Source organism: Physella acuta, unplaced genomic scaffold (assembly GCF_028476545.2).
Source record: "Physella acuta isolate Inbredline_101_S28 unplaced genomic scaffold, ASM2847654v3 ptg001856l, whole genome shotgun sequence".
NCBI lineage: Eukaryota > Metazoa > Mollusca > Gastropoda > Physidae > Physella > Physella acuta.
Genome location: NW_026733364.1, coordinates 1 through 144,179, shown reverse-complemented (window position 1 = coordinate 144,179; position 144,179 = coordinate 1). Strand labels below are relative to the sequence as shown.

The 144,179-nt window shown below is 35.3% G+C and overlaps 9 protein-coding genes across 27 annotated transcripts; 4 read left to right on the top strand and 5 right to left on the bottom strand.

The window, feature by feature from the left end:
• The first annotated feature begins 5,944 nt into the window (after nucleotides 1-5,944).
• Nucleotides 5,945-31,072, top strand: LOC131930828 (heme transporter FLVCR2). Of its 5 annotated transcripts, none has more exons than XM_059287459.1 (13): nucleotides 5,945-6,076; nucleotides 7,391-7,718; nucleotides 22,998-23,242; nucleotides 25,343-25,515; nucleotides 25,962-26,103; nucleotides 26,618-26,759; nucleotides 27,656-27,793; nucleotides 27,945-28,012; nucleotides 28,105-28,208; nucleotides 28,429-28,539; nucleotides 28,639-28,744; nucleotides 29,033-29,144; nucleotides 29,703-31,072. In XM_059287459.1, the coding sequence occupies exons 2-13, from the start codon at nucleotides 7,715-7,717 to the stop codon at nucleotides 29,801-29,803; spliced, it is 1,446 nt and encodes a 481-aa protein (XP_059143442.1). In that variant the 5' UTR covers nucleotides 5,945-6,076; nucleotides 7,391-7,714; the 3' UTR covers nucleotides 29,804-31,072. The 5 variants fall into 5 exon arrangements, with proteins under 5 accessions (XP_059143442.1, XP_059143441.1, XP_059143440.1 ...); XM_059287458.1 differs by having other exon boundaries at nucleotides 5,970-6,138; XM_059287457.1 differs by having other exon boundaries at nucleotides 5,970-6,144.
• A 2,355-nt stretch (nucleotides 31,073-33,427) lies between these two features.
• LOC131930829 (S-adenosylmethionine-dependent methyltransferase Rv2258c) lies at nucleotides 33,428-42,398 on the bottom strand. 3 transcript variants are annotated; one of them, XM_059287460.1, is made up of 6 exons: nucleotides 42,273-42,398; nucleotides 40,211-40,395; nucleotides 39,146-39,348; nucleotides 37,585-37,704; nucleotides 35,449-35,538; nucleotides 33,428-34,757 (listed from the first exon to the last, which is right to left on the bottom strand). In XM_059287460.1, the coding sequence occupies exons 2-6, from the start codon at nucleotides 40,384-40,386 to the stop codon at nucleotides 34,288-34,290; spliced, it is 1,059 nt and encodes a 352-aa protein (XP_059143443.1). In that variant the 5' UTR covers nucleotides 40,387-40,395; nucleotides 42,273-42,398; the 3' UTR covers nucleotides 33,428-34,287. The 3 variants fall into 3 exon arrangements, with proteins under 3 accessions (XP_059143443.1, XP_059143445.1, XP_059143444.1); XM_059287462.1 differs by lacking the exon at nucleotides 42,273-42,398 and adding an exon at nucleotides 41,285-41,306; XM_059287461.1 differs by lacking the exon at nucleotides 42,273-42,398 and adding an exon at nucleotides 41,076-41,162.
• Nucleotides 42,399-44,464: 2,066 nt separating this feature from the next.
• Nucleotides 44,465-49,840, top strand: LOC131930827 (uncharacterized). The gene is made up of 2 exons (XM_059287454.1): nucleotides 44,465-44,560; nucleotides 45,517-49,840. The coding sequence occupies exon 2, from the start codon at nucleotides 45,541-45,543 to the stop codon at nucleotides 48,859-48,861; it is 3,321 nt and encodes a 1,106-aa protein (XP_059143437.1). The 5' UTR covers nucleotides 44,465-44,560; nucleotides 45,517-45,540; the 3' UTR covers nucleotides 48,862-49,840.
• A 3,030-nt stretch (nucleotides 49,841-52,870) lies between these two features.
• Nucleotides 52,871-59,226, bottom strand: LOC131930837 (chromobox protein homolog 5). Its single transcript, XM_059287482.1, has 5 exons — nucleotides 59,128-59,226; nucleotides 57,338-57,505; nucleotides 56,917-57,213; nucleotides 54,222-54,436; nucleotides 52,871-53,936 (listed from the first exon to the last, which is right to left on the bottom strand). The coding sequence occupies exons 1-5, from the start codon at nucleotides 59,185-59,187 to the stop codon at nucleotides 53,759-53,761; spliced, it is 918 nt and encodes a 305-aa protein (XP_059143465.1). The 5' UTR covers nucleotides 59,188-59,226; the 3' UTR covers nucleotides 52,871-53,758.
• Nucleotides 59,227-64,354: 5,128 nt separating this feature from the next.
• On the top strand, nucleotides 64,355-99,676 carry LOC131930836 (chromodomain-helicase-DNA-binding protein 8). 9 transcript variants are annotated; one of them, XM_059287473.1, is made up of 35 exons: nucleotides 64,355-64,465; nucleotides 67,482-67,562; nucleotides 67,717-67,917; nucleotides 68,371-70,091; nucleotides 81,371-83,530; nucleotides 83,619-83,780; nucleotides 83,873-84,104; nucleotides 84,203-84,410; nucleotides 84,520-84,715; nucleotides 84,931-85,095; nucleotides 85,185-85,364; nucleotides 85,576-85,686; nucleotides 85,823-86,079; nucleotides 86,239-86,326; nucleotides 86,431-86,533; nucleotides 87,275-87,425; nucleotides 87,576-87,665; nucleotides 87,806-88,012; nucleotides 88,105-88,313; nucleotides 88,408-88,529; nucleotides 88,646-88,719; nucleotides 88,987-89,195; nucleotides 89,292-89,502; nucleotides 90,045-90,190; nucleotides 90,271-91,037; nucleotides 91,141-91,263; nucleotides 91,487-91,777; nucleotides 92,496-92,574; nucleotides 92,896-93,083; nucleotides 93,193-93,264; nucleotides 94,031-94,166; nucleotides 94,271-94,605; nucleotides 95,509-95,625; nucleotides 96,550-96,654; nucleotides 96,758-99,676. In XM_059287473.1, exons 3-35 carry the CDS (start codon nucleotides 67,734-67,736, stop codon nucleotides 98,036-98,038), a joined length of 10,680 nt encoding a protein of 3,559 aa, XP_059143456.1. In that variant the 5' UTR covers nucleotides 64,355-64,465; nucleotides 67,482-67,562; nucleotides 67,717-67,733; the 3' UTR covers nucleotides 98,039-99,676. The 9 variants fall into 9 exon arrangements, with proteins under 9 accessions (XP_059143456.1, XP_059143457.1, XP_059143455.1 ...); XM_059287474.1 differs by having other exon boundaries at nucleotides 88,969-89,195; nucleotides 91,487-91,711; XM_059287472.1 differs by having other exon boundaries at nucleotides 88,969-89,195.
• Nucleotides 99,677-101,148: 1,472 nt separating this feature from the next.
• On the bottom strand, nucleotides 101,149-113,461 carry LOC131930835 (disheveled-associated activator of morphogenesis 2). Its single transcript, XM_059287471.1, has 19 exons — nucleotides 113,065-113,461; nucleotides 108,235-108,331; nucleotides 107,899-107,991; nucleotides 107,592-107,724; nucleotides 107,306-107,423; nucleotides 107,157-107,211; nucleotides 106,166-106,263; nucleotides 105,791-105,857; nucleotides 105,502-105,627; nucleotides 105,119-105,162; nucleotides 104,127-104,835; nucleotides 103,765-103,879; nucleotides 103,383-103,548; nucleotides 102,787-102,964; nucleotides 102,459-102,614; nucleotides 102,116-102,278; nucleotides 101,803-101,897; nucleotides 101,560-101,643; nucleotides 101,149-101,301 (listed from the first exon to the last, which is right to left on the bottom strand). Exons 2-19 carry the CDS (start codon nucleotides 108,307-108,309, stop codon nucleotides 101,197-101,199), a joined length of 2,580 nt encoding a protein of 859 aa, XP_059143454.1. The 5' UTR covers nucleotides 108,310-108,331; nucleotides 113,065-113,461; the 3' UTR covers nucleotides 101,149-101,196.
• A 967-nt stretch (nucleotides 113,462-114,428) lies between these two features.
• Nucleotides 114,429-118,199, bottom strand: LOC131930834 (Fanconi anemia core complex-associated protein 24). 3 transcript variants are annotated; one of them, XM_059287467.1, is made up of 8 exons: nucleotides 118,085-118,199; nucleotides 117,994-118,039; nucleotides 116,777-116,878; nucleotides 116,334-116,473; nucleotides 115,784-115,936; nucleotides 115,419-115,563; nucleotides 114,983-115,014; nucleotides 114,429-114,881 (listed from the first exon to the last, which is right to left on the bottom strand). In XM_059287467.1, the coding sequence occupies exons 3-8, from the start codon at nucleotides 116,871-116,873 to the stop codon at nucleotides 114,804-114,806; spliced, it is 645 nt and encodes a 214-aa protein (XP_059143450.1). In that variant the 5' UTR covers nucleotides 116,874-116,878; nucleotides 117,994-118,039; nucleotides 118,085-118,199; the 3' UTR covers nucleotides 114,429-114,803. The 3 variants fall into 3 exon arrangements, with proteins under 3 accessions (XP_059143450.1, XP_059143451.1, XP_059143452.1); XM_059287468.1 differs by having other exon boundaries at nucleotides 118,002-118,039; XM_059287469.1 differs by lacking the exons at nucleotides 117,994-118,039; nucleotides 118,085-118,199 and adding an exon at nucleotides 117,070-117,399.
• Nucleotides 118,200-118,236: 37 nt separating this feature from the next.
• LOC131930831 (myoneurin-like) lies at nucleotides 118,237-126,201 on the top strand. Of its 2 annotated transcripts, XM_059287466.1 has the most exons (2): nucleotides 118,237-121,175; nucleotides 126,104-126,201. In XM_059287466.1, exons 1-2 carry the CDS (start codon nucleotides 118,467-118,469, stop codon nucleotides 126,110-126,112), a joined length of 2,718 nt encoding a protein of 905 aa, XP_059143449.1. In that variant the 5' UTR covers nucleotides 118,237-118,466; the 3' UTR covers nucleotides 126,113-126,201. The 2 variants fall into 2 exon arrangements, with proteins under 2 accessions (XP_059143449.1, XP_059143448.1); XM_059287465.1 differs by lacking the exon at nucleotides 126,104-126,201 and having other exon boundaries at nucleotides 118,237-122,142.
• LOC131930830 (multidrug resistance-associated protein 1) lies at nucleotides 122,768-143,821 on the bottom strand. Of its 2 annotated transcripts, none has more exons than XM_059287463.1 (32): nucleotides 143,594-143,821; nucleotides 137,858-138,037; nucleotides 137,005-137,121; nucleotides 136,573-136,701; nucleotides 136,150-136,281; nucleotides 135,758-135,819; nucleotides 135,394-135,543; nucleotides 134,968-135,142; nucleotides 134,681-134,733; nucleotides 134,076-134,256; nucleotides 133,757-133,853; nucleotides 132,655-132,878; nucleotides 132,174-132,311; nucleotides 131,906-132,052; nucleotides 130,844-130,928; nucleotides 130,534-130,603; nucleotides 130,262-130,388; nucleotides 129,891-130,067; nucleotides 129,302-129,469; nucleotides 128,611-128,812; nucleotides 128,259-128,340; nucleotides 127,943-128,081; nucleotides 127,106-127,337; nucleotides 126,482-126,792; nucleotides 126,123-126,322; nucleotides 125,829-125,952; nucleotides 125,503-125,604; nucleotides 125,253-125,399; nucleotides 124,836-124,994; nucleotides 124,483-124,649; nucleotides 124,129-124,323; nucleotides 122,768-123,651 (listed from the first exon to the last, which is right to left on the bottom strand). In XM_059287463.1, the coding sequence occupies exons 1-32, from the start codon at nucleotides 143,639-143,641 to the stop codon at nucleotides 123,540-123,542; spliced, it is 4,632 nt and encodes a 1,543-aa protein (XP_059143446.1). In that variant the 5' UTR covers nucleotides 143,642-143,821; the 3' UTR covers nucleotides 122,768-123,539. The 2 variants fall into 2 exon arrangements, with proteins under 2 accessions (XP_059143446.1, XP_059143447.1); XM_059287464.1 differs by having other exon boundaries at nucleotides 127,943-128,078.
• Between the last annotated feature and the right edge of the window lie 358 nt (nucleotides 143,822-144,179).

The window sequence follows — 144,179 nt, the reverse complement described above, 5'->3', positions numbered from 1 at the left end:
CAATGGGGGCGGGGCATCCCCTATTAAAGAGAGTGGAGGTAAGATGTTTAAATAAATTTAATCCATAAAGCATGCCATAATTTAAAGTCCCCGTTATTTTAACGCTTAAAACAGTAGCCAGATGACGTGAAGTGCCCACCGAGAGCTGGTATGTGGATTAATGATAGTCTATAATGAATTCTGTGGAAAACACGCAACTGATCATTTCACCAGGTGTCACCAGGTGTGATCCGCACGCGATGCTACTGTAATCCCTTTAATCACATAAGCTGCCATCAGTTTATAATCCAATTAGATCGAATTTGAGTGCTTTTATCAAATGTTTAAAAAGTTTTCTTTTCGTTCTTTTTGCTTTAATTCTCACTGTTATTGTATCTTTCTCTCTTACCCGCATGGTGAAGGGAGTATTCCCCCTCAAATTTCTAAAACCACATGAAACTATAAAACTCATAAAAATTGCTCTTGTATTGGGACCAAATGTTTGTTATCTAGTGAAATAGTTGAAATAGTCACAAATTGTGCAATGTTTGTCATTAAAAAAGCAATATAAAAAAAATCACTTCAGTTTGCTAAGTAAAAGAGATAGATCTACAAGTGTATTTTTAAAAATTAGGAATGTAATATAGCCTTTAATATTTAGGAATAAAACTATACGTTTAAATACATTTTATTTCTTTCATATTCATAATGTTTGTGCCTTGTTTTTAAGTTGTTGACAAATGATCGTTCTTAACAAAGGATGTTGTTAACACCCCGCCTTCCACACACACACACACTCTCTAACTCTCTCTCACACACACACAAACACACACACACACACACACACATATATATATATATATATATATATATATATATATATATATATATATATGGTAAAAAGCAGAATTTAAAAAAAAACTAGGCAGTGGTATATAACACTTCACTACTCTATAGCCTACCACCCTATTTCCAAATATTTGTACGATTTCTTTCATGTGAAGACCCCATTTCTTTTAACACATCTCATCTTCTTATACGCCTTGTGACTTCATAAAGGGTCTGGCAAAAAGTAACCCCAAGTTTTCTCGACTGTTCTCAACCACCCTCGCCATTAAACTTTTAAAATAATTCAGTTTCGCAAACAATTGTTTTATTGGCACTTCTTTGTCTTGGTTCTTAATTGATGAGCGGGATTCCAACATAATCATGTATTACGTGTCAATCTGCTATGCTCCATATAGGCCGCTGACTCCGATTTCAACCTGCTTTTGTTAGTGGATTTGTCCATACAAGAACAAACTACAAGGCAGCTGTTGCATTTTAAAATTTTTCTCTGCCAGCTGTCGAACTTCATCTGCCCGGGATTCGAACTCGGGACTCTGTTTGGCAACCAAGAGCTTTACCGACCCGGGATGGGGGGGGGGGGGGGGGAGGGCGACTTTTGTTGACATTGTTTTTTTTTAGAATAATTTATGTATTATCGTTTTACCGTAATGTCTCACAAAAACATATCTGGTTACTATTTAAACTACAGTCGAAGGTCTACATATTTTAGTTAGCCACCAAATTAGGCGATCAGTACACTGTTTAATACGTCTGGGCGATCTAGTATTTTCACTTCTCTTAAAGAAAACAGTTAAGAGTAATTCTGTTACCATATTTAATATCGATGTTAAAGACGCCTCGGAAAAACCTCACATATACCTGCACAGAGCAAAGAGAAGCAACCCAACCACGCAGGATTTATAAGGTTGTTTCCCCTTTATTGGTAACTGTCTATGACAAAAAAATAAAGTATAGACACATTTCTTTATGTGTGTATGATGTGTGTGTGTGTGTGAGAGAGAGAGAGAGAGAGATAGAAAGAGAGAGAAAAACAGTTTTTGTGAGTGTGTGTGTGAGAGAGAGAGTTCATGTGAGTGTGTGTGTGTGTGAGTTTACCTGACTATTCTAGTGCCGAGCGGACCTGTTAATTACATGTTTATCTTATTATCATTTTAAAAAAAATGACAACGCTAATTATGTAACACAGAACCATTCCACCGAGAACCAATCTAAGCCCGACCGACGCTAATGACTTGTCCTTTAAAAAATATGTTACAATTAATTTTAATTATAGTGCAATCTTTAAAGAAACGAAAACTAAAAATTATATTTAGTTCTGATTTTGTGGCTCAGGTCACCCACACGCTGGCAATGGATATTTAACAGTGTTGTAACTGGTTTTTGTTTGCTTGTTAAGGCTATGTTTAGGTATAGGGTAGGGGCTAAACAACGAGGTTAGGTCTATATGTAGGTTTGGCTAGGGTTCGGGTTAGGTCGGGATTACAAAGAAGAAGTTAGGTCTAAAGTTAGGTTTGGCTAGGGTTTGGGTCTGTTTTTGGGTGGAGGTATAATTAAGCCAAAAACAGCCACGGTGTTTTTAGTTGTTTTTTTTTAAATTGATAAGCACTTATAATTATTTGTAGGGACAGTGATTTACTATTATTTTAATGAAAGCTTCTTACAATTATTTTAAATATAGTTCTTAATAATTATTTGAAGGATAGTTCCTTACACTTACTTAAATGATAGTTCCTTACAATCATTTAATGATAATTCTCTTCAATAATTTTAATGATAGTTCCGTACAATCATTTTAATAATAGTTCCGTACAATCATTTTAACGATAGTTCCCTACAATCATTTTAACGATAGTTCCCTACAATCATTTAACGATAGTTCCTTACAATCATTTTAACGATAGTTCCCTACATCATTTTAACGATAGTTCCCTACAATCATTTTAATGATAGTTCCCTACAATCATTTTAACGATAGTTCCCTACAATCATTTAACGATAGTTCCCTACAATCATTATACGGAGCGTTCCTTACAGTTTTGAAATGTAACCAGGGTGTCGTTAGTCTAGCACCACTTCTACCCCTCCTCATCACATCTTTTTTCCCCATGCCCATCGATTTGCCAGCTAACGATCACCGAATTCAAGAATACGGCCAGATCAATAGCGGGTCCCTGGGAAAAAAAAAGAAAGGAAAAAAAAATTAATTTACACATTTTTCTAGCTGTGGGAGTTTTACTTTTGGCCTTGAAAAATACATTGGGAGCGTGCTGAAAGTTTTGACACAAACTTCACCAGGTGTCTCTGCTTTGTTTGACGATAACCCCAACACGAAAGTAAACAAACAAAAACAGTAGTAACTACCGAGCCACTCTACACTCAAGATGTTGGCTACAAATATTTTATCTTTGTACTGTGTTGGAGCTGGTCTAACTATCATCTACTTCTCTCGGTTATATTTATGTGTTGAACATGTAAATAAGAGAATTGGGCGTCAGGCAGTGAACTGTACTTTGGATGTTGTCACAACAGCCGCGTCTTTAACAAACCCACCCCTACCAAAAACTCACCCACCCTTACCCCAGACCCTACCCTAAAATACACCATCATCAACACGATCGTACCCAACCCCAACACACACGCAGCTCATGGTCCTATTTTCCCCGTTCAATCTGAACCCTATCCAAACATAGGTCCCTATATTCCCCCCCCCAGACATAGGTCCCTGTAGCTGTTTACCCAGACATATGCCCCTGTAGCTGTTTACCCAGACATAGGTCCCTGTAGCTGTTTACACAGACATAGGTCACTGTAGCTGTTTACAAAGACATAGGTCACTCTAGCTGTTTACCCAGACATAGGCCCCTGTAGCTGTTTACATAGCATAAATGACAGCACCACCTCACCCTTATTTAGCACATCAGCACAAAGGACAGCACCACCTCACCCCTATTTAGCACACAAGCACAAAGAGCAGCACCTCCCCACACCTATTTTGCACATCAGCACAAAGGGCAGCACCTCCCCCACCCTTATTTAGCACATCAGCACAAAGGACAGCACTACCCCACCCCTATTTAGCCCATCAGCACAAAGGACAGCACCACCCCACCCTTATTTAGCCCATCAGCACAAAGGACAGCACTACCCCACCCTTATTTAGCCCATCAGCACAAAGGACAGCACCACCCCACCCTTATTTAGCCCATCAGCACAAAGGACAGCACCTCCCCCACCCCTATTTAGCACATCAGCACAAAGGACAGCACCACCCCTCCACTATTGAGCAAATTATGTCATAATAGACAATTGACGCCCCGCTTGATGTATTAATGACAGTTTTTCTCTGAGCTATATGCTGTTGTATATTTTTTTTAAACTGTCAGCTTAACATCAAATGGACCATTAGCCTACTAGAATCCATTACATAACCAATAGCTCTACAAGAGATTAAAATCATCATTTGCAAGTTAATTAGAAGAACAGCTGCCGTTTCAAACAACTCTTTTTGCATAAGAATAAAGAAAAAAACTCACTATGGCCCTTGAGAGGATTATTGTATAGAGAGATGGGGGTGGGGGGGGGGGGGGGGAGTAGTACACAAACTGTTGCAAGCTATTGAGTGCTGAACATCAAGGGAGAGAAAAACAATCAAGTACAAAAGGGGATGCACATTAGGCCCTCGATTAATTCCCTTGGGTAGGATAACGTTTGTTTTAATAGCTGTACTTGTCAACTCTACATGAAAATACGATTTAGTTTGTTGATTATTTTACATAAAACTGTTGATATTTTTATTTATATTTAATAGGTCTATACGTGCGTGAGTGTTTGTGTGTGTGTTTGGGGGGGGGGGGGGGGGGTATTTAGGTAGATTGACTTGTTCAACAGAAATAGACCCATTGAACTGTCCCTTTTATTTCATCTAAAGATAAAAAAAACAGTGGATTAACTCTCAAACTTGATGCATATAATAAAAGGACAGTCGAAAGGAATTCTGGGCAGAGGCGTAGCGACCCTTCCCGGCGCCCGGGGAGAAACTTTCGATTTGCACCCCACCCCTCAAACTTTCGATTTGCACCCCCCTCAAACTTTAGATTTGCACACCCCCCCCCCTCGAACTTTTGATTTGCACACCCCCCCCCCTCAAACTTTCCATTTTGTCGCCCCCCTAAGGTCAACGCCCGGGGACATATGTCCCCCCCCCCCCCGCCCGCCCCCCCCCCCCCCTCGATACGCCTCTGATTCTGGGATTAGTCCGCAGTGGATGAGCCGATCAACGAGCGATGTTTGTTTTTTTTTCCTGTGAGATCTAGTTGGCACCCCTGTCTTAGTTCAAACATGTCTCTTAATCTCACCTTATGTGTGTGTTGGGAGGAGTGGTGTGTGAGTGGTAATATTAGGAGGGGATGGGGGGGGGCTGTCTTTTTAGTGGTGGTATTGGTGATGCGACGGGTGTTGAACGTATTTGCTTGCGTACTAGCGAATGTATTAATAGAAGGGTAAAGTGTGAGTATTTGAGTAGTGTTGGTAAGTGCGTGTGTCCAAGTGATCGACCTAATGTAAAGATAGTTTACTCGGAATATTCCAATTTTTAATTCCCTCTAACGTAAAAGTTAAAAAAGAACCTGAAAAATAAACGCAATTAGTTATAGGACCTAATTAAATTACAAGTAATTATATATATATATATATATATATATATATATATATATATATATATATATATATATATATATATATATATATATATATATATATATATTATATATATCGTTTAATGTTCTAGATTATTAGATCCAGTGGTGTTTTTTTTAGAGATTTTGCTCCGGGGATGCGTTAAAGATACACTGGATAGAATGAAAGAGAAATAGCAGTACCCAAATGACCAACTGAATCAAAACTCAGGTACATAACAGTATTATAATGTAAATAAATAGACCCTTTTTTAACGATGTATAGTTTAATTTTGCACAATTGCCCCGAGCGATAACCCCTCAGTCCTTAGTTTAATAGTTATCCAAGAAAAAAAAAAGAAATCAATAGGCGACACATCGTCTACACAAGAAGACGTTACGTTCCGTTTCTTTTTTTTTTTCGTTTTCTTTTTTTTTTTTATCAGCTATGAGCTTTACGTGTGCTCGCGGCGTGTGGATCTAGTTGGATAAACCGAGGCCGTCGCGTGTTTGTTGCACCCAACGTGTGTTGGTTTCTGCTACGGGATAAAAGCAGTTCGGGCGATACACTTCTTGTAAATGTGAAGCGATTTGTGTTTTTATTTTAGCCGTCTGTTCTCAGATTTAAAATGTTCATGTACCGGTAACCACCTATCCTACAACTAGATGTACAATCTAAATCTAGATTCTAGATTAGAATCTAGATCTAGAACCGAGCTCTAGAATCTAGATTAGATATCTAGGATCTAGATTCTAGATCTTCTAGAGTCTAGATCCAGATCGAGATTACATTTTTGTAGGCCTAATATTACTAATAATAAATTTAAAATAACACAGAACAGATGAATAGATGAAATAGAATTAAGTTAAATAATTAGGCCTATAGTATTATTCTAATACTCCAGGCCAGATGCTAGATCTAAAAATAAAAATAAAATTAATTTAATACTTAGGCCTAGGCCTAATAAATAATAATAATAGGGCCTAGCCTACTTAATATTAATAATTAATACTAGATCTAGATCTAGAAAAAGTAGTTAGGATCTAACGTCTAACAGTATACTAAAAAGTTAATTAAAAATGTAACTACTTAAATAGGCTGTAATAACTTCATAAGTATAAATACTATAAAAGTATTAGGCCTACTGATATTAATTCATTCGTAGATGAGGATACTAATCATAATAATACAATATTAATAATTATGTATAGGGCCAAGGGCAAGGTGCCTGTCTTATTATTAGACATAAACTAGATCTATAAACTATTGTTAAAAACCGAAAGAATGTGTTCCATTATTTTGATCATTGTTACATGATGAATTAGTTTAGTCACCCCATTAGGCCTACTGCAATTAAGCTTTTAGATATGTGTGCTATGATAGCCTTCAAACGACGGCAATGACAAGTTAGTCTGATGTCTGCTTAATCGATTAATTAGCTTAAATTCAGTGTTGACATGCAAACTTACTAGCAGATTTATGAACTCTAATTTAGGGCCTAATTGAAATAATTAAACAACACCCGCAGAAGTTTCGAGCGGGGAAGGTCGTGGTGTGTGAGGGCATGAATTCACCAAGCACGAGAGCGTGGTCTGATGTGCAATGTGTAGTCAGCCAACCGTGTTGTCTCCCGGACCGGTACACATTGTTGCACGCGGTTCTTCTTTGGTTTCATTAAGTATTCATTAATGATGTCATACCATTCTTGTAAGGAATCGACATGTGATATATTCGCCTAGCCTTTCCAACCTGTTGCTATTGTTATTATTACAACACTGTGACGGTGTGTTATGAGCTAAACGTCATTTTTAAGATAAGTCCTCTATGAGATTAATTGGTTAATTCAGTATTGTGTCCGTGTATTGATTGTGTGATCGTTTTTTAATAGCAGGCCTACTACTGTTTGAACAATCAATATTTTAAAATATCTCAATTACAATTGTTCGTTTTAATTGATCATAACTGTTTTGCACCGAAGTAAAAAGGCCGTCGCTTAGTACTTAGCTTAGGAAAAACGCGAATCTTGACATATTTCCAAATTGTGAATGCGAATATTTTGAGCTCACACAAGATGAAACTAAACCTAGGCCTAGCTTGGATAACGGAGTATAAACATTTGCTGTCCCTCAATAGAATAACCTGTCTAGATTGAGTTCGTTGTTCAAGGTGTGTGCGATTGGTCTAGACAGACGCTCTTCGACAAGATAAAGCGATGGGTGAGTAAATATATATTTTAAAAAATGAATCTTGTTCTATCGTATAGATCACTCTACCTATTTATTTTAATAGTATTTAGCCTATATTTAGCTTTTGTTTTAATTGGTTCTTTTTTTTAAATGGCGAGACTTGTGTATTGTTTTAAATTTATTTTTATTCAACTGTTTAGGCCTTTCTCGCTGTCATTTTCTTGACATTCTCTGTTAAATCTGGCCGCGCCTGCGTTTTTTAAATGTATAATTATATTGAGGATGACCTTCGGTCAACACAGTTTTGATTGCTACTTGGGATAATGAATCTAACTGGCTATTGTTGTGGCCACACGATGTGGGTGGGAGGGAGGGGGGAGTTACGTTGGTTCGGCCGCCACATGCCCCACTCACAGAAATCAACGGTCAGTCTAGATCTAGCTGGACAATTCCAAGTTCAGTTCTTTACAATGTTAGACGATGGTTAGAGATCATGTTTTACTATTTTATTTTTTAAAATTGCATAATAGTTGAAAATTTAATACACAAAGGCCTACTGCTATTCTTTTAAATTAAATTAGTGATATTTATACACATTTATACAGCTTAATATAATCAGGTATATATATATATATATATATATATATATATATATATATATATATATATGTATATATATATATATATATATATATATATATATATATATATATATATATGTATATATATATATATATATATATATATATATATATATATATATATATATATATATATATATATACATATACAAAGTAATTAACATGTGTAATGACCCGTATACGGAATTTACCCATTGCGAAACAACAAGTTTGGCATGACGTTTGAGGGTTCATTAACATATTGTGATTATTCCGTACCATGAAACCACGAGATGAATCGGAATTTTTTACCTTAGCATTACCTCCCCTTTGTATCTAGCACAATGCAATAATACACTGGTAAGGCCTACTGGTACGTTATTATAGGCATTTTTAGGGGATGTGGGGGGTGTATGTTCACAGGTGGAAGTATACACGGTCTTTTTTATTTTAGAAGTGGACAGACTGTGATGGTTACCTGAAGGCAAAGTTACACAATATTTTATATGCCGAGGTCAGAGAAACAGATAAACTGTAGTCATGGACCACATTAAAAAAAACCCTGTAAGATATGAAAAGCATTCGCTGATCTAGGATAGCAAAACATTTATTATGCTGTAAAAATGACTCTTAACAGAAAATAATTCTTTTAAAATAAATATTCTCGACGATATCAATGGATTTCCTTGGAGAATAGAATTTTCAAATATCGTGAATTTCCTTTGACCGATTATCCTTGTGCAATCCATTTAGTCGTCAAGGGGAAACAAAATAAAACACAAGTTCCCATTTTATTCTTTTGATAGTGTAGATATGAAGTGCTGTTTCATTCACGAATCGTATTCACGGTTGAATGCCTTTGGTGTTTCTAAAAATAAGACGTGGCCTTGTAGGGATTCACATAAAACGGTGTGCTACGCTCTCATAGCCCATGTCACCCCATAATTTTACAATTAGCACAGCACAGGTGCTGTAGGTGTTTCTCTTAATGAAACCAATACGTTTAATTAATTGCTCATCTGATTAACCCAGGCTTGTCCCATCTGTCCATAAAGATATTTTTAAAACATTTCTGAACTAGTTTCATCAGTTTCCTAATTACCATTTTGTTAATTTCTCTCACCCGCTCTGGTGTTGTATTTAGTTAGACCGTACCAACTTTTAGATGAGTCATTAATTCCCCGTTCGGCTTATACTGCTGTTATGTTGGTCGTTAGGCCATGCTGATATATTCAACTCTGTAACTGTGACACATAGTTAAGTGCGGCATTTTTAGATTAGTCACATCGTCCAGAGATGAGTAAAACAGTCGTTGACTTAATTCTGTTGCCGGCTGTACTCACACTGTACCTAACTGTACTCGTATTGTACTATGTCCTTAGATAGTAACGGGCCTACGACACGTTTTATATTTTCTTTAAACGGAAAAACAGAAAAGATTTCATTATGAAAAATTGTAAGCATTCGCGCATTTGTCGCATTTAGGCAAACGACATTCGGGCCGGCGCCTTTCGGACAAAAGTTCAGCCTCCGATTGTAAAACCAAATATTGTACACATACTGGACGCACACTGCACCGGCTGTACTCGCATTGTGGGCTGCCCCACGTTACACACACTCAGATAGTACTGGCTCCCTACTCATATTACACAAACAATTCCAATAATGTACAGACACTGTACCTATAATGTACCCATGCTGTACCAATAATGTACCGACACTGTACCAATAATGTACCGACACTGTACCAATAATGTACCGACACTGTACCAATAATGTACCGACACTGTACCAGTAATGTACCGACACTGTACCAATAATGTACCGTCACTGTACCAATAATGTACCGACACTGTACCAATAATGTACCGACACTGTACCAATAATGTACCGACACTGTACCAATAATGTACCGACACTGTACCAATAATGTACCGACACTGTACCAATAATGTACCGACACTGTACCAATATTGTACCGACACTGTACCAATAATGTACCGGCACTGTACCAATAATGTACCCATTCTGTACCGACACAATACTTCCTAATGTACCCATATTATACCTATTGTGTACCATATTGTACGTATTATGTACCTTATTGTACACATTGTGCACCATATTGTACTCATTGTGCACCATAATGTACCCATTGTGCACCAAATTGTACCCATTGTGCACCATATTGTACCAATCATGCACCAAATTGTACTAATTATACACCATATTGTACTCATTGTTCATCGACACAGTACCCCCTAACGTACCCATTGTGCACCATATTGTACTCATTACACACCACATTGTACCCATTGCGCACTAACTGAGCCAGTTAAGGAAACTCGAGCGAGAGCATATTTTAATCGCACGCAGTTGACAAGTGTTGATGTGATGAGGTCAGAGGTCATTAAGTTTGGGGAGTCGTCTGCCCCTCTTATTGACCAACTGTCCGACATGTGTGTCGGGCTAAACAAGACATGCAGGAACACGGGGTTATTTTGTTATGTGAGTAATGATTTTACCCTTTTAGTGACAGCATCTTAGTGAGAGTGTGGCAAAATATGAGGTCGTGTGCTGACGGAAGTCGGCCATTACGACGACCTTTTCGCGGGTAGGTTGTCAGACAAGAAATGTTGTACGCTGGCCTTTACTTGTTAGCTAAAATGGTGCGTTTTGACAAATTCGGATGGCCTCCAGATTTTGACAAAAATCTGGTGGCCTTGAGATTTTCACTAAATTTGGATAGTGTTAGATATTCCCTAAATTCGGATGGTCGTTAGATTTTCTCTAAATTCGAATGGTCGTTAGATTTTCCCTAAATTCGGATGGTCGTTAGATTTTCCCTAAATTCGAATGGTCGTTAGATTTTCCCTAAATTCGGATGGTCGTTAGATTTTCCCTAAATTCGGATGGTCGTTAGATTTTCCCTAAATTCGGATGGTCGTTAGATTTTCCCTAAATTCGGATGGTCGTTAGATTTTCCCTAAATTCGGATGGTCGTTAGATTTTCCCTAAATTCGGATGGTCGTTAGATTTTCCCTAAATTCGGATGGTCGTTAGATTTTCCCTAAATTCGGATGGTCGTTAGATTTTCCCTAAATTCGGATGGTCGTTAGATTTTCCCTAAATTCGGATGGTCGTTAGATTTTCGGTTTCTGTAGCCCCTCTCATCAATCTTTCTGTTTATTACAAGTGAGCTGTCTCAGCCTCGCATTCAATAATCTATTGAGAGATAGGTGGGGGTGGGGGGGGGGGGGGGGGGGAATGGTGATCAAGTTCACGAAATTGCGCTCATTAATTCTCGAGGACACGCCAAGTTATCATATCACTAACGGTTCTGGGTTAGAGGTTCTTAATTAAGAACCACAACGAGCTGTTAAAAAATGCATGGGTGAAAGTAATTGTGTTTTCTTCTCTTGACGAGTGCGCCAGACATACACGAACAAGCTTAAAGCTTGGCTACTACACACAATTTTACAGCAGAAAAGTTAATGAATTAGCCCATGCTGTCACTAGTGAGACGGCGTAGTTGAATGGCAGAGAGCTCGGCTACCAGCACAAAGGTCTCGAGTTTGGATCTCGGTCCGTTTTTTTGTCCACCCAGCTCTGATGGGTACCTGACTTACATTAGGGAAAGTTAAAGGCGTCTTTGCATAGTACTGACCACACCACCCCTTCAAATGCCGAGGTCAATAAACATATGGACCACTTCGTCTGCCCTATGGATCTTTAGGTCTGAAAGGATTTAGGCTAACACTACTTATTTATCAAGGCAGCACTGGCCCATCTTAAACAACTGACAATTTTTACATAACCCACCTTTGCTTTTAATAACAACTATGAATAAGCACAAAATCCTCAAATTCTTGGCTTAACTGTGAACGCGATATTAGCTTTATTTGATTTGCCAAGCAGTCGTGATAATGCAAGCATGTAACTGCGCCAAAGGATTTGTCGAGCTCAAAAATCGTCTGTCGGTGTTTGAACGCCATGTTTGCCAGTCCCCTGCCTCTAGGGGCACAAGCTCCACGGGTGTTAAGGGCCTTTTTATAGCACATAATCGATGCGCCATCGAATGTTTGCTAAACCTTCGACTAGTCTTTCTTATTGACCTCGCTAACATCTCTTTTCATCGATGTGGTTGATATAGGATAGTGTCTGGTAGAAATGTGGTGCATTGTTCGTATATATGTGTGTGCGTGTGTGTGTATGTATAAATATAGTGATGTAAACATAACGTGTACAAAATTTGTCGACTTATTCACCAAATTTAAATAGCAGTAATTTGGTTTAAAAGTAATTCTGACAATCCACCTTTAGTGTTCCTTTCTACCCAGCCACATGTCTGACCATAGACCGCCTCCCAGCACCTAAGAAAGTCAGAGCTTTCCAATTCCCTTACAATCTTAGGCGTCTAGACAGATGCAGTGGCAGCTGTTATAACTCAAGTAACCGAGGAAATAAAATGAAAACATGGGCTTGAAATAAATGTAGATGGTGTGATCTTTGACTCAGCGTAGGCCATGGCGGGCGATCAGACCTGAGAACACTCGACCCCAGTTTCGTGAGATAGCTACAAGCGAGCAACGCACGTCTGACTAGCAGGCCAAACTAAATACGTCAGGGGGAGTCGTGGCACCGGAAAGATAACTCTGCGAGTACTTGATGTTACGTTATCAAACTCGGTACAATAGAATTTCCGGGGATTGAAAGGTGCGAAAAACACTTGTGCTGCGATTCAAATGTTGCGAAATGGTCAAACTTAAAGAGATCGCTTTTAAACTTAAGTATATAAAAATCTAGATTCTATTAGCTTTTGTGAGCTCTCACTTCAAGTTAACGTATTGACTCGAAGATGTCAACTCTCCACGACATAACAGGTGCGTTTTATTTTATTTTATATGTTTGCCATATGTTCACACTATAACTAAAGAGTGATTGTTCGTTCTAACTCCATGCTTCACTTACGACGCCACATTGTGGTGTCGAACCACTGTACTTGTCTTAAGGTGCAAGTGTTTACATAAAGACAGCATTAGTAGACTTATACTGGTCAAAGTAAACACTATCTAATCTACTTTTTAACACCTCATTGTGGGCCTGTTCGAACAAAAAAACAAATGGTCCCAAACCGTTCATCGCTTGCGACTGAAGATGTGGGACTAATGTGATAAACCCGTGTTCGTATGGGCTGGGGATTTCTAGAGATTTCTTCTGACCCATTTCCTTCAACAGAGATAACGGAATATGACGTCACGAATTGGAATTGAAATAAGACAGGCGCCCATAGTTTTCTGTAATAATGTGGGTCACAGGGGCGCTTCACTTAGATCTAGTTATCTCCCCATTCATGTCATCAACTATGTGATAAGTGACATTTCAGCCTAAAGAATGCGTGTGGTTCATAAGACCTTATACACTGGTTCTCTAGATATCGAACTGATAAGTTATCAAACACGTTTTTTTTTCCTTAAATCTTTAAATATCTAGATCTGTGTCTTAATGGTGAAATCAGTGTTTCTTCCAGATTTCATTCTCCAGGGGATAGGTGGGGGGGGGGGGGGGGGGACGACGACGACGACGACGACGGTGGACACTGGTAAAAGTATATAAAATATTTTTTTGTTTTCGTGCAGTGGGGGAGGGGGGTGGAGTCTCTTTCCCCCCGAAGAGATGCCTCCAAGAAACCCTGGGTGCAATAAAATTGCATTGGGTAGTGATAGTGCAGTAGAACGGCAGTGTTTGTAAATGTGCATGCCTGATGTTCAGTGTAACTTATAGTCGAAACGTTGGGTCAGCGCGACATGTCAAATTTTCCCAGCATGCTTCTGGTCTAGTTTTTCTTTTTTTTTTTTACTGTCGTGTAGTGTATGTGAATCAAAATGTACATTTTTCAACCGCTTCTCCGATATGGCGACAGTCTGTGCATTGGTCCCAAATCAATAATTCCAAACCATCTGTCAACATTCTCGTGTTGTGTTTTGTTTGTGATTTATTTGTCGCATTCTTTGAAACATCCACATAAGCTTGAGAGAGGTTTCAACTTTACCACCCCCCCTCCAGAGGCGTAGCGACCCTCCCGGCGCCCGGGGACAAACTTTTCGATTTGCACACCCCCCCCCCCCCCCTCAAGATTTCGATTTGCACCACCCCCCCCCCCTCTCAAAACTTTCGATTTGCACCCCCCTCAACCTTTCAATTTATTTTTCCAACCCATTTTGGTGCCCCCTAAAGTCGGATATGTTCCCCCCCCCCCCCCCGGCCCCCCCCCTCGCTTTTTGTTTCTAGGATACACTATTGTGTATAAGACTCAAGATATACCCCCCACCTTCCCCCCCCCCCCCCCCTCCCTCTTCCATCGACTGCTTGGAAACCCTTACCGGTTACTCTGTGTGTTTCTGAAGTTACGGGACAACAGTAGACGTGTTGAAAGGAAAATTTGTTTTGAAATTTTTCATCCATTTTATAGTGAGGATTCGAGAGGTACTGCATCATTATTGTGTTGTCTCTCTAGTAGTCAGTTGAGCTAGTGTTCATTAGACCTAGTGGTCAATCGAACAAGGGGTCATTAGAGAAAGTGGTAATTTGTCATTAGTAGTCCTAGTAGTCAGTAGTAATTTACATTGCTAACGTCTTGACTTGCTTTAATGGAGAAGCTGCTATAGAGTTTGCCTGTATCAACTGTCGTACTGTTACCGTTTTTACAGCAGAACTGTGGTGGTAGATATAGATGTGACGTGCGAAGGGGGAAGTCACGTGACAAACGGAGTTATCCTCCCTCGACAGTACCGAAACACCCTTTCCAACAGTGACGCAAGTAGAGTTGTTCGAATTGGTTCACCCTTGGTCACCATCGTTGTTACCGCTCTGGTTGTATATGAGGGGAAGTAACGCAATACAACTAAAGAGGTTTTTTTTTTTAAAGTACTTTCTTCGTTCATCACTGGCTTATTTTTAGACGCAGTTACTGTTACAATTACACTACATTGTATACAAAGGCGACGTAAAATCTTAAAGAATGGGAGGGGGGGGGGGGGGGGGACGTGACGGCGTTTATGGGTGACTCGGGTATGAGTACAAATATACATACGTTTGTCTGTTTTTTTATTAAACCATTAAAACAGCAAGTAACTTTGTACACGCTTTACGCAAGCTGGGGTAGCTTTACGTTAGCCGTGGTAACTAATTAGTAACTTTACATTAGCCATGATAACTAATTGTTAGCTTTTCATTAGCCATTGTAACTAATGGGTAGCTTTACATTAGCCGTGGTAACTAATGGGTAGCTTTATATTAACCGTGGTAACTAATGGGTAGCTTTACATTAGCCGCGGTAACTAATGGGTAGCTTTACATTAGCCGTGGTAACTAATGGGTAGTTTTACATTAGCCGCGGTAACTAATGGGTAGCTTTACACAAGCCACCGTAGCTATGTGGTAGCTTTACACAAGTTGGGGTAGCTTTACGTTAGCCGTGGTAACTATGTGATTGCTTTACACACGCCGTGGAAACATAGGATAATTACAGTCGAAGGTTGTATTTCCCAATTGAAAATGCGAATCGCAGCTTAAAAATTAATTTAAAAAATCGATAGCCGGCCCTTTTGTCGTCTACTCAGGTGTATGAGTTTAAACCAGCCCTGCTCACTGCTCGAGCTGTTGGCTCACACGTGTAACATCCACTCTCACAATAATATTAGCGCGTTAAACTTGTGTGTGTGTGTGCTTACGATGAAATTAAAATTATTAGGTGAGTATAGAATTTAAGTTAGGACTTTAATTTATTAACAATCATTTTCGTTAGACCTTATCACAACCTCATCTTGTTTTGCGGAAGATAGGTGTTAAACGGCGCTAATGTCTATAAATTAGTATAAACTATCAACTGTACACAATATATAAATGTAGAATGGGTTTTAAAGAGCACCATCTAAAATTACATTTAACAACTATGAAATCAGCCACCACAATTTTTCACTAGCTACTCCACAGGTTCTAGGGACAAAGATACCACCGTATAAGCACAAATGAGGCTATTTCTCGGAATCCATGCTTAGTACTTTTGTCTGTTGGCAACCCCGTAATGCCACTATAAATCCAGCCCTAGCTTTTACATTGTTAACTGAATATTATAAACGCGAATTTTCAACCAACATTCGAAGTGACAACTGTATTATCATAATGTTTTAGAAAATCAAGAAAAATGGAAAGTAATACATTGATCTGATAGTATAAAGCAATATAACTGTGTTTTTTTAACAACTTTTTAAACATTTCTTCATTTGACTTAGTCTCTGCACCCTACGTGTTTATATAACGTTGTTTTTTATTTTTAAAAAAAACTAGGCATGAAGAAATAGATGGAATGAACATCGTGTCTCGTGAGCTTATCAAACAGGTGGATTCCGAAATGGGGTGGGCTTGAAAGCTGTAATGTTTAACTGACTTTCCTGTTTGACGTCACACGCATGTTATTGCTCCGAAGAAAAACTCCTAAAAATGTTTTATATTATCGTTTGATGTCTACAGAAATAATAAATGCGCTAGGCGGGTGTCAATTTGATGCTTTTTTCGTTTTTTTTTTGTGGGGTTGGGGGGGGGGGGGGGGAATCATGAACAGAAGAATGTGAGTCGCACTGGCGATTAAGATAAAATCGAGGAATGATCGTGCAAAAAAAAAATTACCAAAGGTAATTATCATAAAGTTTTCTTCACCATTAAATGTTCAGTTTAAAATTATTATGTCCCTGTCATTAACAAATAGGTCACTACAGTGGTCCTAAAACTGTGGTCCTCGTATACTCTACGCGAGAATATGCATGTAATTAGGATAATTAGCCTGTATTTATGTAATTTATTTTCTTGAGTCTCCTCACTTGTATTGGAACAACTTACCTAATCAATTTGTACGGTTTATTCACGTGTATGCTGGATAGTTACCATGTATCGGAATAATTTACTTGTACCACTGAAGATCCGGGGTAGCATCACTCAGACATAGTATATAGTTATTTAACCGGACACTGCCGGGTGTTTACGCGATAGCCCTGGCCCGGCTAGTTCCTAATGAGGAAAAGCCAAAAATAGCCCGAGTCGTTAGGGTGAGCGTGGAGGACCAGACCAATGGGAGGGTCTCACGTAAAATGTTGATAGATGGGAGTAACGGCACTACACATGTTGACAAAATATGAGGGGCAACCCTAAAAATAGCAGTCGTATTCTCTACTGTAATGTGTGGAGATGTGGTAATATTTCATATTACCTGTAATATGTGGTAATATCTCATGACGTACTATTTGCGTGGCCTTTTTTTGTGTACTGATATAATCTTGACGTCCTAAAGCCGATCTCGATTAATCTTTGACCTGCAGTAACTTGCGTATCTCGCCACGCTTGATGAACTCAATGCTTAGACCGACCGTGGCCGCACAATTGAGCATTCGCTCAAAAACTAAAAAATGAGGTGGTTCTTTTTAGGAGCTGGGGCGGATGTTCTCACATCGATTTATCACTTTCGTAAATGAACGCAGACGTAGATCTTTCTGGGTGCGGTCGAATGAATACGCTATGCGTCAATGTGTGAATGGCGATAACATCAAGGAAAAGATGAAAACCACACACGCGGAAGTCATCAAATAGCCGCTTTGTTTCACTAGTTACAACTCCCGTTTATAATAACGGATGTGTAATGCTGTAGTGATTCAACAGCTACTTTAACTCAAATTGAGGTGTTTGTTTTATTTTAAAAGGATTGCGTTTATATTCTAGAGTCTGATAAACCAGATGGAGCTTCTGAAATTCAGTAAAACTAATTTTTTTTATTCTGTATTTCGAAACCTTTAACCTGTATTTCTATTTTAATATTAGAGAGACATTGATTTTAGTCGAAGTTATATAATATATCAAATATTTCAAGGTGTAAGGTTTAGAATTAATCTAATATGTCAAGGTGTTGGTCAGTTGTTTGTTCTGATGCCACAAGAGACGTTTAGAGGCGTTGGTCCGTATGTATTTCTGCATTTCAAACATGTCAAAGTTAATGTTGTTGTATCGTTACAAGTCCAGGCTGAACATAATGTAACAGTGTCAGGTACAGACGGGCTGGCCACGTGCTGAACCTGCCAACATGACAACTATTCTCACTTTTAAATCACACTTGGAACTCTTTTATTAAAACACGTCTTTTTATAGAGGTGCACTCTTGTGGCGTTAGTGCTAATTAAAGATAAAATTACACTAACGTATTTAGCCTTATAAAAATGTAATCTAATTTAAATTTTATTCGACTTAGGTTATCTCTGCATTTTTTTTACCGATAAGCTGTTGATCTAAATGTGTATATGGTAAATTTATATATTATGAATGGCTAGTAGAAATTCATAGGCTCTAGTATTTGAGTAAATATTTATTTAATTAAAAAATTAAATGTATATTTACATGTTGTTATATATATATATATATATATATATATATATATATATATATATATATATATATATATATATATATATATATATATATATATATATATATATAATTGCACTCAGAATATGTAATATATATATATATATATATATATATATATATATATATATATATATATATATATATATATATACATATATACATATATATATATAATTGCACTCAGAATATGTAATATATATATATATATATATATATATATATATATATATATATATATATATATATATATATATATATATATATATATATATATATATATATATATATATATATATATATAATTGCACTCAGAATATGTAATATATATATATATATATATATATATATATATATATATACATATATACATATATATATATAATTGCACTCAGAATATGTAATATATATATATATATATATATATATATATATATATATATATATATATATATATATATATATATATATATATATATATATATGCATATATATATATATATATATATATATATATATATATATATATATATATATACATATATATATATATATATATATATATATATATATATATATATATAATATATATATATATATATATATATATATATATATATATATACATATACATATATATATATATATATATATGTATATATGTATATATATATATATATATATATATATATATATATATATATATATATATATATATATATATATGCATATATATATACATATATATATATATATATAATTGCACTCAGAATATGTACGCTGTTAACTTTTATTTAATAACAACAGTTTATTCGGGTTCTTTATCCTACTGATATACAACAACAATTCTATGTTTAAAACAAATAGTTGGGCCCAGTTGTGAGTTGTTCACTATATTGACCCCGAATCATTATTGGATTTGTCAACGCTAGCTGAGCTCATTTTAGAAGGAAGAGCAAATTACTTTTTTTTTTAAATAAGGACGTTTTTTGTGTGTTTCATTAGCCGAAAATTTTAGCACAGAATTACTGTCTGAAAGTCTGAAGTGAATGTCGTGGACGAGCTATGCCTCATAATTGGATTAAAGCAGCTTGACTGAAAGTTTGACTGTCATCACGTCTGTTATTACACTTTATCACACCATGTAGGGGACTATAACCCATACATCCGATTGTTACTTATCTTCTAACCCGCCCAGAGTTTCTTCCAGGCATCTCTTCGGGGGAGCGAAGCCCCCCCCCCCCCCGAAATTTTTTTACCGCCCCCCCCCCCCCCCCCCGAACGAAATGAAATTTATATAATTTATATAGAAAATATATACTTTTAACAGTGTCCGCCCCCCCCCCCGAAGAAAGTCTACCCCCCGCCCCCCGAAAATTTCAAGTGCCCCCCCCCCCCCCGGAGAAAAAAGTCTGGAAGAAACACTGAACCCGCCACTTGTTTATGTAATGTCACGTATCTTAAATTTTAAAATTCTTTTAGATTTTAGACTTTAGACTTACACTACTTACAGATGCTACACAGATGTTTGCGTTTGAACTTTGAAAACATCCGGTAGTTTATATATAGTGTGTGACGTCACCATTTTAAAAGACAGTGTCTGGCCTAGTCCAGCAAAGAAAACAATGACCGCTTAGCATGGAACAATGACCAAGTCACCTTGCCCCGCTAAAATCCGTTTTCTTGTTTCAATTATTTATTTATGGTAACCGTCTGCTTAGCTCGTACAGAAGCTCTCTTGTATTCGAGAACAACAAAGTTTTGTTTAACCACAAGTCGATCAATTAATCGTTTTGGACGAAAACATTTTCTTAGTGTAAGAGGTGTATTGCTCCAACAATTTATATTTATCATTTATCATGGGTTAAAAGAAAACACACATGCACACCTACGCACACGCACAGTCCCACGCACTCACATACACCACACACATACATTTATATAATAGTACCAAAAAGGCCGTGTTTCACCTCGTAAATTTCAAGTGCTTGAAATATTTCTTCTAGGTTTCCTTGCTGTAACAATCTTTTAACCGAGAAAATAGACCTTTCTATTACAACTTTTGACATTATTAAACAAACAAGTTGAATCAAAACAGGTTTAAAAAAACAGCGGCGTTGCCTCAGCAGACTATCCGTTGGCATTAGTCCAAACCAGGCCAAGATAACGCCCCGCCGCCATTTTTTGGTATCACCTGAGATAAGGCGCCTGTGTGAGCGCTTTAAATTGGGTGTTGTTGTTGGACGCCTGCGTGCCTCTGGCTCATATAGACCTGCTGGTTCGTGATCACGCGATAACCTTCTTTTAGTTGATCATCAATTCATTAGTGTTATTTACCTTTTTAATGCAGAACAGTGAATCGAGCATTTTTTTCAAATGCTTGAGTGAGCTCTCCCTAAACTTTCTAGTATATTTCTTTACAACAGTCCAATCGAGCTATAGAAATATAGAATTTTGTGAAAAAAACTGCTCGCTTTCGAGAAAACACATAGAGGCAAAAAGTTCTTAGAATATGCTTTATGAGATTCGTTATGAAATATAAGTGATAATACGTGAAATTTCGTCCGCCCAACTTAAACGGTGCTTTAGATATTGGTATTTTAAAAACCGGAAGCATGGTGAAATACCACTTTCGGGTCTCGGATGTCGCTCAAAAATTAAAAGCATTAATTCTAATTAGAAGACCTTATACTTGTATGTGAAACTTCGTCTATCCAACTCAAATATTACTCAAGTTATCGTGTCTCCATGGTAAGAAAGGACGATTTCCGGTTACCAGCATTCTTTTAAAACATGCGCATTTACAATGTCATACTGTTATTCAAAATGAGACTAACCAAGCTGAAAAGGTGCTCAAGTTATCGATGTTTCCGGGTTTCCGGAAATCGCTCAAAAGCTGACACACAACTACAAATTTGATATAAAAATTATAAATACAATTTAGTCAACATAACAAACGGTTCGTAAGTTGTCGTGTTCACACACACACACACATAAATAAAATTGCAAAACATTTTTGTTTTCTTTTTAGCAAGGTGTAAAACGTTAAGATTTATCAAAATCGATTTCGATTTCATTTTGCATGTTTACAATACTTCCACTATGTTCCGTGATAAATAACAGATAAAAAGCCAAGTGCTTTACAAAATACACAAAATACGGGGAGGGTGTGAAAGGTGGGGACACAAAATTATGCAGTATTTTTTTTTATTATTAAAAAACGTAGATGCCACATTAAAACAAAACATTCTGTGTATATTTCTTAAAAACTTCGTAGTCTTTAGTAGTTTAGTTTGTTGGTGGTTGTGTGGGAAGTTTAGTTTGTGGGTGGTTGTGTGGGTAGTTTAGTTTGTGGGCTGTTTTGTTTGTGGAGGTGGTAGTCGGATGGTGGTCAAGTTCGTGGTGGTCGTCCATTAAAACCCAACCGTGCACTGTTAGATCTACAATGGTGTCGGTGGAAGGGTCCTATGCTGCTGTGGGGTGTTTTTTGTGTTCTGATTAAGCCGTTACTAATAGCGACTGCTTTATACGAATCAGAAAAATCTAAAGTAGTTGTCAGAAGACTTGACCAAAGCCGTTAATGTATCGCTGATTGTTTCATCCGGTCATTAAACCCACCGGATGCGACGATTTACCCTTATTGACAGAGAGAGGTGGGGGGGGGGGGGGAGAGAGAGAGAATTCCCTTCAGGTTCTTCCAGCCAACCCGTGTCTAAATTTATAGCAAGATTTTTGAAACAGCAAAGAACGGGAGAGGGTTCATTCTTATGCCAAGCGAAAAATTATGACAAACTAATAAATACATCTTTCCATTATCTATTTAGATATAGATATTTTTTTTAATGTACACGTGTTGTCGCCTCAGGCCAAAAATTCTCATTTCTGATTCCGTCTGTAAAATACAATCTAGTTTTGTTTTATTTAATAAATTTGTATTACAAATTGTGTTACGGATTCCCGTGTAGATCTAACAGGGTGATGCATAAAATTTTATTGTTTAACCTAACGTCTGATTTTACGTTTTTAATATATTTTTAAACAAACTTCATTCATTTATATATTGATACTTGTTTGGTGGTTTTTTTTTTGTCTTTATGTATACACGTTTTGCACGGAAGTCCTATGTTTATTTGTTAGGATTGTTTAAACATAAGCTAATGGTTTTTTTTTTAACAAACACTATCACAACTTTTAAACCTCCACGCATCTACTGTGATTTCAGGTCAGCTAGGATCGAAAAAGAAATCCCCAGAAAATGGAGAACTTGAGAACCAGGTGGACCTCCTGCGCGGCAGCGTGAAGGCAGCAGACGACAGCACTCCGCAGGTGTACTGGCAGCGCTGGGTGATGCTGTGTCTCTTCTGCCTCTACTCCTTCAGCAATGCCTTCCAGTGGATCCACCTCAACATCATCACCAACGTGTTGGCGGGCTTCTACAACGAAAGTTTACCAGCTAACGAATATCAGGTACGTCGGTTTCAACCAGAGTTTCTTCCAGGCATCTCTTCCGGGAGGGGGGGGGGGGAGGGGGACAATCCGCGTAGGAAGTCTACCGCCCCTCCCCCCGCCCCCGGAACGAAACGGAGTTTAAATAGAAAAATATATACTTTTAACAGTGTACGCCCCCCCCCCCCCATCGGAGATAAAGGCTGAAAGAAACACTGTTTTCAACCGCCAACAGCAATCTATAGCTCTGAAGGCTACCACGCTTGGGTTGTTGTCAAATTTGGAATGGCCTGAGTTGCATACCACTTAATTGTTTTTATGTTAATTAGGGTTTTTTAAATTATTTTTTTATTATTTTGATACAACTTGAGATTAGAATAAAAAAAAACCAACAGGTATTTCATATGTTAAAATAAGTCAATTGTGTTTTTGTTCGTATGTTAAAATATGTCAATTTTTGACACAAAAGTACAGCTAGGCCATTGATTGAGTCATTTCAAACAAGCTGGTGTCAATTATACATGCAAATATATGCTGCTGTTCTTCATCGGTTATACAACGTCCTTCGCTTAGTGATGTATTTCGGAACAATGATGAGGCTTGCGTTTGACTTATCCAACTGTGCCCATAACAAAAGGTGACACATGTTGAATAGTCATACCCACTACAGGGGCGTAGCGAGGGGGGGGGGCGGGGGGTGCGGACCTCACCGGGTGACACCATTTAGGGGGGTGACACCAAGGCAAAAAATAGCAAAATATATAGAGAAAAACTTGAGGGGGGGGGGTGCAAATCGAAAACTTGAGGGGGGGTGCAAATCGAAAACTTGAGGGGGGAGGGGGGTGCAAATCGAAAATTTGTCCCCGGGAAGGGTCGCTACGCCTCTGGGGGGTGACACCATTAAGTGCCGCACCGGGTGACACCCGACCTCGCTACGCCACTGCCCACTACAACTTCAAAACTTAATGTTGACTGCAATCGGAAGACGTTACAAAACGATGAGGCAAATAAGATTGGCTTGACACCAGCTATGGGAGGTCAACATGAAATTGCACCCAATAAACCAATAGTTTGACTTAGATCCCGAGTAGTTGCAATTCAACGCTGTTTAAACACAAAGTACACATGAACTAGGCTAGACCACACTTGATACTGGTTGCAACTATGTAAATTAATTTAGCCTGTCGAGAGGCACTTTGATATAATGACATGCCGCCATTGCTGAAACATTTTGCCGGCGAGCTTAATTTAGTGGCCACATTAGAGCATGGCCGTCAGTAGCCTAAATATGGCCGCGCTGCATTAAAGTATGGCTGCATTAAAACATGGCAGTCATAAATCAGTGCCGCAATAAAGTATGGCCTTCATAAAATGTTGCCTCATGGCCGCCATCAAGTTCGGCCGCATTAGAGCGCGGCTGCACTAAAATATGGCCGTATTAAAGCATGGTAGTAATAAATCATAGCAGTAATAAAGCATGGCCGTCATAAAATGTTGCCACACTGAATCATAGACGTCAGTAACTGTGGCCGCGCGGAATTAAAGCATTGCCGCATTAAAGCATGACCGTCACAAATCATGGCCACAGTAACTCATGGCCGTCATCAAGTGTGGCCACAGTAAAACATGGCCTCCATAAAATATTGCCGCATTGAAACATGGCCGTCATTAATTCATGGCTGTCATCAAGTGTGGCCACAGTAAAACATGGCCTCCATAAAATATTGCCACACTGAAACATGGCCGTCATTAAATGTGGCAGCATTAAAGTATTGCCATTCCAGTGAGTTAGCCTGATTGGCACTAATCCTGGAGCACCAAGAGCCTTATGGCCCATATCAATCATATAAAATAAACACCAGCACATTTACCTTTCTGCTTGCCGCGTACCATCAGCTACACGTTTATATTTGTTCATGGTCCTCAAAGTACATACTCGCCTAATGCTGATACCCAAGGCCTAAATTACCATGTCTTAGTGTATTAGCTTATATTTATAAAGATGAGAGCTTCACTCAACTTCACTAGTGTTTGTGTACTCACAACTTAACCTAATCACTATATTTTGCACTGAGATCAATTTAAACATGTTTTAGTAAAATATGTATAAAAATTCGGCAGCGCAACACAGCCATTGATTGGCTGTCCATGATCTACATGCTGGCTTACATCATCCTCATCCTGCCAGCCACTTGGATCCTGGACAAGAAAGGGTTAAGGCTCTCCTGCATTCTGGGATCGCTTCTCAATGCTTTGGGTGCCTGGCTCAAGTGTGCCAGTGTGTCGTCAGACAGGTCAGTATCTCTTTGTCCTCTGTTAGCTTACAAGTCCGGAGAATTTTAAAAGCTTGCACTGGTGGTCAAGGGGGTGGGTCTGACCGATGTCCCATGAACAAATTTTGCCAGCGCCCCATAATTGGATTTAGACCAACATGATGTTGATGCTCAAACAAGTAATTTTTGCTTGAAAGATTCGTTGACACTCCTAGAATTACAAATATCTAAGTGATGTATTTTTATATAGGCTTGTAATTTTAGTGATTGGTGTTGTTTATCAAAGTATTACCTATTTTTAAAATTGAAACCAATATTTAAACCTTTGGCTTAAATATTTAAAAACAAAAAATAAATTAAAAGACCAATATTTTTTCTTTTAAGTTTGTATAGCAAATATCCACATTAAATAATTTGGATTTTTTTTAATGAGGTTATATTTAATTGTAAATGTTTCTTTCACATAGGTTTTGGCTGTTGATGATCGCTCAAACAATCTGTGCCATCTCACAGATATGGGTGCTGGGAATACCTGCACGTCTGGCAGCCGTCTGGTTTGGTCCTAACGAAGTCTCTACGGCAACCTCTTTGGGGGTATTTGGTAATCAGGTAAGTCTTTGCTCGATGTACCACATTTTGATATGTACTTTCTGCTCATTGTAACACATTGTAATGAATGTTTTTCATTCATTGTAGCACATTGTTGTATTTATGTTCAATGGGACCCATTTGGTTAATATCTGCCAATTTTAACACATCTTAGTACATTCAGTTCAGTGTATATTTTTTGCTCATTGAAACACATTGCATACATTTTTCTCGTTGAAACTCCAAGCATGCAAAAGTTTTTCCAACGAAACAAACAAAAACCCAATCAATAGCATTGATCCTGTGGCCATCTGGTAGATGCATATTTTCAAACATTTCTTCCCAACCAAAGAATATATTCTTTTCTGACATACTATGATTGTCATTTTTTTTTTTCGTCTTTTTTCCACCTCAAACTGTTGTTAATCATTAGTTTTATCCAATAGTGAATGTTTTATATACCATAATGTTTTGTGTAGCAATTTTATCCTCAGTTCATGTGAGCTGTAATATAAAACTGTTTTCATTCCTTTAGGTTGGGATTGCTGTAGGGTTTTTGATCCCCCCAATGCTTGTCCCCAACTCTAAAGACAGAGACACAATGGCATCAGATTTTTACTGCATGTTCTACATTGGCGCTGCTGTCACAAGTGTTATATTCATTCTTATTGTTATCTGTAAGATTTTATTATCTGTAAGACTTTCATTCTTATTTGTTATCTATAAGATTTGCATTCTTATTGTCATCTGTAAGATTTTTATTATCTGTAAGACTTTCATTCTTATTTGTTATCTGTAAAATCTTCATTCTTGTTCTTATATGTAAGATTTTTATTATCCATAAGTCTTCCCTTCTTTTTTGTAATTTGTTGAGATTTTCCTTCTTATTATAATTTGTAAGATTTTCATTCTTATTTGTTATCTATGAGACTTTCATTCTTATTTGTTGCAAGACTTTCATTTTTATTTGTTATCTATAAGACATTCATTCTTATCTGTTATGATTGAAAAGTTTCTTACTGTTTAATGTAAGAATTTTTAAAAATATTTTTTTTAAAAGTGCAATGTTAATGCTGGATATCCTACAAGTTCTGTGTCTGAGTATATTACTGGGTTGATCTATCCCTGATGGGTACCTAAAACAGGTCTGGGAAATAATTGTATTGGCAACAAAATCCCTTTAGATTCTAGAGTTTTATCAAATTCCCCATTATTAGATCAAATCACGGACATTCTGGTTAGATGCTGACCACCCCAACCACCACAGCCTAACTATGATAATGCGCAAATGTAAAATGTAGTAATTAATTTAGGCTAATTATCAACATAAACCAAAAGTTAGCAGTGTACAATCTGAAAAGAAGTTAGGCTGAAAAGAAAAACAACTTAAATGATTGAGTTGTTTTTAATTATAACTATTCATTTACAAAGAAACGGTCAGAATGTTATCACAATGTAAAAAGTCAAATCTCTTAAGAGTTAATTTTGAGTGTTTAATTTTTATTTAGTAGTTATCTTAGAGTTGGATATGTTATGTTATTATCTTCCTATCTTGCAAACTTTGAATCCCCAGTTTTACGTGACAAGCCTCCCCAACCACCCAGTAGAGCCCAACAGTTGGCAGTAGAGGCAGCTACACATGAAGATTATTTCAAATCTCTTTCTAGGCTGTTACGAAACAGAGGATTTATTGTTCTCATGATAGCCTATGGTGAGTCAAGGATCAATTGCTTTCAAATTGTAACTTATGAATCCTCTTCTTTAAATTTTGAGAATATGATTTAAAGTGAAATTCTTACGATAAGAAACACATTTAAATTTTTTTAGGAGAAACACTAACTTTTTCTTTTAACTTCTTGCAGGTATCAACACAGGTTCATTTTATGCTATTTCAACTCTCTTAAATGCCATTGTGCTGTATTATTTTAAGGTAAGTGAAACTTTAGGAGAGAAAAACTTATAAGTTACTCTCCTTCTCTAGATGCCCTATGACCTTTCAATTATTATTTGTCTTCATTACAGGATGAAGAAGAGAATGCAGGAAGAATTGGTCTGACCATCATATTGATGGGAGTACTGGGTGCTATTATTGCTGGAATTTGGCTGGACAAAACTAAAACTTTCAAGTTAGTGTAAAATACATTTGTATTTAATAATATGAAACAAATACATTGTGAAAATAGATGAATTGTAATGATTATTTTTGGTTTCAAATAATTCTATTTTTGTACCAGTAACATTTACATGCAAATAATTATTATAGGGCCTAATGATCAGAAATATTTCAGTCAAAACTATTATTAGGCTATATAACATTTAATTAAAATTTACTCTAAAAATTTTAAGGGCTACAACCATTGGAATATACATTTTATCTTTGGCTGGTACAGTTGCATTTACATTTACTCTTGACGTAGAGGCTATCTGGATAGTTTTTATAACTGCTGGAGCATTGGGGTAAGTAGACTAAAAGCTATAAAATATATCATTCCATATGTTACTTTAATATTGATGCAGTACAACAGAGTGATGAATATCATATTACTTTCCTTACAGATTTTTTATGACAGGCTATTTACCAGTAGGATTTGAATTTGCAGCAGAGTTAACTTTCCCTGAATCAGAAGGGACATCATCTGGTTTGCTGAATGCATCTGCTCAGGTATTAATTATTTACAACCAATTAGTTGCAAAGTCGAATAAAATGGTTATATTTATACTTTGAATGTTATTTATTTATAGTAAAATTTTGGTTCTTGATTTAATGTTCTATAGGCCATATGTATTTGTTTATACAATAAATCCTAGTAAGCACATAAACAATTAACTAGGTCCATTCTTTTTAATTGTTGGAAATAACTAAGAATCAACATTCCTAACACAACAAAGTAAATTAATATTTATAAGACAGTTATTGTGATATTTATGGATTATTATTTTCTGTTTCTAGATTTTTGGTATCATCCTGACGCTTGGAATGCGAGCCATGTTGGAATCTATAAATGTGTTCAGTGCTAACATCACAATGTGTGCTCTTTTACTACTCGGAACTGTGATAACTGGTCAGATATTGCTAATATTAATCAATTTGCTTTTTAGTCTTTTAAAAATGTGCTTATAGTTATGATTTTTTGTTGCTCTTTATCTTGGTATAAATAGTCAAAATCTTTTACAAGATATTATATTACTGCAGTCACATAGAGTTGAAATCTGATGCAATTGTTTTTTAGTCATTAGAGTTGTGGGGATAAAAAGCACTACAGTGTTGAAATTAAAGAATCTAATATGGAAAAAAATTAGTTTTTATTGGTTGATGATTTTATTAAAAGACACTTTTTCTTTTTAAGCAGATTTAACATAAGTTTAGATTTTTTGACACAAAAAAAGAAAAGTTTTAGAAGAAAGTTTAAAAAATTTTTTTTTTAATTATTCAATTTGAGTGTAAAAATATCAGTTCAGGTAGACTTTGCAAAATAATGTGATGTGCTAATGACCTGTATTATTTAAAAGTCCTTGAGTGTAAGTGTGTTTAATTAAGCCACCAGGTAAAAGGAATTAATACATTAATTCAGACCTCATGCAACAAATGAATGCTAACAAACATATTTTACTGTCGCCAGCTGTCATTAAACCAGACTACAGGCGACAGGCTGCAGGGAAGGGAGAATGGACACAGAGGACAGATGAAATCATTGCACCCAATAGCCATTTCAATTCTTAAACTGTCCTGCAGATGTTATTTAATCAATTTTTTTTGTATAAGTCTAAAAAAATCTCCTATCCTTAAGATTTTTTTTGAAACAATGGTAATGAACTGAAAATATTGTTAGAAAAGTTGTGTATCACATTTCACTATAAGATGTAATTTATTGTATAAGCCTATTAAAATTGAAGGGGTGGTACAATGTGTTTACCAGCATTTATCTTCATAGTATCATGTCATAGAAATGTCACTCCTATTCAGAGTGTGTAAAAATAATAATCTTGTTTATAAGAAGCTCTTCCATAAACCAAAAATATTTAATTAAGCTCTGATGTGTTTACTAAAGTTTATATCAAACTGCTCGGAAATAATGGAACAAATATTGTTTAGATATCCACCTGTTGTTGCCCTTTTGCTAAATTTTAAAATGTGTTTATTTATAGTATTCTGCTGAGATAAGCAATGACTTGGACTGTTATATTGCAGCAGCATTATGAGAATTTGTAACTAAACTTTTTTTTAAATGTTTTATTTCTAGAGAAATTATTTTTGTCTTGAAGTATCAAACCTCAGCTATCACACAGCAGATGCACACGGATGTTTACTTAAGAAATGATGGCTGAAGTAAAAATATTTCATTTTTTCCTTGTTTATTTTATGTATATAATGAACATATAAATAGAAGCAGTTAAGTTTCTCCTCCACATTATATTAATAAAAGAACTATTACTCAATTATTTTTAAGTGGACTAACAGCCATAAACAAATAATGGGGAACTTAGTGGGAGTTATACAAAAACTTTCATCTGGATCTAAGAGTTGTATTTGGATATAGCCTATTAATCTAAACTCAATATCTTGTTTGATGCTATTAATTGAAATTCTTTTTTTTTAAAGCGCATTTTGGATTTTATAAATTTGCCTTTTTCCATTTTTTTACTTTCAAACTTTTATTGACTTTTTGCTGCCAAAAGGTACATGATCATGTCTAATTGACAAATTATATTTTATTTATTACTGTGAATGTTATTTTGCTTCCACATAACGCTGTTTAAGCCAATAATATTTTTTACTGTTTATTGTAACAGCTTTATTTATAAAAAAAACTTTAAAAGAAAAAGGAAATACTTTTTACATAATTAAGGTAATTTTCTATAATTTTCAAATTAAATTCAGCAACTTAATTTGTAAGCATGTAATTAGTTTGATTTATTCAACCACTTTTTATCAATTATAAAATCATTTACAGACTTATATATTAGTTAAGCTAGTATACTATTTTGAAAATATGAGAGTTTTCAAAGATTTGTAAAAACGTTTTAAAACATCGAAAGATTTTATGCTTAAAGTATTACTTGCCTAAGTAACATTTTTTTTAATTGACCAGTATTATTGCAAAGCATTACATATTTATACCAATTGTATAAACTGAAAATGTCTAGGTTTTCTTTTATTGCTTGCGGTTTTATTTACTAATATTTGAATCTTTTAAAACAATTGCAATATAAACTTTTAAAATTAATTTTCAAAATTAATTTTGAAAATCTTTCCCCTAGGATTTAACAAACCATTAGGCCAACTGTTATTCAAGTGTCATCCATAATGCCATTAGGGTAGAATTGGTTTTGACTCTAGTGACATTATGCCACATCTGGATTCCTTAAAAATAAATATGATGTTAATATTTGCTTTTATTAGAATTTTGGTTATTTAGAAAGAGCAGAATCTGGTGATACAACATTAAATTGCTAGAAGAGTTTGACGCAATTTTTGGACTAAAACAACTTAAAATAACTTCTTCCAGATTAAAAGCATGAAGTAACTGGAGCTTGTTAACCACGGGACCATTCTTTTTTTTTAAAGGAAAATAATCTAAAGACGATTATGGATAACAATGGGAAGGTTGTTTATTAACTAAATTGACCATGTGCACCAGATGTAATTAAATTCCTGAGGCAGTTACCTGGGGTAACCATGCCTGAAGATACTGTCAAGTCATTATTATACATTTTTGCTATGGGAAGGAACTATAACTACACATCAAACACTGAAAGTTTAGATAGTGTTAGCTAAAAGATTTAGGCCTATTTCTTGTTCTTTTCATTAATTTTTTAAAAATTCTGTACAAAGGCCTAATTAGTAAGCTATTATTTTTTTCTTTGGAATTTTTTTTCATGGTTAATTTTTTTTCTAATTTTTTCAAAATTATGCACTGTTGCTATGATATATTTATTTGTAAAAATAATTTAGTTGGTGTTGTAAAACAGTTTCATGTAATAAGCAAACTTTTATGCTGATTATTTATATTATGATTCTGTTATTCTCTGAGCCAATAATAACTGCACTGTAAAAAAAAATAGCTTTACCAATGTTAAAAAGAAAATTGTTTTAGTTTTGTAAACATATAACTGGATGTTACCAGCCTGTAATTAGATTATTAAACTTAGTCAAATCGAAACATTAAATGTTGTTGAACAACACATGTTGCAAAATACATTTTTAAAACAATTTGGGTCCTCGTTTTTTTAATTGGCTTTTTTTCGTACACCATACCTCTTCTTTTTCATAACTAATTAGAAAAGAAAAAATTGTTTTTTTTTTAATTTCTTTGAACTTTTCGTTTTAGAAGTAATTTTATTTACTCTATTGAATGGTACTCAAAATTCAAGTTCAGCTCCTAAAGTCCAAGTATTTCCCAGAGTCCACCCTGCTTCAGTGGGTACTCTAACTTATAAACTTTAAACCATGTCAAACATCTTTCCCGAAATTTAAAGGGGGGGGGGGGTCCATAAATGAAGTCATACTCGTAGGGGTCGTAATTTTGTGACGATGTGTAATAAGAGGGAGGGGGTTCATATAGTGTGACGTCACACTTTTTTTTTTTTTAAAGCGATGTTAGAATTTTAGTTGCTGTTTTGAGTTTTAGAAAATTGAATTTGGAATAGAAATTGATTAATATACTAGGCCTATAAGTCAATATTTTAGAAAAAAAAAATATTTTGTAAAAATAATAATAAACTACAATTTTGAGAGGATCTGGCTCATTGTGACGATGTGCTAATAACGAGATATAATTACATGAAATTCAAAGAATAACAACAGGCTACTGAAGTTTAATTTTTATTTTTTGTTCTTCAAAAAGTGTATATTCAACGGCTTTAATTTTTACAAATGTAACTATAATATCGTTTTCCATATTTTTTATAAGAATTTTTAAATTGTGTATGATTAGATAGACTTTTCGTGCCGTTTGCTTAATGCCAACGTCATTTTTTTCACTTACCGAAACCAAACCTCAAGCGCTGTCCTGAATCATGTCTTGGTGGCTAGTCAGCTATTTTGTTTCAGCTGCCCTATTGTTTCTACATAATGTAAGCAAACATGGCGTCTTAAATATTGATCTGGTTACTGAAGTTAGTCATACTTTAGGACACAAAATGAACTGATAGTGTGGCGTCACTAGGTCGGGTGTCACCCGGTGTAGTAACAGAGGGTGTTACCCCCACCCACTCCAAAAATTTTGCATTCTCGATTCGGTGTTACCCCTCTACCATACTATTTCATTATATTAACGGAATAAAAGTTAAAACGGCGTGGCTGTAAGTTTTATTGGTGTCACCCCCTAAACCCCCCCCCCCCCCCCAACCTTCTCCCGAAACCGTCTGCTCACCACCGACTTGTTCCTCTACTGAATACCGACACATTAGTGTATTTCGTTGCATGTTTCGTGACAGCTACATCTTAGAGGTCGCGTATAAATGACGGCACACTCGTAGGGGGGAGGGGGTCCGTAATTTTGTGACGGTGTGTGATGAGTAATGTTAGAAAACCAATTTTAGCAGTTATTTCGCGATTTAGAAAACTGTTTTAATAAATTGTGATAGAAATTGATTAAAATACTCTATGTTGAGAGAGTTCAGACTAAATTTTGGAAAAAATTTCGATGTTTTAAGAAAAATTAAACTGCAATTTTGAGGGGGTTGTAGGCCGAGGTGTTACGTCATTTTAGGGGGCGGGGGGTCTGGCTTTTTTGTGACGATATGTGACGGAGGGGAGGGGGGGGGGAGGTAAAAATCGTCCAAAAAGCGTGACGTCATTTATGGATGATCCCTTAGAGGTCGCGCATAAATGACGTCACACTTGAGAGATTGGGACTTTTGGGACTAGGTACAAAGGGTGCAGGTAATTTTAGTTCTTGCATTTTCAAATAGTGCTTTCTAGACCGAATTTTAGCAGTTATCTCATTCTTATGTAAATTCTAATTTTTTTTTAAGTTGACAAATGCAAGTAATTTTGACAGGATCTGCAAAGAATGTCAAAGAAATGTATGTTTAAAAAATGTTAATATGTTGAGGAGGGGGGGGGGGAGCTAATACCGATGTAGGGGGTCTAACTTTTAGTGAACCAAGAGGGTGGAAAGATTTTTTTTAAAAGAGAAAACAACGTTTTCATCATAGATGACCTTTAAATCCTGATGAGCAAACTCATTATAATATTAGTTTTTAAATAACTTGCAAGACAAACACGACAAATATATCTAAGTGCTGGTGCTGGCTCACAACTTTGTACCCAGCATTTTCCGAATAGCGAATGGCTGTACCCTTCCCCCAGCCAGCACCCAAAGCGACAGAGTTCGAATCCTGGTAAGCCTGGGGGACACAGTGGAAGGCGCTGATGGTATAGACCATGTCAGCTCCGGGCGTCTTTATGTTTTGTATGACGTCATCTTCCAGGCCTATTTCAATCATTGCGTAATAACATCCGGGGCGGAGCAACCGGCGGATTTGTTCCAGACCTCGCTGGGGGTCGGGTAGATCATGGATGACGTCATTGGTCATCGCAAAATCGTATTTCCCATACATGTCTTCTGGGATGTTTAAGGCGTCAAGTTGGATCATCGTTAAATTTGTTAGGTTTAAAGATGACAGGGCTTCTCTCCCCTTTTCCAGATTTAAAGAGGAATACTCAGACGCTGGGGAAAAAAATAACTTCATTGTTATTATTTTTTAAAATGAAATAAGAAGTAAACTTTTTCTTAAATATATTCCAGCTTTTTTTTCACTTGGTTATGAAAAACTCTTAAGAAAGTGTTGGTGGAGTTTCAGTTGTGTAAATAATTCTAAAAGAATTGTATGTGATAAGGGGGTCATCCATAAATGACGTCACGCTTTTTTGGACAATTTTTACCTCCCCCCTCCCCTCCGTCACACGTCGTCACAAAAAGCCAGACCCCCCCCCCACTAAAATGACGTCACACCTCAACCTACAACCCCCCCTCAAAATTGCAGTTGAATTTCTTTTAAACATCGATATTTTTCCGAAATCTTGTCTAAACTATTACAATTTATTAAAACAGTTATCTAAAACGCGAAATAACGTCTAAAATTCGTTTTCTAACATTGCTTTTTATAATGCAAAAATGTGACGTCGCAACATCTGAACCCCCCCCCCCCTCCCCCTCATCACACATCGTCACAAAATTACGGACCCCCCCCCCCTCCCCCCTACGAGTGTGACATCATTTATGGATGACCCCTAGCGATATCCAAAAAAAAACCAAATTCCTGAACCTTAAAAAAAATTTCAACGTCAGTTACCTGCGCCATAATTCATCTTTTGTTTTGAGCTAAAAAAAAAAAAAAAAGACGCGAATTTTAAATTACCAGTAAAATTGCTTGCAGGGAACAGTTGTGCCATCCTCGAGATCAACGAACCCATTCCACTGCCTAGCTCAATCACGTTGATGCCCGTCTCTAAAAAAAAAAATTAAAAATATAAAAAAATTCGCTTGATTTCAAATGATTTTGTTAAAATTGTCAGGCATACTACAGCAGTATGATTAGCTTTATAGGAGGTTAACAATTTCGGCTTTCACGTAGTGTTTATTAACAAGCAGAAGATCAGTATGAGCATCAAGACATTGTTTCGTTTATGTCCTAGTCCTAATCATATACATGGCAATGGCCACGCCATGCTTGTCGTGGTTTTGTTGTTTGGGCCAAATTTCAAGAAAGTCTTTCCTTTAAAAAAAAACATTTAAAAGCTTTAACTGTAGAGGTGTTTATAGGCTATTTGTTTTATTATTAAGAAACAATTTTTGTAACACTCGTCACTGGGATTATTAACTGTACATCTACACCAGCCACAAGGGCTGAAAATCTAGTCACGTGGATTACCGTCTGTACATCTGCACCAGTCACCAGTATTATCGGCTGAAAATCTAGTCCCGTGGATTATCGTCTGTACATTTCAACTACACCATTCATGTGGGTTATCGTCTGTATATCTACACAAGTCATTAGGATTATCGTCTGTACATCTACACAAATGACTACGATTTGGTATGTTTTTCATCGTTTGATGGTCTTTTTACTGACGAATATTAGTTCTTCTTACAGCTATGAGATGAAGCAAAAGTAGGTCGTATTAGTGACAGTTTCGTGCATCATTCGACACAGCACTGGATATGATTTGTATGCAGAAAGTTTACGGCCATGATTAGTTACAGCATTTTTACTGTAAAATTACTGTAAAGGAGAACCGTGCAAAAATGCTTAGGCCTGTATATAGAGGTTTAAACTTGCACTAAAGATAATTTCCAGACTTAGTTTGATGAAGGGGGTAGGGATCCGGTAAAAAAAAATGTCTTTAATACTAGAGGGTAGTAGAGAGCAAACAATTTTGTTTTCTCTATAGAGTGAATGAACAGGTGATTGAATGAGTGAGTGATTGAATGAGTGGGTGAGTGAATGAGTGGGTGAGTGAATGAGCAGGTGAGTAGGTAAGTGAATGGGTGGGTGAGTGAATGGGTGAGTAGATCAGTGAATGGGTGGGTGATTGAATGAGTGGGTGAGTAGGTGAGTGAATGGGTGTGTGAGTAGGTGAGTGAATGGGTGTGTGAGTGAATGGGTGGGTGAGTGAATGAGTGGGTGAGTAGGTCAGTGAATGGGTGTGTGAGTGAATGGGTGGGTGAGTAGGTGAGTGAATGGGTGGGTGAGTGAATGAGTGGGTGAGTGAATGAGTAGCTGAGTGAATGAGTGGGTGAGTAGGTGAGTGAATGAGTGGGCGAGTGAGTGAATGAGTAGGTGAGTGAATGAGTGGGTGAGTGAATAAGTGGGTGAGAAGGTGAGTGAATGAGTGGGTGAGTGAATGAGTGAGTGGGTGAGTGAATGAATGAATGAGTGAATGAGTGAGTGGGTGAGTAGGTGAGTGAATGGGTGGGTGAGTAGGTGAGTGAATGGGTGGGTGAGTGAATGAGTAGCTGAGTGAATGAGTGGGTGAGTAGGTGAGTGAATGAGTGGGTGAGTGAATGAGTAGGTGAGTGAATAAGTGGGTGAGAAGGTGAGTGAATGAGTGGGTGAGTGAATGAGTGCGTGGGTGAGTGAATGAATGAATGAGTGAATGAGTGAGTGGGTGGGTGAGTGAGTGAATGAGTAGGTGAGTGAATGAGTGAGTGGGTGAGTGAATGAATGAGTGGGTGGGTGAGTGAATGAATGAGTGGGTGGGTGAGTGAGTGAATGAGTGGGTGAGTGAATGAGTGGGTGGGTGAGTGAATGAGTGAGTGAATGAGTTGATGAGCGGTTAAGTGAATGAGAAGGTGAGTGAATGAATGAGTGGGTGAGTGAATGAGTGGGTGAGTAGGTGATTAAATGAGAGGGTGAGTGAATGAGTGGGTGAGTGAATGAGTGGGTGAGTGAACGAGCAGGTGATTGAATGAGTGAATGAGTGGGTGAGTGAATGAGTGAGTGAGTGATTAAGTGAATGAGAAGGCGAGTGAATGAGCTAAAATGACGATTCACCCAGCTTCTCCTTCAGCCCCGGGACGTTGTCCAGCATGATGCTGATCTCTATACTTGACCGAGCCGAGCTGACCTGGTTCACGGTCATCATTGAGGTCAGTGTCTCGTTGTACGGCAACCCTGAAAGTGCCAGATTTAACTTATGTTGTTTTTTAATAGCTAGGGCCTTAAGCCGACAAGGTCATGTTATAAAAATTATTCGAAAAGGGTTGGTTTGAAACAAATCTCGAGGCCTGGTATGTTTTCCTGTCGATGTATTATTCAATTTGTGAAATTTGTTTGAAAAGAAAGCAAAGGAAGAGAATATTTGACTTAGGTTAGACAAATTAGTGTCACCAACTGACTGGCTAAGTGTACTCAATTAAATACTATAAAGAAAATAAAACGGGAGCAGGACACAGGTCATTTCCCCCATTGACATTACCCCCCCCCCAGTTGAAGTATTTTTTTATATATTTTATACAAATTCTATTTCGGGGGGGGGGGTGCTCCCTAAACTTAACATTGGATGTAACCAAAAGGTAATGTTAGGATTAGGACTAGCGATGGCGCCAGTGCTATGGTTGGGTTTAGATTAAGATTTAGGCTTTGGGGTCTGGAGTGAATATGCTTACTCGGCACTTTTTCAGCCACCCTATTTCGTTATCTATAGAATAAGTAGAGAAAATATAATGCTTATTCTGTCAGACCTTATTTTTTATTTCACTTTAATAAGTATGTTCAAGAGGGGTGTTATACAATGGGGTAATGGCAGGGGAGGGTCTAATGTACTAGATGCGCATGAAACCTCGAGACGGTGGTTTAATATATAGGTACAAAGCGACGTGTCAAGAAAGTAAATGAAGTAAAGTTTATGAATGTTGCTTGATCACTGCATATAAAGGGATAATGAGGTCAGCAGTATGACCAGCCGCTTTACACTCTCTAATGTAAGTCAGGTACCCATCAGAGCTGGGTGCTCATGGACATCCTACAGAAACGAGTCCAAGATCCGAACAAGAGACTTTCGGATAGCTGATGAGCGCTCTGCCACCCGTCCCATGTCTAAGACGGCAACAACTATAAAGTATAAAGACAAAAATTTCAAACTAAACTAAATCACTTTTTAGGGGTCATCCATAAATGACGTCACACTCGTAGGGGGGAGGGAGGGGGGAGGGGGTTCAGATGTTGCGACGTCACATTTTTGCATTATAAAAAAGCTATGTTAGAAAACGAATTTTAGACGTTGTTTCGCGTTTTAGATAACTGTTTTAATAAATTGCAATAGTTTAGACAAGATTTTAGAAAAATATCGATGTTTTAAAAAAATTCAACTGCAATTTTGAGGATGGTTGTAGGTTGAGGTGTGACGTCATTTTAGGGGGATGGGGTCATGCTTTTTGTGACGACGTGTGACGGAGGGGGGGGGGAGGTAAAAATCGTCAAAAAAGCGTGACGTCAATTATGGATGACCCCTTATACAAAGATAGAAAAACAATAAAATAGCACATTAACTAAGACAGTAATAAAAAAAAAGTTCATTAGACTGCACATGAAGTACATATTAGTAAAGCTATACCGTATGGCCCGTCTTTCTTTATACACTTCATCATTGGCTCATATCGTACAGAGAGGGACGCTAGGAAACCAAGATACGGCATGCTGTCGCCAATAAAAATGGAACCCTTCTCCTTATCAATGGTGTAGTAGTAAACATCGCCAACCCGCTCCACCTCGACAATGTTCGCACACGACAGGCTCTTCAGGAGTTCTCTCACATACCTGCCAACAACATACAATTGTTTTTAATATTCAGCCATTGTCAAGGCTATTGTATCCTTAGTCACTACACCAGAAAGTGAGGGGGGCGCCTTTTATGCTTTTACTTTCAATAAGCATCATTTTTTAAAATTAGAAATCAAGCACGTATGTTCGATAATAATGGAAGATCTTGCATGGGTGTGTCACGACACGTAAGTGATATTATACACAGAGGCGTTACAATGAGGTGTGGGGGCGTAGACTGTACCTAGTGACAGAGGCGTAGCGACCCTTCCCGGCGCCCGGGGACAAACTTTTCGATTTGCACCCCCCTCGAGATTTTGATTTGCACACCCCCCTCAAACTTTCGATTTGCATCCCCCCCTCGAGATTTTCATTTGCACCCCCCCCCCCTCAAACTTTCAATCTACTTTTCCAACCCATTTTGGCGCCCCCTAAGCTCGGCGCCCGGGGACATATGTCCCCCCCCCGCCCCCCCCCCCCCCCCTCGCTACGCTACTGCCTAGTGACACCTTTCAACGGGATGACACCAAAACAAAATACGACACCAAATTGCCTCTAATTTTAGTCTATCATACATTTAATCGTTGGTGGTAGGGGTGGCACCCTCGGACACCGCACCGGGTGTAACCTGACCTAGTGACGTCACTGATAATACCCATTCAACACCATTTAACATAATAACGAGGATTATACTATAGTATAAAAACACTATTTCATTACTCGATACATCGATTTTTAAAAATATGTTTCTAATTTCGGAATAGGTATTAGAATGTGCCTATTAGTGAATATCTACTGAAGAACAAACGTGAGGATTTTTTTTTGAGTGTGAATATTTTCTTTCTGTAGCCAAACCTACCTCTCTTTCAGTTGCTTTGCATCCGCAACTTCCTGTGACGTCATTGGCGTGTCCGTTAGAACAAGAACCTCCAAAATCCCCAACTCGTAAGCCATTGATAGAGAAAATCCCACCACGCCTTGGTGGATGATGTCCCCCACTTTGTCTTTCAGAGATTTGTTTTCACAGCCAGCCATCTTGTAGTTCTGCAAAATTTAATTTGTGTATCAACCAGCTCGGATATGACCAAGAGGTGCTGACCGTGCTTCTCTCGTTTTTTCTACGTCATTTCTTTTGCGATGACACATATGCACCTTACGCATTAGTAGCTAGACAATAAGATGGTTGGTCAGACCAGAGTTTCTTCCAGGCATCTCTTCGGGGGGCTCTTCCCCCACCCCTCCCCCGAAGAAAGTCTACCGGCCCCCTCCCCCCCCCCCCGAACGAAATGGAATTTATATAGAAGATATATACTTTTACCAGTGCCCCCCCCCCCCCCAAATATCTAGTGCACCCCCTAGAGAAAAAAGTCTGGAAGAAACACTGGGTCAGCCACAATCAGTAGACCAGTCAGTCAGGTGTTTAGAGTCAGGTAGTCAATCCAAACTCAGGAGTTTAGCGTTAGCCTGGAAGTCTTTGATTAATATAGTCGATTCGTTAGCCTTGTTTTATGTGTGGGAGTACGTCAGAATTACGATTTTTTTTATGACAATGGAATTATAGATAAGAGATACACAGAGATAGGTATATACAAATATAGGACAGTGCTGTCAAACGGTAGAGAATTCAGCTGCTAAAGCCTGGGTCTCGAGTTCGAATCTCGGTTCGGACTCGGGACTGAAGGACGATCCTGACTCACCCAAACTCTGAAGGGTACCTGACTCACGCTAGAGAAACAACGGCGATTGGGCAGCGAGCTATCCGTTCATACACCAAGATCATTGAAACAGATTATCTCTACTTCATCTGACCCGTAGCTTGTAACGAATAGGAGAAAAAAAAACTGTTATGCGCTGTAAACATGGAGATCAGGTGTTGTGTAATTTATGTTGTGATAAAAACAATTGTCACACAGGGTGACCTGCTATATCCGACCTGCTAACACCAGTACCTTGATCTACTTATTGTTAGCGCCACACAATACACAAGAGATGTGTGTGACCTTCACATTCATCTGTCTGCCTGAGATAAAACGCCACGTGTACTGAGGGAAATTTTTAGTCACGTATTGTGACGTAGGCAAATGCTTACAGTAAATTGTTAAAGTAAGCTGACTGGGCATTTTACGGCTTCGAAAAAATCTTAGACAAGCTGAGTAAACAATTGATTTTTACAACATACTAGGAAAATAATTCAATGTAGGCTACATACAGGCATATTTTCCAGTGTTTCTTCCAGACTTTTTTCTCCGGGGGGGCACTTGAAATCTTCGGGGGGGCGGGTAAACTTTCTTCGGGGGGGCGGACACTGTTAAAAGTATATATTTTCTATATAAATTATATAAATTTCATTTCGTTCGGGGGGGGCGGTAAAAATTTTTCGGGGGGGGGCGGTAAACTTTCTTCGGGGGGGCGGACACTGTTAAAAGTATATATTTTCTATATAAATTATATAAATTTCATTTCGTTCGGGGGGGGCGGTAAAAATTTTTCGGGGGGGCGGTAAACTTTCTTCGGGGGGGCGGACACTGTTAAAAGTATATATTTTCTATATAAATTATATAAATTTCATTTCGTTCTGGGGGGCGGTAAAAATTTTTCGGGGGGGCTTCGCCCCCCCGAAGAGATGCCTGGAAGAAACTCTGATATTTTCTAAGATAAAACGTTTAAGTAAATTAAATTTTAAAAAACATGCGATGTAGGCGAACGTCATTGTTTAATATTACAACATAGGCTTAATACTTAATATAGCGTGTGTAATTGATTACTGGAATTTTCTTTAAATGTAGGTCTTACATAGTAAATATAGTCTCAATTCTAACAAACAACCGAACATTCGTTCTTCATTCATTGCGAATTTAGATAGCTATTTGGATCCGAGTTATTATACAGGGCGAATAGGAAAATACAAAACAGCTACTCGCCTGGGTATCACATTAACTAGAGCTCGTTGTTAACGACTTGAGCGAGGCCAATGTCTGTCGACTGTATCTGGCCACTATGGCTGTACTGGCCTAGATCTCTGTCGCCGGAATGCTGTGCAGCCCACAAAATAACAATTAACATAAACAATGTCCACGCTTACAATATATATGTACGACCAATACTCTCTAGCCAATGGCGTAGGCAGGGTGTGTTAAGTGGGTGGCTAGACCCCCATATTCCACAAAATCGCAGCCGTCCCATATTAAGATATATATTGACAAATCAAAACTAATATCTATATATATAATTCTCTTCTGGGATCAGTTAGAAAACAAGCTGCAAGCGCCTCCTTGCAGTCCCCTCTCTTTCTCTCTATCACTATCACTACCACCCCCCCCCCACCCCACCCCCACATTGTCTGGTGAGCTGTGCTCACGCTGTTTACATTTTACAATCATAGAGACGGGTTTGGTGACGGCTATTAGGGGCAGATAATTTAGTTTGAAACGATTTTAAACTTAGAGGAGGTAACCAAGAGGAGGCTGCTTTCACGTGGGGGGGGGGGGGGGTTAGTGTTTTTAAGCAAATATTTTCAGTGGCAGCATTGGTACTGTCGAATTCACAAATTATAAATTACTGAAAAGTAGAAAAAAAAACAACTAAATAGCAGCGTATGATACGCAGCGGGTCGGCTCGTTTCTTATAATCGTTATGGTGTACAGAAGTACCTCCGGATACGAGTTTAATTCGCTCAGAAACTTAGCTCGTAGTCTAGTTCAAATTACTTGCATCTCAAGGCAATTTTACCTATCGAAATTAATTTAAATGCCACTAATCAGAGTTTCTTCCAGGCATCTCTTCGGAGGGGGGGGGGGGGCAAAGCCCCCCCCCCCCGAAATTTTTTTACCGCCCCCCCCCCCCCGAACGAAATGAAATTTATATAATTTATATAGAAAATATATACTTTTAACAGTGTCCACCCCCCCCCCAAAGAAAGTCTACCGCCCCCCCCCCCCGAAAATTTCAAGTGCCCCCCCCCCCCCGGAGAAAAAAGTCTGGAAGAAACACTGCTACTAATCCGTTTGATTGCAATCGGATGAACAGTGTCAAACCTCAATTGACTTATGTTTTTGTAGGCGCCACCCCTACGAATTTGAAAAAAAATTTCCCGCAGAAAACTCCAGAGGAGTATTCTAAACAACTTCACAAAGTTTCATGGCGATGTGATGAAAGTTGTAGTGTAATGCATAAATGAGAAACTGACTGACACACACGCACATACATTGCTTTATATATATTTATAGATAGATAGAAGATAGATAGATATATGAATATAGGCTTTTATATATATATATATATATATATATATATATATATATATATATATATATATATATATATATATATATATATATATATATATATATGTGTGTGTGTGTGTGTGTGTGTGTGTGTGTGTGTGTACATATGTGTAGGCATATTTGCAGCTGCATTACTGTATTATACACCGTCAAAGTTAAGAATATGGACTGCTTCTTTAATAAATTTTGACATCAAAATACAAATTGTTTAGGGACGGTGACAGGTAAAAAGCGTCCCCAAACTTTCTAATTGGGGTGAGGGGGGGGGGGCTTTTTTGACAACGTGAAAAACTGCATATATAAATGTAAGCGCAAAATCGATTATCAGCCCCGGGCACCGGAACGGGTCGCTACGCCTCTGTCACTAGTTTGTCCTGTAGTATCAACATGCGGATTATTTACAAAAAAAATGCTGGAATGATATGGCAGGTATCAGTCTACTAGTCTTGACTAACTGGAAGAACTGCGGGAGCAGTGTTTCTTCCAGACTTTTTTCTCCGGGGGGGGGGGGGGCACTTGAAATTTTCGGGGGGGGGGGGCGGTAGACTTTCTTCGGGGGGCGGACACTGTTAAAAGTATATATTTTCTATATTAATTATATAAATTTCATTTCGTTCCCCGAAGAGATGCCTGGAAGAAACTCTGTGCGGGAGTCTTCTTAAGTATTTATTGCTACATTTTTAAAAAAAATGCTTTTTGTTTGTTAGACTGACAAATAAGATTAAGATGGCTTCGCCATTATTATTTTGAAGTTGCCTCCCTTTGGTATTTTCTCGAGTTTAAAACTCTGCTGTGTACTGCGTACTACTGCGTAGCTCTAGACTCTAGATTAGATCTAGACTATATCTAGGCTCTAGAAATCTAGATCAAAATCTATCTAGACTTGATGTTACTCTCCACTCTAAATATATTGAGTCTATTCTGATGTATGTTCATTAATTTAAATTTTAACTTAAGTAAACTTTAGTTAGTTTCATGTCGCACTACAAACTACACTTAAACTCTAAACTCTAAGAGTCTAAACTACACTTGACTACACGGTACGTAGTACGTAGATCTACTACTAGATCTACTAGTCTATCGTTTTAGGTCTTAGGTACGTGTAAAATCGCCCGTGACTAGTAATGTGAAAAACAGGTGACTCCTTAAATTTTAATAATTATTTCACATTTTGAGGAGGATTTATGTTTTGAAAAATACAAAAATGTTTCCTTGTTTTATTTACTCCTTTAGGCCTATGTAGTAACTATGTACCAGTTTTTAAGCAATTGAATTAAAACTTTTCAGTAATAAATGAAGACTAGCGATGTTTCCAACAGATGCAACCATGTTCATTTACGATAACAGCCATCTTGTTTATTTTTTTATTGTAAACTTATACAGCGAAAGATTCAGGGGGAGCCACTCTAACTTACAGATGGCCGCTTTTTATATAGCAAATCCTGCTCGCAAACACTGCTGTTTAAAGTTAATTTCTTGCCTATATACTAGATCTCTATATTGATATATTTAGCCATTGATTTAATGATTTAGATTTATTATTCATTTATCTATAATATTTGACACAATATACTTCTATTAAATTAAAGCCTTGACAATGAGGTAACTTTTTCGTACATTACAAGCCGCGGGCGATTTTATGTACCTAAAATGATAGATTACCCACTACACTAAGTACTAGATCTACTAGAATCTAGATCTAGATTTCTACTAGATCTACACTCACTAATGAAAATATCTTTATCTGCATACTCTAATTTATGCACAATTCCTCAGCAATTCATGAACTATTAATAGATCTTGTTGTTTTAATAAATATGTTTATGTAACTTGCTTTCATTAACTAAACCTTACAATTTTTCTTAAAATTTATACATTTCAGAAGAATTTTAAATGATTTTTTAATATGGACATGGAAGTCGACATGACAGAAAACATCAACTTTTCTAAGGATGATACACTACTGTTAAGACCAGTTGATACAAATCACAGTCCATCATCCAGCAAGGATGAATATAATGACTTTTCTCTTGGATTCATAGGGCCTAAACTTGTGAATACAGACATAGATGGAGGGCCACTTTTAATGGAAGTTGTTTCAGCAGTAGATACCTTAAGTGAAATGGAATATACCCCACATAGTATCAGATCTAAAAATGAGAACAAAGACTTAGAAAATGATTTATTTACAGAAATACATGAGGCAGATGAACATGTATCTAAACATCAAACAGTTCTAGAAGATTTTACTTTAACAGAACTTGTGGCTGTCAGAACTATTTTAAGTGAAAATGAAGAAAGTGATAATAGACCTCTTGAAATTGAGAGTTGTGAAATAACAAAAAGTCAAACTGTACCAGAAAATGATTTACCTGAAAAAGAACATGATGCATTTAAGAAAAAATTTGAAAAACGCAAGCCATCTAATAAGACTGTATCTTCTTGTCGTACGCCACATGATACTGAGGTTAGCACTTTAAAGAAAAAGGTAAACCGCAGATCATCTCATGACAAGATTGTATCTCCTATTGTTAAGCCATTAGATGTTGTTTTATCAAATATGTGTGATAAAAGCATGAATAAAGGCACTAAGAGCCATATTCCTTCAAATACTTTTTCCTTAACATCTAAGGATGAAAATTTTAATGTTCGTGAGGACGATAAAAGAGGTACAAGAATAAGTAAATTTATGGGATATGAAAAACTACCCCAACTTATAATTAAACTCAAGCGCTGCGATTCCCTCGTTGGTATTAAAGTCCTGAGACTAGAAGAAACTTATAATAATTCCTTGCAGTTAAATAACTCAGTAGCCCCTGTTGAGACAAGAACACGCCTTTCAAAAGGTAAAGTAACTGATGCAACTACTGTTAAAGATAATAGAGACAATCTTTCAACCAACACAGGAGTAATCACAACAGAGAAACTTGAGCACACAGATCAACTAGCTCAAAGCGAAGAACAAACTGATTTAGTAAGGAGAAGAGGGCGTCCTAGAAAATTATTCAAACAAGAAAAACCGTTTCAAATTCCAAGAAAAAGAGGACGGCCTAAGAAAATAATTGATAACGCTCAGGCGGAGAAATCAGATGACATAAACTTACCCATTAAAATGTCTAAAGTTGCTAATGTCTATTCTTTCAACGAGTTTACAACATTGAAAAAGTCTGGTAATCCTAAAAGCAGTGAAACTAGCTCACCCACTGAAGCCTGTTCTTCAAGTGAGAAAGTCCACTCTGATAAACCATTTGTAAAGAGGAAGAAAACTAGCTCATCTACTGATACCTGCTCATCCAGCGAGAAAGTTCACCCCGATAAACTTTTTGTAGAGAGGAAGAAAAGAGGTCGTCCAAAAAAAATTGGACAGCAACATTCACATGGTTTGACTTTTAGTAAAATTGAAAAAAACAAAAAATTGTTCAACAGAAATGCTAGCACTACTGCTGTCAGAAAATCTAAACTAAAAGCAAAAGGTCTTTCAAGATCACAGTTAGTTTTAAACATGACAACCCTGTTTAACAACAAACGTATGTTGCGTAAGTCTTTGTTGACTCAAGGTAGGCAGTTGCGTCCCAAGTCTGAAATACCTAAACAAAGTGTTGACATAAATAAACAGAAACAAGCTACTGTGACTAAAGAAAAAACTAAAAAACTTAATTCTCTATCCCCCCCTCACAATCCAACACAACCCATATTAGAAATAGACAGAGACCCTGAAGTAGATATAGAAACAGTGATGAATTTTGAAGCTGAGAAGTCAAAGGAAAGGGAGCTATTAAAAACCAGAAGGCAACCATCAAGAGGCAGATTTGCTTCAAGTAGAAGGCAGCGAGCAGCAGAAGACACATCACCTTATCCAGTATCTTTGGTTTATGTCAAGCCCACCATATTGAAACAATGTGATTTAACCCACCCCTGTTGTAAAAAAAATGATGTGAGTAAAGTAGATCAGGGCACTCAGTGGGAAAACATTTTTAGTGACCAACCAGTACCAGTCTTGTATGCAGGTACTTTTAACTTAAGCTCTAAAGTCCAGGTGGAGACAAATTTTGTGAACAGTCTCCCAAAAAATTCTGCACCTTCTTTGCAAGTAGTGCAAGTGCAAGGTTCCCACTATGGGCAAAAGCAAAGTTTATCAAATAGTTCAATGACTTCCATGCAGTGTTTTAAAATTGGCCCAGCAAAAAATCTTGTTAACAGTCCCATGTCTTCTTTACCAAAACCTCAATTAGAGCAAATGAACAGTCCAACAAGCAGTAGCACTTCTCCCATGCCAAATTCTAATCCTGAGGTAAATCATGGTGTGAATTCATTACGGTACATTCTACCAAAGCATCAAGCCATGGAAAATCTGGATTTTGTCAGCACTCAGTTGAGCCTACCAAATGAGCTGCACCAAAGTTCTCAAGTTGTCCAAGCTGGACAATTTTACACAGCAGTACAGGTACCATTTAACATGGGACAGGGAACTGAAGGCACACAGCCTAGTAGTGTATATCTAATGCCATCTTCAAATGTTATTGGTGACACAATGGCAGTTTCTAACACCCCAGCTATGTCACTAGCCTATCATTTGCAAAAGCCTTGTGTCACTCCTAATATTAACCAGCAGCCTAGCTGTGTATATCTAATGCCATCTTCAAATGTTATTGGTGACACAATGGCACTTTCTAACACCCCAGCTATATCATTAGGCTATCAGTTGCAACAGCCTTGCGCCACTCCTAATATCAGCCAGAGTCCAATACACACTCAACTTTTGCCCACTTCTAGAGTGAATATGAATTCTCTATTTCACACATTTAGATACAAGGGTACTAGAGGTCGCAAGTCCAAAGGGAATAGAGGTAGGCCAGCAAAGCGTAAAATACCTAAAGAGGTTAAGAGAAAAGAATCCAAGACTGTTCCTTTCACACCAAATAACACTGCTGAAAGCTTCATGTCCACTGATAATGTAACAACAAATAGTTCAGCAGATAGTCTCATGTTAGCTACCACTTCATCAGCAAATACCACTCCAGACAACTTCCTTTTCATTGACAGTTTGACAGCAAATACCTATGAGGATAGGTTAATGCCAAGCTATGACAGCAGGCCTGTTGCAGATATTTCTGAAGCTGGCAGCAACACTATAAACAATGAATCTTTACAGAATTTGGATGCTCCTTTTCCAGATACCAATGCTTTAGTGCAGCCAGACTCTCTTGAATGTATTTTTATTGACTAAAACTATCATTAATTTTGTTTTTTTTTATTTTTGATAATTTTATAATTCTCTACAATTTTTACTCAATGAAGCATACAATATTTGTTTTAAATGTTTTCAAACAAGTAATTACTTTTATCATGTTTTGACCTTTTTAGTGTAGGAAATGCAAGGGAACATTTATAATCACTCTGAAGTACTTATATCTAATAACACTCATCACATACCCTTAGTCTCAGATTTGTTAATGGTTATAATTTTTGGAAATAAAAAACTGTTGATGGTTTAAATGTGTATATCATCCTTTACCACATAAATAGGCCCTATGTCTGTTTAGGCATCAGATTTTTTATGTTTATTTTAAATTTGATTTGAGCTTCAAGTGTTTATACGTAAAAAAAAAACTCTTCTGAGGTTAATTCATTCAGTTGTAAAAATACATTGAAAATATGTGTACAATTTTTGTCATAATTACAAACCTCTGTGTATGCACTATGGATGTAATGTGTAAAATAGTCCATTGGTCGACCCTTTTTTTGTTTTACATTGCTGTCATTGTTGAGTCTGAGATTAATACACATATTTATATCTCCACTTTTTACTCCCTATTAGTGTTGCTGTGATAGGGCTTCATCTTTTCATACCATTATCAACCTTTATGGGCGTTCCACTACCAATATCCCTTCTTATACTACTTATAGGTTAACACTTGGTCACATACAGCGTGAATATACTTGACCTGATACTAATTTCTTTCTATTTGAGTCTTTATTCAAACCATTGCTATCATCAGTCTAGTATTCGAGTGGACTAGTCATTGACAGGACCCAGATTACCTCTCACATCAACAGTATAACTATAAGTTATACTCACTATGGCAACAACATTCTTTTTACCTTCTATGTCACTTTTTTGTTTAATATGCGTAACACTTCGATTAGTTTATTTTACACTCATACTAACATTCATTTGCACCAATTTATGCTCATAGAACATGCATCCTAACGATTGTAGGAAAAAAAGTCACAGGAAAAAAAAACACAGGAAAAAAAAACACAGAAAAAAAGTCACAGGAAAAAAAGTCACAGGAAAAAAAGTCACAGGAAAAAAAGTCACAGGAAAAAAAGTCACAGGAAAAAAAGTCACAAATATATATTTGCATGATATTTGTTAATACTTTTATGTATTACATATTTAGAGAGTGCAAATAAACTTAGGATTAATTAAATGAATGTAATGTATGTAGGCTGTATACGCATAGAAATTTTTATAATTCATCTAAAAATATTTATTATGAAGTATATAGATTGTAATTATTTTAAACTTAAGATTAGTAGCATTTAATAGAATGCTCTAAAGTCCACGTTTTTCATCGTGTTTTTTTAAAATACCAATATTAAATTACCGTGAAATGGTAAGTTCATCTGACTTGCTGCCCTCAACTCATTGCAACAATAGTTATGTTTAGTTCAACCACCTTTACTGCCCACATTTATCACGCTCATTACATAACAAAACTGAGGATCAAAACAGAAAGCCGACAAGGTTCAAATGCTGTCATTGACGCATAACGTCAACACACAAAATATGTTCGGACAATGCGTACTGAGGAGAGGCCGACCAGAGAGTAGCCTACGGCAAAATGTGCCTAAATTTCTTTTATAATTAACTTTTCTACCGCGTATTTAACTAAATACGTAACAAAAGTTGAGATTGTTGTGTTAATTATCATAGAGTATTTTTACTTACAATTGTTATAAATCATAATGCTTTTAACGTTTATAAATAATTTATGCTATCAAAAAATACAACCCACAACAATAAACATACAAAATTTTACAATTCTTAACAAATTAATAAAAATATTTCTAAAAAGATTTTTGTGACTTTTTTTCTGTGACTTTATTTCTGTGACTTTTTTTCCGATAAAATTTTTCCACTGTGACTTTTTTTCTGTGACTTTTTTTCCTAGCAAAAACTGTGACTTTTTTTCTGTGTTTTTTTTTCCTGTGACTTTTTTTCCGTTTACCCATCCTAACACCCCCCCCCCCCCTCCAATCTGGACATTTACAAAAAAAATTCAATAGGCCTGTTATTTATAGTATACTATTCAATAAATAAAACAAATTTAAAAAAGTCTTTATAATAAATTATAATAACAAGCTTTTAAATGCACTGAAAATAGAAAAATAAAACAAGTTAAGTTTCTTTAATAAAATCTTTGGTTGCTCATGAGATCTTACATATTTTTAGCAACCAAAGCTTTTATTTTTTAAAATTGTTTTATTTTCCAATTTTCAGTGCATTTAAAAACTTATTATAAAGTTTTTTATATTTGTTTTATTTTAAACTTTTTAGCAATAGAGTGGTTGCACACACGTGATAATTTTAAGTCAAAGCTACATAGGCTACAACTAAAAATATTTGGTTTAAAAAAAATCTGTGGCATGTGTTCACTGAAAGACCATTGTCTGCCCCTTCTCAATTCCAGTGGCCATTTTCATGTGTGAATGAAATAATTTGTCAACAGTTCACAAATGACAGCAAGCTGATTAATTGTTAGTTCTTAATCTTATCTCTACCTAGTTTCAAAGTAGTTAAATTAATATTTAATGTCTTAGATAAATCAGTTGACAGCAAAAAATGTTCATTAAAACCCAACCAGTAGCTTGTGATCTAAAAGATAATCTGCCCCTACCTAGTTTGAGAAAGTATCCAACCTTGATAAACAGGTCACACACTTTGGTCAAGTGATTGCGAGTTAGTATTTTATCTCACTACCTTCCCTTTTAGTATTGAATATTATTTATTTTTAAGTTAAATTGTCTAATTAATGAGGAAATTGATATTGTTAAAGTTAGAAGTTGGTCAGAATTGAGTTACATTAGCCACAAACAGAAGTTATGAGCAAATTATAAGGTTGAGAAACAAATAAATTTGTGCCTCCCAATGCTATTAATAATGTATAGTTATAGAGACCAACTACACAGTATTATGTAAGCTCTAAGACCACATTGGGTTAATGATTCCGACTTTAATTTTCTTTATAGCTCCCTGCTGCAGAAGTACTATATTCATTTTATATGCAGTTACTGCAACTTAATTATCTCTTGTTTAAAGAACACTTGCACTGCTGTTTATATGTATAGCGATTGTTTGCTTAGTCAAATTCTAAATGTGGACATTCACAAAGAACTGCACCTCCCCCCCCCCCCCTTTTTTTACAAGAGCTATCAATAAACCTGTCTGCTTCTTCAGCTTGAATAAATTGGTTCCTTTTTCTATTCTTGTGCTGGTGCAATTGATAGTGCAAGCAATTGATGGTTGTTCAAATAGATATCATTTCTAATTCTAAGCTATTATTCTAGTCTCCCAATTGTCAGTTACACTTACACACCCTCCATAATTTATGTTTATGCTTTTCATTATAATGACACGATTTTCACAAATTTTTGTTTGCATAAAAATACACTATAATATCTGTTGATCAATTATACACCAAACCCATAGCATACTGTGATGTCATTGGCAGATGATACTATTCAGATCCTAAGTTGCTGTGGTGATTTTTCGAAATATTTGCAGAATGTGAAAACTAAAAAAATAACTATCTATACATAAAATTTCTAGTATTTATTTTTCCTCTCGTTTAAACATTGGAAATTAAATATTGGTACGGTGAGTTTTTGTTTCAATTATTTGTACAGAGGACCAAAGGCCCAACATAAATTAATGTTACCTTGCTAAACAAATGTTCTTTAAGCTGAATACAGTTACAATGTAAACTCAGAAGCGTTTTTGTGTGGATGTTAGTGCTTTTGTTAAGCCTTAAGCTTCATAAAGAACCAGTAAAAGAACAAACCTAAAAAATGTCTTTAAATTATAAAATTCTACTACCTATTAGCTACACAGGTACTGGAGTACCACATTTAAAATAAAATTATAAACTTATTGAAAGTGTTCTAGATAATTGCAGCAGAATTAGAATAGCAGTTCTTTATAAACCAGTGGAAGAACAATTTTAAAATAATTGCACAGGGGTGTATATGATCTTTTTATTAATAAACAAGACAAAACGTTTAGTTTTCTTTTAATTGATGAGTTAGTGTGGAATGTCAGAGCTATAATGGCTCAAATCAATACTGCTAAGCTTTTACTGTTCAACAAAAATAAATGAACTTTGAAAAGTGACAATTATTTTCATTAGTAAAAAAGTAATTTTGATGAGTTGATACAGATCAACCATAGGGATCATAAATGTATTCATTTAAAAAAATGTCTGACACCACACAGATGAAAACTAACATAACATACAGGGTATAAAAATTATTTTTGCCAATAGCATACAGTTTACGGCCGTGACCTTGACTTTACAAAAGTTTATGTGAGAAATTATTTTAATTTATGTCATGCAATATATGATTATATTTAATAATTAATGAATAATTAATTAGTATGGTAGGACGTCTAATAAATAATTTTAAAATTCCAACTGCATTAAAACAAAACATCTGTACAATGAAGAACACATACATAAACTGCTTTAACAGATTTACATTTGCTAAAAATTGTCTAAATTATCAAAATGGTATAAAAGTGAAAAAATCTACTGATGGGAGTGTCAAACAAACTAAGCAAAAACAGCATGCAAGGCTGCCTATATGTGGCATTCTGTACACTATTTGGCTGCAATTTTACACATGACTGTCTTTTAAAAAATAATTTTTTAGAATTTAAGATACAACCTCCTTAAAAGAAAATCCAACCTTTCCACACATCTATGTATCTCTAAACCAAGTGAAGAATATTTCAAAATAATTTATTAAATCAATTTTAAAAACCAGCTGAAAACAATTTCTTTAGGCTACTTATTCAAAATGACCAATCATATAATATATGGTATAAAAACAAAACAATACTAAGCAGATTTTTTAGTGTTCTCTGCACCCTTAATTTGCTCCATAACATTAAACCAACAATGAGTGATGCTATCTAGACAATAAAAAATTAAATCCATGAAACTGTTTTTTCCAGCTTCCAGTCTTTCTTGCAATACTCGCATGTTGGGTAGGGCCTGTTTTTTAAAATCCTCCAAACTGAAAATATGAAAAGTAATACTTTGTAGTAAAATAAAACAATGAAATTTTATAATAGTACTTATATACTTAAGAAAATATGGGAAAATTACAGGATAAAACAGCACAGAAGTGCAAACTAGAAATTCTTAGGTTTGGATACTGAGCTTAGGGTAATTATTGAATCCACCCTGAAGGGGACACTATCATTTCATATCTTCCCTACTGATCCTTAGGTTACAAGGGGAATTTTTAAAGGATAATCAGATATATAAAAAGGTTTATAAAAATTACATTCAAACTTACTCTAAAATTTTTTCAAGAAACAGGAAAATTGCAGCAATCAGTGAGAGTATGAAAAGAACAATGACCGCATAATCTGCAACTTTCCATATAGCACTTCTTGGTTTGTTGTCCTCAGAAGCTGGGCACTGTTCATTAACAACACGCTGAACTTCCAATTGAGAATTAGAATTATTTGATGATTTAGCTGTCATCTTTTCAGAGGAGTCTGTGTTGTCCTAAAATAAATTGCCTTAGGTTATGACACTTCAAAATATTTTGATTCTAAAAAATATTACTTGTAACTGACACGACACCATGACACAAAAGATTACTTGTAAATTCAATTTATTTCCTAAACAATATTTATGATAAATGTTTTAACAATCAATGCCAACCAATTCGAACTATACAGGAATTAGGTTAAAATGTTGTGCTTTATGAAAATATGATATAAAATCATTAAACTTTGAAGGTTTTTGAGAAAAAGTAACAAAATACTCTGATGGTTATATGAAAAGTTCACTGCTTTTGAAAACTACCCACAGGATCTAACACATGGAATAAATTAAATTTTATCCACCTACCACTGGCACTTCAGAAAAATGCATTTAAAAATATCCATGTTACAAAAATAAAATTAAAAGCATTATGCAGGAGAATGGTGTAAGTTTATTATATTTACTAATAATACATAAAGATATCAATAATCCCAGAAAACAAAACACTACCTCTAATATAATTATTTCAAACCGAAATTTTTTTTTTAATGCTAGAACATTATGCAGGAGAATGGTGTAAGTTTATTATATTTACTAATAATACATAAAGATATCAATAATCCCAGAAAACAAAACATTACCTCTAATATAATTATTTCAAACCGAATTTTTTTTTTAATGCTAGAACATTTTTTACTTAACCCTTTATCTACTGACGGTACTTATAAGTACCACTTTAATTAAGTGCCTGTATAATTTTTAATTTAATACGAATTTTAAAAATTATTGATGTAATTAATAGTATTATCTCCCCTGAGTAGCCGGTAGTTGGAGGGATTGATGTACTTTGAAAATTTTTGGTATGGCGCCAATTTCAATGTCTTGCTGTATCGGTAGTTTACAATTGTTCTGTAACGTTCTCACACACGTTCCTGATTTCCTTTTGTTTTACCTTATTCTTGAAGTATTCATCCCCAAATATTTTTTATTGGCATCTCCAATAGTCAGGCAAACGTGTTTAACTTCTAGTTATACAATTTTAATCAAATTGTCTTTGTATTAGATCGAGGTTTACAAGTGGACTTATAAGTACCGTCAGGGCACACGGACATTTTTTTAGGATTTTTAGGAAATGGAAGATTTTCGATGTGGAGTGACATAAATATTATTTTGATAATTAATTATCGAAATGTACTCAAAAAATGATATTTACACATTTATAAGAAAGTTAGCATATGGTTTCATAAGAAATATTGTAATTACATGTTGATTTCTAGTAGTAAAAGAATAACAAGAATAAAGGTAGCAGTTGCTGGCTCGTTTACTAGGTTTAGTATACTTCATTTGTATACCAAAGCCTGGTTCTAGTTGTAAGATTTAATTTGTTAGTTATATTTACTGCAATAAACTGTCTTGCATACAATAACTAGTATTTACGTAATGTATATCTGTAGACTAGTAATAGTCGATACTTCTGCATATAGTATAGATCTCTATGGTAAATTTTAATCCGTCACCAGGAAACAGTAGGCCACTTCGGCTATCCTAAACACATTGAGCTCACTTCTATTTATGAAATTTACACTGTAGTGTAGACTTGTCATAACATTCTAGTAGGCTACAATTATACTAGTATTACTAGTAGTTGTGTACTGAATGACTAGGCTTTTGTTTGTTTATGCGGCTCATTGTAATAGCTATTGGAAGCTTCCAGCAAAAGCATGTTCAGTGCGGCAACTGTTGCTACACCAGAATGACCACAGACAAGAATGAGGGAGCATGACATGTCGGCAACTTTTGCTGTATTTGAGGTCTAAGATGTGTTCCGATAGAAAATCCAATAAAAATCGTACTCAAAATATACTATTGTGCTGTATTTATGTGTGAAAATTACAAAAAATGACGGTTATAATGATTGCCATGTTATTAGTTAATAAATTGTATCGTTTGTTCGTGTTTTGTAAAAAAAAAATTTTTTGAAAAAAATGTCCTACATTCCTGACGGTACTTGTAAGTACCAATATCTGTTTGGGCCATTAAAAATTTATGAAACAACAAAATTTCCTTCGACATATGCTTTAAGTATGCCAAAAGCAATATGATAACACATTGGTTAAGAAAAAATGTCATTCAGAACATAATTCCGTAAATAAAGGGTTAATCAATGGAAGTGTCTTCTTTTTGAATATTAAAGTGTGTTAAAATATAAATTAAGCCTGATTCAATGACAAAGGCATTCTAATTTTATTTAGAAAAAGAACTGCTAGTGATAGGACAAGAATACAATGTAAATAAAAGTAATAAATTTCCGCTTCCACCAGTTTCTTTAAAACATCATAACCAAGGAGACTTCTTTTACTATGCGTAAATAAATGTATTATAAATAGCTCAGGCAAGTACAGATGCATCAGACTGTACCACTTAAGAAAATTCTTGGGCCAAAGCGGCACATAGGACAGTAACGGGTTAAACAATAACAATTAGCATTTTAAAATTACCTTTGCTTCAATGCTGTTAGTACTTTCCTGTAGTGTTACAGTTTCTTTGGTGACTGATGTACTAGATTCTGAAATGACTATATTACTTTTACTTCTGGTATTTTTCTTATTTTCAGATCCTTCATTTGACGTTTCCGGCTCATTAGGTGGATACGAAGATTTTTTAGGGCGCCCCCGTGAACGAGATCTTGACTTTGTCTTCTCCTCAGCTTTGGTTGTCTTTCTATTTCTCGAAGATGATCTAGACCTTGAACGAGAGCCTTTTCTGGATCTTGAAGTAGATCTTTTTTTCTCTTCCTGCAAAAAAAATAATTAAAAAATTACATCAAATTATTCTCTAAACCAACCACACCAAGAATAAGAAATATCTCTGAGTACTGTGACCATATACATCACTAACACATGAACAAAAAACCTGTACCTTCTTTTTTGTAAGAAAATCTTGGACTACTTGTGCCCAATTGATGATTAAAGTTTTAGCAGGTTCCCAAGTTTCACTTTCTTGACTCTCTCCAGCACCTCTCCAACGTACAAGGTATTCAATTGCTCCTTTACGCTTTCTTTGTTCAAGAATAGATTCAACCTGTTTCTGATTTTTTTTTAAATGAAAGGAAAATCAATAAACTTTAAATTTTACAATTCCATCTGTCCCCAAGGGGGGCTAATGTGGTAAGCACTAAGCCCAGAATTACTATTCAACCATGATACCCCTTCCTCTGCACATATACAAGTTTTAAAACTATTAAATTCATGACAGTGTCTGAAACATCCACTCTAAAAAGAAGTGGTGTGGTTTATACAGTGAGGACAATGCAATTACTACAAGGGGTACAAAAATACTTTAGTACCTAGATTTTAGATTGTGTGGAGAAGTAGAATTTGTAAGGGCCTGGGTACTAGCCACACTATCTATACAATCTATTTGAGAAAAAAAAATGTACCTGAACTAAAATTTACTTAAGGTTTTGTATTAACTTAACACAATATATCTAGATGTATATCTACATCTCATCTAGGCATGTAGGCCTATTGCTTCTTTTATTACCATGACAAATTAAAATGCATTTGTTCAGTAGGTCCTATAGTATTTACTATTAACTAGGCCTAGATCTATATGTTTTTAGGCCAGGACTTGATCTATAAATTTTAAATTAACTTACAGTTTACACATATCACTGTCATATCAGATCAGAGGTCTAATAATAACAAAATAAAAATATCCTGTAGGGGTGTATTTAATCAAATGTATTACATTAAACTTGTATCAAAGAATATCAAAACACACTTGCCAGTCTATCTTCCAGTATAGTCTGAGTATAAGTAGATCTATAGGGTGATAAACTCGTGACAGCCTCTAGTCACAACTTTAGTGGAGGGGTGATAATAAATATGGGGCAATGCTTGTTGTGGTGACATTCACAAGTACTAGAGATACTAGATCTATACTATAGTGATTGCTAGATCTAGATCTAGATCTAATTACATCAAATTAAGTAATAAGTGGTAAAGTAGTGATTTTTCTAAATAGGCCTACTACTAACTTCTATAATTTAGTAAATGAAATGTAAGCCCTGTATTCTGAAAATTAAATCTTTGACTACCCACGCCTCAATATTATCTGGGTAGTCGAGTATCAATAGAAATAAGCCGAGTACAGACGCAATCGCAGCCCCGCTGTGACTTAGATCTAGAAATAGGTTAAAACAAGATCCTCACCTCAGCTAACTACTAGATCTAGATGTAGATTCTAGATCTAAATAATTTAAATCGTAGCTTCTTCTAGTTAGTAGCTGGATTAACAACTAGAATCTAGATCTAGACTACTTTTAGTACTTTAGCTACTTTAATTACCACATCGTCGTGAGTTATTTATTATTATTCACAATTCCTTAGTCACTACAGTTCTTGTACTATGAACAATGAGATGGTTCTTAAAATTGACCCCAGTTTCCTCAGCCTGTAGTGGTAGAAACCAGATAGTACAACCGGGTCAAAGGAAAATTAATTGGAGAAGGGGTGATAAGCGGTGTAAGCGTGGGTAACTGCAAATCTCAAAAATCGTTGCTACAAATTATCTTTTCTCTAAAGTTTGATACAATAATGTTTATTACTATCAGACATTGATTCATACTTAAATTTTTTTTAAACTATTTATTTGTATGAGTAAATCAAGTAGATCTATAGGTCAAATTTATTTTTAAATAAACTTACTTCAAATCCCTCGTCGTCGCTAAAACTCGCCATGTTTCCTAAATTAGTACAGCGTCCCATGATGCATTTTGCTAGGTTGTTGACTTCAACGTAGAAGAGTAGCATAATAGTGAATTAGGGCTAGGGGCCTAGACTCCTCTTGTATGCTATTGCTAGGCTGACATAGCGGAAATCTGCGATCCTTGTATTTTTTAGTAAATTCGGCACATTTCTATTTTAAAAAGCGAAATTAGTCAGAACCATTAGCGACCCCCCTCCCCCCTGGCAGATGTTTCTCTTAAGCTGATGATAGTATTAGTAATCCATTTAGGAGAGAAAACTACGAAATCCAACTGCTGCCTTGCACTTTGTTCTTGGATGGACAAAGGCTATGATAGCTAATCCAGAAAAAAAAATCAGGATGAAAGTGGAGTTAACGGGCCACATGGTACATAACATGTTGACACGTAATATTATTTGTGTTGGAGAACGAAGAAGGAAAGAACCATGCTAGCCACCTCTGACCTACCATCTCATATCCTAAACCATGTCGCGCAAAAAAAGGACCCCCTCATGAGCCATACAAGAACGGGGGGAAACCATGCGGCCAAAACATGACAATAATTTGTTTATATTGTCGACATCTTTTGAACTTAAAACTAAACACACGACGCACGAATTGTAACTATCCAGCCGTTACTTTATTGAATCTAAATTATTATATCTGTTTAGCAGCGCGCGGGCCAAAGCGTTCGGATCATGCGAAATTTTGTTGAGATCTAGATCTATTCCATTTTAGGGGGGGGGGGGTGGCTTTATGCGTAGACATGACGATAGGTGGACAAGGGTCATAATTAGGCACACACAAAATGCGTGTCATTTATGGAGCTTCTTAAGTTGCTCTTGTAATGAATGATTTCAGCGTCTCGTATTCACAGACGTGTTAGTGTGGAAGTTTGTCTGGGTGTGTGTGTGTGTAGGAGGTTCTGGCACTCTCATGGGGGGGGGGGGGGTCAGTGCGCGCATTGGCCGGCTCTCTTGGCCAAAGCCCGAAGAACTTAGCACTAAGATCGTATTTCGTACATTGGCCGGCCAATGCGCGCACTGGCCTGGACATACTGGCCAAAGTCCGAAGCGCGTAAACTTGACAGCGTATTTTGTACATTGGCCTGCCAATGCGCGCACTGGCCGGGATGTCCTGGCCAATGTTTGATCTAGACTAAGTTGTGATCGCGTTTTCATTATTCTGGGTGCGGTTTCATTGTAACGTATTGTTTAGCTCTTGTTTGTATAGCATTCTATACGCAAGGCGACATGGACCAAAAGGGCCGTCAGACCATGAGACAGACATAGCAGATGACTGTCAAAAGAAAAAAAAATGTAAATCATGTTAGTTTCCAAATATGGGCTACAATTGTATGTGAAAGCCTCCTCCATGATGACAATCATCAAAGAACAAAATCAAAGACAGTCGGCGTCACCGACCACGTGCAACAAGACGGAACGTTCAAAAGACTTTGCCGCGTTCCTTGTAAGTTGAACAATAGTGTCCAAGCGACTTGAGATGGCGTAGGCGTCAGAAACCAGATCTTGAGAACATTGAACAAAAAATGGAGGTTGCCATATATGCAACGACTTCCTCAGCTAACACATCTGCTGCCGTGGCGGAACGTCCAGACCAGTTGCGTGACAATAATGTGGCCAACAGATTCTGTATAGTTTGTGAAAAACATTGTAGTGCAGCTCATTCTTGTGGATCCTGTGGCAACGATGTCCATGCTATGTGTGGAATACCCAATGAAGCAGACGAAGGTTACGGAGGAAATATTACCTGCAGATTATGTCACAACAAACAAGACATTATGGAACACAGGTCAGCAGCTCATTCTAGCTTGCAAACTCAAGGTGCTAAGATGCTTAAAACGTCAAATACAAAATTTAAAGATGCTGATGTGGGTCACAATGTACGCATCCGTGTTCCAGATGTTGACTGAGGTCGCGGTGATCCCTGAAGCGTGATTGCAGTTGTCATGAGCGTCGAGGGCGGTTTCTACAAATTAGGAACGGAACATTGTGTTCTAAAACAACTATATGCTAGAAGTGAGTTTTCCATTCTTCACGAAAAACTGCTCTTATTGTCGTCAGTTGGCACTGAGGAAAAATCACCATCGCATCTTCACAATCATTGACTGAATCAATCAATGTCTGAACTGTCAACAAAGAGTATTTTAATCAATTCCTATTACAATTTATTTAAACAGTTTTCTAAATTCTACAATTCGTTTTCTAACATTTCTTTTTATAATGCAAAAGTGTGACGTCATACCAGAGTTTCTTCTAGGCATCTCACACTGCGTCACACAATCTGAACCCCCACTCCCCCTCATCGCACACCGTCACAAAATTACGGATCCCCTCCCTCTCCGAGTGTGACGTTCAGGTTTGGACAGAGGTCGCAGCAATCTCCAAAGCGTCCTTGCAGTTGTCATATTTCGAGGGCGCTTTCTAACTACAAGTAATGTGTTCTAAAACAACTGTATTCTAGATGAAAGTTGGTAATTTTGCAAGAAGAACTGCTCACATTGTCGTCGGTCGACGCTGAGAAAAAAATCACTACTAACCATTGCATCTTCACAATCACTGACCGGCGGCCAAGGCTATATTATCTTCAAGTGCACAACAAATTCCTGAAAGTGTAAAACAACAATCTACTATGTATTTCTAAATGTCATAAACTATGATAAACGTTCAGCCTATTATTGTAACAAGTAGTAGTATACATTGAAAATAGAGAAGAAAAATATTTGAATGTTTGTCATTTACTTTAAATATAAAAGATCGAAATCAAGAAAAATGTCCGACTTTGGCCGGTTGATAGGAGTTGATATTGGCTAATGCGCAAATTATCCGACCTATGCGTGCTATGGCCGACTTCGAACTTTGACCGTAATACACACACACCCACACCCACTCACACACACACATATGACAAATTCCCTATTTACGTTTATATATGCAACATACAAGCATAAGCTTGTGTATAAGCATGAGTTGATATATATGTCGGTATATATATATATATATATATATATATATATATATATATATATATATATATATATATAAATATATATATATATATATATATATATATATATATATATATATATATATATATATATATATATATATATATATGGGGTCAGCGTCTTAACTACATGATTTGCATGCAAAGATGTCCTAGTATATAAGACGAAGCCACACACACACACACATATATATATATATATATATATATATATATATATATATATATATATATATATATATATATATATATATATATATATATATATATATATATATGTGTTACGGTCAAAGCCCGAAGTCGGCCAATGCGGGTATTGGCCAATATCGCCTTCCATTGACCAGTCAAAGTCCGAAACTTTGCTTGATTTTGGCTTCGGACTTTGGCCAGTACGTCCCGGCCTGTGCGCGCATTGGCCGGCCAATGTACGAAATACTCTCTTTGTGTTAAGTTCATCAAATCGAAAGTTTGAGAATGGGGTGCAAATCGAAAGTTTGAGGGGGGGGGGGTTAAAATCAAAAGTTTGTCCCCGGGTAAAAATTGGAACCCCCCCCCCCCTTGAGACGATCCTGGCTACGCCACTGCCCCCCCCCCCCCCTGTGATAGCTTTCAACTGTGCATATATAGGCCTAATTAATAGGAATTATGTTTTAATTTTTTTGTATCTAAGCCGGTTGTTAATACAGGGGAATGTAAGCAATGTAGCATTGTTTTCTCTATAGTTAGCAACTAGCAAGTTAACACCCCCCCCCCCCCAACTTATCGGGATTTGCCAATATGTACTTAAAAGACCATTTAACTAAACATTTATTAAACTGGAAAGAGCCTTTTTTCTCTATATTATTGCAATTTTTTTTGTCTTGGTGCCACTCGTTGCGGAGCACCCCCCCCTCCCGCGTGACGCCTACACATTCGTCCGACACTTGACAAATGGCAATACCATCATGACAGTCACACGTCGACTTCATTGGCCACGACTTCATGGGCCAAGATATAGAAATGAAAATTATATCCGTTACAGGACGAAGGCATATACTATAGAAGTATATAGCCCAAACGATCAACAACAGTGTTTCTTCCAGACTTTTTTCTCCGGGGGGGCACTTGAAATCATCGGGGGGCGGTAAACTTTCTTCGGGGGGGGGGGGGGGCGGACACTGTTAAAAGTATATATTTCCTATATAAATTATTAATTATATAAATTTCATTTCGTTCGGGGGGGGGGGGGGGGGGCGGTAGAGATGCCTGGAAGAAACTCTGATCAACAAGCGCCTGTATATGTGGCGTTGACACGATTTGTGACGTATACTGTTCCACGATTTAGAAATATCCCTAGATCTATATCGATACTTGATATCTCGCTCTGGCGCACTTTATTACTGTGTCGCGTTGTCGAATATGAATTCTCATCTGCCGCTGCCGCTAGTTCTATAGTCCACATTACACAGACAAAATCCGATCGCGAATCATGAGTTGGGTGTGTCTTGACCTCCGCTGAACCCCTAAGACTGACTCACCGAACCCCTGGGGTTCAATCGAACCCAGAAGAACCATTGCTATAGCGCTCGCGGCTAACTTAATAACGTCTAAAAACTGTAACTAGATCTGATCTTATATGATGTTTTGTGAATTTTATTTTAAAGCAATTCTTTTTTTTTTATTTGGGTAACAGTGATTTTTTCAAAATTAGCCAATTTTTTTAAAAATTGCACATTACTCAATCTATTAATAGATCTAATTGTCATAACGGTTATGCGGTCATAACATAGATTCTCTTTAGTATAAGAACAAAACTTTTTGAAGTTTTGGAAGACCCCTTGTCACCGAAGCGACGCCTCCGAATCTAATTTTAGAAACACCATCCGGGCCTTAGATAAATTCACACTTTTTGATTGGTTAAAACCAAGTTCAGGTCAGTAAAATGTCTGCCTTTTATCCGATATGTCAGTATTTCTGATTGGATGGATCATTCTGTAGGATCTATGTCATAAAAAATGTACAAAAAAGACCTACGGTCTGTTGTATATTTAATTTTTAACTTTAAATCGATGTAGATTTTTATTTACACAAGGTTTTATCATTATTCGTTGATTACAAGTTATTTTTATGTCTTAATTTTCGAGAAAACTAGTTTGTTACTAAAATTAGATTAACCAATCGCAGCTCCCCTTCTTTGGGGACGCGTTGAATTCATAAATGAAAGATGTTGAGTGGCTCTACTCTACAAAATCATCGTATTTAATTTTCGTATTTGGTTGTTGGAATTTTCAGGTAAATGTCAAAATTAAAGAATGTTCTACGTTTCTAAACCGATATTTTATTTTCTGTATTAGCTTGTTTAGAAGTATGCACTTAATGACCGCGATGAGCCAAATTTTTACCCCTGATTGGACTCTGCCTAAAGAAAAAAATCTTCAAAACTTGAATAGAAATGGCGTTCAAAGGCAACATTGCCTTTGTTCGTATGGTAAATCTATAGCCCCAAATATATAGAAAAACAATATATCGAATATTATCACGCATGTTTTGTTGTAGCTGTTGATTTGTGCAGTGTTTACACTCTTTGTAATACGCACATTAATACACGTGTTTATAAAAATGACATAACAAGTGGGGTAGTATTAGCTAGTGTACTGACTACTACTGACTGAGCTACTCAGCACCAAAGTCTCATAGTCTCAAAATATCTAGATCTAGATTCTAGATCTACCTAATTATTTAAAAAAATATTTCTCCCAACACTTTTGATTATAGACTAGATCTATAGAGTATGTAGAGTTAGTGAAGAGCTCTTTCTTTTGTATATGAAATAATTAGGCATAGGGGCCTATTTATTGTGGGCTAAAACTAACCGATTAGTTTAGAGACCCAAAGCCTATTTCAACTATTCTATTTGACTATTTGCCTAGTCTAGTTAAAATTAAAATTTTTAAAGTACAAGAACTTATAGATGCCCATCAATGCAGCAATAGACTTCTCAAAACAGGTTTTCTGTTAGCTTGTTAGTTAGTAGAATCTAGTATTGTAATATCAGGCTTAGTAGTTAGGGTTATCGGTAAAGGTTAAAAATTTTAAATTAGGGTTAGGGCAATGGATGGTAGAACTTGAATTAGGGTTATCATTCACATTAGTCATTAGCATGTCAGATTTACATTTAGTTAACTGCCAGCCGTTATTGAACAGTACACCCGACATGAATCATGAAAAAAATGCCAACGCTCAACTACACTGTACAGATAGTTCTTGCAGAATAATTTTGGCCCATTGTGCAGCTATTTAAGTGCATGCACAGAACTAAAGCGTTTTGCATCCTCTGCCAGCCAGCCTAGGTCCTTGGAGAGGCTGGAAGGCAGAAGCTTCTTCTGAGTAGTCACTTCCTAATGTTTATTCAACTCACTCTCAGAGTTAACAAAGCCCTGTTTTAAACCAGGACTTAAAAAACAATGTATACAACACCAGCTGGATGAACAAATATAGAGATAGGTTATCAGTATCAATAATTGATTTATTTTTGGGAACTTTTCTGTTAAACACTTGGCAGAAATATGATAGATAACATAATCCCTACATTAAAAATGTATATATGAATGTTATCAGTTATCTTATACATGTAACACATATATCAACCTTAGCATGGTGAACTGAAGGTTTATAAAAATTAATACAAAAACAACCCAGTGTTAAATTAGTTCATACAGTACAGATCAACAAACATTGAATTATTTTTGTGACTAATTAGTGATAAGGAATAACAGTGGTACCTCGAGTTACAAGTTTAATTTGTTCTGTAACATTGCTCGTATGTCAAAGCAATTTTCTCTATTCAAAAGAATTGAAATGCCATTAATCTGTTTCAGACCCCAAAATGCCACCTCAATTTTCCTTGTTACATCAGATAAGTGTATTTACACATGACAAATATTGTTTAATAACATACTAAAGTGTAAGGCAAAGAAATAAACAGGTTTTATGAAGTATAATTACCTTGGAATTAAGCTGACTTGGGCTTACAAAAGATGCTGTTTCCACTTAATCTCTAAACGATGGAAATTGAACCTAAATGCTACTACTTAAATGTTTAGTTAGTCTCGCTTAATTTTGTCACGCTTTCCTTACTTTACGAAGCAGGCTGTTAAAATACACCTGTCTAATGAGGTTTGTTTTTCCTTCCTTTTGGGGTCATCCATAAATGACGTCACACTCGTATGGGGGAGGGGGGGGTCCGTAATTTTGTGACGATGTGTGATGAGGGGGTGGGGGTTTCAGATGTTGCAACGTCACATTTTTGCATTATAAAAAAAGCAATGTAAGAAAACGAATTTTAGACGTTATTTCGCGTTTTAGATAATTTGTAATAAATTGTAATAGTTTAGACAAGATTTTAGAAAAATATCGTTTTAAAAAAATTCAACTGCAATTTTAAGGGGGGTTGTAGGTTGAGGTGTGACGTCATTTTAGGGGGGGGGGTCTGGCTTTTTGCGACAGAGGGGAGGGAGGTAAAAATCGTCCAAAAAAAAGCGTGTCGTCATTTATGGATGACCCCTTTAGAATGTTTCAGAAATGCGTTAAGTGTCATTAAATGGCTCAGATTCACAATCAATTTCAACTTTACAGGTGTTTCTTTTCCACAAATTGTTAAACCAACTTTTCCAGCTACTTGTATCTCAAATTTTGCATGTATGTCAAAGCAAACTTTATCTCGCTCGACAGCTTGTATCTCTAAAATCTTGTATATCTTGGCACTCGCATGTTGTGGTACCATTTGTAATGAGCTCTTTCTCAATATAATATGTCCTCCCAACTTTCTAGTTAAAATACAGTTTTAGATTTACTTTGCCGTAATTTAAACTTTTCATGATTTGTTTTGGGTTTACGTTTTACGCTGAAAAAATGTACCGATGTAAATAGCTTTAAAGATGATTTAGAATTGTAGCTATCAGTTGTTTAATAATATAGATATTAGCAACAGTCTTATTCAGAAACTTTGTAATTGAACACATTGTTTTCAAAAAGCCAACAATACATTAATTTGATTACTATATATACATGAGTGGGATAGACATATAAATAATTTCAATAAGGTAATTTTAAAAGTTTTGTGTCTAAAAATATCAGGACAAAATTTTATTTGTAGACGTGTTTTAACAATAAATTTGTTTTGGGAATTTTTTACTTTCGACCTAAACACTTCATTTTTTTTATTTTTTAAAATAACACATTTTATTTGTGCATTCCTTATGAAGTTTATTTTTCAACACATTATAATAGTTTTCTTTTTGTCTTTTAGGTACTTTATAGGTACCTACTGACATAAATACTCTCTGATGATGCAGAGCTAGTATTTGCAGGCCTTCTGTGGTTTTTAAAGGTAAAAATAATAATATTATGTAAAAGAATTATGACTTAAATTGCCGATCCAACTGACATTTTTACATTGATAATTATCTTGTACTCTGATAAAATGCTAGAAGATTTTTAGAATTTACTGTACATTTTTCATTGATAATTGATGGTTGTTTCAGAAAACACAAGGCCTAAAATGGCAGAAGAGCCAATGCTCGGGCTCTTCGATGGAGAAACAAATTTTCTCGATGAGCTAGCTGGAACAGGTCCAAGCGATCTGGGGCCACCTCCTGGAATGGGTGATGGAAGTATAATGGGAGGACCAAACTCAGGAATGTTATCACTACAACATATGCAGCAGGGGGGACAAACACAGCAAGGTAGGTCTACTTGGTTTGCTTTATATAATAGATTTTTTAAAGAGGTTTTGAGTATTTTTACAAAAAAAAAGTAAGAGCTTTAAGGATATATAAAAGCTATAACTCATTGTAAATAGTCAAGTTAATAACATTCTATGAACTATTGTGTAAAAACAGTAAACTAGCTTTTTGAAAGTTTGTTTCAGGTAAATGTCAAAATTAAAGATTGACGACACTCTTTTTATCTCTACGAAAAGTTCTGTTCAAAATACATACTGATCAAATAAAAATATTTTAAATTGCCTTATGACCGTTGATGTTTGTGTACAAACACAATAATCTCTTTGACTGGTGGAACTGATCATTCAGTGCTGAGAGAATAAGATTTTTAAAGATTATAATAAGTAGGCTTATAGTAATTTCAGTTTTATGTGATTATGCTGTATTGACAATTTCTTTACTTTTTTTTTAAAGGTATGGCGGGTACTTATCAAACAAGTATGGGACAGGATGTTTCTGGTTATGGAATGCAGCAAAGTATGATGGGCCATCAGCAGTATAGTGATCAGTATGGCCAGTACCCCAATCCAATGTCAAAGATAAATCACAGTCAAGGGATGATGATGGGAGCAGGGGGTCAACAAGGACCATTTAGCCCAAACATAATGAATCAACAGGGTGGATACCCTGGTTACAACATGGGACCCCACGGACACTCTCAGCAGCAGCCTATATCTCAAATGTCTCCTATGATGTCATCTTCCTCAGGATGGAATCAGACTCAAACTAGTCCAAACCAGCAGAGTCAACAACACCCCCAATCTCAATATTTATCGCCAGGTGGTCCTCAGGGTCAAATGTCACCCTACATGAATCAAGGATATCACCCACAACAAATGTCACAAATAAATCAGTATAACCCGGCAAGTAAAATGGCAGCTCCTACATCTCCGTATATGTGCTCCTCAAATCCTATGCAGGGGGGTATGGCTAGTCCACCTGCATCTATGAATATGATAGGTTCAATGTCAGTTCGAGGTACACATCCTAATTATTCTCATCAGGTACCAACACCTTCTCAACATAACTCTATGTTACAAGGTGGTTACAACTCACAAATGAACCAAGGAATGCCTGGTCCAAACACTTCACAATATCCAGGGGATATGATGTCTTCGCATGGACCAAACCAAATAAACTCAGGAAATATGGGACCACACTACCCACAATATACCGGCAGCCAGCAAACTAGACCTGATGGCCCTGGTGCCATGCCTCATTACACAACTCAGACATCTACCACAGCGTACGGCCCACCCTACCCAACTATGTCTCAGGCCAGACCAAGTAGTACCACACCGTCCCCACGACCAACCCCTCCACCTCAGTCAATGACACCTAACCATAGCAACAACTCTCAGGGAACTTATGGACAGTCTAGCCTCCAGCAGCTAGAACAGCTGGTCTCACCTAATATGGCTGGGTCAAACCCCTATCAGCAGCTGATGCAGCAAAACTCCACCTCACCTCCAGGAGTATCGAACATGCAATGTCAGCAGCAGCAGGGACCTATATATAGTACTACCAATTTCCCAACAACTACTGTTTGCTCCACTGTTTCTATGGTAACAGGGGGAAATGTTCAAGCTGGAAGTGGCTGTAATTCTAACCAAAGTCATTTAAACATGCAAGGACAATTGACTATGCAAAATCCCAGCAGTATGGGAAACTACCCTGTTGGGCCAATTAGTCCAAACCAGGGTTTAATGCCTCCAGGGCAAGCAGCAATGGAAGCTCAAAGATTAGAGCAACAGTTACAGCAGCTAATGAATATGCCTCAGAACCAACAAGTATCTCAGCAGATGCTTGACATTCAAGAGCGATTAAGAATCATTCGCCCACAACACCAAATGCATTTGCAGCCCCAACAACACCACCAGCAAATGCAACAGCCTCATCTACCAGGGGGAAAAATGCATATGCCACAACAAGGTCATATGATGAATCAAGCTCAGCAAATGGGACAAGTGAGACCTCTGAGAGCAGCAACATCACATATGCAACCACATTTAAATGGACAGTCAGTAATGCAGCAACAGCAGCAACAGGTTTACATTAGAGGGCCAGGTCTGGGGGGCATGCAGATGTCAGGATCCATGTCCGTACCATCACCTCAGAAAGTTCAACCGTTTCAGGTATTTATAATTTTTTAATAATTATTATTTATACTGTTACTGGGCTAAATTGTTTTGTGATTTTAATTTAAGTTTCTGAAAATATTTTCAGAAATACCTTTCTAAAATAAGGGGTAAAACTTGGGCCTATTTCTTTTTGAAAAATATTTCTGAATTTTTTTTTTAATATTTGAAAAAAAAGATTAGCTATAAATTGGAAATTAATCAAAAAGTTATTGGTTTTTAGTGCAGCCAGTAATTAAATATACTTATTTTTTAATTGCATACACATGGTCAAAAACTTTCTAAAACTTGTTCTCATAATTTTTTTATATGTACTTTGAAGTTAGAGTTAAATGCTTTGACAGTTTGGCTTTGGCCATTATTGTTGACATGTAAATAAAAGTGTTGTTTTTTTAGATTTTTCCCTCAATACATAAAAAAAATTTCAGCCTGAAAATAATTAAGAAATTTAAAACTTTTATAATCAATGTTATAATAGTTGCTAGTCCTGAGGGATTTTTTTGAGGTTAGGCTACTTTTAAATGTATTTTAATCAAGCCTAAGTTATAACTAGAAGTTTCACTTTAGTAAGACAAACATTGATCAGATGGACAGGAACTCCATGATAGGTATTCTGAAAAACCCACTTCATTAAAAAGCTCAGTTATTTATACTCAAAACTTTAACGATACAATTTTAAATTAAACTATTTTTTTCACATGGCCTGGTTCAGCCGTGATAGTTTTCATTTTGTGTGTAAAAATACTATACATCAAATACACCCAATCTTAAAGTAAGTCAAAAACCAAACAGTCATGTTTATTTTAATAACATTTACCAGATTTTAAAAATATTTTATACATCATTTCAAAACTGCACAGCCGCCTACGTTGATTCAAATATTTTATCCAAATAGTTATGGAAAATTCATTCACCATAATCCTTGTAAAAAAGTTTGACTAGTAAATAATGATTAGTTCTCTAGTTATGAGCATTTTAAATTGAATTGAATAAGAAGAGCTACACTGATTTTTTAAAACTTTTTAAAATTCTGTATTACTCTATCCACTTTTATATTTATAGATTATAAATAGATCTGTTGTGATATTTACTATTTAATTCTTATGGGTTTTCCATGATTTTTTTTTATGAGAAATATTTATGTTTTCATTGAAATTCATAGAACTCTCTTCTCATTTGCAAATATGTTAGAGCACATCTTCTTAAGTGTGGTGATACATTACTTATCTTTGTGTTAGCATCCCCCCTTGCATCTCTTTCTCCTATCAAGATCATTATAGGTCGATTAGCTCCTTCTTCAACTTGGTGCCACCTGCAAGAGAGGGGCATCTGCTCACTGTTCTCTACCCATCCATGTTGCAGCTTACTAGATTACTGTGGGGTTTTGGCCACAGTGATAACCCTTCCTTTAGTCTTATATGTGACCATGAGTAAGGTTTATACAATCTGCCTAGCATGACCATTCAAAGTTTTCCATTTCTGCATTGTTGGTTAGGTTCTACTGTGTTCTAGACTAAGTACTTTTTTGTTGACATGTTCCTGTTGATGTGCTGTTATGTTGTTTTTCTGTTGACATTTTCTGGCTGATGCATTGTAGTTGATGTGTTGCTGTGTTCTTTAACATTTTTTCCACTTGTCCTCTGCCTATTCCAAGAAGTGGTGTCCACAGCAAACAAAATACTGATAATGGGCATCTGATGTGTAGCAGTTGTGAAGATGACAATGGAAGACTATTCTTGGCCCTTTGTATTTGTCCACTAAACATCACATAACAATAATACTAAGTACTTGATAGCTATCAATAAATCAAGTAACATTCAAAAGAGAAATAATTTAATTTCTTGTCATATATCTGCCTGTTAACTGTGTTCATTACACCAATATTAAACCACCAATTTATAGCTATAAGTATAATAGAGCAGCTCTCATTATACTCACTGTCTTTATTCTGTAAATTTATCTTTTTTTCAACATAACTAGAAGCTGCTGTGTTTAAAATAAACATGTGATTTTATCGCTGGTGGATATTGCGGGGTCGGGGGATGAGGGCTTATTTGATTACAGTAATATGTTTCTGTTATATTGATATCCATTGTCTTGCATCCTCCTGCCATCTGTAATTTTCTTTCTCATTAGTATACTGATTGACTTCTTTCTTGTGATTATATTTCATTCCAAAAAAAAATAGTTGTTTTTTCCACAATAAAAATATTCACTCTTTCTTTCAGTAAAGGTTGGGTGGGTGAAGCAATATATATTTATGTTCTTTAAATCTGTTAAGATGAGCTTGAGTTTTACCTTGGTTAATTTCTTTCTGTACCCATTTCTTGATAACATTCTCAGGTAATGACTGATTATCAACTATGTGGCCGATCATAAGGTCAAATAATGTCTGCTGTACTTAACAATGGCAATACATTTACCAATCAAGTATGGGGTGTGTAGATTTACTCAGGCTCTAAAGTAAAAATGTTTATTGTTGAGCCTTCAACTAGTACTTTTCTCTACATGTAGTTTGTTCTTATGAATGTTACTTTTAACCACCAGGGTACTAGAGCCTGTGAGTCTGATAGCATTCATAGATTTTCATTTTTTTCCTCTTTGTGAGAAAGATACAAGGTGCAGATGAAGTAGAGTTCATCTGTTTCAATGACTTCGGCATACTGTGGGATAGTGTGGTCAGCACTATTTCCTGCCACCTTTATTTCCCTAACTTGAGTCAGGTACCCATCAGAGCTGGGTGATCTCAAGGACAACATATCCTACAGACTCCCGCCTGGGATCGGAACTTTTGGATGCCGCGTCATCCCCATAGCATTTACTACTTATTCGATAACCTTACAATTTCATTTAATTTTCTCCTCCATAGTGTTCAGCACATACATTTATTCTGACTGGTTGACATTACTTTTTAAAAAGCAAAAGCAAGTCTTGTCCCTTTCTGAAACCATCCCTTCCTTAGGAGTGTGCCATTTATGGGAGATCCCCTTATTTTAAAACCCACACTTTTCACATTAGTTATGAAAGGTTGTTGGCTCATAGTTTCATTACACATTTTTTATTTTTTATAATAAATGGTTTACTGCATTTGACATATTTTTATGGCTGGTATGCTAAAATTCATTACTGTAAGATGTATTTTGCATAATACAGATATTGCATTTTGGTGAAGTTCAATACTAAGATTCTGTTTTAAAAAATATTTAATGAGAAATCAGACTTCCCCTCTTTAGTGTTTAGTGCAAATTTTAACCTTGAAATATCAATTTAATAGAATCAATTTTTATGGCTTCAGTTTGAACTACAATATAATTTTACAAAAAAATTCTTAGTGTTTTAAATAATTAAATGTCATAAAAACTTGATTATGGTTGTATTTTTTTGCATCACTTGTATGCAAATTTAATATATTTTCGTTAATGTTTTGGTTACTAAACTCTAAACAATATTTAAAAAAAAAGCCAAAATAATTTTGTTGCCATCATATTGTTATAAAGGTAAGACTTTGTGATAATTACTGAAAGTGTGCACAAGAGTATTGACTTCCAATAACATTTTAATTCTTACACACAAAAAACTTATCTATTTCAAGGGCCTTGTTTATCCAAACAATTTAAGTTAATATTAATTTTACATAAACCCAAATATTCATAGTTTCAGTAGGACTTAAAAAAAGTAAATTGTGTGGCCTCAAAGTGACATTTTATTTTCGAATTACCTATATTTAAAAAAATGAATTGTGAAAATTTTTAAATATGAAATTGATGAATTTTTTAAGTTTTAATTTAATAGTTTTAAAAAAGTGTACAGCTACTCAAAAGGAGAAAATTACAAATCACACTGTGTCAACTGTAATTCATATTTTGAAATCAGGGGCTATAACTCTTTTTCGGAATTTGTATAAAGCACAATTCCTAATTATTCCCCGTGGATCTTTACAGAAATAGATACATTATTTCACGGAAGTAGACTTTCTACAACTGCTCGTGTTTTATTTGTTTTGTTTATTTTTATTTCTACTTATTTTATATAGTATATAGGAACAACTGTTTACTAGAATCGTGTTTAAAAATTTTCAAAATTACACCGCTAATTCAATAAAAAGCATGCCAAAGTATTTTTTTTATTGAAAATGATCAAAATTCACATTCTAAGTGTAATAAGTATTTATCCGGTACATTGACAATTTTTGTGGGAAATAATCTAATACTTGGTTTAAAAAAATAAGTTTGCCTTACACTTCTGTCACGGCATGATCATTAACATTTTAATCAAATGCGTTTTGTATTTCTATGCATTCCCACAATTTATTCTAAAGGTAAGAAACGGTATTTGTCGGTAGTAAATTCCTGAACATAACATCGGTGTAAAAACAATGAATTGGATACTAATAAAATGAATTCATCATATATAGATCTAGTTCTTCTCTTAAATACTATCAGTCTGTTTTTTAACAAAAACAAAACTGACAGTCAAAGCTTTCATTTGTAATGTCAGCCACGAGCATGCATTTTAATTAGAACGCCACCTAGAACTGAAATTTCGAATAGCATTATTACAGTTCATGCACATGAAAGACTCGGGGAAAATCATGTAAATGTTTTGTTTTAATGCAGTAGTACAACGTCGCGTGCAGGCGAGGAGTTGGCGCGCGCGTGTAGTATGCTCACTAGTGTAGAGGCAGTATACTCTTTGTTCCTACTGTTTGAGGTGGCCAAGGAGGGGCTGCGCGCATAAAAATAAAACTGGATATAAAAAAAAAAAGACAGGTGCGTTCAAGAAATTCTGAATGAACCCCGCCTCCACCCCAACCCTGCGTAATGTTGCTTTAACCATTACGACCCCTCCTCCCTTATTACCATCCTACCCAGCATCAGATGTAGAATAAAACATTTAAAACCATCCTCACAAACAGGCAGTTCCGTTGGATTTTTTTCTCGTGCTACCACTTTTGTCGACTGATTTCCTGTTGGGAAAAAAATTGTTTTGCCTTGTGTTTTTAAATTTGATGTGTATGCTTAATGCTTAGCGTTGGCTTTGTGTATTATCGATGGTGAAATTTTTTATGTAGCTTCGCAGTATACTTTGTTAACGTTTAGTTTTTGTTGTTTTTTTTACTTTGTAGATAGGTCCAGTAATGTAGTGTGATTTATTAATTTTTTATTTGGTGGGTGTAAAATGTAAATTTTATTTTATTATGCGTCATGAGTCATCGACTTATCTCACACCTACCCACCTACCGTTGTGTGTACCAACGTAATTATTTACTGAAAGAGGTTGTTTGTTTGGTAAGGGTCTGGATAAGGAAACTAGCGTAGTTGCGTGGCTTTATGATTAATCACATTTCCACATTCGCACATCAAATGCTTGTTGGTTGTGTTTGACACACATGAAAGGATAGGTTTCCCCCGTGCGGCTGGGTGGTTTACTACTTCATTCTTTGTCACAGCGTGCTTCCCTTGTATCCACCCCTCCCCTTTTTTTTCTATTTTACCTGTCCACAACGTCATGGGCTGGAGTGGGGTTTTTGTAAATACAGCACATCGATAGCACTAGAAACACACGCGATACATGTAGATATTAGTAGTTTTTAGATCACCTGTGGGCCTTCTCGCCTGCCAGGCCAGTCATTTTTCAACACAGTATGCGGGCTTTGGTAAGCGTTGTTTTTCTCTTTGTGTCTTTCTATATATAAAAAAAAAACTGTTCTCGCTTTTTTTCCCTCTCGGGTAGAGGCCTTATTTTACTCTGGCCATGAACTCCTATTGTCACACCTTTCTTGTCGATTATGACGGCTCAAGACACAAAGGCCGTATGTTTCATTCGATAGCGTGCTTCACTTTAACATCAGAATTCTTCAGCTGTCTCTTTTCTTCCTCCATAAGATACATCTTTAACATTTCATAAATAATCAACTATCAAAGTAAAATTTAAAACATCTTCTGTTCTTTTATTGTGAATTGACCTTAATTACAACGGTTGCATGTCTGAATTAAATGTTACCAAGCCATTTACCACTCGTTCTAAATATATTTTACTTCAAAACGCGCTGTTATGCCTCCATTTACTTTAAGCCATGCCTTCTTGCACTAATGTTAATGTATCCATAAATCTCTCAACTTGTCAACAGTGACTATTTGAATCCTTCATTCGCAATTTGTATTTTTAAGTCTCTCTCTCTCTCTCTCTCTCTCTCTCTCTCTCTCTCTCTTTCTCCCCCTCTCTTAAGGCTTGTGAAGTTTTATCATAGTTTTAAATAAAAAAAAGGTACGTTTGTACAACTAATGATCACTTTTTAAAACATGAAGGAAAAAAAAAACTAGATGAGTCACCGGACGTGTAATTATATTCCTTTTCTAAAACTGTAACTCGGACAGTTACAATAGCAATAAAATGTATTGAAGAGAGATGCGTTACTGTGGGATACGGATAGAAGAGAAGTAGTTGCGTGTATCTGTCAGCTTGGTGCACGCACGCTGCGGCCAAAGCTTCCCCTGGCCGTTTTTATAAAGCTATGCCAGCAGTGAGTTGTCATGAATCATGTACAAGCAATGGCAATAAAAATTATGATTAAATTGAGAGAAGTGCCAGTCTGTATATGGTGGATGGAGAGTGGGGGGGAAGTGTTGGCGGCGGCATCAATGTACAGAAGGAAAAAATAATCGATAAAGTTACTGATGAGTTTAGATTTTATTCCAGCCGCTGTCCTTTTTCTCTTCACCTTGTCGATCGTTTTTTATCCCCCACCCCTTCGTCCGTTACCCGCCCATAAAAATGATCGTCTTGTAGGAAGCCATGTTCTTTTTAAACTTGTCTTTACATTTGATTGACTTGTTTAGAAGTTAATGGATCATCTAGTCTTGTTGGTGAAATTTTCCTCTTCTGCTATCAATGTTCTGTGTGTGAAAATGTTCGTTAAGACAAACCAATAGTAAGTTATGCGATTTTTTTTCTCTCCATTAGGCTTAGTGTAATTCAGCACTGCGCCCTTTAGCCGCTGTAGGTTTTCTTGTGAACACAGCACTGAAAGATTTAAATATTGGGGGAGGGGGGAAGAGGGTAAAGATAACATTTCTAGCGTGAGGATATTGGTAGGTTAAACGTGTTGTTACAGGTAACACGCCTTGTGTTAGGTCAAAGTGTTATTCACCTGCTTAATACAACCAAACGTGAATAGTGATCAGATACCTGTGCGGCGTGACTTAATTCACATTGTTGTTTTATAAAAGTTTTCACCAAGGAAGGGTGATGGTTCGTGGTGTTTGAGACGGTTTCATGTCCAGGAAATGTTTGTCCTTGTCGGATTTTTATTTGGTAGAAAATAGTTAGGCTACTAAACGTTTACCCTTTATCATATTTTTTTTCCCAAAAAAAAAATATTGCGCATGCGCATCTGAAAGCTGCTTGAGCAGACTGTCCTACATTCACACACTTGTGTATCTAATGTAAACACGGTTATTTTAATCGCGGCTTATAAATAAGTTTTGCAGTCGGCCCGCAATCACTTCCACAGCCAACGTGAACGCTCACAATAGCGAGTACACGCCGACCCTGTGCTAGTTCATAAACCCTCGACTTATTCTGTCGCACCCCCACCGCAAGTTTTATTTTTACAATCCCTCCTCCCCTCTGTCTTGGTTTTGTTGGATTCTCCGAGCGCCGGCAACTCTACATAATGGAATAGTTGTATAGCGCATACAAAAACTAATCAATACTTAGAGAGAGAGAAAAAAATTTCCTGCCAGTGCGCTTCTAGCTCGCTTTCATGTTTATTGTTCCGTTTCAAAAATGGCATGTGCTCTCTCCCTACCACCCTGACCCCATCATAACTATTAACTTTGTCAGCTGTTAAGGACAAGCGTCTTCTTTGTCTCGCTACTCCCCTATTTTACTGCTTCTACTCACTTATATAACACTATTACCTTTACCTCTCTTTCACCTGTCATCACAATATTCAGGTGTGCTATTAGTTGAATCCGGATTTTTTTTTTATCTCTTTATCTAACTTTAGCTTGCAGACATGTTTTAGTATTATAGACATGTTCTGACAATTCCTGCAACTATGTTCAATGTATTGAAGTTATTGAAGGCTTGACACGCCAACTGGGTTATTTCTTGGAGTGGTATGTTCATAATAAAAAGCCGTGCGAGTGTAATCAAACAATTGTGTAGACTTGTGTCTGGATTCCTATTAAATACATTGGACTGAACGCGTATGGATTCGTAATACAGATATTGGACTACTAGCATGAATATGGTCATATTTCAGGTCAGTATTCTTAGTTTCTTAACCATTTTTTATGACCTCTAACCCTGAAATAAGGTATCACTTGGTTTTTATTTTTGATTGCTCGAGTTTGAATAGGATAATATAACCTACGTTTATCGTGGTATATTAAGTTGTACACATCTCATTAATTGTGAGGTTTGATGTTTGTGTTCAACATTCACACCACTGAGCACGTGGTTCTGGTGGGGCTGATATGCTGTACGTCATGATAATAGATGTTTGTTAGGGAAATTGTGTTAGGTTTTGTTTCAGTAGACCAAACGATAGGCGCTGAATGTGGAGGGTATCACATATTCACGTGGTACCTGTGTGTTTACACGATGTATCAAAGCGTTAGTTTAATATAGTAGCAGCATGCTTTCCCACCCGTAAACCTTACATTATTTTGATCTTAATATTTCTGTACTGTACATTTTACATGGCTATACCCAAGCCTCACAACTCTCAAAACATTGATTGACGCATATAAATCATAATTCCAAACAAATCCACAGCAGCATTCAACTGCCCCAGGCAACACAGGTATATTAATATTATTCACTGCTAATAACTATCAATGGTATTGATTTTTCGGTTGTTACTAGACTAACTGTTGTACTTGTCTGACGTAACTTGGTCTGAATTCTTGTTCTAAAAATCTACACAGGCGTGATTTGATGTGTTTTCTCCTAGGCTCTCCCTCCACCCCTTCCCCTGGACTATTATTGTTTTGCACTTGTACAACGATCTAATGACGACGACTTAGCTAGCTGTACTTAAAATAGACCTGATCGATTAGTCAAGCTCTACGATTCTCGTGTTGATGGCATATGATACTTTATTTCAACAATCAATTGAAGTATGCCTATGCCGTTATTGATTTGGTTATGACGAATTAGAAAATATAGGCAACATTAGGCTTTGCCACGCTCACTGGCACTGGTTATAAATGCAGTAATATCTTTGTACAAATAGCCGGTTTCTTTTTCTTTTTTACTTATCACCATGTTCAAGGAATGACCTGGGGTTAATAAATCCGATCAGATGGAGTTTCTTCTATTTTGTCCCGATAAGATAGTTACTCTGTTATTGATGGCCCGCATCCAGTGGTTGGCGATACTTTCCAATACACAGGCCGGTCAAAACTTCACCCCGCCTTTTCTTTTTCCCCCTTGAATAGTTTTCAGAATTAATGTTACTTGAAACTGGGTCTGGATAAAACCGGTCAAAATGTCATCTCGCTAGGTTTTACGTTTAGGGTTTGTGTTCGCGTAGGCACCTGATTTTTTATGCCATCAATAAGCTATTTTTAGAAAGCTCTCCTTGTGGTCAGCTATAATTTTTGTAGAGATAAATTCTCGATCTATGTAGATTCTACAGGCTTGTATTAGCTTATTGGTAAAAATAAATCAGCAAACATTAAGCCTACAGTCCTGAGCTGTAGTCAGGTTAAATATTGTGAACGTATACACACCCCTCTTCAAATTCTTTGTCGTGGTGGGGGTGGGGTTGGGGTTAACTTGTTTAAAAGTTGAACTACCAAACCATAGTGGGGCTTAATATTGGTGGGTGTGGGGAGGGGGGGATACCTCGCTCAGGCATGTCTGACAGTGGCACGCGATGACGAGGTCTTTTATTTTTATCTGGGGCATTTATCAACATTTAGGTGCCTTTGTTTGAAGGCAACTCAGTGCTGCATTGATAGTTGTGTCTTGGTGAACATGTGTGTTGGCTGGGTGGTGTGGGCCCTTCAGATGTTTAGATTTGAATGACTGTGTTAGTGGGACAACCCAACAACTGTCAATAAGACAAGTGTTTTATGTGGAGCTTGGAGGTCTACACGCATTTATGATATCACAGTCTTGACATCTGTTACAGTGGTGTAGTTTTCTCTTATCAAGTGCTGAATACCGAAATACTTTTTTTTTTTTTTACTGGGCCCTAATGTTTATTTAATCAAGCTGTGTGTAGTGAGATTTAGTATTGCAAAAGACTCTGCCTTTGTTATAACCTTTAATTGGTGGTAGCTCTAAATGTTAATCATGTTGGAAACCTTCAGGTATATGGTAAGTAATATTATACGTTTCACTCAGCATAACTGTAATTTAGACTGCCTGCCTTTAAAGGAAAATCATTGCACACATTAAAATGTAGATCTTAAGTAATGTTTTGCTATATGAAGCCAAGTTGGATTAGTGTTTTATTAAGTAAAAGTGTAAACTTTTTTTTTTGTATTAGTAACTGGTCCTTTTTTCTGTTGGTGAGTTGTATAAAAAACAGCGCAGAATAATTTTTAAAATTCTGTTTTAACTTGTTCTTTAGTTCCTATACTTACTCAGGTGTTTATAAACTAGCAGATTTTGAATTAGAATGAATTCTAATGATCCAGGTTTTTGAAAATAAACTTGCAAAGCTTCTGTATCAGTAACAGCACTAATAACACAAAAATCAGCCCATGTTTGTTGGAGGGATATTTTGATCAATAGTATGATTAAACACCATCTATTGATTTTTTCCTCCCATTTTTACATGGGGAATAAAGCCTACTATTATACATCTGTTTCAGTTTTACTTTTGTGTTGTATGTGTAGTTAATCAAGTAAAATGTTTACACTTTTAGCAGCAATAGAATTGAACTACATTAAACCTTTGGTAGTATAAAGTACAGCTTCTTTAACAGAATTTTAACTTTTTGTATGTAAATAGAACATGTTCCAAGTTAAGAATCTTCTTTTTTTTTTTAGTATACATTCACTAAATAAAATTAAAGTATTAGTTACCTTTCCAGCCCCCAGGACCCACCCTTCTTACAGACTTGCCTGTAACATAAAGCTGCTCCAAATGTTTATACTGCTTGAGCATAGAAGTGTAGTCAAAGTTTATTAGTTATAATTATTTGTTGACCCACATTTTTCTTGCAAAGATTTCCCATCTAGTTATTTTATGACTCATTTGTTTTGGTTTTAGATGAACTTAGAATTACCAAACAAAGCATTCTTTTTTTCAGAGCCCAAGTTCAACTAGCCAGATGGACACCAGCCAGCAGAAGCCAATCTCCAAGGCTACACTGGTGACCATTCAGCCGGCAGACTCTTTGACAATAGATTCTGGGCCATCCTTCCCAGACAGCCTTCAGATGAGCCCAGATGGGTTTCATATTCCATTACTTGATCAGCTGACAGAGCAAGAACTGTCTTCTACCCAGGACCAGGAAATATCTAGATCTCACATGTCAGGTGGTCATATGGTTGTGTCTTCTGATTCCATGCCCACAACTATTACAGAAATTGCTGAGGCCCAAGAGGGTCAAGGTGAAAAACCAAAGAGGAAAAGAATTAGGAAGTCAAAATCAGATAAATCATCTGAACCTGGTGTAGAAGGAGATATAGAGAGTCCCACAAAAGAAAAGAAAAAAAGGAAACCTCGGGAACCTAAACCACCAAAGGAGCCTAAACCTCCTAAAGAGCCTAAACCTCCCAAAGAACCCAAAGCTAGAAAACCACGAGTTCCCAAGGAACCAAAAGAGCCCAAACCACCAAAAGAACCTAAGCCAAGAACACCTCGAATCAGAAAGAAAAAAGGTAAAGAAGAAAACCTTGATGATACTTTACAGCCAGCAATTGATGGAGAATCTACTATAATAACCAGTGATACTTCTATTCTTGGGCTTGACTCTACCATGGACGCAAGCAATATTTCTGTTGGTTCTGTTACAACAGAGAATGCCGTAGTATCTACATCTATAAATGAAGATGAGCCCCCTGATGGTCTAGTAGAAAAGCAAAAGACCCCTAAAACAAAAAAGCCTAGGGCTCCTAAAACATTGAAACTAAAAACTCCCAAAAAGAAAAAGCCCCCAGCAACACTCTTGCTGAAGAGCAAGAAAAGGAAGAGAAATAATTCTGGATCTGATGTTGAAATGAATTTAGGCGAGGGTGACACATCTTTGGACATTGACCCAAATGTTGAAAAGCGCAGGTCATCTAGGAATACAAAAAGAACAAAATATGTTGATGACATTGACCTTAACTTGTCAGATGAAGACAAGAATGATGAGGATGGAGGGGGAGATGCACCAGTGACAATGAAGAGAAATACAGAGGAGGATACTCTGGTTGTTGATAAAATATTGGGTGAGCGGATCCGCCGGTCGGACAATGATATAGATAAAGTTAAAACCGATGGGGACACTGAAGAAGAAACAGCAGAGAAGAAAGAAGAAAATTCAGAGAAAAAGGAAGAAGAGGTGGAGGAGTTCTATGTAAAGTATAAAAACTATTCTTACCTTCATTGTGAGTGGAGGACCCTTAGTGAACTGGAACGAGGGGACCGTCGTGTGTTATCTAAGATCAAGCGATATAGAATGAAGAAAGCTCAAAGTTATTTTGAAGAAGATGATGATGAATTATTCAATCCAGATTATGTTGAAGTTGACCGTGTGTTAGATATGATTGTTTCAAAGGATCCTGATACAGATGAAGAAACTAAACATTATCTTGTCAAATGGAGAGCTCTTGCTTATGAAGAGGCAACATGGGAGCTTGCTCAAGATGTAGACCCTTCAAAGGTTGAGATGTTCATGAGATTTAGAGAACCTCCACCTGAGGACCAGAGAAAGGTCTTTGCTCGCCCAAGGCCTGGCCAGTGGAGGCAGCTTGAGGAAACTCCAGTGTATAAAAATTCCAACACACTTAGAGAGTATCAGTTGGAGGGTGTCAACTGGCTGACCTTTTGCTACTACCATGGTCAGAACTGTATATTAGCAGATGAGATGGGGCTGGGTAAAACTATTCAGAGCATAACATTCCTCAATGAGATTTATAAATATGGGATAAAAGGTCCATTCTTGGTCATTGTTCCATTGTCAACCGTGGGAAATTGGCAGCGTGAGTTTGAGACATGGACTGATATGAATGTCGTTGTTTTTCATGGAACATCAATAAGCCGCAACATGATAAAAGAATATGAACTTTTCTACAAGGATGAAAATGGTCAGCGTATACCAGATATTTACAGATTTGAAGCCCTGATTACAACTTTTGAGATTATCCTGACTGACTTTAACCTGCTTGTTGACATTGAATGGCGCTGTGCTGTTATTGATGAAGCTCACAGATTGAAGAATAAAAACTGCAGGCTGCTTGAAGGATTAAGACTTTTTGATCTGGTATGTTATTTTAATTACTACACTAAATTTTGATTTTACAAGTTAAGAACATTGCCAAAAATACATGTCTGTTTTTTTTTTTCATTAGGAGCATAGAGTACTCCTGACTGGTACCCCTTTACAAAATAACACAGAAGAGCTATACAGTTTACTTAATTTCTTGAGCCCCAACAAATTCAATAGCGCTGAGAGCTTTGTCAAGGAATTTGGAGACCTCAAAACTGAGGAGCAGGTTGAATCACTAAAAGAAGTATGTAACTTTTTTGCTTGTTGTAATAGTCTATAACCTTTTTTATGTATAGCTAGTTAACATCTATTCACACTTTTATTCTTGCTGTTCAGATTTTGAAGCCAATGATGCTTCGTAGACTGAAAGAAGACGTAGAAAAAAACTTGGCACCCAAAGAAGAAACTATCATTGAAGTTGAATTGACCAACATTCAGAAAAAATATTATAGAGCTATTTTAGAGCGCAACTTCCAATTCTTGGCTAAAGGAGCTTCAAGTGTTCCTAGTCTGATGAATACAATGATGGAGTTAAGGAAATGTTGCAACCACCCATATCTTATTAACGGTAATTTATTTTCAATAAAATGAAATTAATGAACTTATGCATCTTTCTTTTAATTTTAAACAGTTATGCATCTAATAGTTAAAAAATTTTCTGTGTAGGTGCTGAGGATAAAATCCTGGAAGAAGCTAGAGAAAAAAATATTGATGATCCAGATATTATGCTTAATGCTATGGTTCAGTCGAGTGGTAAAATGGTTCTGATGGACAAGCTCTTGCCTCGTCTAAAAAGTTCAGGTCACAAAGTGCTCATCTTTTCACAGATGATTCGTGTTTTAGACATCATTGAAGATTACCTCATGCAGAAAAAGTAATTATTTTTTTTTTCACTTAAATTAGACAGGGTAAAATGTATGTTTATCAGTATAGATATAAGAAAAGAACTCCACCCAAATATTGTATATCTTTGTTTGATGCAGATACTTATATGAGCGTCTAGATGGCAGAATCCGAGGCACAGTGAGACAAGAAGCTATTGACCGGTTCTCTAAACCAGACTCAGATCGTTTTGCTTTTCTACTTTGTACAAGGGCTGGTGGCTTGGGCATTAATTTGACTGCAGCTGACACTGTTGTCATCTATGACTCAGATTGGAATCCACAAAATGACCTGCAGGTTCTTACACTTTCCTACAGTAGTAGAAATAATTAGCCCCAGATTTTAGACACAAAAAAAATTAATACTAATAAATTTACGTTAGTGAAATAAGTAGTCAGGTTGTCTACATTAACAGCATTGTATTTTTAAAATGTAAAGCCTCAAGTTTGAGGTTTCTGAACATATGAAAAATATACGTTTTTAAAAAAAAAAAATATGCTTCTCTATCACAGGCTCAAGCTCGATGTCATCGTATTGGACAGAGCAAAGCTGTCAAGGTTTATCGTCTAATTACAAGAAATTCTTATGAAAGAGAAATGTTTGACAAGGCTTCACTAAAGTTAGGACTTGACAAAGCTGTGTTGCAGTCAATGGGAGGAGATAAAGCTGTAAATCCCGTAAGAGATAACCCATTTTTGTTATGTGACTGCATTAAGTTTTTTGAGTTGTTAAATTTTATTTTTAATTGTTCAATGTTTATTTCCAGTCAACTCAGATGACCAAAAAAGAGATTGAAGATCTTCTAAAAAAGGGAGCTTATGGAGCCTTAATGGAGGATGACAATACCGGTGATACTTTTTGTGAAGAAGACATTGATCAAATCCTTCAGAGAAGAACCAAAGTTATCCAGATTGAGTCAGAAGGAAAGGGATCAACATTTGCTAAGGTAATCAGTTTAAATGCTTTAGATTCGCATAGGGAAATAGTCAATAATACATCATTTTCTTATAAGAACAGAGCATTAGGTTTATGGGTTTTTGTTTTATGGCTTTTTCCTCAAGTAAACAGTAGAAGAAAATTTCAAAAGAAAGAGATGGGCTTAAAATGTTCATACCTCAAATTGCAGTCTATAGTTCACTTCCAATTGTAAATTTCAGGCTAGTTTCACCATGTCTGAGAACAGGACTGACATTGACATCAATGATCCAAACTTCTGGCAGAAATGGGCCAAGAAAGCTGATATTGATACTGAACTTAGTAGTAAAAAGGTAAATATCTTTGACAGTTTTGAGATTAAATTATTTCAAGATCACACAAGATTACAGCTAGTTTATCCTTTTAGGTTAGCCAATGCTGTTTAAAAATTATTCTTTTGATAAGTTTGTTTTGTTCGTTAAATTCCAGAGTGAACTGATTCTTGCCGAACCAAGGCAGCGTAGACAAACAAATCGTTATGGTAATGATGAAGGGGTTATGGAAATAAGTGATCTTGAATCCTCATCTGGTAGTGAAGACGAAAAAGGCAATTCAAAGAAAATGCGAAAAACCCGTAGCCAAAGAAGGAATCAGGATGAAGACTTAGATTATGCTAATGAGATCCCTAGTGACAAGTATGATAGATCAGAGTGCTTTAAAGTGGAAAAACTTCTCTTGGTTTATGGGTAAATAATGCATTTTTTATTGTTATTAGTGTTTAATAATAAATATTAAATGCACTTACAAAGTAGTTGATCCACGGATGCTTTGACACTATTTTTTAGAAAACATTAAAATGAAATTGTCATCAAGAGTAATGTAACATTTTTTTTTACACTCAACAGTTGGGGAAGATGGTCAGACTTGATAAAACATGCACATTTCAAAAGGAAGCTCACTGAAGATGATGTTGTAATGATAGCAAGAGCAATAGTATGTTGTTTCTGTAACCTTACTGAAAATAGAAATGCATTTAGAAATATTTAATCAACGCCTGATTTAACCTATCATATCTAATTTTTTTGTTCATTTTTCAGCTTGCTCACTCATTGAAATTTTATAAAGGCGATGACAAGATAAAAAACTTCATATGGGATCTCATATCTACAGGAAAGGAAGGGGAACTGAAGAATCATTGTGGTTTGTTTGACATATATTATTTTTTTGCTACATTTTTAAGAACCAGCATGCTTCCATGTGTTTCTAATGATGATTTGCCATGCTAATACAGATTGAGTCTCTATTTAGATAAGGTGTGCTTATCTTTGAGACTTGCTGTGAGTTGAAACCTGCATTACTGAGGGACACCTGTTAATATTCTTGTACTTTCAAAATGTAATTACTAAAACTGTATGTGTATTAGCACATGTATGGTCAATAGGATACTGGTCAATTTTTTTTAGACAGGTTATATGAAGGGATTTATGGCAAATTCAATGCCCGCCTACTTTGCTTGACTACTATAAAGTACATGTAGATTTACCTTCTGTGGTCTTTAATCAGACTTGTTTTTTAACAGCAATAAAATACAAGTCTAGTGTTTTGTAAATATTGCAGGGGTTTCTGTGCCATTACTGGGATATTCTAGTTCGAGAATAATTTTTTTTATTTTTGAGAATTTGAAATGAACTAAATTTATCTAAAATTAAAAGTACATATCTGAAAATGTGTGTTACTAATGATGATTTGCCATGCTAATACAGAGTGAGTCTCTATTTAGATAAGGTGTGCTTATCTTTGAGACTTGCTGTGAGTTGAAACCTGCATTACTGAGGGACACCTTTTGTTAAAAAATTGTTGTACAGTTTTAATATTTGTACCATTCTTAATATATAAAAAAATCCTGAAAATTTAACTACAGTTTATTGTTAAAACCTTCAGGCTTGTCTGCACCTGTTCCAAGAGGTCGAAAGGGAAAGAAGAGAAAAGAAAATCTAAACTTTCTAGAAGATCAAGATAAACCACTTGATTTTGATCCAGAAGCTGTTCTAGATAATGGATACAAAAGGCATTTACATAGGCATTCCAACAAGTTAGTTTTTTTGTTTCCAACAGTCTGACATTTTATTTTACACTCTATTAAAGAATCAATTAATTATGGTTGAGAAAAAATACATTAAAGCTAATACTAAGTTAATATTAGTAAAGTTACTACTATTGTTAAACTGAAATATTTCTACAGAGTACTTCTTCGGGTGAGATTACTCTATTATATTAAACAAGAGTTAATTGGAGAGGAAGCTGACAAAGTATTCCAGAATGTTCCTCATAAGTAAGTCTTGTGATTTAAGTTAGTTTAGTTTTTATTTTACTGATGTTGAACGCTTTATGAACTTCAGGCCAAAAACCATCTTAAATGTTGTTAAAAGACTAGTAATTAAAATAGGATAATAAAATTCTTATATTTTGCAGTGAGATAAACATTCCTCAGCCTATTCTAGAGGGAGAAGTGCCAGTACCATGGTGGGATGAAGAAGCTGACAAGTCTCTTATCATTGGTGTCTTCAAATATGGCTATGAAAAATATAATTGTATACGCTCTGACTCTGCACTTTGTTTTCTGGCTAAATGTGGTCCTCCAGATGGGGCAGCTCTGTTAGCTGAGCAGGAAGATGACAAGTAAAATACTTTTTTGAAAACTTATCCTTTACCCATTTTATTTACAACTTATATTTTATGTTTTGATTTAATAAAAAATATTTTCAATAAAGGGATGATGATGAAAAAGATGATGATATTACAAAAGATGAGCTGGATGATGATGAAAATGAGAACTCTCAAAGCTCAGCTAATGAATGTAGTAAAAGTGATAACAAGAAAGATAGGAATGACTCTGACGATAGTGAAAAGACAGAGAAGAAATCGGATCCTTCAGCTGCTGAAAGCATGGACAAAACACCATCAGCTGACAATACAGAAGGTACAAGCACTGTTACAATTAGTAGGATTAGCGAAATATTTTTTAATGGTACAAGTAATTTTCTAATATTATCAATATGTCAAATCGTCTACAGGTGACAGTGATAAACTTGCTTTCCCTGATGCTTCAAGCTTGAATGTTCGGTTGAGAAAATGTATCACCAACTATCAACGGCATCACAAAAAAAGAATGCTCAAACACGAACAGCTTCAAAGGGTATGGATTGAGATGCTTAACTGGAATATTTTTGTGGAGATTAGTAAACAATTTTGTAAGTATTTATGCTTTTAATTATATTTATCTTAATTCAGTTCCAATTATTATGTTTGTAGAAAATGGAACGCAGAGAACGGACAGACACTAATCTCAAAGAAAGAGAATTTAAGAGAAAGGAAATACAACAGAGGTTAGTCTCTTTGGTAGAAGGTAAAAGCAGGTTGTTAATAGTTAGATTTATTTTTACTAAGAACTCTTATATATATTGTGATTTTACAAAGTAAATTTTATATATAATTTTAAGTCAACTAAAAGTTTCAGCTGATTTTGATTAATGTAATTAACTGCAGTTTAATGTTAATTAGTTTAGAGAATACTTAGTCTTTAACTCAACCACCAATGTGACCAGAGGCAGGTCTTAGCCCCACCAAATTGTAAGCATTCGGGTTCATTACAGTCGCTGGACAAGAAGGGAAGAGGCTGATTTTTACAGAACTGTGTCAACGTTTGGTGTAGAATTTAGCAGAGCTGCAGGGCGATTCAGATGGGACAGATTTAGGGAGCAGGCCCGTTTAGATAGGAAGCCAGATGAATCCTTGACAGAGTACTTCCATGCCTTCTACTTCATGTGCCAGCGAGTTTGTGGAAAGCTAAAGCCCGGTGACAGTAAGTATACTTAAGTACTGAAATTTTACTTTGATACCTAATTTTTAACTTTTTGTTCCAGTATGAAAATAATTTTTTAAAATTGTTTTCAATTAGTTCCACCAAACATGATTTTTGTGGAGCCAATTACAGAAGAAAGGGCAAGCCGTTGTCTGGCGCGCATTGACTTATTGAACAAGATTCGACAGGACATTTTGATGCACCCTCACCTGGATGAAAGAGTTAAACTTTGTCAGCATTCTTATGATATGCCTAGTTGGTGGATATGTGGACAGCATGACAAAGAATTGCTGATTGGTGCTGCTAGGTGAGCAGTGTTTCTCTGCAGATAACATTATTTTTTTCACATTAAAATAAACTGTATTGACCTGAGGTTTTTATATAGTAAAGATACAATAGTAAGTTGATATTAAATTTTAAAAACAATTAGTACCTTCTTTTTAAAATTCTGTAATTTTAATTGAACCACCAACCCAACTATAAGTATTTGCTTTAAAACCCAATCAGTCATAAGTTCTCCATGTGGTCTGCATCAGGTTTGTAAACATCTGTGTGTACACCTAATTCATAATTTTGCACTTCTTTTGTTCATCCCCATTTTGTTAGTAAAATATATTAATCATAAAAATAATTTTAAATCTTTAAAAATTTCATCTTATTACAATGAATATTAGGTTTTCCAAATATATCTGGAAATTTTAAATAAAATTGCTATATTAGAAGTGGGTCTAAATTGAGTTACAAGATTTTCCACACAGTAAAATCTTACTAAAAGCATACATGCTTGAAAAAAAAAATTTAAATTATTTTTATGTATTCATTTTTCAAGTTTTAAAAATTATTTTCCAGACATGGAGTGGCAAAAACTGATTTTAATATACTGCGAGATAAAACCCTCTCTTTCCATTTGGTTCTGGAAAATTCTTTGAGATCACTTAGAGGCCATCCTGCACCAGGAACTCCAGCCCAGGGTCAGAATCGTTCAGATTCAGCTGGTAAGATTTTTCTTCCCTTGCTTAATAATTGTGCATGTTCCCTAATAAATCATAAAAATAACTTAAAACTTATATTACAGCAAACCTGCCTACACCAAAATATGATAGACTGGAGCAGCTAGTCAAATCTCCACCTATTGATCAACATGCAGTTAAAAAAGAAAATGTGAAAGTGGAAGACGGTTCAGTTGCCTCTACTCCCAAGTCCGCCAGTTCAGGTGAAGATGTGAAAAAAGAGTCTGATAAAAAAGTTGTGTTAAAAGAAAAAGTACCAGACAAAAGCAGTGGTGAAGAGGATAGTGGAGTGGGAGAAGACAAACAAAAGAACACCCCAAAGAAAGATGATGTTAAAGATGAAGAAGAAAAGGGTAAGAGTGATGAGAAAACACCAGAAATAAGTCAGAAAAAGAAAGACAAAACAGCTGATACCAAGAGCTCAGCTGAGTCAAAAGCTATGGAGAAAGCTACTGATGATGAAGCGTCTAAAAAGCCTGAATCACCTGCTCCAACCGAATCACATAAGAAACAAAGTGAAGAGAGTGATTCTGAAATGCCAAAACTGGAGCCTTTAAAAACTGAAGAGGATATTCCCCCAGTGAAAGTAAAATTACAAAGTCCTAAAAAGGATGAAGAAAAGCCCAAAGTGAAAACAGAAAACACAGCAATTAGTGGTGAAATAAAATCAGAAGATATATTGAAAAAGGAAGACCCAGGTGAAGACACAGAGGAAGATAAACCTGATTATGTCAAATTAAAGGAAAAGATAATCAAAACTGAAATAGAAAGAATTAATGAAGAAAGATTAAAGATTGAACGGGACTTAAAAGCTGCTGATAGGGAAAATTTGGTAAGAGAACTTTCAATATTAAAAATGTATGATGCATACTATTTGTCCTAATATTTGTAGCATGCCTTTGAAATGCGGGCCATTTCATTCTTATATTTTGCAGTCCTTAACTGCTGGGCAATCTGGTATTTTTGGAGATGATCCCAGTTTAATGGAAGTAGAAGGCTTAGAGCCAGGTGAGATAGCACCAACTCGTTATTTTGGACCAGCTGTTGAATGGCCAAAGGTAAGTTGGATTTCTATTATGGTTAATAAACGTTTTCAGTCTCGTTTCAAAATACCCCTTGGAAATGGCAGTAAATATTTTTGTCTGTATTGAAACAATATGAAAATAAAATTAAGCTTTAATTTTTCATACACCATTTTGGCAATTTTCATGTCAACAGTGATTTGTCATGAAATTTGTACAGATTCAAACGTTCTTAATGTTATATAACATGTACTTCCAGGACAGGGTGATATTTCATCGCTTGGAACATGTTTGTTATACAATAGAACATGGAGAGTGGCCCTTTGCTCGTAGACCACCACAGGCTTTTTTCCCTCCCGGCACACCAACACATGCAGACTCCCGCAGTGAAACTCCAGTCAGCGCTGTCATGAAGTCAGACAGTGCTACTGGAGCTGAGTCAGACCAAAGTGAAGGTGTACCTAGCTCTGAAGTGAGCAATAAGGTGATGATGGCTACTGGGTCAGATGTGACCTCAGACAGAGAATTACATACCCAAATCTCCCCTGAGGTAGGGCAGACTTGCTATCCTTTAGGACCATTCTTCATTTTCAATGGATTGGAATCATTCATCATTACCGCTTTATGCCAAAATTTCTTTTCCACATGTGCAGCTATTTTTTGTGTGCTTTTTTTACAAGCTTTGATTTAAAAAAATCCATAAACACTAATTTTTCTGCATCATATCTTTTAACACGAGCTATTTTCCATATTTTTAAAACACCTAACACTTAAGCTAAAATATTTTGTTGTGCCACATCAGACATTGATCATTAATATGCTAGTGGGTTTAAAAAAAGATTGTACTCCATGCTAATATTATATAGAAGCTGCTTTTATTTAAAACAAGCTTTGAACAATGAATTTCTGTGTAATCAGTTTCAAGTTAACTTTAGTCGCTCTGTATGTCATAAAGCTGCTGTGGGTTTTATTAGTTGGTCAAGTCTGCCAGCCTCAGTTTTGTTTGATTTGGTCGTGCATTTTATTCTTTTTTTTTTTAAGCATTACTGCATGCTGCATATTTTTCATTGTCTTTTTTCATCTTGACATTTAGTTTTTAATGCATGTTTCATTTTTCAAGTATCATTTATATTAGTTTATAAGTGTAACAACTAAATTTTATTAAAGTTAAAGAACTAGATATTAGAAAGTTTTTACTAGATAATACATTACTTTTGTATACTAAAAACCATAATACACCAGTTGAAATAAATTTATTTATTTTACAGAGAAATGATAGTCTAAAAATGACATTCCATAAACGCGGTCGTGGAAGAGGAAGAAAATATGAAATAGATCCTGATAAGGGTATGTGGAAAATTTTTTCGTTTGAACTTGGCAGCTTTTTATTAAAAGACCATGCAACTCAGGTTACCTAGCACTGCTTAGCCAATTAGTTTGTTCAAGTAATTTTAATTTGCATTATATATTCTTTAATTGACATTCATTTAGTGTACACTTCTAGTATTGCTTAAATTTAGGTTGAATGCTGATTGTTCCATTCAGATTGAGTGTAGTTGCAGAATAAGCATAGGCTAGGCTTAGAGTTGTTCCTTGGATTTTCAAGAATAATGCCAACAATCGTTAATGTGATAAAGGGTTTTTACCTGATCAACTTTTGTTTTTCAGTCAACCGCATTCAGCAGTTACTCAATCAAAGTGCTACTGGTGCCTTGTCTAGCGATGACAGTCAGTCTGAGTCTTTAAATGCAGGACACAGTTCATCTGCTGCCTCCACCCCATCATCACACACTCCACAGAGACATTTGCCAACATCACCTCTTGTCAAATCTTCCGCTCATGTCTCTTCATCGCCGGTTGGTTTTTATTTCTAATTTAAGCTTTCAACCTGAAATCAAAAGCTACTTACTTTCATAATTGAATGTTTTATTTTTTTAAATGTATCAAACTTGACAACTTTCATAGCTGATGCCCAGTCCATTGCTAAATGGTACAAGTTCTGCTAATATGGAACATTCACAACTGCAGAGACGTATGGTAAGCATGTTCATAATATAGGGCACCACTTTTCCAGACTACATGTGTTAAAATGACCTACTAGATAAGAAATCTATTGCTGCTACCCATGGACAGCATGACATCACAGAGCTGGTTTGCCTTTTTAATCCAGATATAAATTGAATCGAATTAATGTCTTGGACTGCCTATTTATCATACTAACTTTGTATGTTATTGACATGTAACACATCGCCAAAATAAAAAGTAATCCTGATTTTCAAAAACAAAAACACTCCGGTGTTTCTTATTCCAGTGCTTTTGTATACTATTTAAAATGGCATCACCAGCAATCTCATATGCTTCACTGCAAACATAAATATTAGTTGCTGTTTAGAGTTTCACTTCAAGAACTTAACTTGCTAAATTTTCCCTTGTAAAAATATCATACTGATTTATCACATACATCTCAACATAGGCACCTCCTAAATAAGACCTATTTTTACAGCTCCCATGTTTTTAAAACAAATAAAGTGGGGGGGGGGGGGGGGGGTATAGATATGCCAGTAATATGGAATTTACCTTTTTTGGTGAGTGAATGGGTCCAAAAAATATTTTTAAAATTTCAATTCAAAGTTTTTAAGTTATATAACCAAACAGTTATGCCAAAGAGCCTGATTGGAGTAAAAAAAATCTTTAAATAAAATGAAATCATTACATATTTAAATACTTTGTTCCACCGGTATAATTTTTTGGGGATAAAATTCCAGGATTCATTGTAAAATTATATTCTGCTCATTTTTGTTAGTTGGAGCAAGGCATGTTTATACCTGATAGAAAGAGGAGGGGCAGAAAGAGGCGATCAGAAAAAATAGCAGAGTTGGCCATGGCTGAAGCAATTGCTAAAAGGGAACAGACACGGATCTTAGCCATGTTGGACCCGGGTGAGCTGCTTTAGTATTTTAATATTTGCCTTGGTTTAAATACATTGTTCTTGTCTGTACATGAAAATACTTCTTTCCTTATTTAGTGCTATTTTCTGTTGCAGGAACAAGAATTCCAATGATAAACTTGGAGGATGGCAGCGTGTTGGGAGATGAAGAATGTCCAAAGAAGGGTGATTTAGAAGAGTGGATGCAGCAGCACCCTGGATACATGATAGACAACAGCATCTGCCTTCTTGACCCCTACTTGTCTGAAGTCCAGGCATCTATATCTACTGGTTCTGTTGCTAAAGGCTTCAGTGCAGCTGGTAGCAGCCGTAGTGGTAATGCCAGTTCTAATTCCTCTAGCCTCCCCAATATGCCAACACCTTCTATGCCATCAAAGGGAGATGAAGATGATGCCAGCCAAGTAGTGCTGAATACACCTGAGATTGGGCCGGTAGGCTGTTTGATATTTTATTTTTCTCGTCAAGCTTTTCTTTTTTTGTACTGTTAAGGTTGCATTTCATAAGGAGGGTCGAAAGCTTCTTTCACTCATTTTAAAGACCATTTAATACAGTAAGAAAAATTACTTCAGTCAAAAACTGGTCAGTTATATTTAGTGACAAAATATGGGCTTTAGAGTAGTGACATTTATACACTTACGCTGATCAAACATTAACATAAAATGCATGATTTAACTCAGTTTTATAACAATGATTAATTTCTTAAACCCTTTGCCTTGTGGCTGTTTAAATAGCTGAATATTAATTCAACTTAAATAGCTCTATATACTTAAAGATAATGCAGAGCTTTGCTTAAACCTTCTTCTGTTTATAATTTTCTGAATAATGTTTACTAGAATAAAAGCTTAGCAGGTATAATGGAATGCCATTTTTATTTTTTGCATTATATATATATATATCAATATTTGCAACTCATTAATTTGATATTTACATATAGGATCAAATGAATTCATTGTGTTAAAATCCCTCTACACTTTTAAAAAAACTGTAGATGATACACATTTTCATTTGATCCTATCAAGTATTAAGAATGTCTTTTTTTATGCTTCAAGTACATTGCATCCAATTTAAATCAAATCTTTCTGTTGGTTGAAAATGTCACATTTACAATTTACTACTGCAGTATGGTCAGCAGTTTTCTAATAAATCTGAATTTTTTTTTATCAATTTAACAATTTTTCAAAATTTAAAAAAGTTGTAAATGTGCCATGATGTTGATCTGCTTCTGGTGGAGTATGCTCTGTTCTGCCACTGTTGTCTTGTACACAAATCACCACCTTCTGTACCATGTGTATCCTTCTGTATGGCCCCCCCATCATCCTCACTACACCCCACAGGAAACATTTGTCAGACGTAGGGGCCGCAAACCTCAGCTGGATCCTAGAACTCTGAATCTGGATCGTCTAACAGGAGAGGAAAATGTTGCAGTGGTAGAGAGGGGATCAGGAAAGAAGGTGAGAAGAGATACAAGTCCTCACTTCTGATCACACCCATAGTGATCACTGTGTGTTCTGTTTAAAAAATGTGGGATAGTTCATTTTTGTTCATGTCATTGGGCAACAATTTATAGAGTTCAAAATTATGAAAAGTGAAATAGTCCCCTGTTAACTCTCTCTGCACTATAACAAAAAGGTAAGTGGTGATACATTCTGTAATCTGCAAGTGTAACAAAAGGTAGGTTGTCTTTTAATCATGATCACAGGGTCCCTGGTGCATGTTTTTATTGGGTTAGTGGACACTTTTTTTCTCAAGTCCTGTACCTTGCATGTATGTTTTTATTCAATTGTTTTATTGTCAAAAAACATTCTTGTTAAAACAATGCCCCAAAATTTTTACAAAATTAATGTGCACTGCTTTTTTTTCTAAATTACCACTCATATTGCTTTAACGTTTTAACTGCTTAAGACTCAATTCACAATGCTCAAATTTAAAAGCTTGCTTTAAAAGTAGGGAGTAAACACTTCTTTACTAACATCTGAATTATAACTAACAGGAGTTTTCAGATGTATTCCTACATACATAATACACAATGAAGTGATATTAACATTATATTTAAACCACTTACAAGAAAAGGGGGTGGTGTGGTATAAAAGTGGAATTTAATCTGTCACAGGAACATTCTCTTCATCCACATCTTTTTTAGACTTCTACTGTGTATTTTCTTCTTTTTAAGATTATTGTATTAAATCTCAGTTATGTAATTTTTTTAAATGTTTAATGGTTGTACCAATTTAATTATACCCTTTCTTATTGTACTTTTAATGTAGTGATTTGAAAATGTGATATGTGTTTCTGAAATATTCTTTGGAGCAGTAATTTTCAGAGCCTTGAGGTTAATTTACCCCCTTTACTCAAGAATAAACTCTGTTTATTAACAGATAACTGGATCCAAGGCTCCCCCTCTGAAACATTTAAAAGAATGGTTGGATCAAAATTCTTCTTTTGATGTAGAACCCAAATGGGGTGACTTGGTTAGGGCAAAGGTAATTTTAAATACTAGCTTTTTTTTTCTAAATGTTTAACAGATTGTAGGATGTTTTAATTCATATTCTTTTAACTTATTCTTAAAATTATCAATTTTCACAGGGTGTGTTGCCTAAGTCAATGGACAGTCGCATTTTGAAGCCCTCAGGACGTGGGCGTAAACCTCGCGACTCTATGCTCCATTCACAGATGATGGCAGGAGATATGCCATTCCCACCTGTCTCACTAGCAGCTCTCTCAGCCTATCAAGGGGCAGCTGGACTAGTGGGTAGTTTTCCTAAATTACCCCTTGGACTTCCATTTGGACCAATGGCAGGACTACCCGGTCTGCCAAATCCTCTGTTAGGTCTTCAGAGTTTAGGCCTGGCTGGCATGGCCTTCCCTCCTCATCTGGTGAAAGCTATGGAAGACGAGCTAAAGGAAAGAGAAAAGGAATACAAAGAAAGAGAAAAGGAATTTAAAGACCGAGAAAAAGAAGAGCGGGCTGGTAGTAGTAAAGATGGAGAGAAAGGTAGCAGAAAAAGCAATAGTTCAAGGGATGAAGATAGCAGATCCAAAAAGACTGATAGTAAACATGAACAATCTTCTACCTCCACACCAGGTTCAAAGAGCACATCTGCTGAATCTGCTCATCCTTCATTCCCACCCTTCTATTTTAACCCTCTTTTGTATAACCCACTTCTTGCAAACTTTCCATTGCCTCCTGGTTTAGGAGGCATACTGCCTCCAGGGTTGGTGATGCCCCCTCACTCAGCGCCTTCACCTGTGAATGGCCAGCAAGAGTCCAGTAAAATAGATACACCCAGTAGTAGTAAACATCACCACTCCTCTCAGCATTCACATCACCCTGATAAAAAAAGAAAGCAGCATCACCCTCAAGATATTCCTCGTTCATCCCCATCCATTCCTCAAGCTCATGCAGCTGAGGACCTCTCAGTCAAGAGACACCACACATCTTCCATTTCACCCCCATCTTCATTGCAAGCTCAGGATCTCTCTTTGAGAAGAAACAGTGAGGATCGCCCTCCTTCATCTTCTTCCCAACCTGCCCAGGAACAGGCCACTGACTTGTCAATGAAACCAAGAAGTTCTGCCTCTGAAAAATCATCCACATCCTCACCATTATTCCCTAAGGCACAGCCTGCTACTGTATCATCTTCCTCCCCTTCTGCAGCAAGCCTTAAAGTTCCAAGCAAAAACAAAATTCAAGGCTCACTTAAGTTGAATAGAATTTTAGATTCCCTCAAAGACAGAGTACTAAAAAATGACACTGTTAAAGACAAGCCCTCAAGTGTATCTGCTGAGTCGAGTAGTAAAGAACCAGTTGATGCCTCAAAGTTAAGCAGTCCTGAAAATCCTGTACCTCAGGAAGAAACTGAATGAAATTTTCAGACAGCTTTCAGCTTGTAATCAGTTCTAAGGGGCATTATTAACAAATATTGTAAACTTCTCAGAAACTTCTTATCAAACTAAGTTTTATTGTTTATACTCCTAATGCTGCTTGTAATGCATAAAGCAATGAGTTTTTAAACATTCTGTTATAATTCTTGAAGAAAACAAATTTTAATGTATTTTTTTTCTTGTATATAGAGTTTATACTGTGAACTTTCAACCATTGTTTTCTATGTTTAATAACTTTGTTCTTTGTCAGTCTTGACAAGGGAGATAACCTAGTCAGTCTCGTTGTTTATGTTGAAATCTTCACTAGCAAAAGTTCTTCAAACTTCATCTCATATTACTGTAAATACACATTCACTTGAGGTTTCTGAGAAGTTAAGTGTGTGCTGGATAAGCTCATAATTTTTAGACCTAATTTAACTGCTGATCTTATCCTTCATAAAGTGGCAATCTTTTAAAAGTATTGTACAAAAATTATCAAGCTGGTTGGAGAAAGTTAGTAACTAAGGAATGAGTGATAGCAATATAAATTGAAATTTGCAATACACATAATTTTGTTGTTCGTTTTCCGGGTATTGATGAACTGGTGTTTTCTTGTGTATAATTAGAATCTAATGTTACATTTTTGTTTGCATAGTTGAATGGAGATTATGATAAAAGGAACATAGTTTCTTCTCCTGTTTTAGTTGTAAACATTTTAAGATAATTTTTTAAACATGTATATTGGCATTTTTTTAACAGTAAGAGTTGTAAAGATGTTTTAACTCTAGAATAATTTGTTTTTATAAAATGTAGTTGGCATTTGTTGAATAATTTATCTTATAGGAATAATCAATTTACTGTGATTATTTTTCTTTTATTAGCAGCAATTTTAAATTAACAACTAAAACTTGTGCAAAAGCAATAATTAACTGTTTTTGTTAAGATCATTCAATTTTATAATTTGTTTTTAAAATGTACACAAGAAAAATCTTTTACAGTGGGAAAATTCTATCTAAATGAGACATTAGTTTTTTGTATAGTGAAACAAAAATTAAGTTCATGCATTTTCACGGCACTCATGCCAAATTTTCAATTGCTCTTCCATAACACCATTCACTCTTTTGTTACTAAAAGTAAGCAATCAATCACTGTTTCTCTGGACAGGTGTAGCAATGTAAATTTGTACAACCTTACCTGGTGTTGCTTTTGTCTGCAATGTATATAGCAGTTGAAACACGAATGCTTTAGTTAATAGAATACACCTATAAAAATCACTTAATTACTGTCAGATAATTTGAAATTTGTATGTAGTAGCTTTTAAAATTGTGTAAATAGTTTGTTGCTTTATAAAACAATTGTATTGATTGATTGTAAATGTTAAATTGTGCTCACTATATAATTCATGTTACCTGCTTTGTTACAATCTTTCCTTTGATACTGTTTATGGTACCTCAGCAATGTAGTTTGACAGTTATTTTCTCATGGGAATAGGGTTCATGTTTAATGTTTGAAGCTAATTTCTTTCTTGATAATAATGGTTGATGCTCCATGATTAGCCCATAACTTTGTGAACCAACAAATAGTTCGCTTTGCACATTTTTTATGGGAATAAAAACAATCGGAGGAATTAGCTTTTTTTTTTTTTTAAAAACCCAGTGATTTACTTCTATATTAAACCAGAATGAGATGGCTTTAATAAGTTTAAGGTGTACTGTAGTCTATATCTTAACTGTTCATAGCGTAAAAAATGTTTGTCCTGGAGAGTACTTGGATAAGTAGTCACAGCCACAAGAACCCTTCCCATGAGACAATAGTTTTCTCCTGCATTGTAATGTTGATAATTCCATGTGTTTACAAACGTGTCTGTTCCATTGTGAACTAGGATACATTTACTGTTAGAACTATTTATAGATGTGCTTTTACCCACAGCAGTTTACGAGAAATTCTTTAAAAATTCTGGGATGTTAAAAAATACAACATGTATTGCTTGCTATCTTTTTACAAGTCATTCTGAACAAGTTTTTTGGGGAGCCTTTTCAAACTGATCAACATCATGTTCTGATGACGACTTGTAACACTTGATTGTCATCTTCTTACAAGGATTAGTGTTTAAAGCACTGAGCCAGCCAATAATTTAGTTTGTATTCAATGACTGGATCTACTTCCTCATGTACAAGGGTGCTAATGTTTTCACTGGTGCAGTCATTGTTTTTTTAGAAACTAGTTAAGACTACTGCAAACAATTCCATTTACTTGTTTGTTCACCAATGCTGAAATATTCTCTACAGAATTTTCCCAAATGAAATCTATTTTATATTCTACAAAAAAATTCATGCCAGCCTTTACCATACCATTTATTATAAATTTGGAGGAGTTGATTTTTACTTGAGAAAATTGCAGCTTCATGTTGGTCCTCATTTTTATATCAGACAGTTAATCTCAGGGTTGAATCATTGATAGCAATGTTGTTCCATGTCTCTGTGCAGATCTATTTTTGTATCTGTTAAAGGATTTGTTGTAAATAATTCTATTTTTTCATGTGATTTCTGTCAATTGTATCTAATCATAAAATTGAAAGTACTTAGTAATTTATACAAATGTATTCCTCAAGGAATATTTCATATCAGCTCCAGCTGTGTCTCACCACATTGCCCCCTCACACTGGATGGTCATTATGTTAACATTCACCTTCACTGTGCATTCAAAATATCAAATTTAGTGTAATAAATGTTGAATAGGTTTTTTGTTTGCCTTTTTTTTTATCTGTGTTGATTTCATTAAGGGTTACTTAAATGCTGTCAGCTAAAATTTGAAGTAACGTCCATTGACAGAATATTTGTAAAGGTAAAGGTTTTAAAGATAATTAAATCTATCTCATTGAAAAAAATGATGGCAAAATGGCCAGTGAATTTAAGATACATGTGGCTATTTTAAAAACTACAGATGGATTTACATAGGTCTTTAATCTGAAATATGCAATCAGCTGCATTGCATTGAATATTATGAGTTTACAAAAATTCAAACAACCCAAAAGAGTATGGTAGATGGTTTCTAAACTATTTTGAAGAATGGTATTAATTTACAAGGAAAAGTTGGTACATTTTTCCATATTTATGGATAAAATTAAACAACACTGTGCTGCTACGTAAACATTTTTTTTTCTAGTCACTGGGAATGCTTTCAACGCCTTGTTGAAATTTCTCCTTGAAAAGATTGATACAGCTGAACACAGAGTCTTGAGACTTTGGTGGTTCACCAAACTTTGCCTGGAAATAAAAGAACCAACTGAAATAATGGACTGGCAGGTTCATCAAACTGCCTGATAAATTACTGTGAAATCTATAATTCTTAGACCGCTGAATGGTTTTACAGTACACATAGTGACAGATCTGGGTGTGCCTAATCTTCACAAGGCTGATAAATCCATTTGTTTCTTGCAACATGAGTGTTTATAATACTAGCTTTTAAAATGAACGTAGCTGGAGCCACATAAAGGAATATTACTGTAAGTGACCTACACTTACCAAAATGAGCTTGTATTTTTCTGTTACTTTCAAATATTTCACTTCCAGATGTTCTAACTTCCTGTCATAGTCTGCTATAAAATTCTGTCAAGGTCAACATCAAGTTAGCTCTTATTAATTAAAAATAATAATTGTGTTCAAACCAAGACAACAAAATGAAAAAAAAAGTTAAATAAATCTTGGGTAGAGTTAGGACACTCAGAGCAAAGAGGTACAAAAGAAATGAGATTTGATATCAAGTACCTGCACATCACTGAGAAACTTCTTGCTGTCAGCATGTAGATGATTTCTTAATGTTTTTATAATTTTCTTTATCTTCACAAGGTCATTTTTCAAAACTGAATTTTTTAAACATGAAATATATCGATATTAGACAATAAGTCATTTAAATATATTGATACATAAATTGTAAAATTAAGTAACAGCAACATATATGCAAGTATAATTTTTCTTCTGTTTAATTTTAATTCATAACTAAATAAACATGGTATTAAGATTATTTCAAAAACTATTTTATTGGCTACCTTGTGAAAAACTAATACAAAATTAGACTGACCATCAATTTCAGCTCCAACAGCCTTAACAGAGTATCCAGCACACTTAGTCACGTGACTCATGTGCTTAGGCCAGTCAATGAGAGAAGGGTTGTTTCGTTTTAGTTGTTTGACAAGGTATGTACAAATTGTAGTTTTGTTGTCTTTGCCTTTTATACTCAGTACCTTGTGACAAGAATTCATTATCATATTGTTAATTAATACTACATTTTTCCAATTAAAAGTATTGTAATTAAGTTTTCTAATTTGGGTCTTGAAAGTTTTAACTTACTATGTTTAATACAATAAACCTTTTTAAAAAAGGTTTTGACTTAAAAGGAATGATTTCCAAAATGAATAACTCACTTTATCTAAAGAAGACAGTTGAAACCCTTGGATTCCATGCTGTGAATTCCACAATGAGTTCATGTAATTTCCAATGGCAAGTAGGTATTCTAGTGCTGTAGTTAAGTCAGTATTGGATAAAATTTCATCACTGCCCATCAGCAGGTCATCAACCTCCTAAGACAAATAATTGAGCTATTGTTTACAATTTTTTTTAAAAGCTGCAAATGTAATGTGAAAAATTAGATAATTATTTTATTAAAAAATATAATGAAAAACAATATGTATCGATTTTTTTTTAAAATTCACAGCCATTATTATTTTAATTGTAGTGTTAATTATAATCTACCTCTTCCAAATATTTGTACTGATCAGGAAACTCCCATAAAATGAGAATGAGGTCAAGTCTTGTACTCAGTTGAGGTATCTCACACAACTCCAACATGAAGCGATCAGCAGCGTGCAACGTCTCATGTTTTTCTGCATAAAGCTTATACATTTCCTTCTCTTCTGCATTTGGTTGATATCTGAAGAGCGTATTTGTTTTTAAAGCAAACTTTCATGTAACTTTGATAAACTGAATGATTATTATTTGTATGCAAAATGTTGCTGTGATGGTATAAAAACATGTACACACTCTTAATAATTGGTAACAGATTTTTTAAATTAAACAACAAATTTTCCAAGATGTTTAAAAATGAAATTCCAAAAGAAAAACATTTAATAAAATTAATAAAATTCATATATAATTCTTAGAGTGCCAAGCCCAAACAGCTAAGCTACAGTAATGTCTCAAAATAAATCAATGGAACAAATGTATTTTATCTTTTAAATGTTGCTTTTTACCTTTTCGTAAAAATTTTTTTAAATTTCAATTTCTATTTTCCTAATGTGTTTCTACTCATAAGTTTTACTTATGTTTCAAAAATATTTAAATGACTGAACCTCTTCAGGGTGGCCATTTTATCAGCAGGGAAACTATCTTGTTCAGAGACAGAGTTGAGGGCATCATTCAGCTTGGTCAGACTGTCCAGTTTTAGACCACAGAACAAGATTCCCAAGTTCTGTGCTCTCTTGGCATCAACTAGCATTTGTTTTTCTTCCTGAGGCTCTACAAAAAATTAACCGATATGTCATTTGATGTTTTAGATTATTTTTTAAAATAAAATATATAATAATTTAAAAAAACACAAATACAAAAAAATTACAAATTTTCATTGCAGTAAAGAAATAGCAATCTGTTGTTTTTTTTTAAATTCAAAAAATGTATTCAGTGCATTTTTGTTTATAAATTCTACAATTGAACTTAAATACTAAGGATTCTTACTTGGTTTTGTTACAACTATGTTTTTCTTCTCTGGTATTGAAAACTGATCTTCTAATTCTGAAAGGTCCAGTTTCTCTGTCATGTCATGAGCATCATGCCACATAGAACCTGATATCTGAAACATCACATTCTAAATATAAACACAGATAACATGAACACCCTGCCTAAACTACTAAACAACAGTAACAACAAGTTTAATGTGTTTAGCTGCAAATTGTAAGATTTACCTTTTACTTTGATCTGACAAAATGTATGATTTACTTTTACTTTGAGCTGACAAAATGTATGACTTACCTTTCACTTTGAGCTGACAAAATGTAAGACTTACCTTTTACTTTAAGCTGACAAAATGTAAGACCTACCTGGCTACTATTTACTTTGACCCAATGCACTTGCTTGAGTTTTACATTTGGCACCTGACGTAGCTTTACAGATCCATGTTGTTTTATTAGAGGGGGTGGGGGAGGAGGCCCACCAGGCGGTGGGGGTGGACTGGTGAGACCAACTTGAGTAGTTGGTGGGGGAGGGGGAGGTGGAATGGATGAAATTTTTCTTCTGGCTTCATCTGTAAAATTTTTCACTAGAGTTGACTGGGATGAATGTTTGTTTGAGAGATTGTCATTGGATGGCTCTGGACTCGTGGAAAGGGCGGAATCATTTGTTTGATCTATACCCAAGCTTTTAGAGTTGTAGGCCTTTAATTTGGTAGTTGTCTGTGTGCTGCGTTGTCCGTGTTGGTTTTTAAAGTCTTTCTGAGCCCGATATGCTTTAAGGGCTGAGGATTTACCCCCCTGCATTGCCAGTTTAGCTCTTAGCTCTGCAGCTGAACCAAATATAATGCTGTCATCATCTGAGTGATCATCTGTTAATGAGCTGTGAGCGCTGAGGTCTGAATGGTCAGATGAGGACAGTTGGGATTGGTCTGCATCTTTAAGTTCTTTTTTGTGGGAAAACAGAAGATTTTCTAGACTGTGATGCTTGCTCCGGTGAGATTTAGGAGGAGTTGGCAAAGCCTTATCCACATAATTCAAATGAACTGTAACGTGTGCAGTTATCTCCCCTTGTGGATACCTAGAAGGAAAACAGTAGAATTGGCAAAAGTTGTTGCAATGACATGGCTGCATACATCATTTTATGAATGATAAACTATAAACCAAAGTTAGTATTAAAAACAATGTTTAGTGTTACAATTGTTTAAGACTATACTGTCTTATTTTTACAGTTTTAAAATATTTTCCAAATACAAGAAGACAATAACTTGAGAATTATGTCATGTAATATTATGATGCTACTATAATTCTATTGCTTAACATTCAAGCCAAATTCAATACATTTTAATGTAAAAACAACCTACTTGTTGGAACTTGATGGAACTTGTAGTATATTCTGAGCAGAAGCCTGAAATTTATTTATAAAATTTTTTTAAAGTTTGAAATGTGAAGAGTAGATTGACAGTACACACATTATACTGGATTGCAAAACTTTGATTTAGTTAATAAATTACCTTGAGAATTGTATGGAGCATAAAGATAGAGTATATTTTAAAATTATGAATTGAGGAAGGGATTAAAAAATAGATTGGTATCCATCATGTAGGACCTATGATTAAATTTCTGAATGACTAGTGCTCTGTTTATTGACAAATTTTAATAACTTGGATTATAACCTAATTAGTCATTGACCTTTAAATAAAAGCATACTACTAGTACTAATTATATTCCAATTTTAAGATCATACTGTCATGTCTGGTGTGAGGTCATATATATGTTCCGGATCATCACTGCTTCCATCACTGGCGTTGTTGTGGGGAGAACCAAAGATTTTAGCACTAGGTGGAGCATAATTCAAGGCTCTGTCAAAAGCCTGCAAATGTTTCAGGAGAACCAAATTTTGTAGTACAAGAGATTGAGATAAAATTTCAAAATTAATTTCAATTCCTGACTTAAATGTCATTTTTATTGTTTTTAGTTTTATTAAATATTTTTAATTTGCAATTTAAAAAGCAAGTTTGTGTATCCATACTCACAACAAACCACTCATTTCTAATAATTTCTGTCATCTGCAAGGCTTTGTACTCACTTGGCACTCGAAAACTATTGAATATGCCAAATAAAATGTCAAAATAAATTAAATGGTCAGTTGTAGAATATTCAAAGCAAAAATTTCACTATACTTCTCTGATTGTTATATTAAAACATGACTTTATCTACATAGGGTCTACCTTTTCTCTGATTATTATATATTTTAAAAAATATTACTTTACCTGTATACCTTGTCTCTGATTATTATTTTTTTAAATATTACTTTACCTATATACCTTGTCTCTGATTATTATTTTTAAAAATATTACTTTACCTATATAACTTGTCTCTGATTATTATTTTAAAAAATATTACTTTACCTGTATACCTTGTCTCTGATTGTTACACTAAAACCATTCTGGCCATTCTTCTTTAAAGATGTATGCTCTGGCCACAGCTGGACAATGTTCAAGGCAAGCTGAGACAAGATGATTGGATGAAATAATTTTACTGAGACAAGATGATTGGATGAAATAATTTTACTGAGACAAGATGATTGGATGAAATAGTTTTACTGAGACAAGATGATTTGATTAAATAGTTTCACATGTACAAGATAATTTGATTAAATAGTTTCACATGTACAAGATGATTTGATGAAATAGTTTTACTGAGACAAGATGATTTGATGAAATAATTTTACTGAGATAAGATGATTTGATGAAATAATTTTACTGAGACAAGATGATTTGATGAAATAGTTTTACTGAGACAAGATGATTTGATGAAATAGTTTCACTGAGATAAGATGATTTGATGAAATAGTTTCACTGAGACAAGATGATTTGATGAAATAGTTTCACTGAGACCAGATGATTTGATGAAATAGTTTTACTGAGATAAGATGATTTGATGAAATAATTTTACTGAGACAAGATGATTTGATGAAATAGTTTCACTGAGACAAGATGATTTGATGAAATAGTTTCACGGAGATAAGATGATTTGATGAAATAGTTTCACGGAGATAAGATGATTTGATTAAATAGTTTCACATGTACAAGATGATTTGATTAAATAGTTTCACATGTACAAGATGATTTGATAAAATAGTTTCAATGAGATAAGATGATTTCATGCAATAGTTTTACTGAGAAAAGAGGATACATGGATATAATTAGAAATCTCAAGAATGCAGGGAACAATATACTTTACAAATAATGATATATTGTATAGAATCAATTACAACAGATTAGATTTAGTTGTTACAAATAGATGTTTTGATTCCATTTTTATGATGGTCACCTGAACAATTGAAATGTTTAATTGGACTAGCTGTTAAGATGACTTATAAGACAATCAAAGTCTAACCTCCTCTCCTGGCTTGTAGTAGGAAAATTCCCCTGGCGTTAACTTCACTCTTCGTCTATTGAACAAATGAGAAAACTGTTGTGAAACTATAAAAAGAAATAATGGATAAGGTTGGTAGAAAATTTCTACCTTAAATAAAAGAGACTTACTTGTTCCAGATGGTGATAGCAGTGTGTCCTTTTTTCTCTAGCAATCCATCCTTGATGACATCTGCACCTTCTATAGAGTGATCTCCAAAGGAAGACAAACCTTGTCCAGAATCAATACCTAAAAGGGACACAAATCAGTTCCTATCAATGGCTAGCATCGACACTAACATTATTCTTTGTATAAATTATGAAATGTATAGCTTCTGTGATAATGAGGGTTATATAAGATTATATGATAAAATAAAGATAACAGGTCCTATGGATCTAGTAAAAGATAGCAAATTACTTTCATCGTCCTCTCCATGTCCCAGCTGTACAATAAATCCCAGCAGACGACATATTGTGTATTTCTCCTCTATGTTGTCGGCTTCAAAGTCAACAACGGAGTCTCTCAACTTAAGAGATATGTGGAGCCCTTCCTGCAGATTGTTTTGTTAAATCAAGTTCACATTTTACATTTTACAACTCGTGGATGCTTTGTAAAGCTTTACCAGTTAGCACTAACATCTGAATATAATACGCTAGTGTAGTGTAGGCTATTTTAATAGAGAATTTGATTTTTAAGAGAAAAAAGAACTACCACTAAAACTGACTTCGGAATCATAATGCTCCAGTGCATGGAAATTAAACGTTTTCTTGATATGACCTTTCTGGATAATAAGCAATATACGGCCTGGAAAGTCCAGCTGAAAAAGTACTCACATTGATTATAAGGCAATATAAGGGTAATCACGCGTTTTGGTCATTAAATATGTATAAATATGTATTTAAATATAACTCATCTTATTGCTAAATCACATGATGTGGCATACAGTTATGGCATGAGAAGGAGGCTTAAGTCTGTAACGATAGGTAGCAGTCTACTGCGCCTCTGTACCCCTGGTAGAGGCCTACATTTTCACTCAAGCTAATTTATTAATTTTACTCACCTGCAAAATGCATCGTTTTCCACCTTTACGATAAATACCAAAGTTATGTATTTTCCCCAGAATGTGAGTACCCATGTTTTAATATCACACAGAAGTTCTGACGAAGACAAAAAGTATCCGTTTGAATTATTACAATAATAAACATCCCCTGTGTTATGTGTTTATAATAATATAAGCAGAAACTGGTTGGTTATATCGTACGGTCGTGGACACAGGAATCAGAGATTTCACTTTTTATGACCTTCGCCTTGGTGACCTGAGGATCGGCTACCCAGCTGGTCAACCCCAATTTGTCATGGTAACCTATCATATTATTTTGAACTCGTTAGCTTGCACGTGCACCTACACTATTAGTCCAAGGGTCAGGGAGGGAAAGGACAAATACCCATGTTTAATTTTGTTCATTAATCCAGCCCAGCGGAAGCTTAGAGAAGGTTATGTTTGGTAATGAAGACAGTGGTGTTCCGTCGTTAGATTTTTGTTACAGATAATTTGGGAATGCCGTATTATATAACAATTCAGTAATCTACTAGGGGATTGTGGTAGAAGATGGGTGGGTAGACCTTAATCGTAATTGTTTTATTAAATATTGAAGTAGTGCCTTCAATTTCAACTGTGGTAAAAAGTAAGGCTAAGGCATGGAGAAAACCGCAGATTTTTTAATCAGGGGAAACAACTTTCGATAAGAGCTGCGGAAAACGACAAATAGGTTATCTTATGCATCATAAACGTAGTCATTGTAAATAAGAAATATCTTCTTGCTTTTTGTCAGCTAAAAAGTTCGAATTGGTTTTATAAGCTTGGTGGTCAGAGATTAAAAGGTGTTTGACCCCATTCATGGGTCACTAGTCACTTGACTATTTCACCTGGTCAACAAAAATGTAATTAAATAATCAATCAATGACACCACACTGTCATCAAAGTAAATTCCATAGCTCATAGTCAGCAATATTGTGCTAATAATATCTTGTGTCTCAATTAAAAGGACCAAATAACTGAATTAAATGGTTTTTAATTAAATGTAATTATTGTGTTTGTGTTTTTTAAGATGATGCACAATGCAAAAATAAATTTAAAAAAAACAACAACAACAACACATGTAGCCAAAATGCCCCCAAAATGCCATGGAAAGTTTCGGAGAATTAAATTTATTAATGATTCACTGTAAGAATCAAGAAATTAAAAAATACTGCAGTCTGCTTTCACAAATATTCGCTAAATATTTAACCTACCAGATTTTAAATTTCACCTGTCAACAATTTCCTGAGAAATTGAGTCTTCCAGAAACCTGACTAGATCTATGTAGGTCCTTTCTCCAATTATAATAGGACCAACAACATTAGCTATGATTATTGCTCTACTTAACTTTATGGTCAAGATCAACTCAATTCTTTGCTTAAATAATTCTGTTTATTTTTTAAATGGTTAGAAAATGCGTAATTCAGTGTAAAAATGTCCACTTCACAAGTGACAGTTCAAAAAAAAAATACTTGATTAAAACATTTGTTATAGACTTGTTCTAAACTAAGACTAAGATACTAGGCCTACTCATTTTTCCTAGTTTACTGTCTTTTTGCTAAAGTAGGTTATTTCTGCCTCATCCCTTAGCAACGCCAACTTCTCCAAAATGTCTTGTACCTGTTTGCCTATCCCCAATCATTTTGATCATCTTTAAAGGGGTCAAATATAAATCTACTTAACCAGCTTCAAAGGTGACAGTAAGTTGTTCGCGATTTGTGTTTCCCTTTCATGTGTCAACACAACACTCCTCTAGACCAAACCCAGGGAGATAGGTAGCCCCCCCCCACCCGACCCCCACCTCTAACTTCTATCGACGATTCTAACAGAGATACAAACGTGTGACAGTCGGCATGTCGATTAGGTCAATCAATCGATCACGTGGACGTAATCACGTGACTTTAGTGGCGAACGTGGTCATTGTCAGTTCCCATAAATCAAAATCAACGGAATGGGAATGGTCAAGGCTGTACTATACAAGCCTACGTACGTTGTTTACTATTTACCTAAAGCTAAAAAGGGGTTGGTAATTAAATACCCATCAAGTGAAAAAGTGTCTTTTCGTGTAGGTCATTTAATACAAAACATTTGGCTGTAAAAACGTTCAGTGTAAATTAAATGAATGTTCCTAAACTAGCTCGATTTGTTTTCCATGAAAACTTTGCCGTAGTGTGGTATAACTTTTCTAAACAGTTCTGTATATTCAATTTCAGCGACACCTTCGCATCCCCATACCGATACCCCTAGCACTATCGGCCGTGTAAGACTAAGACATTGCTTATCAGCAGTGGCGTAGCGAGGTCGGGTGTCACCCGGTGCGGCACTTAAATTGTGTCACCCCCCAGAGGCGTAGCGACACTTCCCGGGGACAAACTTTCAAATTTTCGATTTGCACCCCCCCCCCTCAAACTTTTGATTTGCACCCTCTCAAGTTTTCGATTTGCACCACCCCCTCAAACTTTCGATTTGCACCCCCCCCTCAAGTTTTTCTATATATATTTTGCTATTTTTTGCCTTGGTGTCACCCCCCCCCTAAATGGTGTCACCCGGTGCGGTCCGCCCCCCCGCCCCCCCCCTCGCTACGCCCCTGCTTATCAGTCTGGATGGTATTCAGACTCTACTAGGCATACACGTATAGGCATACTGTCAAAAAAAAATTGCAACAACTCGACATATTTATTCTTTTACTTCTGGTCAGTGGCGTAGCGAGGTCGGGTGTCACCAGGTGCGGCACTTAATGGTGTCACCCCCCCCCCAGAGGCGTAGCGACTCTTCCCGGGGACAAAATTTCAATTTGCTCCCCCCCCCCCTCCCCCCCCCTCAAACTTTCGATTTGCACCCCCCCTCGAACTTTCGATTTGCAACCCCTTCAAACTTTCGATTTGCAACCCCCTCTCAAATTTTTCTCTCTATATTTTACTATTTTTTGTCTTGGTGTCACCCCCCCCCCCCTAAATGGTGTCACCCGGTGCACCCCCCTCGCTACGCTTCTGCTTCTGGCGTTCGCGAGGAAACGAAATATCTGGGGAAGCCTCTATACATCTTGATTTTTGTCTGCAGAGTGATGGATAAAATGCGCAAGCAATTCTATTTAGCTGTACTAATCAAGTTAGAGCTAATGAGTGCTAACCCGAATACTCGAGTTCGCACTCCGGGTTGGAATTCGTAATAAGTCCGAGTCCACCCAGCTCTGATGGGTGCCTGACTCACGATAAGGGCTGAGTGCTGATCACACTGTCACTGTATTCGCTGAAGTCACAGAAACACACAGGTGGACTCTGTTTTATCTGCCCAATTGACCTTCAGGGCCGAAAGGGCAACTTAACCACAAACTCATTAAAGTTGCTTTAATTAATCTGGGTATCTACTTCTTACTTCTTCTTCGTTCTTAATGTTTAGAGTTGGAAGGGATCCTCTCCAACACAGTTAAGTATACGTGTCAACTGGTTATGTGCCATTGTGGCCATTGACTCCGTTTTCAGCCTACTTTTCTTGTTGTTTGTCCAACCAAGAAAAAACTACAAGGCAGCAGTTGTTTCATTTTGGAGTTGTTTCTCCCAGAAGAGTGGCTGTCCCCAGCTAAAGAACCTCAAACGAGGGTTTGAACTCGAGACTTTTCGGTTTAGCAACCATGAGCTTTACCGACTCGACCACGCCGACCCATTCTGCGTATCTAATGTAGCAATCTAAAAAAATTATTAGCATTACCCCCTTCAAATTAGCGCATGAAATCAAGAAGATACACTAATGGTTTCACTGACCAGTTGTTTATCAAATCATCTGGTTCCGTTTTGCAATGAGACCCCCCCCCCCCTCCCGCCATCCCAAACATGTAGTAGACAATGTTGAACTGAAAAAATAAAGCCACCCCGACCAAAATGAATTGACTGGCACAAACAGCCATATTTTCTATTTTAAATTATCATTAAGGGGTCATCCATAAATGACGTCACACTCGTAGGGGGGAGGGGGGGGGTCCATAATTTTGTGACGATGTGTGATGAGGGGGAGGGGGGTTCAGATATTGCGACGTCACATTTTTGCATTATAAAAAAGCAATGTTAGAAAACGAATTTTAGACATTATTACGCGTTTTAGATAACTTTTTTAATAAATTGTAATAGTTTAGACAAGATTTTGGAAAAATATCGATGTTTAAAAAAATTCAACTGCAATTTTGAGGGGGGTTGTAGGTTGAGGTGTGACCTCATTTTAGGGGGGGGTCTGGCTTTTTGTGACGACGTGTGACGGAGGGGAGGGGGGAGGTAAAAATCGTCCAAAAAAGCGTGACGTCATTTATGGATGGCCCCTAAGGTACAATAAAGCTATCATGTTTATGTGGGAAAGTTACATTGTCCTTGTAAAAATCTTCACAATCCTGTGGAACTAAGGGACACTGCCTTTGTTGTATAGAGAGAACATTTTAACTCACCCATACTTCTAAAGTTATACCTGTTTAACATTTGCAAATTATTTTATAAACAATGTCTACCCCCCCCCCCCCCCCCCCACACACACACCACCCGACCAACCAAGCTGAAATTTTTGGAAGAAAAAATAAAGAAAACTAAAAGCTGTGAAGTGTTTAAAAATAAACCCGATATAATTAAAGTATACCCCCCCCCAACATTCATAACAATCTGGAACACGTCAAATGAAGGCTAGCCGCAATTCCTATTTCACTAGACAAAAAAATAATGAATATTGTTATACATTTCTGCGCAATTTTATGTGCGTTGGTGTTATTTTCTGATAATATTACAGCCCTAACTTGTCGAAAAAGGTACGGTAAAGAAAAACATTAAGTTTTACCTTCTCAAAGATTACCCAGTTGATTACCAATACATATCCTTAGTAGCAAATGCTGTCAAACATTGTCTTCAGGTTACAAGTATCCGATTGATGAACTCCACTTAAACTTAGATTGAAACAATGTATGTGCTAGTTGTGCAGATTGAGCAAAAACTCTTGCACCATTTGCTAACAAAACTGACTTACAGATCTACTGCTTAAACGTATTCAGACGAGTCTTTTCAAAACGTTTGTTAAACTGGAATTCTATTCACATCACAGTTTGTAACGAAAATATTTCCATGCCAAAAGCCCACGTCAGAAACACGCTGGCGTTCATGTTGTACTGTTTCATGTAGTGTGACGAAATTCAATGAAAAGCAGCCCCAGGCCGCGTAGCTTGTTGATCGCTGGTCAGGTAAAATGTTACTCAGAAGGTGTTCACTCTCGGCCATCGATGAGGCGGCCATCAATCAAACTGACAAAATTCTTGGCCCTCTACAGATGTTGTCGGTAAGCTGGAGAAAACCGGATGGACGGAATTAATAATTAGGGGGATTAATTAGATAATTTTTGTAGTCAGAATCCAGACGTAGGAATAGGTCTAAACTCTAATACAACTTGGGGAGTGAAAAGAGAAGGGGACGAAACGTCCTATTCCAGCCGGTAGTATATAAAATGTGCTCATGTAATCAGCAGCAGAAAGTACACTATTATGTTTTGAAAATTATAATTTAAATGTCCCAAAATTCTGTTATGGTTTTCTATTTATTCTGTCGACGAATTGTTCTATGATCAAGTAGCCATTTCTTGGAGGTCCATATCAGTTGTTTTTCTATTCGTCACTTGTCAAAGTTGGGTTTTCAAACAACATGCACATGTGAACGATAACTTTACTGGGATATGGGCAAGCACAACCTGGATACTTTAACGTGAAATAGATCGACTTCAGTGTGATCAGAATGTATTAAAACACATCAACCCTTTAGTCACATTCGTGACATTTGTTCGAGTGACGCACTCCCACGTAGCCTAGACATGTCACTAAATTCCTACGACAAACTGATCTGATGTAAAGCACATTTTTAATGTAGGCCATTTGCTACAAACTATTTAGAATTTAAAGCAAATAAACAACCATTGATGAGCATGTTGATAAAATCAGCAGTTTCCTAGATGTGATCATGATCGCACTTTCAAGTGTCGTTAATCTTGGCTGTGAAACTGGTCTTATACTAACAGGCAGCACTTATAAACATTGTTATTCTTGACCAACTGCTTTAGAGGGTGAAAGAAACAGACAGAACAGGGAGATAACTTAGTAATTTTTGGGTTTCTTTATGTAGGTCTACAGGTCAAATAAATCCACAAGAAAGAAGACAAAGAAATAAAATTATATTTAATTTTTCGAATACAAACAGATATGTAGTATAATAAATAGGGAAAGAGGCTGAGCATATGGACCTAGGGTAAATAAATTTAATAAAAGAATGATTGGATAAAGGGAGCAAACACCAGATGTCTGCTAAATAAACATAGGCCTACTAGTTTTAAAGGAACCTAATCCATGTTTTTATACAATAGGCTGGCATCTTAAAGTTTGCTAAATAAACGTCTAGTTTATTTTTATAAAGAGATATCAGACTAATATTTTGTAGCTAACATTATGTTGATATCTATGTGTGGCAAGACTTTTCTACTTGGCACAAGTTTGCTTTAAAAATGATAAGGTCAGAAACATGAATTTCTTGTAACATTCTTTATTTTTGTTGAGTAGGATCATGTAGAAAAGTGTACAGCTTGGAGGCACTGGCTTTTCCTATGACTGCAGATAGCTCCTAAAAAACAAAAGAACAACTTAGTGAAAAAAGTTTTGGGCATTGTTAGATAATGTAATAATTACAACGCAATAACAATATTTACATTGGATGTCACTTACCTGTATTGTAGCCTTACATACTGCATTAATACCTGATGATAATAAATAAAAAACATGATATTGAATAAAAAAAACAACAAAAACAACAACAAACAAAAATCCAGACTTTTATCAAAAGATGCCTAAGAAATATAGAAAACTGAAGGGATGTGTGGACAGAAGGCAGTAGACATGCAAATCCTGGAGAGAAAAATAGCATTAGTTTGAAGGCCTTATGGTCCACTGGGAACCCAAACAACAACAATGATGTTCAGAACAAAGAGCTAAACTAACAAATGTTTATGTTAACCCTCTCCATATCAGGCATCTATTGGTCCTTTAATTAAGTTTTAAATTGTTTTGCTTTTTAAAGTTTTGTCATGGGTTATTTTAACAGGACAAAAGGGGTTAAGAAAAAAAAAGAAAATTATACTGGGTATTAATTGGAAGATCTTACTTGGATATTTTTCTAACAAAGCTGTTGCTCTAGTGCTGCCCAACCCAGGACATGATGTGAGAGTGGTTAGTACAGCTGGATCTTTGCAATGGGCTGCTGAAGGTTTCATGTAGGGGTTGTTGTCCAGGTGACTTTCCATACAAACCTAATACAAACATACACATGAGATGCAACAAGCTGAATACAACAGTTAAAAAGAAATACTGTCATTCATATAACTTACTTTATAAAAATAATTTTATATTCATCTTACAATTTTTGTTTCCAGTAAACTTGAAGTAATGAATTATAAAAATAGCCTATTCTACATTATACAGTCACATGTATTTGAAAATTGGTCACTATAAAATATAAATTTAACTTACCAACTGAATCAAAAAGCTGGCAGCTTCCTTTTGATTGCTCACTGGGATAAGGTCAAGGCCAAGTTCAGTAACACAGAATTTTTGGATGTCATGGAAGTACTGTGATGATGTCAGTGTTTTCTCCACAATTACTATACCATGTAGATTTTTTGCCTTAAAAACACCACATTTATTATGTAGGTTTAGTTTACATGTTCCATAACACCTATATAAATAACATTTAAAAAAAATATTGTTTTGAAACTTGCAATAATGAAATTGTAATAGACCTAAACAATACCAAACATGCTTTAGTTTATTTCCCCAATATCTTAAAAATATTATATTTCACTACAGTTTTCAATCCAGTTGCGGTGAAAGGGGGAAGGCTATTCCTTTTTCCCTTTTATTTAAATCAGCTTTATAAATAATGACTTTCTTGTTAGCCACTAATGCTTTACTGCTAGCATAAACACAAAAATTTGCACTCTGTAACACATGGTGCCTAAACATTTTTACTTTTTAACATTCTATCTTTTATTTAAAAAACCTAATGATTTTACAGCTTTACCTTTCGCAATCTTGCAACTTTTCTTTTATATGCACATCCTTCAATAATGTCTGCCTCAGAGATGTACACTACCCCTGTATTACAAGAGGGGTAAAAATCTACTGCACTTGTTGTCTGCTCAGTATGCACTGGTATGGTAGCTGTAATTATTGTATTTATTACTTTATGGTGGCTGTAAATAATGTATTACTTTTAGTAAACTTAAGTTATTCAAAAGAAACCAAGAGATCATAACAAAAAATAAGATTGCATAACTTTTATATGGTTGTTTGTCTTGTCATGTTACATCATTTTCTACTGTCATGAAATGAGATTTTTGCACACACACATTTATTACTTTATGTGGATGCCATAAATGTATGATCCTTAAGTTCAAGAGTGTAAGTTAATAAGTTATTTAAGTAAAGTAAAAGTATAATGACTAGCGTCTGAGAGGTTCTAACCCTGTAAAGCACTAGCTATATCACTTCTGGACCATCTAGAATTCACTAAAATGTGCCCAACAGGAACTTTGATAGCAGTAGTCTGTGTGCAGTTCATGATTTCTGTAATAAAAAAAGAAAAAAGTACTGAAGACAAAAGAAAATTCAACAGTCAAAGTGATAGCATGCTGTCAGACGATAGTGGAAATGATCTCTGATGAAGTTTATAGTGCAAGTATGGTTTTTGTATTTCAATTACATTTTTTATGGGTTAAAACTGCAATGCATATAGATCTAAACACTGCTACTCTTACTTAATATAATTTCTGGTTTCCTTTGCTTTTTTTTTATTTTTATATTTTAATTTTAAATCAAGACATCTTTTTTTTTTCTTGATGTAGTCTCTGCATTACAAACTGGCAACATTCCAGATTTTCTAGATTTTCATTAATTTTAACTTATTAATATTTTAGATGTGATTACAAAGCATTTATAGAACAGATAGCATTTTAAATTTTAATAGTTAATACTATTTACAGTACATTTTTTATGTTATTAGTCATTAAGTGTACGCCTACACACTAAAGTATGCCTAAATAGTATACTACTTAAAAGTACATACATATTACGTAAGAGTAGAAGGCTACATTATATAACCAACTATAAAGGAGGTCCTACTAACTTAAGTTACACCTCTATAATATGTATCATGTAAAGTGTAAAGCTAAACTTCAACACCACATGTTGGTTTTTTATTCAGTTATCTATAATATTTGACACAAATATACTTCTATATAGTATATAGTATATATATATATAATATATTATATAGCGCCTTAACAATGAGGCAACTTTTTCGCACATTACTAGTCTAGTGTAGTGCCGATATTAAATTTTACGCACCTAAAATGATAGAGTTATCTTATTATAGCCTACTTATAATAAATAATTAAATATAAAATATAAATAATTTATATTTTATAATAAGAATACTGAATAAGGCTTATTTTAAAATTATTTTTTATTACAAATAGGCCCTAGGCCTATTTATTTAATTAATTATTATTATTATTTATCAATATTATTTATTATTAATAATTTATTATATAGGCCTATACTATAATTTAAATTTTAATATATTATTATTATCATTATGAATTATGTCGAGAGTCTATTTCACAAGTTTCAACTATTTGTCGGGGCTGTTTTGTCATGGATAGTTTTGTTTGACGGTGCACCTTTAGACCTTTATGATTATATATCCTAGTGACATATAGTCATATAGGTAAAATCACGATATAGCGTCGGAAATTATTGGGTGGTCATATATATAGTCACTAGTGTAGTTTCTACACATAGAATCTAAATTTAGATTCTAGATGCTGTTTAGTGTTTAGCAGTGTTTAGCGAGTGTTGATTTTGTTTTTAAGTTTTCGTCAGTTGGGCGAAAAATATTTTGTTTTTGTTTTATTAAATATGTAAACTTCCGGTCTATACACAATCTATTTCCGGTTTATAGAGCCGCACTAAATAGGGAGAAGCTACACAAGTATATTGCTTCTATATGCAATTATCCAACTCATTAACTTTGTTATCAATTTATTTTGTGGCAGTTTTATGCCGTTTAAATTGTGTAACAAGATTGCGTTTAAAAAGGAGGAATTAAAAATTACTTCTCACTTGTCTAAAAAATCCACCAGGCTCCCCCAAGATGGCGTCGTACATCACTCGTAACGGGACATTTCACGATCCAGATCTTCTAAAACGAAACTTGCTTGCTCTGAATGACCAAAGAAATTACTCACACTTTTGTGATGTAGTTTTAAGAGTTTCTGGAACCCAAATATACGCCCATTCTAATGTTTTAGCTGCGGCAAGCCCCTACTTTGGGTCATTTTTAGGCGTTGGAGCTGATTGCCCAAGAATGTTTTCTCAAAAACATCCACAAATTATTGAAATACATATTGAATCGAAGGATGGGGATGGTGGTTATGGAGAAGCAGTTAGTAAAGTTGTTGAATTTATGTACACTAGTCAGATTAATTTAACTACCTCATTAGTTTGTCAAATAATAGAAATTGGGAAGATAATGCAGATGGATAGGCTTCTTCAGTTTTGTGAGAGATATCAATTTGGTGAAGATGATAATATTCCACAAGATAAAGCAACATGCACAACAGGGTTACAGGAGATAGCTAATTTATTAGGATCACGTGCAAAAACAATTAAACATGCAGACGTCTCAACAGAAACAGAGGAAAGTGTCTTTAAAAAGTTAGAAATAAAGCAGACAGGTTCTCTCCATGTTAGGAAATCATGTTCTTCCTCTTCTCAACCATTAAAGTCAATCAAAAAGCACAATATTAACCAGATAGATACATATGCACAACAGGCATGTTCTGAATATGATACTAATCAACCACAAGAGAAGAAACTAAAAGCTTCTGAAGAAAAAGAAAGTGCAATGGAAATTTTGCCTGAGCCAATCTGTTTTGACATTGAGAATGTTGATCAGAATGACGCATCCCTTCTTCTTGCTATCAGTAATGTTAGACCAGTTATTAAAGTAGATGATCCAGATGATCTAGGAGCTGACTCATTTTCAAAGAAAATTTCATGTACAACATCCCTTGAAAATAGTTCATCACTGAATAGTTCTGATACTGGTACTTTCATAAAAAATGTACAGACAGATGATTGTCTAAATAATGTTCGAACTCTAGCTGATATGATGAACATTACAGTAGAAAAATCATCACAAGAGTTAGAAAACACTACATTGCCTGAAATCATACCTGAGTCAAACACAAACACTATTGATTTACAGACACCACTTATTTCAGTTTATCCACCACAGGATCAACAGAAAGAATTCAATCTAGAAGAAATATCTGACCTAGTCATATTTGATCCTGTTACAACTGCATTGCTTCAATCTAAATCAAACAGAGTTTGGAGCAGGGGGAGGGGCAGAGGTCGTGGAAGAGGAAGAAAAAGAAGGCCTGGTAGACCACGCAAAGCTAAAGAACAGCCAGAGAGTGACCCAGAATTTGAAGAATTTATTAATCGCCTTGAAAGAGGTGACACAGTTGTACCACAAGAAATAGAAACCAATTCTGTGACTGATTCTAACGTAAATAAAAGTGATTCTAAAAGTGTTTTAGATGAAACAATAGATGAAGGGACAATGTCAAAAGATTCTCAGGAAATACAACCAATAAAAAATGAACCTGGTAAAAATATACTTTCAAATTCAAGATGGAGGAGTTGCAGAGTCAGGTTTAAGCCATCTTTGTTGAAAAAAGATTTCATAATGCATTCACTTACTAAAAAAAGTCGTGCACAACAGGAAAAAGATTCAGATGCACTTGGAACATCTGAAGAAGATGCAAAGGCTCACTCTTCAAAAGGTGACTCCTCAAATATTAAGTTTGTTTGTGTTAAATGTAATTATTCATCTTCATTATTTAAGGATTATCGTCAGCATATGAAATCCCACCCAGAAACTGATCCTAGATATTTTGTTTGTGAAAAGTGTGATTTTAACACAACAAAGTCAAGAGAATTTAATGCGCACAAGCAAAAACATATGGTAGAAGAACTGATTTGTTCATATTGTGAACATCGAGCAGAATCTAAAGAAGAATTTATTGAACATGCCAAAAAACATGAGGGGGATACACCATATTTTTGTGAAGAATGTGATTCAAGATTCAAAACAAAAAATCAGCTGTTTGCCCACAAACCAAAACACCAACTTGAGAAACCATTTGTGTGTGCCATTTGTGGCTCTGGCTTCAAATGGAAACATGCTCTGAAAAACCATATGATTACACACAGTGCTACTAAGGACCACCTCTGTGATGTCTGTGGATATGCAACGGCCCACAAATCTCAGCTCAAAGCCCATAAACTTATCCATACTGGCCATATGTTTAAATGCCCTGTCCAAGGCTGTCGGTTTGAAGCCACCAAGCGTCAGAATCTGAAGTATCATATGGTTACTCATACTCATGAAAGGGCTCACCAGTGTGACATCTGTGGCCAGAGTTTCTCACTCATCAAAAACATGCGCAGACACATGCTTTTACACACAGATGTACGCCCTTTTAGTTGTAAACTCTGTTCATTTTCAACCACTCGGTATGATAAACTTAAAGAGCACAATCACAAACTGCATAACATTGGAGCTGCACCGGTACCTAAACGAGAGATTTCAGAAGAGCCATTGTTTACACTTACTGCTGATGGAGGAATCACAGAGGAAGCCCTACAAACAATAGCCCAGTTGGCATTACCACAAAATCTAAATAATATAGACCTACAAGGAACAACCATAAACATAGAAAGGACAGCAGAAGATGGTACTGTTTATCCTATTATAGCAACTGTGCAGTCTTTTACAGATAGCACTGGAAAGGTACAGTACATAGCACAGATTCCTGAATAGGTAGATTGTAATTTGTTCAGGTCTAGGAGTGAGATACAAATGTTATTGAATTCCCATTGTGATACAGATACATTTACTTGACTAATAGTTTTTTAAATTTATAATATAAGAGCAGTCTTAAAGTGATTTTAAAATATGTTGGCTAAAATTGTTTTTGTAATGTAAAGTACCTTTTTATTTTCAATAATCCTACATTGTTGGAGATGTAATTGTTTGACTCTGGTGCAGCACTCTCTAGTCCCTTGTTAACTTAAACATAGTTTAACTTATCTTTAACTCTAAATAAAGTTTAAAATTGTGTGCATTGTTTTTTTTTCTGTTTTTGTAAACAGCTAAATTGTGTGTTAGTTTATTGTAACATTATTTACAGGGAAAAACTGTAGCATTTGTCTACAATTTTATTTTATACACCATACATCACTTGATGAATAATGAAACATTTATTTTATTAATCCTGGCTGATGTAAACATGAAACTACAATTTCAATACCTGGTTGAAAAAAAAATACACTTAACATGTGAAAGATATTGCTGACAATTTTTTAACATTTTAAATCTAACAAGAACTTTCTTTCCCACCTTGTGACCTCAGGATAGAAACATAAAGCTAAGCTTATTATTCAAACTGACAGATGCTATGTGTCATAGCCTGATTTAGAATTATGCTTTAAGCTTGGACTATAGTGATGCTAGCTGATGAATTCAATAATCATTGTTTTAAATCTCAGGGGTACATACTGATTAAAAAAAAACAACTTTATAAATGTAATTAAGAGTCGGTGCGCTATAGTTTAAAAAAATTGTATTGTAATTTTTATATGAACTTCTTTTTAAAAATTCCTCAATGTTAATGCATCATGATTTTATGCAAAGGGAATTAAGAGTTCAATACAATTTAGTAATACTAATAGCACCTGTAATATTTTTTTGTTCTTTGCTTTTTCTATAAAATTAATTTTTTAAAAAAATTGCTTAAAAACAATTATTGATTGTGTGTTAGATATTAAAAATTGCAATTGACAGATTTATACATAGTGTGAGCCTGTTGAGTGCCAGCAACTATTTTTTAAAATGTTTGGGATATGTTGTTAATAGGTGTTTAATATGTGATTTATTAGTCCTGTAGGCCTATAGTTTCAATCTAAAGAGAAATATATGTAAACAGACAAACTATGTCATGTGATGTTTTGGCTGATTTCTAATTCTATATACACATGTCTAATTTAAATGTAAATTACAAATTTACACTAATTCCCAGAGAGTGAGAATTAAATTTTTCTACAACTGGCGTGGAGAAATTTTCTATTGTTGTTATCATGTTGTGGCTGACAGTGTCATCAGAAAGTTGAAAGAGCTGTACACACTCCACTACCCTGACATCTCACATTGACAGAAATCTCTGACATCCCCCTGCCAGAGTGTACAATTTATCTTCAAAAATTTTTGTAATGAAAAAATAAATGAAAATAAAATAGAAAACTTTATCTTTGTAAATGTTTCTACAATTTCTTAATTGAATTAACGTAAAGAGAAAGATAATTGTAATTTATTTTATTTCTCGATTCAACATAATTAAAATTAATTAATGCAAGCATTCTGACAGTATATAATTTATGAACATGCAGAATCCTGCCTCTACAACTGAGAGTATACTTAATTACATCAGCAGAAATCGGCTTTCAAAGTGCCCTATTAATATTTTTATTTCATTCAAACATGACTACAAAAGAAACAACAGGAATTTTAATTACATTTTTATTTAAAGAAATATTCTTTATTAAAAAGCTATGTATAGAACTTACAGGCTAAAAATAAATTAACAGTATATCACTCAGCTACATTTCTTTGGCTACTATAATTTTCTAATCTTGAAATAATAACAAGACCATAAACTTAAATGATATCACATTCTAAGAGTAGCTCTAAAGAGCCAGTTACCACATCTAAAGAAGTGTTGTTTGATACTGTAAGTAATGACAGTATATTATTGTTTTCATCAGGTCAACAGCAGTATTTGTTTGTTCCACTTTGTAGCAATAGAACACATGGTATTTGTAAATAAAGTAATATGGTATTTATAATGCTAATAAATATGAAATTAATTTCGAGAGTTAATAAACAAAATTATTTATGAGCTTATTAAGATTTATTATTATGCATACTCATCTTTTATTTTAAAAAATATATATTTAAATTTCATTATTAATATTATTCAACTATTTCTTTCCTTATGCAACCATTTTACATAGTCATTACCATTAATAATTGGACATTGAGCTTACACATTAATGATAATTAGAAAAGATTTACAACAAATTTACAAGATTTTTAAGTTCATACAAGACCAGCATCCTTTGCCATTCCATAAAAGATGGAGTTCTTGTTAGCAAGCAAAACTTGTGGTGCGTCATACTCACTCACACGGCCTTTGTCCATCACAAGAATCCTGAAACAAGAAACAATAAGCTATGTGGGCCTACACAACAAACTATATTTAGTATAATATTAGAGAATATTTCAAAATAAAGTTCATATTATAAAATTATAATTCATACTCAAAAGATCAACACAGTTGGCTGATATTTAAATTATTTCTCTATTCATAATTATCTTTAAAAATTACATGATGAGACAACAGGCTAAGCAGTGTTATTGAATGTTGCTTTTGTTGCCTAACATGATACAGGTGATTAAAAAATGTATTTTAAAATAATGTAATAAAAAGATAAAGGATAATATAATTAATGATAAAATATATTAATATAATACTAATTCATTTCCTGAGTATTATTAAAAATAAAGTGAATGATCACACATCATGAGAAAAACTGTAATAACTAAAAGCAAACAAAATGATAACATTATCTAATACAGGTGCTGCTTTTTCTCTTTTCTTTAACACATGTTACGAAATACAACTCACTTATCATAATCCATAATGGTGTTGAGTCTGTGGGCAATAGTTAGAACAGTGCAGTCCTTGAACTCAGTTCGGATTGTTTTTTGAATGAGGTCATCTGTTTCCATGTCAACAGCCGCTGTGGCCTCGTCCAACACCAAAATTTTGGTTTTCCGAACCAGAGTCCTGGCTAAACAAACTAACTGACGCTGGCCAACACTGAAAAGTATAAGTTTTTTGTTTTGTAGCAAATTATTACAGTCTTTTAGACTTCTACTTATTATCATAAATATATATATATATATATATAATATTAAAAAAATGCTATTTTATTACTTTAAAAAATTACAAAAAAAATGTGACTAAAAGATGCTGTACCTTAGGTTCTGTCCACCTTCTCCACATTCATAGTTTAATTTTGTTGGAAGACTATCTACAAATGATTTTAGGTGGGCATGCTCTAGTGCTGACCATAGGGCATCATCAGAGTGCTCATTAAAAGGGTCGAGGTTCATTCTTAAAGTACCTGAGAAAATAACTGGGTCCTTGATAAGGACCAAATATTGTATTAGAAAAGTAGTTTATATAGAAATCAGAAAAAATACTTCATACTGAAATCAGAAAATAATTTGTGATAGAAATCAGATATACTTAGATGTCAGAATTAAAATACAAAAAAATAGGTGTCACAAAATTATCAACATTGCTAAAAGATATTCAGGTTAATTTACCTGTGGGAGAATTGTAAGCTTGGACCTCAGGTCATGGAGGCCAATGTCTGATATAGGAATCCCATCAATGTTTATGCTGCCACTAGCTGCCTCAATAAGGCGGAACAGTGCAACAGTCAATGAGGATTTTCCTGCTCCTGTCCTCCCCACAATACCAATCTAAACAACATTGGTTTTAGTTGAGAATTAACTGCATTGGGCATTGGTAAAAGATTAAAATAAAAAAAAGCACTTGGTGAAGATTTTTAAGGCATGAAAGCTACTACTGTAACGATAATTGAAAATATGATAATTGTTTTCTATAACTATATGAGTAAGCGGTTGTTTTTTTTTAAATCATAAAACACTGGTAATTTTTACTAAACAAAATCTCACTTAATCATGTACAAATTAGCTCATCTTCTCAGAGACTATTACCTTTTCTTGCCCTTTAATGTTGCAATTAACTCCCTTTAAAACTAGCTCCAGTCCATCCCTATAGCGCCCTTGGTAATCAATAAATTTTACATGGCCTTCTTGTGGCCAGCTGGCCTCTGGTTTGGTGTTTTCTATTACCCATGGCCTCTGAAAGTGTACAAGGTTTTAAGCTATGATATATTGCACACAATAAAGTAGGCTAGTTTGCATCAAGAATGTTGCACAATTGATTCAATTATAATAGACCTACCTCGGTCTCTGTTTCAGCATATTCTTTCAATCTTTCCACGGAAACAATGTTTGTTTCTAGCTCACTCAATGTTCGTACTAGATAGTTAAGTGCCATTGTTATCTGAAAAGTATTTTTTGAAAAAAACATAATGTCTTGCTGTTTTTCCAATACTTTTTTTTTTTTTTTTACACATTTGTGGGTCTGGATAAAATAGATTTAAAATATCAGCAATGACTTTTTTTCTTGCCTTTAGTAACAAAGAAACTTAAAGCTGATTGAATCATCATGGTTTAAACAGATGCTTAGTGGTAAGGTATCAAATGAAATCCAACATAAATTTGTACCTCAGTGGCATACGACACTGACAAGCCCACTAGCCCTGCCTGCAGGTCTTTAGAGATGATTGCAAAAAGTGCAGCAGCTAGAATGACGAGGTTTCCAATACACTCCAAACACCAGCCGAGCCATCTAGTTAAAAAGATAAATTAGTTCAGGATAGTTGTTTTTATTTGGAATATATTTTAATACTACAAGTAAACCATTACAAATAGGGAGTAATTATTTTCAATTACCTAAAACTGATATTGTCAGATATTAAATAATAATTTTTTTCCTTTAGGAGCAGTAAAATAATTCACCTATTAGCCACCAAACTGGCAAAGTAGAAGGATAGATTATGGTCCACTCTAACTCTTGACTCAGTGATAAACCTTTCACCCACTCCATATGCTCTGATGGATGCAGCGCCACCTACAGTCTCAGAGAAGTGAACATAGATTGGTGATCTTGTTGTGGATTCTATTCTTTTTAGCTGTCTTGATGTAGGGATGTAAAATCTCTGAAAATATAAGAATAATTAAGGTAAAATACCTCATACTTTTGCTATACTAAAAACTCTAATCAAGTCAATTAAAAGATAACAACAAAGGAAAAGCAAGAACATTTTTGATGTATTCCTAGCTTAGTCCATTATTTCTAACAGCACACATTTACAAACCTGTATAAGCCAGTACATAATTCCTAGAGGAATAATGACCACCAGGAACAGTGGGGTACTGTAGGATATGATGACGATGGTACCCAGCACCCCAAACACACAGTTGTAAAATGTTCTAATTGTCCCAGGTAAACTGTTATCAATTGTCTCGACGTCTCTTGAGAACCTATTGACAATACGACCAATGGGGGTGGTGTCAAAGAATGACATGGGGGCTCTGAGGATGTTGTCTAGTAGGTTGTAGTGCAAGGTGCCTGCAGCTTTCACCATATTCTTTGTAGCAAGCAATGCAAAGGCCAAAATGAAAATGCCTGAAATCAGAGCCATTTAACAGTGAAATTATTTATGATTATTTATAAAAGTGAAATCTGGGTTTTTTCAATACAATAGCTGAACACACATATGTCCATGTTCATGTAAAACTATAATAATATTTGTATCTATATATAATTGTATTTGTACATATATGTATATATATAAGTGTATATTTTGTATATTATATATATATATATATATATATATATATATATATATATATATATATATATATATATATATATATATATATATATATATATAATGTTTTATACATTAATGGAGATATCATTCACATATTGAACCTACCCTGGGCAACACCAAGAGCACCGTATACACCAAGATACATGTAATTTTTGTTGACAAATTCTGTACTGCCAGCAGCTGAAGTGTTGGCCAACAGATCATCATCTGTCCATTGACTCAGCCAGATGGCAGAGAATGTGACTGATGCTTGAAAGAAGATGTACACTAGGGTCATCGAAACAAAGGTCATGACCCCAACTGCTTTTGTGTAGTCCACATACACATTTGATTTAACCTGAAAATTATTTGTTTCAATTTAAATAAATCTTTAGTTTCAAATCTGAGTAGGCCTATGCCTTATACACAGATGAAAGTAAGTAAAGTAAAGGTGGAGATGAAATAGTTTATGTGACTCTGACATATGAAAAGATAATGTGGTTAGCAATAGGCCCAGGTACACGTCAGAGCTGGGTGGACTCAGGGACATAGTACTGACTCATGTCTGGGATCTGCTGTCTCAAAAACACACATGAAAAGGATTTAACAAATTTGCAGATGCTAATTCACAGAATTTCTCAGCAAATGATGATTTGACTTTCTAGATCAAGCCCTAATTTTGAAGAGGCTGGGAATCGTCACACCCATTTAAACTCTTCTTAATCAAAGAACAGAGGATCTCTAGTTCTTAAGGAGTTAGGAATGAAAATTGTACCTCTTGTATCATGACAGCTGTTCCATTTCTTACTATTTGTTGTATCACATGCATTATAAATCAGATCCAATTACTGAATTTAAACATTTCAAGACTCACTTGTTTAGATAAATTTAAATCTGTATTGTTAAAGCCTCCACACATCATGCATTTAAATTTTTAACATGATAAACTGACTTATCCCTTACTTGTCCTGTCTCAGTCTTTTCATCCTCAATCAACCTCTGTCCATGCAATTTATCTGGCACACTTTCAGCACTTTTAGTGTTTAAAAGTTGGCTTGATGAGTTTCTTTTCCTAACATAAGAACTCATATCACCTGACCTGCTGTTTACAAAGTTGAAAGTATATAAATAATTACGCTATTCTTAATTAATATTGCTAAAACAATAAACTTATTTATTAAACTACAATTATTTAATGAACACATTTCTTTTTAAACAGGAAATATGACAAATAAAAGTTTTCCTCCTCAGATTTAGTGAAACAAAAAAAAAAGCAAACCTGAATTTCTCATCACCAGAGGTCCCAGATTCAGAAACAACACTCTCCAGCCGCTGTAGTACTCGGTTCTTTATTTCTGCAACTAAATGGTAAAAAAAATATTTCTTTTTTATAGTTACCTTCAAAAAGAGCAATATCAAATACTATAAAGTGTTAATTAATAAAATGAATGTAGGCCTACAAATACTAGTAGCAACTGCTTACACCTTGAAGTTTTGCATTACCAAGCTTCTTAAAGTTTAAACAATTTTTTAATCAGTATACTGGTGCATTTTTAATATTTCATTACTTTTGTATAAGTAGATCTATTTCAGCAGAAAAAAAGAAAACTAATGATGAAATTTTAACAAACTTTCAGGATCTTCTTGGCTTTGCTCATCAACTTCAGAATCTGCCTCCTTCCTGAAGTACTCATGGAGAAAGTTGGCAAAGGCTCCTTCATGAGACATTAATGTATCATATGAGCCTTCTTCAGATATCTCCCCATTGGTGACCACAATAATATGGTCCACCATGGGAAGCCACTGAATACCATGGGTTACCAGCACTCTGGTCTGCAAATAAGAACATTTTTTTAATTGAACAATTTTTAAAAATCTGGCAATAAGATCTTGAATACATATTTTTTATATTGCTATAAAACAAATGAATTCAAAAGACAATTTTTACAAAAATTTTAAGAAAAAAACTAGCTGGTTGTTGATTGTTTGAAAATTTTTAAAAATGTTTTTTATAATCACTACTAGGAGTAGCTTTGAACTAGAATACTATTTTCTAGTTTATGGCCATGCAAAATATTTGTAACTATCTTAGATTAGTGTGGCCCTTGGTGTATGATGAATCCCTTTAAGATACGGAACACAGCAGTTACCACTCTTGTTAAATCGTTTTATTTTGACAAAATGTTTCTTATAATATTAGAAAAACTAGATAAACAAAACTTGATGCACCCTTTCAGTTGGATACTCTCTGAGGTTCTGATGACAAAGTATTAAATTTTTTTATGTTTAAACAAATATTCTAACTAGAAAGACAGGATTTACCTTGTTTTTTAAGATTCCCCTGTGGCTCAATACCTCTTTAAAAATGTGTTTTCCAACATGTGAATCAACAGCACTCAGTGGGTCGTCAAACAGGTAAGTTTCAGCATCACTGTACACCGCCCTAGCTAGGGATACTCGCTGCTTTTGTCCCCCCGACAAGTTGATACCCTGTAATCACAGTGGTCAGTGAAGTAAATCAAATGACTTCAGAAGTAAGTAAAGTTAAAAGCAAGATAGATGAACTAGAGGTCAGCTGTTATTTGATGAACTTGAGGCTAATAAACAAACTCATGAATTGTATGTTAAAAGTCACATGCTAGACCACACCTTCCCTAATTTGACTACAGTGGTGGCAGCATTGAAAATACAAAACAAAACAAAAAAAACTCTAGAACATAGAAAAATAAAACCTTTAAAAGTTTTAAAAGCTTTATTACAAAAAGGACAGAAAATGTAATTGAAAAAAAATTCTTTATTATAGGCCTACGGTAAAATACTATATTAAATTTAGTTATTCACTGTAGAAATATTTTATCTATTGGATTCCAATTTGAACATGTTATCTAATTTAAAGTTGACATCAACCTACCTTCTCACCAATCTCTGTTGAGTCCTTTGCTGGAAGAATGTCAAGGTCAGGCTGCAATGCACAAGCACCAATGACCTTTTTATACTCGGAGGCTGAGTAGGGGTTCCCAAATAAAATGTTGTCTTTCAAAGTTGCATTCTGGATCCAGGCTTCTTGTGGCACATATGCTATCCTGTTCTACAAGAACAGCAGCATTCTTTATACAAATTCACTAAACTTCTACCAAGTAAATATGATGTTCTCTAAACATACATTTCTGCATTAAGTAAACATAAAACAACAAAACAATATTACTTAAAATTTAAAAAAATACATTATAAGATTTAGATTAACAAAATATGTAGCAAAATAATCAATTATTATTATTAGACCTTCAGAGTTACTTTTCCTTTCAACTTTTTCATTTCTCCCAACATGGCTGACAACAAAGAGGATTTCCCAGCACCTACAGTACCAACAATGGCAACCAAGCTCCCAGGTTTTATAGACACATTGATCCTATAAAGATATAAAAGATGCTAATTATACTATATAAGTTAAGTTAGTCCAAAATATCTTTCTTTAGACCTGGTCAGTATGTAATAACAACAGGTATTTACAAAGTATGGTGAAAGTAAGAGATGGTGATAAAATAAAACAATACCTGTTCAATGTGGGGAAAACGGACTGAGTGTCCCATGTAAAGGTTCCATTTTCAATTGTAATGGCAGCATCTATTTTTATAAACGAAGAATGAAATAATGATATCAAATGACTAATTTTTTTTTACTAAAAAAATTAACCATGTTTTTTTTCTTTCTAAAATGCAAGATAAAAGTCTTTGTGTCTTTTTATTTATACAGAAAAGCCTACATCTAAATTTATTTTTCTCTACCTGTCCGCACCCCTGCCTTGAGACTCTACTGATACCAATCACATAGTTATGTTACATTTTAGTAAATTGTTTTTCTCACCATTGTCTGGGTCTCTTGTAACAACATCAGCATCCAGGTCTTCACTGCGCAGGAACTTGGACACTCTACCAACAGACACTCCAGCCTGAAAGAAAATAAACAGCAGTAAAAATAAATAATAGAATAAAACAAACTTTTTAAAATGATTGATTTCTTACACAATGCCATATAAAGAATTCACATAGAATTAATTAGCACCAGTGGCGTTGCTAGGTTGGGTGTCACCCGGTGTCAGAAAAGGTGAGGCTTACATATCTCTAGCTCACCTGTATCAGAAAAGGTGAGACCCACATATCTGTAACTTACCTGTATCAGAAAAGGTGAGACTCACATATCTGTAACTTACCTGTATCAGAAAAGGTAAGACCCACATATCTGTAACTTATCTGTATCAGAAAAGGTGAGACCCACATATCTGTAACTTACCTGTATCAGAAAAGGTAAGACTCACATATCTGTAACTTACCTGTATCAGAAAAGGTAAGACCCACATATCTGTAACTTATCTGTATCAGAAAAGGTGAGACCCACATATCTGTAACTTACCTGTATCAGAAAAGGTAAGACTCACATATCTGTAACTTACCTGTATCAGAAAAGGTGAGACCCACATATCTGTAACTTACCTGTATCAGAAAAGGTGAGACCTACATATCTTTAACACCTGTATCAGAAAAGGTAAGACCCACATATCTGTAACTTACCTGTATCAGAAAAGGTGAGACCTACATATCTTTAACACCTGTATCAGAAAAGGTGAGACCCACATATCTGTAACTTACCTGTATCAGAAAAGGTGAGACCCACATATCTGTAACTTACCTGTATCAGAAAAGGTGAGACTCACATATCTGTAACTTACCTGTATCAGAAAAGGTGAGACCCACATATCTGTAACTTACCTGTATCAGAAAAGGTAAGACCCACATATCTGTAACTTACCTGTATCAGAAAAGGTAAGACCCACATATCTGTAACTTACCTGTATCAGAAAAGGTGAGACCCACATATCTGTAACTTACCTGTATCAGAAAAGGTGAGACCCACATATATGTAACTTACCTGTATCAGAAAAGGTAGGATCATGGGCAAGGCAGCCATGGGTTGCCTCAATATCCCAAACAAAGAAATAGCTACAAAAGCTGTGGAAGGGTCGAGGTACCCTGTGTCTGACGCAGCTATGTAGGTACCAAATGAAACCAGCTGCACCTGTAAGCAGAGGGCAAAGGTTGAACAATGTAGGAATGTTAACTGTTAAATATTGCTGATGGGTTAAGTTTAACAGTGTAAGAATGTTAATTATAAAATAAAAAAATATGATAAAACTCACAACATAGGGAGCACAAGTCCATATAAACATGGTCACAGCAATGAGGTAGGCTGTCTTACGGAGAGTGTTCAACTCTTCTGACCTGATGTCAGTAACTTTTTGTTGGAAAGATTTCTCCCAGGCATAAAGCTTTAAAACCTTAGGAGAAAACGAACACATTCCGATTATATGAACTTTGTGTTAACGTTATACTTAAATCAAGCTAAAGATAACAGTAATTGTTATCATTATATTTAAATCAATTCTAAGTTAACACTCTGTGTTTAAATAATCTATGGCATACTAAGTTAATGTTATATTTAAATTTAAAGTTCATAATAATTTGTTATAAGAGCAATGTCTATACTAATAGTGTTATAAAATATTTTTAAATAAAAGAAAGAAAATGTCTAATAATAGTGAAAAACCCAAAGATATTTTTGAAAGTATATTTGCTAAAAATCTTGTCATTTATTTCAAAAATAATTTTTCATAGACTTACTTTAATGCCATTAAGAATTTCATTCATTATTTTGATCCTTTTGTCTTTAGTTTTCATCTGCTGCATTTGATAAGATCTTTGTTTGCCGGCTGCCCAGGCATTGATTGGCATAAGTAGAAGTAGCACACCCAGACCAGCCATAGAGGAGGGACCCAGCGTCCCCCACAGCATGTACAAGGCTAGGACAATCATCAGTGGCATGGACCACAGCATGTAAATATAACCTGTTTGACAAGAGACCAGCATGTACAAGGCTAGGACAATCATAAGTGGCATGGACCACAGCATGTAAATATAACCTGTTTGACAAGAGACCAGCATGTACAAGGCTAGGACAATCATAAGTGGCATGGACCACAGCATGTAAATATAACCTGTTTGACAAGAGACCAGCATGTACAAGGCTAGGACAATCATCAGTGGCATGGACCACAGCATGTAAATATAACCGGAAATTTAAAGATATTAAACTAAAAAAATATTACGCTCTTGAAGATGTATTAAAATATCTTTCTATTTGTCCATAAACTGGGATATGTTGATATCGACTTTAATTAGAACAAGAGTCATTCATGCAGGTAAATAATCTTCTTGTATATGGGGCAAATGAAGTAGAGTTCACCTGTTTCTGTGACCTGTGCATATTAAGGGATAGTGTTGTCAGTACTTAGCGCAGCCATCTTTCCTTTCCTTAAGATAAGTTAAGTACCCATCAGAGCTAGGTGGACTCAGGGACATTCTACTAACTTAAACCTGGGTTCGAATTTGAGACTTTTGTGTTTGCAGTCTAGCGCTCTACTGCTAGGCCTCGCCATTCAACCTTCTTGTTTATAAATGGCAGTATATATATATATATATATATATATATATATATATATATATATATATATATATATATATATATATATATATATCAAGCCCACACTGTCTTTATATCAGCTCATTATCCTTAACATAAATCCTAAACCTATCCTATCCATTTTATTCATGCAGTCAAATAAAATTTTGACAGCAGCTAATAGCATTTTTAAATTACAAAAAAGATTAGGGAAACATGTGCCCCACAGGTGAGATTATGTTTGGTTTGAAGAACAAGTCCTACCTGTGGCATCTTGAATCCTTTGACAATCAACAGACATGAGATTGACAATCTCTCCAACTGTCGACTCTTTTTTAGCTTCATTGCTGATGGTAAGTGCCTGAAAGTGACAACATTTTTAAAAATCACATAATGGTCAGTGATGTTCAACACATAGGTATTGCTCTGGATTTTTAAATCAGATAGGAAAGAATGCTTAGAAACAAATGCAACATTTAATTTAAAATGCAGAAAAATCTGAACATTTGCTATAATGGATTTAAAACCAAAACAGTCAATTTATTATTTATAATACTATTTTTTTCTGTTCCCATATACAAACCTTTTTATATACAGCAGAAATGACAGCACTTTTGATCCTCATGCCCAAGGTCATGGTGACATGGAAGTGGTACTGGTACAAACAGGTTTTTAACATGGCTACAACAAAGAATGAACATGCCAGCACATAGCCTTTCCATTCTTGCATGCTGTTGCGATTCTGTGTGAAGCCAATCAGCTCTCTGTTGAAAAAGTTGATTTTTTTATTTTTGGGATTATTTTTACACATTTATATACCTGTTACACATAATTATTTTAGTTTTATTTATTATTCAAACATGGAAAGATATTAAACTCAGGGGACAAAAATATTTTTTGTTAGATGATACATTTAAATTACCTGGTGTCAGAACATTTTTTTTTGTGTCAAACCAATTTTTTCATGTCAAGCATTAAAGGAATTTCACTTTATTTACATACATATAAATAAATAAATATATAATATAGGCCAATATTATATTTATATATATATGTATATATATATGTATATATATATATGTATATATATATATATATATATATATATATATATATATATATATATATATATATATATATATATATATATATATATATATATATATATATATCTCAGGTTATACTTACTCTATCAACATAGGTGTTACAAATGTCAAAAGATCAGAGATGAGCTTCAACAACTGAAATGGAGAATTTAAATTCAGGCTTAAGTTTAAATTTGTTGAACAAATAACATTTTTATGATTGATGGTTTATCTCCAGTGGTTAACACTAAAGCTGGAATGTAAGCTAAAGTGTAATTAGAGCACAAGGAAAATGTATGGTGTTTTAAAAGTATTTAGGGTTCACGATTCAGCAACACTTTGCTGTTTTTATTAAATAATTGATTAAAATAAAAAGTTTGAAATATTCACCTGTGAAAGGAAGATAGTCCCCCCAAATACTTTTAGAATAACTTTGGTCAATGAAGCTTGAGAGAGTTTAGCTTGTGCATCTTTTGCTTTAGAGAACTTGACTTCCTCTTCCAGCAAAGGTGTTTTATCACTAGGTCTTCTTGGTCTGTGATAGCCTGAACTTGTTAAAGACTCCCTACAGTAACAAAAATTTTAACTAAATTTTAGGATAGTTATAAATAATTTTACAAAACAAATGAAAAAACCCAACTCTTTCACAAAATCTGTTACATTTTAAAAACGTGTTTTTGTTTAGTTTAAATATCAATAAATACATAACTATCTGTTCGTAATTAATGCGAACTGTTGATATAGTCTTAGGTAAATAAATGGAATATTTTAAGCTAAATTAATTATCAATTTTTAGCTATGCTACTCATGACAAACCTGAGTATTCTATTTTTAGCAGCTGACTTCTGCTGTTCCTGTTGCCATTTTTCATCAAATTCTGGCACAACTGTAGTGTACTTATCTCTTGGGTTGAGTGAAAATACTTCATCCTCTTCTAGATCTTTACGGTAGCCCTGTCTTAGCAAGCTGAAACCAAAGATGCATTCAGGCTAACATTTAAATCTGTGTTAAACATGTCACAATGTTAAATTAGTAAACCTAGGGCCGCCCCCCCCCCCCCCCCCTCTCTAAGCAAGGTAGAACCAAATATGAATTCAGCCTAACACACACGTTTCATTATGTAGCAATGTTAAATGAGTGGTGTAGACTAATACAGAGCTTGCTGTAAACAAATTATTACCTGTAGATCCATGCATACACTATCTGACTTGGAAAAGATGCAGATGTTTCAGGACATTCTGGCTGAATTAAAGAAAAAAACTATCCATTACATTAGTTACATTTGTGCTGAACATTGTTTTAAGCATTCGTTTTGTTAGTGAGATTCAAAATATCACAACTAATAAAATAATTTTACATCACAGAACTGTGTCCAATACTATGGAAGAAACACAGTTTTTTATGTAGTTTTCCTTTACTGTCCTCAAAATCATTAACACATAAACAAAAAACTTTTCTTTTAATTAGGGATAGCAATCTAGTGTGGAAATCAAATAAATAGCAAATATCAGTATCTAAAAAGTAACCAGAAAATGTAAGTATGTGTAAACTGATTTTAGGGAGAAAACTTACCCTTCTTCCAAGTGCACGATATTGTGTATTTCTAACTCTATCTGCCCAGAAGAGCAGAAAAAACTCCAGCAAAATGAGACCAAAGTAGATGTAAAATATAGTGAATTCAAAACTATCATAAGACTCATCATCCTGAAATTTTAAAAATGTGTGTCAATTTTAAATTTGAACATTTAAATTCAAAAGGTGAAGGAATAGGGCAACTGAGTGATACTATAGTAAAGCCCTTTCAGACTAGAGGGTCCATGGGGCTGATGAAGTGGATCCCCTGAACTTTGCATATGAAGGGATAATGTGACCACATGCCTTTACATTCCAACTTAAACAGCCATCAGAGATGGATGACTTGAAGACTTTCCTGCTTGCTAATGAGTGATAAAAACAAATGTTCTAAATTTAAAAAAATTAAAAACTCGAATTTACCTTCTCAATAATTTTTGAATAGAATGGTACAACCCCGGCAACAACAAGCAGAGCAAAAACAAGGAACAGAACACCAGAGGTTATGAATCCATAGTGACGTTCTATCTGAATTAATATTGCTGCCAGTAGCTTGTAGAAAAAAAAATGATAAGGGACTGTATTATGTATTTACTGTGATGTCTATTTGCTATCTAAAGTTAACAACAGTATAATTTGTTAGCCTATCTACCAATAGCTTAAAGGGAAAAAAATTGCAACCACAGATTTTAATGTGGTTGATATCTACAGAAATTAACTCAATTACTACAGGATATTTATAACAACACCTCAGTTACAAAAATAAAAAAAAATAAAAAAAATAAAAACAGAAAAGAGTCTACATATTTCAATGATAAGAATGGGTAGCAGCAGAGACAAAAGAAAACAACCTACAAATGTGCCAGTTTGGACACCCCCTGAGATAAACTTGGATGTGGGAACATTACCTCCCTTTGTGCCAAAATGGATGAGGTTGATGATGGAAACAATCATCAAAAGTATGGCCACAGTCTGTAGATACATTGGAAAAAAAATTAATTCAGCATTCACACACACATCAGATAAATAAAATTTAAAATATCAATACAGGTTTTTGGATGGATCATAACTCATGGGCACTATGACTATATTTTTTACACTCTTTGTTTTCATTGGGCAAGAATCTATATATATAATTCTCTTCTTGGAGATGCTAGAAAACACCAAGCTGTAAGCGCGCTCCCTACCACCCCACCACTACATGGTCTGGTGAGCTTTGGTTCACGCTCAATGTTTACAATCGTAGAGCCGGGTTTATTGACGGCTACTAGGGGCAGATAATTTAGTTTGAAACTATTTTAAACTTAGGAACTAAGAGGAGGCTGCTTTCATGGGGGGGGGGGGGGTGTAGGGTATGGGTTGGGGGAAAGGGGGGTGGTGGTAGTATCGTCCTTAACGACCTACTGATAGTGTTTTAAAGCAAATATTTTCAGTGGCAGCATTGGTACTGTCGAATTCACAAATTATGAAAAGTAGAAAATAAAACAACTAAATAGCGGCGTATGATATGCCACGGGTCGGCTCGTTCACAATATTTGATAATTTATATTTTCACCTCATTTGAAATTGAGATCATAATTGTATTAACTATTGTATTTCCAAGTAATATTGTTTGATTTATTCAAGGTTATTCATATTTGAATAAAGTTTCTTAAAATCCTAAACAAAAATTATTAATCTAAACCTAGACTATATATTAAATGCTTACAGTTTTGATGATGTTGAACCGGTTGAGAGGTATCTTGCCATTGGTTCTTTCTGTGCTCATGTAGTAGAGATAAAGCGGGGTCACCACCCACAATGCACCACATGGTACCCACACCAGCACAGTGTCTTGGAAACATCCTGTAAACTTGGGGTAGGAGCTGTTCAGCAAGAGGTTCTCATCCTAGACAAGACACAGGTTTATTAGAGACAGATTTATAGAACAGGTTCTCATCCTAGACACAAGACACAGGTTTATTAGAGACAGGTTTATTAAACAGGTTCTCACCCTAGACTCCAGACTCAACAAATTATACTTGCCATAGACCATAGACAGAGACTTAACTAATACATTCAGAAACAATTATTGAGAAGGTTGTGCTGTTGATGCCATTAGGTAGAGGAGTTTGTTTTATGTTTGTTCATTGCAATAAAACTGATTATCTACTCAGACCAAATCTAGCTCAGTAAACATTTCAGAAAGAAGTGTGTTTAAAAAAACGAAAATTTTGGAGTGTTATGCTGAAGTAATGAGTCATTTGAAAGGAGGGGGGGGGGGTGGTTTTTGTAATGTAGGGGAGGTAAAATCGTTTTTAAAAACGTGAAGTAGTTTATGAGCTACGTTTAAAAAACCACGAGCATTGTCGTTTTAATGTAGGTCTATACATTTAATATGCATGTTACGAGTTTTTGTTTGTTTTAACATGAAACTATTTGAGTATTAAATTTTAAGTGTGTGGGCGTCTGGACGTCTATATTAATAGAAACGAAACTTTCCCCCAATTTGCGCGTCCACGAAAGTCGACAAACAAGCGCCCCAACAACTAAGATCCAAGGAATAAAGTGCCGACATTGTTTACATTTTATTTCTGTTATGGAAAAAACAAGGTAACAAGTCTAAAAGTTATATGGACATTATTGTCATATTGATGATACTAATGGTATAACTGAGGTAAAGGAAAAAGTATATTGATTGTGTTCACGCAGCAAAACGGCAGTTCTCTCTTTAAATTGTTCTTTGATAAGTTAATTTGTTGGGGGCTAGCAAGAGCCACTCTTATTACTGAGACCATGCCGACCGATATATAAAAATATAGGCTTATATTTTGGTGGAGATCCCGAGATAAACCCATTGCTATATACAAATGAAACTTTGAAATGCTGTAGGCTTCCGAATAGAACACTTTATATAAAATATCGAAAGAATTATACCACGCCCCTAAGGCTTTTAACGTCAATCAGTAGGCCCTATAGCCTATATAAAACTAGCGAGATGCTGCGGTACCAATGTGTGCCACCATGTCCCTATTTTATAGTGCTCTTTCAAACGAATGTAGGCGCTATAGTGCTCATGGGGGAGCCCTCGGCGCCAAATCGCATCCAGTCGGGGCGCCGGAGGACGCGCCTGATTCAATGTAGCGAATTACTATAGTAGATCGTCGTATCCATATATTTAATTTATATTTCGTGCGATTATTTTGAAATATTGTTTATTTGCTACTTTGTTTTACTAGTAGTCCCGTAATACAAAGTTATTTATGCTTAAATGGCAATTTTTAAAAAATATGACTATGATTTAATCAGTTTAGTAAAAATATAACTCACTTTATTGTTTTAATACTTAGACTTTGCTAGTGCGCTAATGAAGACATGACAGTAGAACGAACGTTCTGCTGATAGAAAAACATACAATTATGCCGCGACAATGTAGTGAAAGTAGGCTACTGGTTTATTACGTTTACTAAAGTGTTTATCAGTCACGTAGTATTCAAAGCTAAATGTTATCTGATTAATTATTTATTAAAGGTATTTAAATGTTTTTATTTTAAGAAAAATGCAATGACTTATCAAGTCCTTAACGGCCATCTTATTGTGATGAATATATTAGTTGAAACATGTACTTAAACACATATTTTTTTTATCACTGTAAAGATTTTTTTTTTCAAATAGAAAATTATCAATTCGTTAAACAAGAAGTAAATAGAACGTATGCTCACTTTAAAATATGGTTTGAATTTTAAAATATTTTAAAACACAATGGTATAAAAAAATAGTTATTATACACATGCATATCGTATTCAAAAGCAACATGTTTATTCACTTTTAGGGAGTGAAGATATTTGTGTCCTATCGGTTCAACCATATTGACTTCACCCTGTTTTGACGATTGTCATCTCTTCCCCTCCCCTCCGTCACACATCGCCACAAAAAGCCAGACCCTCCTCATAATGACTTCACACCTCAGCCTACCCACTACCCATAAAAACTGCTCCCTATTTTTTGGTCAAACATCGCTTTCGTTCTAAAATATTCTCTGAGCTTGGTTAACACAGAGCATATAAGTCTATTCCTATTACAATTTACGAAAACAGTGTATAAAAACGCGAAATAACGGCTAAATTCAGTCTCTAACAATACTTTTTCAAAATGCAAAAGTGTGACGTCACACTATGTGAACCCCACTCCCACTAACACACATCGTCACAAAATTACAGACCCCTCACCCCTATTTACATATTTATAAAGTTAGTACCGCCTTCAAACAATACCTCAACCATCATCTTAAAGCTAAAGGTTGGAGTATCGTGAGCGACGATTCTCCTGTGTGCTATCATGTGAGTAGAGTTAACGGGTCGTGTCGTCCCCCCCCCCCCCCCCCACACACACGTAGCTGTCACAGTAGAGTAACAAGTGTGTTGAGAGTGTCCAGGTTGTTAAAAAAAACAACTGGGCACCGAATTTATCGAGACATTTATTTTCCTCGAAAATAGTGAAGATCGGTTAATGTGCATATTTGTACAGTGTGTAGCTAGGGGCGGGAGGGTAAGGCGACCGCCTAGGTGCCGACTCTTAAGGGGCGCCACATTGGGTGTAAAAAAAAAAATAAAAACCTCATTTTGAGCTGCATTACTGAAATGTACACACTCGAAGTTAAGAAAATAGACGGCTACTTGGCTTTACGGAGTTGTTTAACTATTTTATTAGTTATTAGACAGTTGTGTGACACCAAAATAAAAAGGTTAACGAACAGTGCCCAGTAAAACTACAAAGCGCACACGAATATTAAAAATTGGGGGGGGGGGAGCGCTTGTTCGCCAACGTGAATGATATGATTATGTAAAAGGGGGCCGCAAAACTGATCGTTCGCCTAGGGCGCCGGAGTAGGTAGCTACGCCACCACAGCAATAGCTTGCAGCATATTACGTCATAAAATTGGTTTAAAATGCTATAATGATTTTTTAAAATTTGTATTGGTGGAAATGTCGCCCCCCCCACCGGGGTCGGCGTGGTCGAGTCGGTAAAGCTCATGGTTGCTAAACCGACAAGTCTCGAGTTCGAACCCTCAGGCAGATGAGGCTCGTTAGCTGAGGACAGCCACTCTTCTATTCCAAAATATTCCAAAATCAAACAACTGCTGCCTTGTAGTTTGTTCTTGGTTGGACAAAGGCTATGGAAGTAAATCCAAAAAGAAAAGCAGGCTGAAATCGGAGTCAATGTCCTCAATGGCGCATAACCAGTTGACACGTATCCTAATTGTGATGGAGGCGTGGTCGAGCAACAGCTCATGGTTGATAAATTCGAAAAAAAAAGTCTCGAGTTCAAACCCACTGGCAGATAAGACTCTATCCCTCCCAACACTAAAAAATAAGAAAGAAGAAGAAAAAGTCGTCCCCCCCCCCCCCCCCCCATTTTCGTGTGTAGATATATCACATTAACGTATTGTAATGCTACTAAAGTACTCAGTTCATTGAGTTTTCGGATAAAGCTGCAACGTATCATGAGCGATGGAGAAACCTACATCACCTACAACGCTACAAACACACCAGATGTGCTTTCATAGATTTTATGACGTTTTCGTCGCGATGTGTGAATGGAGGAAGCTTACGAGTCGGTTACACAGCGAGGGTACTACAAATTGGGATCGAGGTTTTTATGGCAGTTGTGCTTATCGGATTAGAGGTTCGGCTAGATGACGGCGATACTGGCTTTGATACGACCTACCGTCGTTATTGCAAGTACCCGTACGTCTTACAATTGAGTCAACATCTCACAAACTGTATGGCAACGTTTTACGTTACGGAGCGGGGGGGGGGGGGGGGGGGGGGGGGGGCATTCACCGCACAACAGGCCGTGAAAGATCTTTTACTTTCTCAACATTTTTCCTCTAGTGCAACTACACACACAAATACCAAAACTTCAAATTTTAACAACCAAGGAGGTTCAGAAATAGCGTGTCATAGTACAAATAAAATAGGTCGCCGCTCTGTTAAATGTAGGAACTGAGTGTTAGTTACTGTGACCTAGACCTAGTTAACGAACCGTCGCAGGTGGTTGTCGCAGTACGATCGACTAGATATTTTTTATCAAGGAATTTCTTAAAAGAACCCGATTTTCCGCCTAAAAAATAGAAATTCAACATGGATAAAAACTCCCACCAATAATTAAAAAAAAACGAAGAGAAAAAAAATCCGAATTAGAACAGTGGTTTTTACTGTGTTTTTAAAAAGAAGGGCATGGTTTAGCCTACACGGCGTTCTGCACCACAAAGGACTACAACGGCGGTATCGGACTATACAGGCCTGTGTAAAACGATGGCAGTGTTGATGCTGAGATTTCTTTTTAAAAGACTGCTGAAAAGTAGCCTAACCCATATACATGACAACTTTTTAAAATGAGTTCAACTATACTCTTATTGTAAAAAATTCATATCCAAAATTACAAGTGCATAACGTAATCTATCTATGAGATAACTATTGCGTTAGATAAATACACATCCTTGACTATAGACTATCTATAGTGTAGGCCTGTAGATTTCGGTATTAGATTAGATGTAGATCTAGATCAATGTATTTTAATAAAAAATGGAAAGGGGTTGTCCTATACAACGATTACACAGTTGGGCTTGAGTGATCATGTGTAATTATTAGGGAGGGGGTAGAAATGGAGGTAGGTTGAACGGAGCTTCTACAGATGGGGGTGGTGTTTATATATATATATATATATATATATATATATATATATATATATATATATATATATATATATATATATATATATATATATATATATATATATATATATATATATATATATATATATATATATATATATATATATATAGTACCCTACTAACTTTCAGGCACTAATGCACTTTGCATTGGGAAGGGGGGGGGGGGAAATTAAATCTTCTGTGGAGTCTGCAGGCAATGGTTAAAAACTTAAAGACAGTAGGGGGCCTATATTATATTTTCTAAAATATAGCCTATACACTACTACAGTATACACAATATATAATACACCAATAATAATATATATAATATAGATCTAGATACTATAAAAAATAAACTATACATTTACATTACACTTAAGGTTTTTACTGATTAGTGGTATTAGTATTAACTAGTCTATTACTAAAAACTATTTCTAAATAATTAACTAAATATTCGTTAAAAAAATAGTTTCGTAGTTCATTAAACTAAATTAAATACTAGAAATCTAGATTTAGAATTTAAATATTAAAAAAAACTATTTAGGCCTATTTAGTGTATTTTTTAAATTATATTCAATATTAATATATTTATAAATTGAAAATTATTAGGCCTATGTTTCTGCAGGCCTATAGCCTATACTATCTTTAGTATTTAAAATAATTTAAATACTAATAAATAGTTAAAATTAAATACTATTCAATTCAGGCCTATTTGTCGAAATTATAATTTTATTTTAATAAATAACTTACCCAAACAGGCTGACCTTTCTCACACCAGCCTGATGCACTACTAGTCATAATTACTTCTAGATGCGGGAAGAAAGTTTAGTTCATTCACGGATTCACTTATTTGCTTTCCTATGTTTATCCTACATTTATTTTGATGTAACATAGCTGTTTAACTACTATTAACAACTAACAACAATCGGATCGAATGTCTCCAGGTTAGGCGAATGTTACAGTTTTTAGCAGTAACAAATTACGAAGCTCACAACTTTAACTTAACTTGATATAGAATATAGAGCGAGTCTAGATCTAGATCTATTCTTTTAATTATTTTAATCCTTAGCCCATCGCTCAAGAGATAATCCATGACAAAACACTAAAATACACATAGCATATCAAAACCTTCAAAACAATTGCGGTGGATATTATTAAATAGATCTAGTAGATCTATAACAGACCAGTTTTTTCTAGATCTATAACATTTTGTCGGCGGCAGATTAAACGGCGCGCTGACTGCATAGACCCTCAAAAATCAACACTTACGTCAATGTCTGTGGGGATAAGGGGGTGAGGGGAAGGGTTAAAAGTATATATTTTCTATATAATTTAT

Excerpts from the sequence above, each read along its gene's own strand:
- LOC131930836 (XM_059287472.1), top strand. The coding sequence starts at position 67,734 with ATGGCAGAAGAGCCAATGCTCGGGCTCTTCGATGGAGAAACAAATTTT. Across the intron at positions 91,264-91,486 it reads CAGCTGTTGAATGGCCAAAG|GACAGGGTGATATTTCATCG; the intron begins GTAAGTTGGATT and ends ATGTACTTCCAG. Across the intron at positions 96,655-96,757 it reads GTGACTTGGTTAGGGCAAAG|GGTGTGTTGCCTAAGTCAAT; the intron begins GTAATTTTAAAT and ends CAATTTTCACAG.
- LOC131930828 (XM_059287455.1), top strand. The coding sequence starts at position 10,789 with ATGCAGGAACACGGGGTTATTTTGTTAT. Across the intron at positions 23,243-25,342 it reads TACCAGCTAACGAATATCAG|CGCAACACAGCCATTGATTG; the intron begins GTACGTCGGTTT and ends AAAATTCGGCAG. Across the intron at positions 28,540-28,638 it reads ATAACTGCTGGAGCATTGGG|ATTTTTTATGACAGGCTATT; the intron begins GTAAGTAGACTA and ends CTTTCCTTACAG.
- LOC131930831 (XM_059287465.1), top strand. The coding sequence starts at position 118,467 with ATGGCGTCGTACATCACTCGTAACGGGACATTTCACGATCCAGATCTT.
- LOC131930827 (XM_059287454.1), top strand. The coding sequence starts at position 45,541 with ATGGACATGGAAGTCGACATGACAGAAAACATCAACTTTTCTAAGGAT.
- LOC131930837 (XM_059287482.1), bottom strand. The coding sequence starts at position 59,187 with ATGGGACGCTGTACTAATTTAGGAAACATGGCGAGTTTTAGCGACGAC. Across the intron at positions 57,214-57,337 it reads ATTTTCTTACAAAAAAGAAG|GAAGAGAAAAAAAGATCTAC; the intron begins GTACAGGTTTTT and ends TTTTTTTTGCAG. Across the intron at positions 54,437-56,916 it reads CTAACAGCATTGAAGCAAAG|GACAACACAGACTCCTCTGA; the intron begins GTAATTTTAAAA and ends AATTTATTTTAG.
- LOC131930834 (XM_059287467.1), bottom strand. The coding sequence starts at position 116,873 with ATGAACTGCACACAGACTACTGCTATCAAAGTTCCTGTTGGGCACATT. Across the intron at positions 116,474-116,776 it reads TATAGCTAGTGCTTTACAGG|CTACCATACCAGTGCATACT; the intron begins GTTAGAACCTCT and ends CAATAATTACAG. Across the intron at positions 115,937-116,333 it reads AAGTTGCAAGATTGCGAAAG|GCAAAAAATCTACATGGTAT; the intron begins GTAAAGCTGTAA and ends GGTGTTTTTAAG.
- LOC131930830 (XM_059287463.1), bottom strand. The coding sequence starts at position 143,641 with ATGACTAGTAGTGCATCAGGCTGGTGTGAGAAAGGTCAGCCTGTTTGG. Across the intron at positions 135,143-135,393 it reads GCTAAAAATAGAATACTCAG|GGAGTCTTTAACAAGTTCAG; the intron begins GTTTGTCATGAG and ends TTGTTACTGTAG. Across the intron at positions 125,953-126,122 it reads GCCAGTTTGGTGGCTAATAG|ATGGCTCGGCTGGTGTTTGG; the intron begins GTGAATTATTTT and ends CTTTTTAACTAG.
- LOC131930829 (XM_059287460.1), bottom strand. The coding sequence starts at position 40,386 with ATGGCTGGCTGTGAAAACAAATCTCTGAAAGACAAAGTGGGGGACATC. Across the intron at positions 39,349-40,210 it reads GCAAAGCAACTGAAAGAGAG|GTATGTGAGAGAACTCCTGA; the intron begins GTAGGTTTGGCT and ends TGTTGTTGGCAG. Across the intron at positions 37,705-39,145 it reads AAAGAAAGACGGGCCATACG|GGTTGCCGTACAACGAGACA; the intron begins GTATAGCTTTAC and ends TGGCACTTTCAG.
- LOC131930835 (XM_059287471.1), bottom strand. The coding sequence starts at position 108,309 with ATGGGTACTCACATTCTGGGGAAAATACATAACTTTGGTATTTATCGT. Across the intron at positions 102,615-102,786 it reads AGTACAAATATTTGGAAGAG|GAGGTTGATGACCTGCTGAT; the intron begins GTAGATTATAAT and ends TATTTGTCTTAG. Across the intron at positions 101,644-101,802 it reads AGTTTCTCAGTGATGTGCAG|AATTTTATAGCAGACTATGA; the intron begins GTACTTGATATC and ends TGACCTTGACAG.